Source organism: Gymnoscopelus braueri (genome assembly GCF_963280865.1).
Source record: "Gymnoscopelus braueri genome assembly, chromosome: 3".
Classification (NCBI taxonomy): Eukaryota; Metazoa; Chordata; class Actinopteri; order Myctophiformes; family Myctophidae; genus Gymnoscopelus; species Gymnoscopelus braueri.
In genome coordinates, this window is record NC_137612.1 from 20,482,573 (window position 1) to 20,598,034 (window position 115,462).

Below are 115,462 nucleotides of genomic sequence, written 5' to 3' on the forward strand. Positions count from 1 at the left end.
AGCTGTATACTATTGTGTACTGTTGTTCTGTATTGACGGTGCTTCTTATTGTTTTTCTTGCCTTTGTATTGCTTTATACGTACAGTATTGCTGTTTACTTTCCTTACTCTGTACCTGTAACTCTGATTAAATCAGTATCCTGACCTGGAAATCTTCTGTTTATTGAAAAAACATTCTATAGCACTGCTATCAGAATATGTAGCTTTTTAATGTTTTTTTAAACAAAACAAATATATCACACCACTTTTTAAGGACTCAAGACCATAGATTAGGATTGCCAGTTTAGTTGATAACACATTTACCTAAGAGATTTCAAGACATTAAGACATTTCATTGAAAAGGTTCCTTTGGCTGCCAAAGCAATGGTTGATTATTCTCTGCTGCTGTCCCTTGGCAGTAAGGCCATTGTCTAGGCAAACTGTAGTGGAATTGGAGAAGGCTGCGCTTAAAGAAATGAAATCCATAAAGTATGTCTGTGTGAAGGTCAAACACATAAACAAATTATTATGCGAACAGACCCACAAAAAAAGAGAAAGAGATATAGCAAGACCTAGCATTTGTAATTATTGCAGAGATTTGTTAGCCTGGTATCCAGCCTGCTTCGCTACGTTCGGCGGACTTTTTTTCTCAGTCTGGAGAGCACCCTATTGACTCGTTTTGCAGAACTACACTGGAACTACATATGTTACGTTGGGCAACGTCGTTGCTGATTGGATGTTGTTCAAACGAATGACGAATCACAACGATCACACTGTTTTTTTTTGTCCCGCCCCGCACCACAGACCAATCAGAAGCCACGGTAGGTTTCGAAGCTTTTGGCATGTCCCGCCTCCCTTGGAGATAGGAGGCTTTCCAGACTGAGAAGCGAAGAGAGAAAAAAACGTCCGCCGAACGTAGCGAAGCAGGCTGGATACCAGGCTAGAGATTTGTGGCTTGTGAAGAGATTGCAGAATTGTCCTGACATTTACATTTTTTAATAACTATCCCTATTCACTTTTCAGACAGATATTTATATCACTCTCGGATAGGTGGAAACCCCAAGGTTAGACCAAGTCGGTACAGTTAAACTTAAACAGACATTTGAACTGAATGCACAATAATCTCCTCTTGTCATTGCTTTCAAAGGTCACAAGCTCTTTTTTTTCTCATTTTCAAAAGGGCTACTTCACACAACAGCCCTTGACTGTGTAGAGCTTCGGCTGTCGCATCTCATCGGCTCAGGCACACACACATATGCATCCACGTACACAGACACTGACCTTGCTAAACTCTTTCCACCATGCATGCATGTGGTCAGTATGGCCCAGAGGAGCGGTGCAGAGCATCTTGCTGGCCATCTGCACACAGAGAGTGAGGCAGTGCTGTTGATGACTGGTTGACACTGTGTTTGTTATTACATGCATTCATGACGGTCAGGTACTCATGGTCACCTGTGTGTGTCCCTCAGAGTCTCCAGTTTCTACATATAGAACCGAATACCTACAAGAATGTGAGCACTTCGATCGATCATGCTGGTCTTGTCAATATAGTTTTGAATATTGAAGACTATTCTTCATGGTAGAGTCACATAATTATAATTCTTGTTAGTAATTAATCACAGTTTTTTGTGTGCAAATGTTGTCTCAATATGCTAAATTATACCACAAGCTGAAATTGACAAATCACTAATTTCCACCATAGTTTATTGGCGGCACACAGTTCATTAAACAATATTATTATCTTAATGCTAAAGTGGTTCCTCTGCATAACAGATATGCACAATGGAATGGTAATGCATTATTTTCCAGGTGGGAGAAAAACGTCAGTTTTTGAAACCCTAGCACAGAGTGTTGGAGGAAGAGAGTTTGCATTGAGGTGGAATCTGAGCCCACAGATTGGCTTTCACTTTTCTGCTGAAGCAGTAGTCCACCGCTGCTGTTGCAGATTACACCTCCTGTCTGTCTTTCTATCTTTTTCTCTCTTTCACAGCTAACAGACAAGTTGTATAGTTTTTCGCTGAGGTTCAGATAGAGTGTGAGGACTCGGCCAGTCAAACTTGGGCCAGTGAGGGATTTAGGTGTTAATCCATCAGCCTCCTTTTATTTATTTCTGTGCAGACTGTGCAGACGCTGACATGGCTGGCCTGTTGGGAGGTTCACACCAATTGAAGGTTTGGCTTGTAGAACCCTATTGATTCTTCCTGTTTTCTCATCGAAGGGATTATAGTGTAGTCCCTTCCCTTCTGGTCTCTTCTCTTCAGTTGTTTGTGTGTGTGTGTGTGTGTGTGTGTGTGTGTGTGTGTGTGTGTGTGTGTGTGTGTGTGTGTGTGTGTGTGTGTGTGTGTGTGTGTGTGTGTGTATGTGTGTGTGTGTGTGCTCGCCCACATGGGTGTGTGAGCGTGTCAGCTCTGAAGTCAGTGCCGGTCTCTCTCAGTGTCACTGGACATATCAGTACAAGTAAAGCAGAACATTATTTGATGTTGTGTTTGTAGCCTTCATGGCACAGCACACTGATTTGAAAGGGGTTTTTGCATTTGAAAGCATCTGCAGTGCATGGGTAAGATTTGCCAGCCCAAAGACACGGGCCTCTCATCTTTGTAGAGAAATCTAAAGCAATGTATGAAGACGCGCCTATTTTCTTAGAGGTGATGTGTTAACAGCCTTCCAGCCAGCCAGTATGCCATCATAACATGGTATTTCTTTGACAGTCTGCCATGCAGCAGTGACCAGAGGCCACTGCTGTCTCCAGTCTCTAGCCAGTATGCCATCACATCATAACATGGTATTTCGTTGACAGTCTGCCATACAGCAGCCATCCATTCTGCTACTCAGGTGCCGAAGTCAAGGACATAACCTCTACTTTGTAACTGCTACGTGACAATACGGTCTCCTCCGTAGTTGGTGTCCAACTACGGAGACACCAACCACATCAAAGCACAGCAATCAGATCAACTGAAGGAAGACTTTGTCAACCTTGTTGACAACTATTGTAGTAAACTGGCAAGCAGTGCATCATCTCCGACCTGCTGCCTGCTCCAGGTTTTGGGGACATTAAGCCGCCTACGACAATTATACACCTGGCAAGTCACTGTGGGAACAGAGACATCCCCTATTTGGACAATTTTTCTGAACCGGACTGCACTTTATAAGCATGACAGCCTCCACCCAAACCAAGCATGTTCACATCTTTTATCCATGAACGCTGTCTATGTGATGTTCAATAAGACATTATTTTATAGAAGGAGAGCTCAACATGCAAACCGTTGTGGGTCTGAGAGGTAATACCATTATAAAAAACTTTCATTAAAAAAACTGCATACTTGTACTCATCCTGTGGGAGGTACCTGTGTGACCAAAACATTGATTAATAAAGCAGAGAAAATTGTGTGCAGGAGTATGTTTATGATTTGAGGCATTTTGTTCAAAACAAGCCACTCCTGCAAACTTTAGATGCCAATCTTAGCCAATCAGGATGGATTATGAAAAATCGGACAGATCTGTGTTGATCACATAACTATAGAGATAATGTGTACCGATTTGCGTGATGTTTGGACAAAATCTGTGCGTGCAAAGTTTCACGCCGATTGGTCCAGTTATAGGTAAAAACGTGAGTCGGCCTGTTATAGAGTCACCATAAGGCCGATTTGAAAAATGTAGGGTGTCATTTCTTCCTTGGCCTAGTGGCAATGTGCGTGCAAAGTTTCACGTCATTCGCACGCTGTGTTGCCTTGAAGTGTTACCGCACGCTTTAACAGGCCGATCTGGAAAATTGGGAGCAGAGGTTCTGCTCTGGCATCCAGGGAGTCTGTGCACAGTTTCTGAGATCGGGCCAACTAGTGCCGGAGATTAGTTGTTCACAGACGGACATACGCACGCACGCATATATATTCCAAATGTGACTTCTGTCCAGTGAAAACTGAAATCTAAAATTAGGCTGACTGAGTATAATTATTTATGTTGTTGTTGTTGTTTTTATTATTATTATTATTTCCTGTTCTACATACCTGTGAAATTAGAATTTGCCATTATAAGGTGCTAAACAGATGCTGGCAAGCTTCTGTTCTACGTGTGAAATTTGAATTTGTAGAGTCTCTGGCCTAGCTAACTGAGCATGGCAATGATATCTTTAACACGACACGATAGAAGAGAGAGATATAGAGAGAGAGAGAGTGTGTGTGTGTGTGTGTGTGTGTGTGTGTGTGTGTGTGTGTGTGTGTGTGTGTGTGTGTGTGTGTGTGTGTGTGTGTGTGTGTGTGTGTGTGTGTGTGTGTGTGTGTGTGTGTGTGCGCACACATGCATGTGTGTGTCAGAATTCCAGTCACGGCTGCAGTCTAATCGTACTCATGATTTAGAAACGGAACATGAGCTGTCTCCCTATGGAAGCATATCTATCTTTGAATCATCTGGCTGTTTCTGCCTCTGTCTGTCTGTGTGTGTGTGTGTGTGTGTGTGTGTGTGTGTGTGTGTGTGTGTGTGTGTGTGTGTGCGTGTGTGCGTGTGCGTGTGCGTGTGTGTTTGTGTGAGACCTTCAATATCTCAATCTATGAGGCAACAGGGGCTAGTGTTGGTGTTTGATGCTCCACTACGTGTGTCTGGATTTGGGATTGATTGAGCGTACGTTTTCTGTTTACCTTCTGGTAATCCGTTTGCATGCAACTGTGTGTCTGTCTGTGCGTGCGTGTGTGTGTGCGTGCATGAATGTGTATGTGTGCGGGTGTGTATGGGTCAGACAGAAAATAAATGCTGTGCCAAAAGTGTGCATTGTAGCTGGTCTGGTGGTCAGTTACATCTTCGACTGTATATAACTGCGTCCTCCTGAGTGTTACAGGTGAATTCCCACACTCTGAGAGTTAAATGAACACTGAGGAGTGTACTGTATGGGAGGAAAATCAACAGTGCAATGGTAGTGTGTAGGTAGTGCACAGTATGTGTAGAATGCATATGTTGCACGCGTGACGTGTTCAGACTGTATAGATTAGTCATAGCCTATGTGGAAGGAGAAAAAAAGCTTTAGGACAGTGGGTGGTCTCTGAGGGTCACCCATCCATCCCCACCTCCTCTGCTCCCCCCCCAGCCTTGTGCTCTCTGGCTTTGATTTCCCCATCACTGTCCTGTTATGTTCAGCCCACCTGCTGGTGGTGTGTGTCTTTTTGTGGGCAGAATGTATTTGTGTATATTCTTGTGTGAGTGTGTGCCTGCCTGTCTGTCTGTTGTATTTGTGTGTGTGTGTGTGTGTGTGTGTGTGTGTGTGTGTGTGTGTGTGTGTGTGTGTGTGTGTGTGTGTGTGTGTGTGTGTGTGTGTGTGTGTGTGTGTGTGTGTGTGTGTGTGTGTGTGTGTGTGTGTGTGTGTGTGTGTGTTCTCTGTGGTCCTGGTGGGAATGTGTGTCCTGTTGGCAGATGTCCACACACCCCTAAAAGCTCCATGGCCTCAGGCAGTGTCATATACTTATTTATGGAGCATGACTGCTAGAGAGACAGACAGGGAGAAGGGAGAGACAGACAGATAGAGGGAGAGAAAGTATTTGTGATGAAGGACAGTAGTAAGTTAAGCCACATTTTATTTCATTAAAGCGCTATTTTTTACTTTTCATTCCTATTAGTGTCCTAAATTACCCTTCAACATCCTCAACTTCAGTGTGGTGAGAGCAGAGAGTTCACATATGAAGCGGATGGCAATGCAAGCTAGCTAAGTGCAACAATGAGATGAATGCTGGAGTGGTATGGTATTTACAGAATCATCCAGTGTGTCATATTATGTTGAGATGCAGAGCTAACGTCCTTGGCTGTAGTTGCCCAGCTACAGTCAATACTTTGTAGAAAAAACATCACCAGATGAGTGGAAATAGTGGCACTCCAAAATAAAAAAGCTTTTAGCTCAGGTTCACATTTTATATTTTGCTACTTCAGGCTACTTATGCATTTTGGCATAGTGCCTTCATCAGAGCATCAGAGCGCATGATGTTACAAGCAAAACATGATCTTGAAGCAAATAATGGTTATACAACCTCTGTAATCATGGTTATACATCCTCTGTAATTTGTAAGTGTAGAACAAATTACTGCCCCTAGAGGGGGTATTACCTCCACAAGTTGTCACAAAGGGAGATTCACCAATAAAACCACATGCAGCCACAGGGACTTGCCTTCTTATAAACGGGAGTAACCTGTTGGCTTGGATCATGTCATCCTCATGTCATGTTTCTATTGCTTTATGTTTCGTTATCTTGCCCTTTTTGTTTTTTATGTAATGGACACAACACGCCTAGATGCTCATGTTTTGCACTGGAGTGGATATGTATAATAATATGGTTCCTTGAAAAATTCAATCTGTATGGTTTCCCCATAACCTCCTATGCTGAGTAGATTTTTGAAGGATATTTTCTATACATATGTTGCATTATACCTGTGGTGTGAAGTAATGAAGTACTTTGTTTTTTACGGAGGAGGGGGTGTGCATGTGTGCGTGTCTGTATGTATCCTCTAAGCATCATGCAATACAGTATGTTGGTCCTTGGCAGTGCATTTGTGTTCACCTCATTACCAAGAAAGAGCGCTGTTGTGCATGTGTTTGTAATTAGCTAGCTATTGCCACTGCTGCCAGTTCTACTGCTCATTTTCGTTTTACTCAAGCACTACTTTGGACCCCATTCAAAAAGCAAGCAGCAGTTTTTACAAAGCCACCACTGGCCATTAACACCAAATCTCTTATTGATGCTCAACACCCTCTTAGCATCCAGCAAAAATCGGTGTCAATGCCATAAGATAATGTTCAGGTATCAAGTCATTTCCTTTTCCTCTTGCTGAGAAGGTTTTTAACCACTATTTGTGAAACAGTCAAGACCACAGAACTGCTCCTTTATGGGGGTGAAAACAAATGTGACTATGAGTCATCATTTGAAAACAAATGACAAACAAGTTTAAATGCTGTGTGAGACAGCCAAACTGAAGTAAAAAAGCAATCCTGCTTTTATTTGAGCACCTGGGCTTTGCACGGTTTTCAGCTGCAATGTTAGCTGTGCTAAAGGTGCTGTGCTGCTGTGCTGAAGGTTTTATTACCGGGCAGTGAGGCAGGTTCCTAAATCAGGTCCTAAGGGCAGCCATCTCCCCTAGCATGCACAGTGGGACCTGTTCGTTCCATTTATGTTATCTCTGTCTCACTGTTTCTGGACACTGAGTTCTTGTTAGTCTGGTAGGAGTGTATCGACAGAGAGAGAGAGATGGACAGACAGACGGAGAGACAGACGGAGAGACAGACAGACAGACAGACAGACAGACAGACAGACAGACAGACAGACAGACAGACAGACAGACAGACAGACAGACAGACAGACAGACAGACAGACAGACAGACAGACAGACAGACAGACAGACAGACAGACAGACAGACAGACAGACAGACAGACAGACAGACAGACAGACAGACAGACAAAATGAGATAGGTGGGCACTGAGGGGTGACAACATGAAACTCAACCCTCCTGGCACTGTCAGGGCCAGCTCTGAGATTTACAGGGATGGGCAAAAGGGTTTCAGTCTATCAATTCAAAAGTGAACATGCACTTAGTTTGCAGACATGCAGGATATGTTGTTGTTGTATATTTGATGTATTGCTGCATCATGGAATGTTATATTGTACAAGTGTGTCTGCGTAAGTATCTAGTGACAAGTACTTTAGTTAAGTACTTGAGTATTGTGTGTAGAATGTGTAGATAGATGGATAGACAGACAGACCGCTATTGATCCAGTCGGGGAAATTCAGTTGTCATGGCAGTACCACATTAAACACATCACAGATACAGAAAAAGTGCTACAGCCTGGAGTAAAATAATAAAAATAATAAAAAGAGTAAACGGGTTCTAACGAGGGATAGGAAGTACCAGCACCAAAGGAGATATAGTATTCTACAGTACTCTAGCTTGGCCCTCTGCACTTGGACCACTGAGGATCTGCATTTTGTATTAGCTATAAACAGATAATGAATATATGAATATGTCAAAGTGTACATAAAGCAATCTGTCCCCAGTAGTGTGGGTGAAAATGAAGAGTCAAACCGCAGTCAAACCCTTTAAAGAAAAAATATATTTTAGCCCTTTAATGAAAAGAGAGCAGTTGCTCCCAATGGTGTGCTGCTGAGGCACACTGGTGTCCTGTGACACAAGGCCAGGTGTGCCTTGGGATTTTGTGACAACCACACATTATTATTGCAATACATTATATTACTATATAAAATAGTTTTCATTATCTGTGCATCTCTTTCTTCAGAGCTTGGTCTCTCTCTTTCTTTCTCTCTCACGCACGCACGCACGCACGCACGCACGCACGCACGCACGCACGCACGCACGCACGCACGCACGCACGCACGCACGCACGCACGCACGCACGCACGCACGCACGCACGCACGCACGCACGCACGCACGCACGCACGCACGCACGCACACGCGCAATCTCTCCCTCTTCATTACCTCATTTTAAATTGTGTGACATTTCTGGTTCAAATGGGTTTTGTAGCTCCTGTGTGATGTAATTTTGCTAAGGAATTCGTTAATAGATATTAAATGAATAATAGTTATGTCAAATATATTTGGCATTAGTAAATACAAATAAATGTTTACAGAGTGGTAAGAGTAAACACGTTAGAGGCTATTATAGATTTTTGGATATGAGCAGGTGTGCCTTGAGATTTTGACTTTCCCTGCTGTGCCTTGGGCACAAAAAGTTTTAAAACCACTGGAATAGAGTACATAGCGTTCACAAAGTTAGGATCTCTCTCTGAGCTTTTACTTGAACCATTTCACTATGAGTTGAGTACAAAAAAAAATCCTCAAAGCACCAATGTTTCAGTATTCGTTGCATCTATTGTATAATAGGACCTGGCTGAATATTAACCAGAAAAAGGTTCATTTAACTCTGTGAGTGTAAAAATGGATCCTGCAGTGATGCATCCCTGCTACAGTATGGTGTGATGCATACTGCATAGACAACAAGGAGTCATTTGGAGCTATGTGATATGCTTGGTCTCTTCTCTGGTCTCACTACTCCATTACAACGTAAACTGATTTGATGGGCTATCGCTCTCAGTCTGTCTCCTCTGTTGCTTCCAATTTATCTTTGTATCTCTCTTTATTTTCTATCTAGATTTTTCCTTTACTATCAGTTCAGTTCATTCCCGTCATTCATTCAGCATTGTCACTATTTCTTCTGTACCTTCTCTACAATCCACATTTTCTTATACTCTACTCACTGTTTTACTTTAATACCACTAATATTATTACTTACTTTACTATCTCTACTACTAACTATACAACACCCCCCACCCCCCACCCCACCCCCCACCAGCTTATTATGTATATTATGTATATTATCTCAAGAGGGGCAGCCAGCTGTGCAAGAGTGCATGTTGTTGACAGTGATTTGTGTGTATGTAGCCATTGTGGTAGGGACCCCAGACACTAGACACCAGAACTATCTTGGGGCCTGATGTTGCGAGGAAAATTGCAGTCCAAGAAATCGCCAAGAATTCCCACTGGGAAACTCATGTAAGCTGCAAAGAGAGAGAGAGTTCGCTCTCTGGGATGGGCTGTCAGGTTCGACTGCCTCCCCTGTGGTGCTGGGTAGAGTTGGGATGGGTGAAGAGACGAGATGACACATGGCACAAGGGAGTTGAGGCAACACCAAATGACTGCCATATGGGAAGGCAGGTTGAGGGAGATGAATATTAAATTGGAGAACAATAACAAAAACAGTAAAATACAGTGTTCATTTAACAGTTAAATTAACACATTGTACTGTTCTCAACTGTATGACCTTTTTTGGTCATAGCTATGTAATATTTATTATTTTTGTTGTTGTTTTTATGCGCATGGAGTATATTGTTTACATAGTGAACTGATGACCAAAATAACAAATTTGCAAAGTTGCTAAGTATTGTGAAGTATACTATAAACTGAATAAAAACAGAATTTAGAATGGTAAGAAGACCTCCTGCCTGCCTGCCTACCTACCTACCTACATACATACACAGTACCTACCTGCCTAGCTACCTACCTAGCTACCTAGTACCTACGTACCTAATAATAGGTAGGTAGGTAGGAATAGGCACCTTCCTCTTGCATAATGGGAATATCATTATGATTACATATTGATAATATAGAAATAAGTCTCCATGACATTATCAAAGGACATTTAAATACGTGGACGTTACAGTAAAAGATTAGAGAATGAAATTACAGTGCAGAAGAAATTATTAATAAAAGTGGGGGGAAAGCTCAGTAAAAGGCAGCGGCTAACAGAAAGGTCTTTAGCTTTGATTTGAAATAACTGATCGTTGTGGGAGTTTGTTCCAGATATGTGGTGCATAAAAACTGAATGCGGCTTCACCATGTTAACTTCTGACTAGTAGTATATACAGTATGTGAGCATATTATGCAGCAATGAGATCGAGTAATACTAATACTGAAATTATGTAACTGTCTGTCTGTGACATTATTGTCTAGATAATTGTTCTTTTTTTAATAGTGGATTGATGACTGCAATTTTCAGGGCCTTTGGGAAGCAACCCGAGAGAAAACACATGTTGACAATTTGTAAAAGATCTGAGGCCATTTTTGAAAAAGCCTGTGGCAAGGCTGCAGGAGAAGGATTTCAGATATTTTGCAATGTCCTCCAAATGTTAATCTGTAGTGGTTTGTGGATGGAAAACCATGAACTGAAAGTGAGTGAGGTTGAGATAATAAAGGAAACAGATCGATTGGGAGAGAGGGGAAAGGAAACCATAACCCATGGCTTTGTACTGCAATAAACACCTGCTGTTGTGGGGGTGCCTGGTGTGCGGGTTGTGGTTGTTGGGCAGTGAAGTTACTGTATGTCTCTCAGTCTAACGGTGGACTGCTGTTCATGGGTTCACTGGTGGGGATCGGGGTGTTGCACAGTAAAGTGTGGGTTGTATTTTAAAGCATTTTTTTCAACTATTTCACACACACACACACACACACACACACACACACACACACACACACACACACACACACACACACACACACACACACACACACACACACACACACACACACACACACACACACACACACACGTATGTTAGTTGGTCATAATGATTGAAGTGATTTGTACTTTGTTTTCACAGATACTGATCAGACAGCACTCCCCTGAGCCGGTCTGCCACCAGGTCTGACCACATCCGATTCTGGTCCCTTTGTGAGCAGTTCTAATACTGGTGTGACTAACAATGGGCCACTTGCTGTGCCTTCTTGCTCTGAGCTCACTGGCACTCGGCTATGCCATTGGTAAGTACTGCATTTTGCTCACACACTAGAAATATCAGTTTGGGTGTGATTGATGTGCCACGTTTAAGTATGTGCGCGCGTGTGTGTTGTCAAAACTAAGGGTGTGGCACATGCTGGGGTGGGGGGGGGTAGTGATGGTTGGGGGGACTGATTAAAATTTCATGATTGTTGTTTTAGACAAGGCAGGTAGCAGGAGGACTTCGATTTTCTCTGAGATGCCCTTTTCCATTGGAGCTCTTTACACTGAAATTCACCATTCCCATGAATGATAGATGGCAATGAGGTGCAGCCTTTGCTGAAATTAACAGGCTCTGCCAAAGTACTGAAATGTGCAGTCATGCATAGTTAGAGCCCCCTGGGCACAACACATTTTACGAGAAAGCTGTTCATTATCTGTCGATGGTGGGCTGAATAACACTCACGCACGCGCACACACACTTACAGTATGCACCTGCTTCAACACATCCATGTGCAGGCACACGTATACACATATGCACGCACACACACACACACACACCCACCCGCGCGCGCACACACACACACACACACACACACACACACACACACACACACACACACACACACACACACACACACACACACACACACACACACACACACACACACACACACACACACACACACACACGATTGAGCAAGCATGAAAGCAAGGTAGCAGAGAATAAACTTTCATGTCAAAGATAGACTCAAAAGCTCAAAAGTATACACGCATTTTCAAAAACACGCACACACGAACACACACACACACACACACACACACACACACACACACACACACACACACACACACACACACACACACACACACACACACACACACACACACACACAGATCTTAAGTGCTGCTCTCAGTCTGCCTCACTGTTAGAATCAGAAGACAACAATAACACTGTTTGACTTGGAATCTCCGTTCCACGGTCGATGGGGAAACATTCAGAAAGGTTTGGAAAAAATGTGTCTCTTTATAATTACATGTTTTGGAATTGCAGCAATATGCTTGAATGACATTTTTCATGAGAGTAGGAGACAGAGAGAGTGGAATGACAAAACGGTCGCAAAAGCCCATAGCAGCAGCAGCCTGCTTTACGCAGATGCTATATACATCATTGAGCCAAGGTGCACTACATCTCAATTGTACACAACACCCCCTTGTGTATACCATACGTGCACGCATGCATAAATGCATACCTGTGCATTTTTGAGGCACTCATACACTACACAGACCATGTGCATCTGAAAGACGAGCTCAATTTATTGTGGATGATGGATGGATCTTCTATACCTGGAGAATAGAATACTATGCCACACAAATATATTACCAATATTTCTCAAACTGTAGTTTTGCTTTCAACAGCCCAGTCCAGACAGGTCTCTCTGTCTCTCCTGCTTTTTAGTAAACACAAAATACATTTTCAAGTGGGTCACCAATTTCATCCAGCAGGAGAGAGTACCCATTTATCAGTTTAAATGTTATAGTTTTCCAATAAAAATGTTGTCTGATCATTTATTTATTTAATCACTTCCAATTTTACTTGTTTGTCTTGTATCCTGTATAAGATCTCTCTCCTGATGAAATTGGTGTCTACAGTTGTGAGTTAAAGCCTTGGGTTTTGGGGAATAAACCTGCTAATGACTACTCAGGAATTGTGCTTTGTGGATTAGAGACACGATTTCAAAATATTTTAATTAAGACAATTTCTGATTCCCTTTTCTTTATTGTTTGCCTCAATTCTCTCTGTCTTTCTCTCTCTCTCTCTGCCCCCTCCCCCCTCTCTCTCTCTGAATTTATTGTGTCATTCTAGTTTGTTTTAATTTATAATTGGACCACAGTATGTGTTTTTTTTTTTTTTGTCAAATAAAATGAAATGAAAACAATAATGGAATTGTGAAACCTAGCGTTATTGGAGCAATGGAGCTGTTGTTGAGCTATTGAGATTAACATTTTCTCTCCCACCTCTCTCCAGTCCATACACTTCCTCTCCAAAGTAGCCTTCGCTCCTCTCTCATCTTCCTTGTTTAATCTCCCCCTTCAAGAAACTCAATTATCCGTTTCTTTCTCACTCTTTCCATTTTACCCCCCTTTATCCACTCCCCCTCTAATCCTGACATCTCCCTGCTCTCCACCTGTTGCCCCCACCTTAATCATCACATTCTCCTCCTCTCGCTGCACCTAAAGGTGTTCTCACCATTCTCCTTCCCTCCCTCTTCTCCTCTTCAGAAGAACAGTGTTGTTGAACTTGTGTGTTTCTCACCTGTGTCTCTTTCTCATGCTCTTTGTCTCTCTTCTCTCTACTTTTGCTTGATCTTCATCCCCCAAATTTGGATTGCCAACTGGACGTTCAAAAACGGAAATCTTAATTGCAATCTATTGAAGCTCATCGCTGAGAACCAGCCGGGTGGCTTGTTGTTGTTTTTTTGACCAGCTGTTTTGCTGTGTTGCCAGGCGGAGATGTGTGCGTGTCTGGTCATGACAGTGGGCCGGTGTTTGAGGAGCAGCCAACTGGTCTGGTTTACCCAGAAGGCCTGAGTGAGGGCAAGGTCACACTCAGTTGTCAAGCCAGAGCCAGCCCTGCTGCCACCTATAGGTCAGTAATGCACTCATACACGCACGCACACGCACACACACACACACACACACACACACACACACACACACACACACACACACACACACACACACACACACACACACACACACACACACACACACACACACACACACACACACAATGCTCAGTAATATCCTCAGACTTCATTGTTCATTTAGAGCTGCACTCTATAACCTTCATGTCCTTCCGGGGTCCTCATGCAAGGCCTGAAATATTTACCACTGAGCACAAATAGCACGCCTGCTTGCTCAGGGGAGTTATTGAATTTAGACCTTCAGGCAATACCTCTTCTCAACCAGTAGTGGTCCTGCCAGACCACATGATATACAGTACATTTCTCAATAGAAGAGCAGGGAGACCAAATACAACCACCGCAGTTGTGTTGGTTATATTGTGTTGTATTAACATACTCTACCATATATATTGGTCAAAATAACTTAAAGATGGTACAGGTTCATTTGGGTAGGGCTGAAGAATTAATTGAAAGATAATAAAAATAGCAAAGAAGGGGGGTTCCAAAATGGACTTTAAAAAAGTTATTCTAGACAAGGTCACAGACAGTTGTCAAGCCACTCAGTTGTCTGCTCGTTTCTAAGGCCTTTCAGAAGTTCCTCATATCAGAAGGCATCAAACAGGTGTCCTTGCCCTAAAGCATAATTTATGGGGATTTATAATTTCATCTGTGAATGTATACTAAAGGACCTATGTTTTTGCATGTGTGGCACACTTTCAAGAAATCGTATACTGTATAGTGTATACAATACTGTTTCTTGTATTGTATACTGTTTCTTGTCCTTCCATGAAGCCATTGTTTTCCATTATACTGCAGAGACTTGAAACTTGCTTGAAATCAGTAATCCAACACAGTTAACCTTACCTCACCTTTATTTTAGTTAAGTTATTGTTTTAATGCAGTTGAAGGTGTGGATTGAGTCTTGCCAAAATAGTACCTGGAAAAAAGCTTATTTTATGAATGAAATCCCATGACAATGTCCATGACTGCATTATGTTGATATGAATATTAGCTGTAGAAGCAGGTAATTTTAAGTTTGACCTACATTATACAGTATGGGGAATCTGCTAATTGTTAAAAAATAAAAATGATAACAATAATAATAATAAAACAAAACATAATTGTGCAGCGTGCACCCTTGCACCCTTCTTTGTGTTCCAGGTGGCGTGTGAATGGCACTGAGGTCCCGCTGGGGTTGGATCCTCGCTACACTCTGGTCGCTGGAACCCTGGTGATCAGCAACCCTCAACATGACAAAGACGCAGGGTCCTACCAGTGTTTGGCCATCAACCGCTGTGGCACCATCATCAGCCGTGCTGCCAACCTTAAATTTGGCTGTAAGTGAGAACAGGTGGTGGGGGTCATCTTAATTTTTTTCCAGCATTGACCTGTTTGGACTTGTGTTAATGGACCATTATTGTGTAGTGGAGGCACCTGATGATTTTTTGTCCATGTCAATAACTGGTTTCAGTCACTTAAGGATCTGAGCCTGTTTTATCGATTTGTGTTGTAAATCAACTTTGAACATTGTCAATAATACACTGTTAATGATTTTCCTTGCAAATGCATGTGATTGCTTTCTTAATATTCACATCATTATTTTCTTCTCAGTTCTTAATCTATGTTCTCTATCTTCAGACCTCCATGACTTCCCTCCAGACACCAGGAGTCCCCAGACAGCATATGAGGGTGTGGGGACCTTCCTGGCCTGTCAGCCCCCTCCCCATTACCCAGGTACTGTGTGAGCTGTCCACTGCGTCCACAGCTTAATAATAGCTCATGTATGTGAAATAAACAATTCTATCAGCCTAATAATCACATTGAACCGTTCGTGACACCTAAGAGCACCATTGGACACCTCTGTAAGACTCATACAATACCATTGGATTGTTCTACATTAGTTGTACAATAATTCTCTCCTGTTCTCCTCCAGCATTGTCCTACCGCTGGTTCATTAATGAGTTTCCCAACTTCATCAAACCGGTGGACGGCAGGTGGTTTGTCTCCCAGGTAACAGGGAACCTGTACCTGGCGAAGGCGGAGCCTAATGACACGGGAAACTACTTCTGCTTCACCACCATCAACCTGGACATCAGCACCAAGAGCACGTTCAGCAAGGCCAACCAGCTCACTGTCATGGCAGACGGTACGGGACTGCGTGTGTGTGTGTGTGTGTGTGTGTGTGTGTGTGTGTGTGTGTGTGTGTAGTTGTTAGTGATTTTTTGTTAGTGGTTTTTTCATGACCCGCCCCGCCGCGCCCTGCCACGGAACCCAACCCGCCTCAACCCGCCCCGCGAACCCATATATAAATCTATGCGGGCGGGTTGAGCCCCGTGGGTCGTACCTATAATTCTGTAAAATCAGGTTAGAAAATACACCCCAAATGTATTCAAACTGTTTTATTGTTATTATTCTCATTCTTATTAGGAATAAAGACAAAACAAGAGCATGTGATTTTTTTATTATTTTTTTGCGTGTGAGAGCGGCTGACCCGCTCACCCGCAGCCCGCATAATTGCCTCTGAAATCCTGACTCGACCACCCGCGCCGCGGGTCGGTCGCTCATCACTAGTAGTTGTATCACAACATTAAAACCCACATACAGTAAGTTCAACCGCTGAAACAATTGTATTTTCTGTTGTGAGTCATAGATGATTTTCACAAACACAAAGCAAGCCAGTGCAAAGACTTTCGAGTGGATGGATAAGATAAGATCAATTTAAAAAAAGATGGATAACTTTAAAAGAGTGCCTATCAATCCTACCCAGTTGTTGTTGTTGGTAGTGAAGAAATAAACTGGGTCGTTATCAAGGACCTTGCAGAATAAACCCCATCTCACAGACCAAATAGACAGAGATTTTTAGACACCATGATTATTTCAGACGGCCTGGCAGGAGACTGTTTTGTATTCAGTAATGATATCGTCGCTTTCAGGCAGAAACCTTGTACCTCCATATTTCATATTTTTATATTTTTTTCATAAATGAATGCCGTAGCCTATTTTATTATACTTGTCTTTTCAAGGCAGCCTTAAAAGAGTCCAGTGTTGGAGCATGGCAAATCTCCATTGGGAGAGAGTTCCACAGGGTGGGGGGCTGCCACACTGAAGGCTCTGTCCCCCAAGGTTTGCTTGGCTGCTTTGGGGGCAGAGAGGAGGTCCAAGTCTGTGGAGCCAGGGCAAATGGAAATATTGGGATGCCAGGTTGAAAGTTTGATAAATATTCAACCAATGAAAAGTATTACTAGCCAAGCCAGTGCCTTTATTCTAAAATAGTGAGCCAAATCCTGTGGGAGTTACCAATCTCACGTGATCACAGTGAGAGAGTTCTAGAAGCCAGAGATGTTGCTCATGTCAATTCAGGAGTATTAAGAGTCGTTAATGAAGTCGCTAATTCAGTTTGTTTGAGCCTGCTCCAAACTAGAGTGTCTGTGTGCGTCAATGGCCATTAACTACACACTATTATTTGTTGAGCTGTGTGTGTTGCTGCAAAGGAGAGCAGTAAAAGAGAAAAACCCATTATCAAGCTTCTTTTTGTCCTTCCTATTAGGTGTGTCTGGCTGACACACCTGGATGAACCTGGATGAACAAAATCAGCATCCAGATTCATCATAGCTATATTCCCTCCACTACAGCAGTACATTGTATCCATTGGAACACAGGTTATTTTTTCCATTTCATGAAAAGTAATAGTTTTGAACATACAAGGTTTCCGCACGACAGCGACGATAATACAGAGAGTCAGACAGCAAACTAATCTGGTAGAAGGACAAGGACAAGCCTCTATCTTCTGCAGAGTCATAGCCTACTACATCTAGAAACAGAAACATGTTATCAGTAGAGAGGACAAAGTACTGACTTGAAAACTATCACTCACGTATGATGAGAATGTTGCTGAACAGAAAATTGGTTGTTCCAGATAAAGATCTCATTTAACAATGAGTCATGTACCCAACAGTATATTAGAATGACCTTTTCCACTGAATCGTGGTGACAAATGCTTCTCATAAAACTGGAGCATTACAGTGTTAATAACTGCTGACTTGTCGGGATATGAATGCACAAGATACCCTTTTTTCAACCCTCCAGTAGTAATCTACAGTATATTACATTTACAACCCGACCGTGATTTCATAAGTAACGTTATACATTTCCTTCACAATAGCAAATCCCAGGAAGTCAGCTCCGAGCATCAAAGTGCGTTTCCCGGCAGAGACCTATGCACTCGCAGGACACACCGCCCAGTTAGAGTGCTATGCCTATGGAAAGTAAGTTCTTGGTCCAAGCATGTTAGAAATCACGGTATAATGTGATGTATAAAGTTAACTTGGTTGTCTTTTAGGTTTTAGTAGTACTTAAATGTCTGTTTTTATCTCGTACCTTTTTTGTTTTTCACTGTGTTTCTCTTTCACTCTAAATCCCACCATTTCATTAAACCATCTTTTTGTCAAACCCTTTGCTTACCTTTATTCTGCATATTATCTACTATTCTCTCCCTCACAATCCATCCATCCCACCCACCATTTTCCCAAACCCTTCACGCCATAGTCCAATCCCAAAGCTGCGTTGGAGGAAGGTGGATGGCTTGCTCCCTGCCAAGACAGGGGCCAGCGCAGAGAGCCCCATCCTCACCCTGCCTGAACTGTCGTTTGACGATGAGGGCGTGTACGAGTGCGAAGCTTACAACTCAGAGGGCAGTGACATGCACCAGGGGCGCATCACTGTGCAAGGTGGGCCGAGAACGTCAACATGCATTGATTGCATTCACAGGCACATTTATAAATAATTTTACACATTTCCAGCTACAGTACATGTCATTCTCCATCGACTCCTACAGTATAAATCTTACAGTTACTGTCAATGTTAAGGTAACATCTTAGTAGTTGGATGGAAAATACAGGCTGTGCACAGACTTTTTGGTGCCCTACTGTCAAACACGTGTGCTGTGCATGGGATGGATATGCTAGGCATGTCCTAAAGCCAGACTAACTAGCTTTGTATTGAATGAGAGCTACGCAGTGAGCAACTGTGGTTCGGTTCAGCAAGAGAGAAATGAATTATAGAAATATAGGCATAAAAAAAGCACTTTGTCCTATGAAGACAATCGGGCAGATGCTCGGGCACTACTGGTTAGCTCCTGTGTGCACAGGCCTGCCTGACACAATAAACCAAATGATGGATCCAAAACATGGATTTCTTTTTGATCTTCTCCATTTTCTTCCAAATTTTGTCATTGCCAATTCCCCATGTGTACTGTGTGGTCCCTGACGTTGCCAGCCCACCCACTGTTGGGCTGGGTAGGGTGTAGACAATCCTGTGCCTAATCCGATATGCATGGAGCTGCCAGCTGCAGCTTTTCATCATAATACCCAAGGTGCCCGACCAAACAGCAGGGGTCGCTAATGCAGTGACAAGGACATGGTCCCTTGCCAGTTTCCCACCCGCAAACACTGCCAGATGTGTTTGTTGTGGCCAAGCGGGAGGCACCGCTGTATTATACCTCTATACCCACAGTCTCCCCCAAAACATGGATTTTCCTATGAAAGGGCGGCCCATAGACCCCATATCAAGACACTTTATGCACTTTATACAGTTTCCTCAATCTCCCATCAAGTGTGCAGTTGTGTTGGGACAGGGTATCAAATGGCTACCTCGTTTTCGTGTTCATAATACCATTCAGTGACCTGTAGATGGTGGCATTGTCATGCTGGAAGAGATTAGCTCATCTAGATAGTCAATGCTCTTTTTCAGAATTGCCCTACTTCACACTCCCATAGTTGCACCTAACCCTAACCCTGCCTAATGCAAGCACAGTCTTATATTGTTAAACTGCGGTTCTGCAAGGGATAATTGACGGCGAGCCGGTCATTGTTGAGAAATAAACCCAGACAGGGTGATTAGACCCTGACACGATAGCGGAGGGGTCTAATCACCCTGAAGGTTACGGAAAAAATCAAGCAGCACAGCAGGCTACTGGGCCACCCCACTTGGTTGGCCTTTACTATATGTTGAGGTTGGGTGGGCCTAAACATTGCACATTACCCTTAAACTTGAATATGCTCTGTACAGTATATTTTATTCATTAAGGTGTTGCCTTTATCTTGGCAGTTAAATCTCTCTCTCTCTCTCTCTCTCTCTCTCTCTCTCTCTCTCTCTCTCTCTCTCTCTCTCTCTCTCTCTCTCTCTCTCTCTCTCTCCCACACTTGTCTCGTCCCTCAGCCCAGCCAGATTGGCTGCAGGTGATGAGTGACTCTGAGGTGGAGATCAGCTCGGAGCTCCACTGGAGCTGTGTTGCTGCTGGCAAACCGCGGCCCTCCGTACGCTGGCTAGGCAACGGGCAGCCCCTCAGCACACAGGTAGCACACATTCCTACATATATAGTACACATGCACACAGCCTCAATAGTAAACTTAGTAAGGCTTATGCCATTTGTAATCACATCATTCTATTTTCTCATTTGTGATTTTGTGCACAGACACACACACACACACACACACACACACACACACACACACACACACACACACACACACACACACACACACACACACACACACACACGGTGCAGTTGTGTTGAAGTTTGTCTGTCTATTTGTCATGTTTTCATCTTCTTCACTTCCTTCTACCTCTGACACCAGGACCGAGTGGAGGTGAATGGGGGTCGCCTAAAGATTAATAACTTGGCCCTGGAGGATTCTGGGATGTACCAGTGTGTAGCTGAGAACAAACACGGCACCATCTACTCCAATGCCGAGCTCAGAGTCCAAGGTAGGTGAGCAGGGTTGGATGGACTGCAGTGAGTAAACATTGAATACACGTACCAGGTAATGACAACCCGAGTCAGGCATCAGAGCCTATATGGTATGGGACCAGCTCCAGCCACCCCCCCCTACATTTTTTATCAGTGAAAGAAATAAAAAACAATAATGCAAAGAAGAGTTGGACAGCTGACAGCCCCCTCTCCCATCTCTCTTCTCTCTCATTATCCATCCATTTTCCAGTCCAGGCCCCAGACTTCAGGTTGAACCCAGTGAGGAAGCTGGTACCTGCCGCCCGGGGGGGTCAGGTAATGATGGAATGTCGACCTCGGGCCGCCCCGAAACCTACCCTGTTCTGGAGCCGTGGCACAGAGCTGCTCATCAACAGCAGCAGGTATTGTGCTGTATGCCCATAGCGATTTTTTGATTGTGGTTGGGTTTTTGATAAGAAAATGAGCTGTAATTAGTAATAATCACGTTTTTGAACAGTCTTGTGTTTTTAACACATCAACAAGATAATCTTCACAAATCAACACACAATATGTGGGCAGTGTAGTTGTAGTGTATGTACAGTACCTCAATTATTAATTCAGATGTTTCTCATTGTATTTAGAGGTATCTACTGTACAGTACATTAACAATAAAACAACAACAATACCCCATGTTTAAATAAAGAGAGTCAATATCTTTACTTAATCAGTGATAACATTTAAAGGAACGGTTCATTAAATTATAGAGAATAATGTTTTGGGTTTTCTTTTGTAGTTGTTTTTTAAGTGGATGTACTGCATTTTGGAATGAAACCCATCATATTGTTCATGTCATTTCTAATGCTTATTGGATGGATGCATAACCATCATAAATGGAAAAATACGGTATGGTGCTTCAGTGTAAACTTTTGAATTCATTCTTATCCTATGACTGTGAAATCTCCTTTTAAGGGCAGCAGTTTGAAAGTAAGGTTTGAAATGACACTATTTTGTACTATATCCCATATAGTTACTATAATTACACACTCATGCAATTCTAGCTTCACTCCTTATTCAGCACTCTACACGGACACATCTGTTGGCCTGGGCCCTCCTATACTGACAAAATGCTGTTGCAAGAATATGTTCATTAAGCTGTTCTTGTACCTTCATAAAGCTATCCATCATACAGTTATTCATATTCATCTCAGTTCTCTATAGTTTATTCGCATAATTTACACAGGTGCCTGTAGATACTGTCCAAATGTATTATTACTGAGCTCATTGCCTTAGATTCGCTCCAGGCAAACTAAAATAAACATAAGCCTAACTCTTTGCCCTGTCTAGCCTTAAGTGATAGACAGCCCAAGCTAACCTTGGCTATAGATTCTACATGACTTGAGAGAAAATTTAACAAAACTACTAAAAATTCAACTGCTACCAAATGTTGAGAGATTTAGAAAATGCTAGATATTTGTAACTTGGAAACTAGATCAAAAGCAGCTTCTGTATATCAAAGGGCCCTATTACCATTGATTTCATCAGCTTTATAAAAGGTGATCTCACCCAAACTATGTAAAACGATATCAAAGGCTAACAGCTTCTGCAAAACCCTATACAGTACGAGAGGAGAGGTCTATCAGTTTGAGCTATATTAATGACTTAACCACATGAACCCTAGCGTCCCCATTCTGGGGGGGGGCGAACATTCGGCGAAAATAGCCGATTTGCATTGTGAGCTCGTGGATTGCAATTTTCGCCAAAGAGATTTGGTGTAGAGGGAAAGAAGGATCACACCAAGTATAGAGCCCTGGGAGACCCTGGTAAAATATAGTGTTTAAGTGGTTAATGACTTTTGCCAACCGTATCAATTTCTTTATTGTACACAGTAAAATCCCTAGTGTTAAATTATATATAGTAATTTGGAGGACCCTTGTGGGTCTATTTGGTTGTTGTTGTATTCTATGTAAGTATATGACCAGCTACAGTACACATGTCCAGCATGTACAGTAGCTGGACTAACATACTGTACTGTAGCCAATTTGGGATAAATCTGATTCTTCTTCAGCAGTGAATAGGTTTACCTATACCTACACTTCTCTTTGTTATGTTATTTTCTATGACAGTGCACTCCGATTCTATGACTGAACAGTGTGTAGTAAGTGTTTTTAATGCACTTAATAATAAAGTTATATGTGGACCTATGTTTTTTCAAGTGCTTGAATCAGTCCATATGTCAATGCCTGATTGTAAAACAAAATGATAAAAACAGAAATATATATATTTTTTTGCACAAAAAGAAACATGACCAATTGAAAATAATCAGTACTCAACAAAGGTCTGTATTGTTATTAGATCCATACACCCGCTGATCATGACAAATTCCCAATTTGAAAATGCTTCTCTGGACATTTTTGGAAACTTGTCTTTGCCAGGGTGACGGTGACTCAAGATGGGGTTCTGTGGATCCATAACATCAGCAGAGCTGACGAGGGCAAATACACCTGCTTTGCTGAAAACTACTTGGGCAAAGCAAACAGCACTGGACACCTGTCTGTTAGAGGTTAGATGCCGCACGCACGCACGCACGCACGCACGCACGCACGCACGCACGCACGCACGCACGCACGCACGCACGCACGCACGCACGCACGCACGCACGCACGCACGCACGCACGCACGCACGCACGCACGCACGCACGCACGCACGCACGCACGCACGCACGCACGCACACAGGTTAATACCCTAACCCCTATATCTTATTAATTGTAACCCTAACTCTAAATATATATTATATATATATAATATTTGCCATTTTATAAGAACAATTCATGAAATCCTGACTTTTTGGGGTGTTAGGATCAGAGAGTAGAGCGTCCTACTCCACACTCACAAAGTTGTTCTTAACTCTCCATTCTACTGCTGCACAGCAATTCTCTTCTGCTCCTAGATCCCCCTCCCGCTCTCAGTGCTCACTGTGAAAAAAAAAAGAAGTTGCATTGCATTATGCTGTGTTTTAGTTTCAGCATAATTAAACTCGTAGTGCCATTTGGAGGCCCATTTCTCCACAATGTGCTCATTCGACATGAACACTTACCCTATAATCACAGTGTCCAACCGTGACTATAGACTACCTCCTGATAGGTGCTCTTAAGCACCATGGACAGAAACACTGTTGCAAAAGGCAAGCCATTCAAGTTCTAAACCCTATTATTATGTCTTACTTGCACGCCGTGTTGTGCAGCACGATGCAATGTGAGCTTTGTACAGTAGATCAGCTATTTTCAGTATGCGACACCAGCATGCAACTAAATATAAATCAGGCTTCAAGCTATAGTTTTTTACTAAGGGTTGTAGGCTTTAGTTTTTTAATAATACTGACAAAAACAATCTTGTGGGCTAATAACCTTGCCCACTCTCTGTTTTTTTTATTTATTTATTCCTCTCTCGCTCAGGCTAGGGCAATGTCTAGTGGGGACACTAGGTCCATGTTTTATGGTTTTACTATCCTCATGGTCCCTACAAAGCTAGTAAAGCATGCACGCACGTAGGCAGGCAGGCAGGCACGCGCACACGCACACACACACACACACACACACACACACACACACACACACACACACACACACACACACACACACACACACACACACACACACACACACACACACACACACAAATCATACCACCATCTCTTACCCCCCACCTATCTATTTGTGTCCAGATGCCACCAAGATCACCCTGGCCCCTTCCAATGCTGACATTAATCAGGGGGACAATGTCACGTTGCAGTGCCATGCGGCCCACGACCCCACCATGGACCTGACCTTCACCTGGGCCCACAATGGAGTCCTGTTGGACCTGGAGGATCCTGCTGGACCATTCCATCGTGTGCAAATAGTGAGTTGTCATAATATATGATGGACTGTACTACTCTAGTCTAGAGGAAAGGGTTTTTCTGGGATGATAATTTCAGGATTGCGTTGGGACTGTGCCACATGGACAGATGGAGTAAGCAGACTTCTGTGGGAATGAGGCACTTCTTTAGGAGGACTTTGGTCACTGGTTGGAGTGAGGCACAATATTGATAGTGAAATGTACTGTACTGTACTACGGTTGAAGTAGACTCCATGCAATAACACCCCTGATTGGAGGGTGGGAGTCATTGTGAACCGTACCACTGTAGAAGTGAGGGTTTTAACAGACTAAGGATTTGTTTAGTCGAATCTAATTGGCGACTAATTGCCAATAGTCGACTGGCAGTCGACTAATATATATATATATATATATATATATATATATATATATATATATTTTTTTTTTAGGGCCAAAATACATTTTATTTCAAAGGGCCAAGTCTACACAGTTTGTTTTGTGTCTACAGCAGAGTTTCTAGTGTCTCTATCTCTCTCTGGAAGAGGTTGCACATGAACTCTGCAGCCGCACTGAGGCGCTCCAACACAAACAATACCAATACAAAGACGAGGAATAAGAAGAGTAAAGTGGAAGTTACGTGTGGTTGCAGGTGTAGACTTGGCCAAAAAACAATTAAAAACATTTTTGGCATTTTTTCCGACTAGATTCGACTAAGAGACACGCAGTCGACTCTGACCCCCCGCGACTAACCAGTCGACTAGTCGACTTAGTCGAGGTCAGGCCTAGAAATAGCCTTTACTTACTTCTCTTATGTGGATTGTTTTGCTTGTCTTCACTCTGTCCCTTTTTGTCTGTGTGCCTTCAGAAGGAGACCATAGGTGACCTGTTGATTGTGAATTGCCAGCTGAGCCAGGCAGGACTGTACTCCTGTACGGCTCAGACGGTGGTGGACAGCTCTTCGGCTTCAGCCAAACTGGTGGTCCGAGGTAAGGCAGACCCTTTACCAATGGTGCAAAGTAACCAAGTACATTTACTAAAGTACTGTACTTAAGTACAATGTGCAGGTATTTTTACTTCACTGGAGTATTTCCAATTTTCAATACTTTTACTTCTACTCCACTACATCTCAGAGGCAAATATTGTAATTTTACTCCACCACAATTATTTGAAAACTTTAGTTACTAGTTACTTTGCATTATTATATTATAAAACATACATCAACCACTTTTTCCTATTTTATACATCTATACGATCTACAAGCTCACAACGCGTCGCACGCGTTGTGAGCTGCTATTTTCAAACATTTTAGTACTGTACTTTTACTTTTGGTACTTTAAGTATATTTTGATGCAAATACTTTTGTACTTTTACTCAAGTAACACTTTGAACACAGGCCTTTTACTTAACAGAGTATTTTTATATTGTGGTTTTGCTACTTTTACTTCCACCACTGACAGATACAGTGAATAAGCAAATGCGTCTGTCTATTTTTGTGATCTTATGCAGTAACGTTTTGGCATTGTGCACGTCTGTGTGTGTGTGTGTGTGTGTGTGTGTGTGTGTGTGTGTGTGTGTGTGTGTGTGTGTGGTGTGTGTGTGTGTGTGTGTGTGTGTGTGTGTGTGTGTGTGTGTGTGTAGGCCCTCCAGGACCCCCTGGAGGACTGGTGGTAAAGAACGTTGCGGAGTCGTCAGTGGAGCTCAGGTGGAGTCGCGGCTATGACAACCACAGTCCCATTGGGAGATATGTCATCATGGGACGGTCATCACTTTCATCCGAGTGGAAGAGGATGAGAACAGGTGTGTGTGTGTGTGTGTGTGTGTGTGTGCGTACACACATGCATGGTGTATGTCTATGTCCGAATCAGACTGCATTCCTACTAGTACTGTAACTGCAGGTGTGAGTTAGTGTGCTTAATGTGTGTCTCCCCCCCCATCCGTTAGATCCTGTTAACATCGAGGGCAATGCAGAGTCAGCCCGTGTGATTGGACTGATGCCCTGGATGGACTATGAGTTCCAGGTCATCGCCAGCAACATCCTGGGCAGCGGAGAGCCCAGCATGCCCTCACACACCGTCCGTACACAGCAAGCAGGTGAGGGAACCGTGGAAATAAGGATGTGACACTGTGTGGTGCTTGTAATCTCCGCTCTCTTTTAACCACATATACTGTACCCTAGTGTCCGTATTCGGGGCATGTCATAATAGGTGAACATTCCGCCAAAACATCAGATTTACAAGCTCACAAAGAAACGACTGTCTTTCTCAGACTTAAGAAAGAATGATACTGTAATAAGCTTTGGTCAAGTGGACTGAGTTCATCAAATGACTACAGTCAGATTTTTGGTGATAATATTAGCACATTTTAAAAGAAGAGAATTGGATGTAAAGAGGTATTTATTTATTTATGTTTTGGTCGTTATTTGGCTTTATTCTCTGTAGTCTGTAAGTACTTTGTGGGTTTGAAAGTACACAAGGAAAATTTTAAACTTTTGGAAAAGGCTGTATGTTTAATGTTATATATATGTATATATATATATATATATATATATATATATATATATATATATATATATATATATATATATATATATATATATATATAACATAGCATTCTATTGGATACTTGTATGATGTATTTAAATGATAAAATTAAGGAACACATTGATTTTCCCCCCCTGCAGCAGACAGCGATGCAAAGTTATTGAGTCAGTATCAAAGTGTATTCAAATGGTATCGAATGTAAAATGCTTTCCTCTGTATTATACAGTACTAGAGGTTTGAGTCTAACACCTACATCGCACAGACAATCCGACCAATATTGTCTGGGCATATCGGGTTTGTTTATGATTTGTCTGAGTCATAGTGAAATGCCTCTTATATGGGTGTATCGGGTTTGTTTGTTGTTAATATGTATATAAAAGAGTCAGAGTGACGTGGCCTCTAGTACCCAATGGCTGAGAGAAGTAATGTCCTTCGTAAAATTAGAAAGGATAAGATATTCTACCAGAGGTAATCTAACTACATTTCATAAGAAATGGGATCCTTTCCTGACATTTTTTAACTATCTAATCCCCATGCACTTGCAGAATGACCGAGCCCCCCCCCTCTCTTCCCCTCTCCTTCTTTCCCCCTCTACCTCCTTTCCTATATCTCTCTTTCTATTTGGTCTTTGTTTTTATACTCTTTGTTCTAAAAAGCAAAATTATGTACCATGCTCTTTTTCTTGTTATTTTAATTGTTCCTTTTTCTGATGTCTGTTATGTTTGTTTGTTTAAAAAAAAAGAGAAAACATTTAAGGAAGTAGGCAAGACTAATGACCATATGCTGACAATTTTCATTTCATGTATGCTTAAAACAAGCTTGATATATACGATCAGACTGAACGAAATGACTTTGTACCTAACTTTCAATAAAAATATTAATGAAAAAAAAAGAGTGACGTGGCCGTGGTCCGCCGGCCCGCTCTCCCAGTAGCCAATCTTATTTTTGTACAGGAAGCAGAATTTGGGGTTGAATATCTTTTTAATATACTGTCTGTTGGCCAAACATATGGTTTTATATTTGTGCACACACATTATCTCTACCTTAGGTCCCACAGTGGCCCCAAGTGGACTAGGAGGAGGAGGAGGGGACCGCAATGAGCTCATCATCACTTGGACGGTGAGTGTATCAGAAGGTGTCAGCATGAGTCTGAATCAGTGGAGCGTGGCATTGTGAAATGTACCATGTTAATAGCTCCTCAGAAAAATCTAAACTTATTTTACGTTTTCCTGAATCCCCCAGACGATGGCCAGAGAGTACCAAAACGGGGATGGCTTCGGCTACATACTGTCATTTAAGAAGAAGGACGACCTGACGTGGACGGTGGTATCTGTTCCCCATGTGGAGTCGTCACGATACGTCTACTCCAACCAGAGCCTGTCACCTTACACCCCCTTTGAAGTGAAGATCAAAGCCTACAACCGCAAGGGCGAGGGTCCCTTTAGCCAGATCGCTGTGGTGCATTCAGCTGAGGAGGGTAAGTAAGCAGAGAAGACGAGATCAACTTTGGAGTTACTGTAACTTGTCGACTTCAGTGGGTCCTGTGTATAGTACCTATTATGTGGGAGTTTGCAGGGGTTACGTATTTCATACAGAATCATTAAGCACCTATTTGTTGCGTGCAGTGTTTAGGAACACCATAAGAGGGCATCCACCACATAGAGAGGACAACCACAGTCATGAATACGTTGTCAGTGTAATACCAGTGGCACAACATGTCAGGGCCCAGATTTATTGAATTGTACATTTTTTTAATTCACAAGAGATTCTGCACACAGTGGAGAAAATCAGCATTTATTGTGTAACAGTTTACTGGGAAAAAAAATGTAAAAATTACTGTGCTTTAATAGATGACATTTCATACCTTGTGATGAAGATCTAAAAATGTCTGCGGCTCTGGTAGAACACCCTGTGACTCACTTAGTTTGAGAGCCATTTGAATTATTATCCTTCATGATGATTCATGAGTACTACAGTACTGACCTCTTCCATAGTATGCTATGGGCCCTATCTTGCGCCCAAGTCGCGCTACCCACTATTTGGGGATTTAGCATCGTCTAAGGGGCGTTCCTGTGGCAGTGTTGAAATCTTGCGCCACCAGCCTTATCCCTAAAACACCTGTGCTACCCCTTACATTATGCATAGGTGTGGTTTTTTGATTGATTGAAAATGTTATTAGGCAAAATAATGTAAAACAACACAGTTATATTTATAATACTTTTATATTTTTGGTTTGGGCGTTACATTAATAAAACCAATCAGTGTGCCAGGTGCCATTGCCTTTAAGAGCCAGCTGCGCTATGCATTATCTCCAGTGCTATCGTAGACTCTCTCCCTGTCTACCCATGTAGAGGCAGACCGACATTGATTGCCTTGGAATAAAATAATATTTGATACATAGAATTATCACTCACATATTGCTGGTTATAGATAACTTTAAATTACAGCAATTGCTTGTGTTCTGGATTAATTAAACTGAATGGTCTGGTGTGGTTAAAGCAAACGCAGATCAAACGACATTGACACATAAACTGAACTAACAGTCACACTTTTGTGGATTACACTCACATTGTAATGACTCTCACATTCACAATCACTTAATTCAGAAGTGCCGCTGTTTAGCTCTCCAGCGACTGGCACTGCGCAGCACAAATCATTGTCTTTGAATAGACTAAAATCGTATTGAAGAGAGAGAGAGAAAGAGGGAAAAAAACACTCCATGACCGCATTTCTAGGCAAGACACTGCGGCCGGTAAACTTGTATTTTATTTCATAGGTTTAATGAAGGAATAATGTCTTTGAAATGCCACATAAATTGTGAGTGAAATATGAGTCTTTCAGATTGGCTCTGGTATCTTGCATGCATGCCCAATGTGCACCTGGCCGAGTCCCAACATTTCCATTGCAGAAACAACCAAACGGATAAGGCATAGCGGGTGGTCTGAGGACCCGCAATGCGCTTTCCCATACGTGTGTACGCACGATAGCAATTTTAGGGATAGCGCAACAACACGTCCATCAGCCAAATAAGGGAGTCTGCATAATGTCCAGCGGGTAACGCTGCCGTACGATACCGTTTAGGGACAGCGCCAGCTGCCATGTGCGTAATTAACGGATAGTGCATAGCGCCAAGGCATAGCGTGGGGCGCACGATAAGGCCCTATATGTACTGTACTAGTACACCTTCATTCCACGGCTGACCCTTGTCCCCCCCACCCCCAGAGCCCACAGTGGCACCATCCAGTATCAACGCCACAGCCCTGAGTGCCTTCGACATCCAAGTGTCATGGGAGTCTGTCCAGCAGCTCAGTGCCAACGGCATCCTCAGGGGATACGAGGTCTGTGTGAACTTGCCTTTTTGCTTGTCCTCTCGATATACCCTCTTAATTAGTAGTGACTACAATGTAGTGTTTTCTTTCAAAAGTAAACAAACATCTCTTTTTGCAAGCTTTTACTTAGGCTGTATGGTTAATGGGAATACCTTTTATTTGAGAATCCTATCTTATTCCTTTTTATTGTGTTGTTGTTTGATTGTAACCTTATCATCTTTTATGTTTTTATTTATGTAATGCCTAATGTTCCTATCTTGTTTATTTTGAAGCACATTGAGTCTAAGCCTGTTATATAAAATGTGCTACTGTATATAGCTAAACTTAACTTAATTGTATTAAGGTTATTTTCATCACCTCTATTTCATGTTCTTCAGTTACAGTGTATCCTGTCCATATCTTGTTTCCTTTAGAAGTCAACATGATTTGGTGTCAAGGGTAAAGTTCTTAGTTAGGGTAATTTCAAAGGGTAATTTTCAAAACTGGGCCATTTCAAACTGTCTCGCTCCAGTTGACATCAATGCTGTTGACATTACTGCTTTAGGTTTAATTATGGAGGCATCTTTGTGAAGTCTTACCTCATCACTGTTGAGTATTTTGTCCCCCACCTAATAAAATTATTAACAATTTATTAGCTCAATGCCAGGCAGAGACTGGAGCTGTTTATCTTGGGAAAGTTGCTATCAGTGTCTATATCACTATCGCTATCAGTGATAAAAGTTGAGACCACTACCGTATTATCACTATATGAATCTGAGTCAACAAGGTTATATATTTACTTTTACTGCTATTAGATGGAATGTATTTATCAAAGTTTTACTTTCAGTTGGTTGATTTCCAGGAGGTCATTTGGAGGTCATTTGGAATTAGAAAACACATAATGTCTAATTAGTAAATCATTTGATGATTTCTTCTACAGAAGAGGTACAGCTGTCAAGTTTGAAATGAGCAGAATGGTGACAACACGCGTGTATGTTTGTGTACATACATTATAGATCCGCTACTGGCGGCAGCATGAGCGAGAGGCAGCAGCAGACCGAGTGCGCACGGCTGGACTTGAAACGACTGCACGGGTGTCGGGGCTTCGGCCCACTACTCGTTACCATGTGGCTGTGTTGGCTTACAACAGTGCCGGCACTGGACCCGCATCACCACGAGCAACTGTCACCACCAGGAGACCACGTATGTGTGCCCACACACACTCACACACACACACACACACACACACACACACACTGTAATGTAGAAATAGTACTAATAATAAAGTAAAAGTCCGGTATTCAAAATTTACTTGAGTAAAAGTACAAACGTATTGGTATCAAAATATACTTTTAAGTACCAAAAGTAGAAAGTAAGTAATAATAAAAATCTACAAAGTAACTGGTAATTAAAGTTTTGAAATAATTGTAGTGGAGTAGAAGTACAATATTTGCCTCTGAGGTGTAGTGGAGTAGAAGTAAAAGTACAAAAAATTGGAAATACTCCAGTAAAGTAAAAATACCCCAAAAATGTACTTAAGTACAGTACTTGAGTAAATGTACTTAGTTACTTTACACCACTGGAAGGTTCTCGGTTTAATCCCTGGCTCCTCCTGGCTGCATGTGTAAGTGTCCTTGAGCAAGACACTGAACCCCATCTCAAGCCAGACAACTATTGCACAATCGCTGAATGCTGTCTCTAACTACGCCAGAGGTCCTGTTCGGCTGTCGTTTGCGTGCGGGAAAGTGCGGGAAAGTACACCGTTTCCATTCACCCCGACCCTGGGGACTGTAAATAAATTCAGCAGGTCCATTTCCGGATGTTAAATTTTGGGTCTCATTGTCAAGTGTGACGGAACCACTCCTCCCCCTGAAGCTAACTGTGGATGTGGTAACACCATGATGGTCCATTCCTGCTCATGTGGCGGCCTTAGCTATGTTTAATCCGTTGAAACGGACCCCACCCTCCCACAGGGCCCCTGAGTGACAGCATCATGACATCACCACCAAAAATGTATTTCCTGGTAGATAAGGCCGGCAGTGTCACATTGGAGCAGAATTACTACTTAACCTTATTTCTGGAAGAGAAATACACTAGCATGATATTGTTATTGACTATTAGAAATACACAGAATAAACATAATTACTGCTCTACACGTTTATTTACAAACATTCTGATCTGGTATATACAGACTTGAAAGAATAAAGACAAATATACAGACTGCAAATCAATCAATCAATCAATCAATCAATCAATCAATCAATCAATCAATCAATCAATCAATCAATCAATCAATCAATCAATCAATCAATCAATCAATCAATCAATCACCAAGTTAATCACCTGGTCCCCCATTTCAAAACATTCCCCTATGATTGACTGGTGATATACAGTAAATATAATTGACACAAAGAATTACTAACCAGACTTTGTGGATTACAGATTTACAGGGTACATTTGAATGACAGCAATCAGTTCAGAATAAAGTGTGGAATCTTACAAAAATGTGCATGTGCATCGTGCACGCCTGTTGCTGTGTTGAGGATTTTACTGTGTGTCTGACCATGAGGCCGGGCGGGCATGCTCAAACATGTGGTAAGAGCGGCACCGGAGTGGCTTGGACTGGAAGGCAGTCCTCGCTCCGAGGTCCACTCCGACTGTTTTGAAAACTCGCTCCGCGCCTCCTGTCAAAATCTGTCCGCTCTGCTGACCTTCACTCACATCACATGCTCTGGTCCACGTATCTCTGTGGTAGTTATACTTAAACACATTTCTAATTCTATGCCTATCCAACCATTTATGGATATAGTCAATTGAATTATATTATTTGGATATACAGTATAACAGTATTTATGATTTGTTATATCGTATCACTTGTTTCATTGCTTTGCAGGTGAGATTCTTTCTTTTTATAAGCCTGTTTTATTTGTTTTACCTAACGCTAACCCTAACCCTTACCTGCAGTGTCTTTCTGTGTTTCTTTGGAAATTAATAAATTCAACTAAGTGTTTGTTTCCTTCGCAGCTCCAAATCGTCCTCCAGGCAACGTGTCTTGGAGAACAGATGGCTCATGGGTAACAGTGAGGTGGGACCATGTGAAGGCCATGCACAATGAGTCAGCCGTACTAGGCTACAAAGTGAGTGTTGTAGTGTGACTGTACACTATGTGCAGACAAGTCTGAATGCTTTGGAAAATGATTAGCCATCTCAAAATGTATTGAACTAATCACATCTATTACACAATTTACATTTACAATGGTGCCACGATAATGTACTGTATCTGATTTTGTTTTCCTTTTGATAAGTTACAGTGTGCTACTTGTAATCCAAGATAGATATGGCTACCTATCTCATAATCTTATGGGATAAAACTGGTAATAAAGGATGGCAATTTAAGACCCAAAGATAATTTTGGATGAGCTGCACAGTGCACGCCTCATAGTTTGAGGAAAACATGTTGCATCACCCAAAGGTAAAACAAACAGCAATCTGGGAACCCATTCGGTAAAAAAAGAAAAGAAAAACAAAATTGTTAGCAGAATCTGTCTTGAGAGATTAAACAAACAGTGGTCCAATGTTTTCCGAATAGCATCACAACAACACAGGATTTATACTGTAGAGGCAATTTAGAGTTGCATTAATATATAGAGACACATTTTGTCTGATAATATGATTATCATGTTAATAGTTTCTTTATCCACCTCCTCAATGATAGGTTCTGTACAAACATGAGGGCCAGACAGCACTGAAGGTTCTGGACAAGGGAAAGACATCAGTGAGTCTGCCATTGCCTAAAGACAACGGTTACGTAGTGCTGGAGATCCGATCCTGGGGTGAGGGTGGCGATGGAGCAGCGCACGAAACCATTGTGTCCCGTGACTCAGGTGAGAAGCATACATACGTGTACACTTACAGTAAGATTGCAAGAGGGAGGTCTTTAATAATGTAGAAGACATTAAAATAAGTCAGTGAGACAATTTCCAATGAGTCACTAAGGGCATGCTTATTTCATTATGATCTAACTCCAGTGTATTTGTTGAAAGTACTATAAAAGATGTTCTAGTAATAAGCTTTTTCCCACTGAATCTTAACCCATTAAGACTTGGAACGCATCTGTGTCATTTTAGAATTCTTTAGCTATTCAAAAATAGCAGATATACAAGCTCATAGCGCGGCACCGAGTGCCGCGCTATGAGCTTGTAGATCTGCTATTGAAAAATCGTGAAAAAATATTTTTTACATTATTTTCAAAAAACTGTTAGGATTTAGAAAACATTTTTAGAATCGGCCTCAGGTCTTAATGGGTTAATGGTCTTGGCTTCAACAACTTAACATCTGCTGTTGTAGCCATGGAAACCTTTGGCCTGTCAAAAATCTTCCAAGTTGAGCATACATGAATAACAAAACGTACATGTTATGAAATGTATTACCTTACATTACCACACAGCATTTACCTATGCGGTTATTATGATGTATTTCTCTCTTAATCTTGAGGCTGTCAGGAAAAGAGCAGGACACTTTGGCATGTCACATACAGCAACACTTAGCTTGAGTGCTTTTAGCTTTGTACACTTTGCACCTGTACTTAAAGTACTGTGTTATTGCGTACGGGAATGTGAAGGGAATGTTGTCATTAAAAGCGTACAGAGTGTGCTAATATTACTATTCCAAAGGTTAGTTTGGAAGGTTATTATAATACATACACATACCACATACTGTACCTCCACTTGGTCCACTGTTTCCCTAATTCTAAGCGTGAGAATAAATTCTTAGCTCCTTAAATTCAGGTAGTTTCACAGTCACACCACCATTAAACATTGCCCTTAGGTCAACTGTACTAGCTGCAAAGAGAATAACCAGATCTTAAGAATTAATTCAGTCCAAGAGGGGCACATTCACTTTTCATATTGGTGGTGATACGTACATTAGCTGTACAGCCCTTCAGGTCTAATTAGTGGAGGTCAAACTCACTATCACCTGTAGGAATGTTGTACTTCTGACAGCTGCTTAATTCACCGTGGGGCCTTAAGCTCTGTCCTTCAGTCCCAGACAGTGCTCTATTTGACCATGAGCCACCGCACAGGTATTTTGTTCGTGAGTGACAGATGGCCAGAGAGGTCAGATATTCTGTCTTAATTTCCCTCGGGGCTATTACGAGCTGTCAGTCACCACAGTAACATAACTGGCCCTAACAGCCTACACTGCAGGGAAACTATCGAAGAACACTGGGCTGCTAGGCTACTAAGCTGCGGTATAGAAATAATATGTCATGCGTCCAGTCTTCATCTATCAGTCAGTTGTAATTCCTGTTCAGATCCCGGGTGGGAAAAAAAGAAATGATCTCTCACTCTCTCACACTTTTCTTTTTCCCCCCTCCCAGGGACTGGAATGATGGTCCAGAACAAAGCGTGCTCCTCACTGTCCTCCTACCGTGGACTTCTCCTGCTCGCCAGCACAATTTCCCTCACTCTCATTGGCTTATTGGGCCTGTGATCTTCTCTGCCAGACCCCAGGACATTTTTATTTTTCATATTCTAATCCTAGTCGGTCAAAGTCTTATCAACCCTGTGTTCTTTTGGTAGGGGGTGGGTTTCAGCCGGTCAGGTATGGAGGTGCAGCGAGACATGTTGCACCCAAGCACTGAGGGGTGGGATGACAACAATTATTTAAATGTTTGTTTTTATAAGAAAATCAAAGAGGGGCTTTTTAAAAAAAACAAAAAATGTGTCTGTGGGCATTACAAAGGGGGTGTGGGGGGGTTGACTACCTGATTGTGTATTTATGTACTGGTATTTATGTACTGGTGTCAATAGAGACCATGCCTTATGGGGACCATCACATTCGTGGCTAAACGCTTCTCTTGTATCTGTGGCCCTCTGGCTTTTCATACTGTATTTTCCCTGAGTCAACAGCTAACGGTGTAATTTCGGTCGTGTCTCTATCCAGTCAGTGTACATATAAGTGCTACAGTATATATATACAATGGACATTTTAGAGTCGCCCATTCAAGCACTGAGGAACTTTTTATTGTTGAATTTTAGGCTCTATAAATGTCTGTATTTTAGATTGTGTTTTTTGCTTCAAGCTGTATTTACAGCAAAACTACAGAGAAACATGACTGGTCCGAATGATTGTTTACATTTTCTATCATTTAGGTTTTCTTTGAAAGAACTTTGACAGGGGAAGAAGAAAAAAAAGAAAGAAAAAAGTATTTAGAAATTCTTTGTTTACAGTTTGTGTGCCTGGCTGCATCGTTTACATAATTCAGACACAAATCGCTGCTGTCGGGCAGAGAAACCTCATATCTCCATGTTTCAACTTTTTATGTTTTTTTTTGTAAATTAACTACATGTACATCATACATCGTTTTGTGCAAAATTAGTGAAAATAGCTGATCGGCAATTTTTACTATTTTAAAATGTTTTGAAATTAATAATCGAAAAGGAACCGTTTTCGACCTACAAGGTTTCCACCCGACAGAGACTGCAGCCTCATTGTCATGCTGGTTGATAGTACAGAGGTTGATTGTTGAGAAGAGAAGAATAACTACTGATTATCAAAGAGCCGCTCAACAGTGTTCAGTGAGTACAGTGTTATCGCAGTTGTTACAGCCACCATTATCCGGTCAATATATCATCCGTTATGCAATATGCCTTGTTCATTGTTTACATGACATCTAACAACTGGATATTGTCCAGGTTAACAATGGCAGGTGGTGTTCTTCTAGTCCTGATTGTGCTGAGTTGGTCATCCCCAGACAAGGTCCATTCATATCAGCTTTACTCTTGAAGCTCTATTGCAAATTTGTTTTGTTTGTTTTGTTTGTTTTGTTACGCTGTGCTTGTGTTGCTCAGACAATTATTCATACATTCGTCGCTCTCACTTTGGACTTTGTAACAAGCAAAACAAACTGGACACTGAAGTGTATGTAAAATATGTTTTTTGTGGAGGCTTCTCTTCTTTTACTTGGTGTGTTATTGTAATTACTTTGCTGGAATACAATTAGGGTTTGGTTCTCTGGAATATGGTATTGATGGTCATTTTCACCATATTCAATAATTTGTGGTTAAATTAGTGATAATCAGCATCACTTTGTTTTATGGGATATATGAATGATTTTTACCCAAGTTCAACTATTTGCCATTTACCGAGCAACAGTTCTGCCTGCATACCACTTAACTTTTACGATAACACACAGTAAGAGAAAGAAGAGCCAACATCTATCTATCTTCCTTTCTTCCTTTCTTCCTTCCTTCCTTCCTTCCTTCCTTTCTTTCTTTCTTTCTTTCTTTCTTTCTTTCTTTCTTTCTTTCTTTCTTTCTTTCTTTCTTTCTTCATAAATGTGTTTGTATAGGTGTTACACAGATTACTTTGTAAGTGGCAAAGATGGGTGAATGATTGACTGCTTGTTTTTTCTTTTTCACAACATTGCATTTTATTACATCAGAAAATAGTTTAATTACTACAGTATGTTGCACCCATATGCCAAAACTACAGTTTTCATGTTAATGAAATGGGACAGATTTGTCTGCTTTATTTTCAGTAGCTATAGGTGTATCCAAACCAACACAGGATAGAGTACAAAATGAACAAACACAGGGTAGCATGATAAAAGCAGATGTATCATGGATCTCACCTAATAGTTGTAGGGAATACTGTAATTATTGTTGTACACACACATTCTTTCACTAGTGAAATGTACAGATGACAGCCAAATGTTGTATCACCAAGCACTGTATAGGGAGAGACACACAATGTACAATGTCATTGTTGTAGTCTCTGAACAAGTCAGAAAGCCATTGAACAATGTATGTGTTAGTTTTTTTTTAATGCTTATTGTGTATTAATTGTGTTTATTTATTTTTTTATCACTGAAGCTTTCTTATTCAGCCATACAAATCAAAGCAGTTTCGCACCCTGTCTAAAGCCTAATGACTGCTCCATCGTGCTCCAGTGTCACGTGACAAACATAGCAGGTCTACAAGCTTGTAGACCAGCGACACCATCATACAACAGAGTATAAATCAGGCTTCAGGTGACCAGTTACTGATTGTTGACCTTCCAGGGTGAACTTGAAAGTGACTGAAATTGGTTCATCACACACTTCCTGGTCGAAACGAGGAGGCGGTCTTTCATCTGGCAGGGGCTGAAATGCACTGGATAATGCCGTTGCGCCTTTCCAAATGTGTGATTGAATGGAAATGTGAGCGAGGGGGTGGGGGGGGGGATCACTTGTACTGTAAATATTCTTCAATAAACACCATGGGATTGTATTTAAAGAAGACATGCATTTATTATTGTCAGAGTTGTGTCGTTAGGCGCAATAAGTACAAAAGTGTACGTGTGCATGTACACTGTGTGTGTGTGTGTGTGTGTGTGTGTGTGTGTGTGTGTGTGTGTGTGTGTGTGTTCTCCTGTTAATAGATTAACCGCCAACATCGTTTGAAGTGTTTGAAAATATGGCCTGCTTGTATTTACCAATATTCTGTTAGTTGTGAAATAATAATTAAAATGACAGCACCTTTCCCCAAGAAGCCGGTCATATCATTAGCTAATCAGCCATGCAGACTCCCACTACCCTGATTTCTTATCAATTGCACTTTGCCACCAGTTATTAGTCGCTAATAAGGAAAGTATAAATCACAAAGGACAGCAACAGTCTCTGAACTCTCTCTCTCTGTTCTTCTTGAAGAAAGGTAATGTATCATCTCTGGATTTGTAGTAGTCTCAGTGTGACTGTGACATTTGTAAATTCCATGTTAATCTAAAATTGGTTCGACAACATAACCTTTTGGCAGCCTGTTAAGTGCCTGTATTCTGCTGTGGCCTTGTCATTATTAATGTTTGGTATTTCTTGTAGTGATTTAGAATTGGCTGGATTCGAGAAAGACGATGGTGAAACTTTCTCTCCTCACAGGTATAAACACTGTTCATGCTGTTATTCAGTTATTTTTTATAGTTGTGTTTATGCATCATCTTGTTGGAATCATATTAAATTAACTAGTTTGTTACTTGTATTATGAGTACCATATTATAAAAAATCTCTATTCATGCTCACATTCATGCTCTTTTTATAGCGCTTGGGGTTCTGCTTACTCTGCAGTTCGGTAAGCATTTTACTCTTCGCTATCTCATGTTAACTAAGCACAATTGAGATAATGCTCAGCATTAGCATCATGTACTGTAAATGTGACTTATCAACGATCAATGATCCAACTATGGCCACTTTGGCCAGGGAACCACAGTTTTACATTTGATTCTCTTACTACCTTGATTTGCTACAAGAACAAGTGACAGGACAGCATTTTGTGATATTCATTTTAAGAATGCTACTCAAAAAATATGTAGATGATGAAAATAATAATAGATCTTTTACTAGTATTTGCATGCTATGAATAGTGACTATTACAGTATTACGATTAGTATTAATGCTGTAGCATCAGGATCAGCATTATTATTTGTAAGAAAATGGAAAAAAGTATTAAATAAAAACTTGAGATTCTTTCCCACCTCAGTATCCTCCTCTAAGCTGGTGTGCCACATGACCAACTGGGCCCAGTACAGGCCTGGCAATGGTAAATTCACCCCAGGAAACGTGGATCCCTTCCTGTGCACTCATGTGATCTATGGCCTGGCCACCATCAACAGCTTTAATCAGCTCTCCAGCATTGAATGGAATGATGAAGAGCACTATCGCGGCCTTAACCAACTCAAGAATGTGTGAGTCCATCTAGACAACAAGGTTCTTCAACAATACACCAGTGACATTCAAATTTGGAGCCATGCATTATTTGACTGAAGCCCTATTTCAAGAATGACGAAAATAGCCTAACTACAAGCTGTCATACTGGACTGTGAGCTTGTGATCTGTTTTTTACAATTTCTGAATTTTTTATTGTTTGTTTGAATTTGAAATTGAAACTTTGAAATTTGAAAAATGTAATTGCAGAAGGGATCATGTGGAAAGGGGATAATTCAATTATATTAGCTTGCTGTTCATAGAGTACAGGGATGATGTGTTTTTGTAGGCCACCCAGAAGTTATCTCCACCAAGGGTTCCCACTGCACATATGAACATATGAAACGGAATTTCTGCTTTGAATGTTGGATAAATTAAGAAAATATCTGCAGCAAACAAAGGCTTATGATATTAACACGTTTTTTTTAACAAGATAATCTTCACAAATCAACACACTTTAACAATATTTTCACCACACAGGAAATTCATATGTAATTTATGTCATAGAATAAAACATGAATGGTTCATTAATCATAGACCTTATTTTCTACATAAATCTAAAACCCTATGGTAAAAAATAATTCGAAGGAACCCATTACAAACTCATCTGGGTTTTACAACTACAAACTGTAACACTCTATTTGACTCTGAATGACCAAGATCTGTCTCTCCCTCTCTACCCTTAGTAATCCTATACTGCAGACTTTGCTGTCTGTCGGAGGCACACTCAATGGACTCAGCCCGTAAGTCTGATCAAGACACACTGTTGACAGTTATGTAGCAGAGTAGACCTGCCTGTAGCCCAGAATGGACAGAGGGGATTCCCCTTTCCTATCCTCTGTGGCTAAGTTTAATGGCCAGTGGTCAAATTTCAATCGTTTATTTTTATTTTTATATCCCACCAGATTCATCAGCATGGTCGGCCTGCCTGAGACCCGTGCAATGTTCATCAAGTCTGCCATCAGCTACCTCCGGGCCCATAAGTTTGACGGCCTGAACCTGGCATGGGAGTACCCAGGGCACAACGGCAGTCCACCTGAAGACAAGCAGAGGTTCACTGCGTTGATCAAGGTGAGCAGGCTTTTGTTCCTCCAAAACGAAATTATTTAGTGCATTAAGGTACTCTTCGCTTTGAAAAAGACAAACTAATATGACAGTATAATGACGGCTATTAAAACGAAACAAAAACAACTGAGGGATAGAATCAGTCATTTTCAACTAGTGACCAAGTAGAAAATTAGACGTAAAAGCACTGGGGGGGGGGGGGGGGGGGGTCCTCAGTAAAATGATTGAGTTACTAACAAAATGGACCCATGTGGACATGTAACCCAGTCTGAGTTTTAAAATGAAACCCCCGGAAACATTTGTACACTCTCAGTTAAATGAACGCTGAGGACTTTACAGTGGTCCCAGAGATTAGTAAAGACAAAATAAAATAAATAATGACATTGTGTTTGCATGTTTGTTCAGTCAAAAAAAGAATACATAGAGAATAACCCCATTATGATGGAAACTCACCAGTGTGTTACATGTGTGTCAGAGTTTGTCAACGAAATGCTGAGCTGTGTGTTTGTGTATTCTCCCAACAGGAGTTGGACCAGGCCTTTGTGGATGAGGCAAGAGACACAAGGAGGACCCAGCTACTGCTGACAGCTAACGTGGGCGCTTTCCTCCCCACCATCGAAAGAGCCTATGAGGTTGAAGAGATCGCACTGTAAGCTCAAATTAGCAGGATTTTACTTGTCCTGTTTCTTGTCTCACAGCGAAGTACAGTACAGTACAGTACAGTACAGTACAGTACAGTACAGTACAGTACAGTACAGTATAGTACAGTACAGTACAGTACAGTACAGTACAGTACAGTACAGTACAGTACAGTACAGTACTACAGTACAACTCCCCTTTGTATATTTCATAGATAGTTTTGAAGAGTGAGAGGGTGAGGCCCAGAAGCAGGGCATTAATGGGATTCAATCCCAGGTCATCAAATGTCATGTGTGGAGGGCCTAACATTTTGATTCCTGACACCAGGCCACAGAACAGTTTTTTAAATGTTATGGGTGTTTCTTGTTCATTTATCTTCAAATTCGGAACTTTACTAAGTAGATTTATTGTTGTTAATGTTTCATTATGTGCCGTTTTATGTATTACTTTTAGTAAAATGACATCATATTTTTTACATTAACAGTCACTTGGACTTCATCAATGTGATGACCTATGATTTCCACGGCCACTGGGAGGGAACTTTACTAAGTAGATTTATTGTTGTTAATGTTTCATTATGTGCCGTTTTATGTATTACTTTTAGTAAAATGACATAATATTTTTTACATTAACAGTCACTTGGACTTCATCAATGTGATGACCTATGATTTTCACGGCCACTGGGAGGCAGCTACTGGACACAACAGCCCACTGTTCCAAAGCAGTGTTGACTCTGGCTCACATCTTTACCACAACCTAGTAAGTACACATGCACGCACGCACACGCGCGTGCGCGCACACACACACACACACACACACACACACACACACACACACACACACACACACACACACACACACACACACACACACACACACACACACACACATACACACACACACACACACACACACACACACACACACACACACACACACACACACACACACAGGTATGCATGCTCGCCCACAGGCACGCACTAATAACAATAGCAATACATGCCGTAAAATGTCTCCCTACAATCTCTACTGTCTTCCTCTGTCTCTCTCTCATACACATTCATTGTCTACCTCTCCTTCTTTCTCTCAGAAATTTGTCAGTCACGTTTCTCTGTAATCCATTCTAAGTCTAATTATGAATGCATTGTGCCAATTTTGTTTGTATCACCATTCACCAGTCAATTTGAAAGTAAAAAAGTTTGAAAAGTAAGTGTCAGGTGTTTGCTGCCCCACACTCACTTTAAAGGAAGTAAGATTTGTAATGTCATGCCAACCATGGCAGCATAGTGTGAGGAAAAGACCTAAAAAAGAAAAGAGAGAGATTGGCCTCTCTACCAAACACACACATAACATTTAAAGGACAGACGAACAGACTCTAACTATACTTATTTACTTATTTTTTTTAGAATTCCTCCATCTCCCACTGGCTGGCTAAGGGTGCTCCTGCTGAGAAACTGCTGTTTGGCTTTCCTACCTACGGACGTACCTATCGCCTCAGCAGCTCATCCAGCAGCTTGGGAGCCCCATCCAATGGCCCCGCTGAGGCTGGACCCTACACACGTACAGCTGGCTTCTGGGCCTACTATGAGGTGCCTCCCAGAGCTAACTTTAAATGAAACAAAACGCCTCCCTGATATTTGCTGATGAATTGAGATAGCGATGAGATGTATAATACACAGTCCCATCTCTTGAGATCATTCTCAAGCTTTCATCCTTTTCTTTTCCCATCAAAGTTACATTTTTCATAGGAGATTTTCTTTGCCTGATTGAAAGTCTAAAGCCTAGGGATGTTGTTTGTTTCTTTTGTTAAATGTGGACCATGATTCAGACTATAAACTTGACTTGACTTTTCAGTCTGATAAATGTGTAATGATGCGTCTCTGTGATTCTAGGTGTGTGGCTTTGTTGGCAGTGCTGTTGTTGAATGGATTCCTGAACAGTCTGTGCCTTATGCCACCTATGGAAGTGCCTGGGTGGGCTATGATGACAAACGCAGCATAGCTGCTAAGGTACATCCACTCTCCTTTTAACCAAATAGCATTAAATTGTTCATTAATCTCTCATAAACTTCCGTATGTATTTGTTACAAAGGATAGATAAATAGATGAAGGACAGATTTTCTCCTCAGTGTTAATTTAAGCCTGAGAGTGTAGAGATCTACCCGTAAGGGACTTTACTGTAATTGTTAACCTGGTACAATCATTATATTTGTTGATGTATTTGATCTCTTATTTCAACATCCTGCAGGTCGAGTGGATGAATGATAACAGCCTGGGTGGTGCACATGTGTGGACACTGGACATGGATGACTTCGATGGGGCATTTTGCTCAGAGGGGCCCTATCCTCTGGTCAACCACCTTAGGAACTCAATGGGTAAATACTGTACCTACATACACACTCTGCACACTGCACACTAAACCAGGCTTTCTGAATCTTTTTTGGTGCCAGTACCCCCTACAACATCCAGGTCCCTTACGAGTGAGTGAGTGTGCGCTGGTATTTAGACGGTACTACTCTATTTGACATGTGGGCGCTGATATTCAGACAATACTACTGTATTTGATGTGTGGGGGCTAGTCTTCGGACGGTACTACTCTGTAAGATGCCTTTGCCTTTGTTTTTGCCTCTGGGTGCACCACCTCCTTTTTGTGTAGAAACACAAACTCGTTTTTGTACACCTTTCTTAGTCCACTTCCTACCGGGTGCTTCTGTGTATATTCCTGCTAACAACAACACAACATGTTTAGGGCAGTGGTGCTGGCTGTTAGCAGAATATGTCTTGAGAGATTATGTCACATGACACTGATACTAGATGTGTTCTTTTCGGCAAGCAACATTGTTGTACGACGAGTATAAATTAGGCTTTAGTGGCCTTTCCAGACATGCTTCCACCTGTACAAATCCCATTCAACACTTACAAATCTAGTCAACCGTCCATCATCATCCCAAATAAAACATGTAACTACACACTATTCAGAAACCACGCCTCTTTTGAGTATAGTCTAGGATGAAATGAAGAAAATGTGCTCTTGTCTGAATGTAATAAACTCACCTGAGTGCCCCCATTTAAAAGGATTGCTTCCAGCGCCCCCCGAACTTCTCTGTACACCCCCTGCTGTACCGCCCCCGTTGAGAAACACTACTCTAAAAACTACGCACAGTCACCTTTTAAAGATCAGTGTTATTTTATTTTCACATTGTTTGCATTTTTTCTATAGGCTTCCCCCCTAAGCCCACCACCACACCAGCCCCGACCACTACCAAGGATCCCACTACCTCTTTCTGTGAAGGTCGACCTGATGGCCTGTATGTGAACATCGCTGACAAGACCACCTACTTCCAGTGTTTTAGAGGGAATACGTACCTGCACAGATGCCAGCCTGGCCTTGTCTACTGGGATGACTGCAAGTGCTGCAACTGGCCTTGAGACCCTCTGGGCCTCTAGTCACAAACATCAAACTCACGTGACAGTCATAAAGTATGATTGTAGACTGCAGCAGGAATACTTTTTTCTGTTAGTCACAATCTCCAATCCAATCTCCAACTGCCTACAGTAGCTACAATGTATGTTCCTCAATAAAATAAAAAAGTGTAATGATGTATTCTGATAGTAATCATTGCTCTGTATTGTATTTTTTTAAGTTAAAAAAATGAAGTTTTTATGAGAATATTGCAGTTTTATGAAAATTATTCTTCTGCCCCTAACACAAATGCAGAGTCATATTTTTTATTAAACTTTGCAGTATGGTTGAGGGTCATTCCAAATATCACTGAAACCAATCTTACTCCAATTGGCCAAAGGGGGCGCTATAGCAATTGTTTGAAAATGCAAACTTTAAACAGGCATAAGTCATGTCTTGTTTGTCCGACAGGCATGAAACTTGTGTCTTGACTCATGAGGAACACATCTGTCTCTTTGATCAGTAAGCTCTGCCCTTAGAATTTCTGCCATTTTGAGCAGTTTGAAACGTTCTACACACAATCTATGGACCATTGTCTAAAATCCCAGTTTGTAGTTTGTGCGTGAAAAAATTAAGCCTCCATGAGCCAATGGATATTGTAGAGGCCTGGCTTCATTAAGAAAAATCATCTGTGTGGGCTCCTTTCTCTCAAATTTCGGGTCAGGTCGGGTCATGAAAAAACCCGACCCGCACATCACTACCGTCCGTCCTTCTGTCTGCGACCAGCTAATCTCCGCCACCGTTGGCCCGGTTACTGTGAAACTGCGCACACACACTCCCTGGATGCCATTTTTCAGATCAGCCTGTCATAGCGCCACTATGAGGCCGACTTTTGCAAAACAGTCTTTCTATAGTCATGTGATCAATACTTGGGCGTAGCTGCATTGAGCAAACTTTGCATGATAACAGAATTTGTGACACAAGTTTGAAATCTGCATTACAAGCAACACAATACAGAGATACATTACAATATCCACAATCCTTCAGCCCTCTGCTCAGTTGTTCAGAATGCTCATTTGTTAGTTGCATGGGCTGCTTTGTCTCAAATTCAATATATTGTTTCAATTCTTATTGTGCTATTATTCTATATTGCCTTTTATTCCGTGGCCCCTGTATCGCTGCTTGCAGCTATATTTTGTAACTTATATTTGGCTGGGACTGAATTCTTTTTTATTTTCAGGTCTTGTATTTTCTGTATTTTAAATACTTAAAATATACTTAAAATATGTTATATTTTATTCTCAAATTGACACATTTTAAACATTTACACAGGTTTATACTGTGGAATAAATAAATAAAAGGGCTGGTCAGTATAATGGTGTCAGTATCCTGGTTAGTTTTCTGGTGTCAGTATCATGGTCAGTATCCTGGTGTCAGTAATATCTTGGTCAGTATCCTGGTCAATCATAATATATGTCAGCATTGTCTTGCACTTTTACACCTGGACACCCTTTCTTTGTTGAGAGAACGAGGGCTGGTCTCACCTGTTTCCAGCCCTATATAATGAGAGTCTGTTGTTTTGTATTCATATAGCCTTGACGAAGGCCGCTCATGGTCGAAACCACGCAGCAAAGGCTGCTCCCTCTTTTCTCCCCAGTGCCGGATCTACCATTTTTTATCTGACCCATTCTTTGTTGTTGTTCTTTTTAATGTAATCTATTTTATCCAAATCCTGTACAGTGGAGTTTTTCTTTTTTAGGATTCCCCAGGCCGAGTAAAATGTGTCTGTTGATTTGTCTGCATTGCATTGGGAATGTTCGCCTATTTTTGCCAAGCGACACTAGGGTTCATGTGGTCTTTATTCAGATAATTACTTTTGATACTCAATTACAGTTAATATCAGATACTTTAAGACTTTCAAGTAAGATATCTCTACTTCCATCTCACATCACCAGACTGTGCTGCTGCACTCACTGTTACTGCTCAAGATTGTTATTTGACATGAATAAATACTTCTTGTATTCTGTTCTTTGCTGCTGATGTGCATACATAATGGGGATTGTTGGCTTTAAAATTAACTGATAATTTTTTGCATAGTAATTATACACACACACACACACACACACACACACACACACACACACACACACACACACACACACACACACACACACACACACACACACACACACACACACACACACACACACACACACACACACACACACACACACACACACACCGTATATAAACCGAGCCAACAATTGGCTGTTTGAATCCTATCAAAAGAAGGGACTGTTGGGTAAATGAATAAACACAAACATTGCAATACAGTAGGTCTATCTAATATAAGACCTGGGCTGGTTTGCCATCTCTGTCTATGTGTAGGCTGAGGCTCAGCTACTGATATGTTATTTATCAGACCAGTCAAGGTCAATTACGGTGATTATTTTGTGTGTTATTCTACTTGTGTGCTAGACAAATCGGAGATAAGCTTGATAAAAGAGCAGTTCAAAGGCTCAGAATGTATCTAACTACTGAGATGAACTATCTCCAGGTATGTAAGTTCATATCCAATATGGTGTAACTCTAATTTATAGTTATGTGGATATGGATATGCTGTAGTATTACAGGAGGGGAGAATAAAATGTCACATCAAGCATGATTCATCATGTTTTATGATATCATATTAACCAATAATAGCATCCCCATGGGGGGGGGGGGGCGGGGGTAGTAGAGCTATCTATACTAGTGTTCCTAGTATAGGACCCTGGGGGACTCCAGTCAACTATGTATATAGGGTTCAAGTAGTTAAGCATTTACTGTGGTCACTGCTATTGGCCTGCAGGACACAGAAATTATTTTTGAATAATTTGAAACAAGTTGTCATTGTGCTTGTATGCAGATCTTTATGTGTGCACTGTAAATCATTTGAGTGTTAATTTACAAATGGAACCAAATGGACCCATCCTGGTGTCAGTATCCTGGTGTCAGTATCCCATCCCGATGCCAGCATCCTGGTGTCAGTATCCCGATGCCAGCATCCTGGTGTCAGTATCCTGATGCCAGCATCCTGGTGTCAGTATCCCGATGTCAGTATCCTGGTGTCAGTATCCTACTCAATATCCTGGTATCAGTATCTGGTGTCAGTACTGTATCCTGCTCAATATCTTGGTGTCAGTATCCTGTTATCAGTATCCTGGTGTTAGTATCCTGGTCAGTATCCTAGTGTCAGTATCCTGGTGTTAGTATCCTGGTCAGTATCCTAGTGTCAGTATCCTGGTGTTAGTATCCTGGTCAGTATCCTAGTGTCAGTATCCTGGTCAGTATCCTAGTGTCAGTATCCTGGTCAGTATCCTAGTGTCAGTATCCTGGTCAGTATCCTGGTGTCAGTATAGTGTCAGTATCCTGGTGTCAGTATAGTGTCAGTATCATGGTCAGCATCCTGGTGTCTGTGAAGTACAGGCGAGGAGGCAGCTCTGTGTAGGATTGTGCATTCAGTATGTGTAATATGTATCAAAATACCTTTTGATGCACATGCACATGCACATGCACATGCACATGCACATGCACATGCACATGCACATGCACATGCACATGCACATGCACATGCACATGCACATGCACATGCACATGCACATGCACATGCACATGCACATGCACATGCACATGCACATGCAAACGCACACGCACACGCACATGCACACGCACACGCACATAGGCGATATTCTTTTTTTATATTTAAAAAAATAATATATGTCTCATATATAGCTTATATTATGTCCACATACAGTATATGCCACATATATGGATATATGTACATATATGTAGAGACATATATGCAGGCTGCCAATTCCGAATATGTCACATATATATGTGCATATATATATAAAAATATATGTTCATATATTTCCTTTGCCCCCCCTGGCGGCAGAGGCAAAAATCGCCTATGCACGCACGCACACACACACACACACACACACACACACACACACACACACACACACACACACACACACACACACACACACACACACACACACACACACACACACACACACACACACACACACACATTTTAACCATTAATTTATGTCCACACAAAGGAGAGCATACAAGAACAAATATGTGCAGTAAGGTGCAGTAAGGTTACATTCACAAAATCATGGCATATGTCTTCATGATAGAATAAGCATTAAGTCACTCAGTACTCTCAGTAGTATGGGTATAAGTAACAGCGCACGCACGCACGCACGCACGCACGCACGCACGCACGCACGCACGCACGCACGCACGCACGCACGCACGCACGCACGCACGCACACATTATTATACATGTTGCACACACAATATATGTGCATATATATATAAAAATATATGTTCATATATTTCCTTTGCCCCCCCTGGCGGCAGAGGCAAAAATCGCCTATGCACGCACGCACACACACACACGCACACACACACACACACACACACACACACACACACACACACACACACACACACACACACACACACACACACACACACACACACACACACACACACACACACACACACACACACACACACACACACACACACACACACACACACACACACACACACACACACACACACACACACACACACACACACACACACACACACACATTTTAACCATTAATTTATGTCCACACAAAGGAGAGCATACAAGAACAAATATGTGCAGTAAGGTGCAGTAAGGTTACATTCACAAAATCATGGCATATGTCTTCATGATAGAATAAGCATTAAGTCACTCAGTACTCTCAGTAGTATGGGTATAAGTAACAGCGCACGCACGCACGCACGCACGCACGCACGCACGCACGCACGCACGCACGCACGCACGCACGCACGCACGCACGCACGCACGCACGCACACATTATTATACATGTTGCACACACATTATTATACATGTTGCAATATTTGCTAAATCAGCATGTTGATTAATGGTTACTTATGTTTGGTGGCATTTGAGTACAAGGACAGGTCTTATCACAAAACCTGTACATGTCAGTGTTTTTTTTCTACAGTAGATTATGTTGATTATATTATGTCTGTAAATGCATAATTATAAATGCACTCAATAACCTGCCTCCTCCCAACCTCTCTGACCTCATCATGTCCCCTCCCATTCCCTCAGGTCTGGTGATGCCCGACCAAGCACCCAACGTAGGGCGATGAGGCCTTTTCTGTCGCTGCCCTCTCCCTGTGGAATGCACTCGCCCCAACCATCCTATATATTATTAATTGACTAATGGGAGGACTCAATGCAGCTACGCCCAAATATGGAGTGTGTTGTTTAACCTCAATGTGTCGTCATGGCATCTTACGGTACAGAATATACCATGTTCTGTAGTACTGATATAGAACTCATAACAGACTTCAGAAGCTTTATTAACCATATACAAAGGTACAAGGAATGTATCTTGGTGCAGATAACAAAAATGACAAAAAGATTAAAAGATAACTCATATAAATATAGCCGCAAAGCAGCGGTTTGGACAGTGGCTATCTTCGTCAGGCCGAAGGCCGGGACAGAGATGTTTTTGCCCTGTGTGTGTATGTGTGTGTGTGTGTGTGTGTGTGTGTGTGTGTGTGTGTGTGTGTGTGTGTGTGTGTGTGTGTGTGTGTGTGTGTGTGTGTGTGTGTGTGTGTGTGTGTGTGTGTGTGTGTGTGTGTGTGTGTGTGTGTGTGTGTGTGTGTGTGTGTGTGTGTGTGTGTCTGCGGGTGCGGAGCTCATCTCCAAAACGCTGCAGCATCAGCACCATACTTTTGTGTTGCCAGTAGCAACTTGAAAAAGAGAACGCAAGCACTGGTGAAAAGAAACTTTAGACAGGCTATAGTTTCTTTTATCGGTTGCACAGCTCTGAACAGAAGCTGAGACGTCTGCTTGCTGTTGCTGGGTCATGAAATAAAGAGAGACACATAAACCCTACATGTATGGTTGACCGGAGTTCCTCTGGGCTTTCTATACTAGTGTATTTTCAGTTTTCTGTTTCTGATTGACAAGCTCACGATCTGCTATTTTCTGCAAAAGCTTTCCCCACAAACAGGATGCTGGCATTTAAGTGGTTAAGTGAATGCTGGTGATTTGTGTTGCCAATAGGCCAAGGAATACATTCCACACAGTCTAGCACCCCGGTATCCTTGACCTCAATTTTGAAAACTATATCTGCAACGTTACTAAGATAGCCTTTTAGCCTTTGTCTGAGAAACATCGAAAGAGTCAGACCTTACCTTTCCCTAGAGGATTTTCTTCAAAACACACTCTTGTCCAAAACTCACACAAATTACTGCACATTATCTCTGTGTCATGTTGTAGGATAATACATTTTCGATATTCTATACCAATTGGCTATAAATGTTTAGATAAAGTTTGCAGGAGGGGTCTATTTAACAAAAAATTCCCAAAATCCTTATCAAAATGTCCAATCAACCCCAAATCTGAATTATATATTCAGGGGCATCTTCACAATGCAGAGCCAAAGCCAAATTTTATTTCGACCCATTAGGTGTGTGTGTGTGTGTGTGTGTGTGTGTGTGTGTGTGTGTGTGTGTGTGTGTGTGTGTGTGTGTGTGTGTGTGTGTGTGTGTGTGTGTGTGTGTGTGTGTGTGTGTGTGTGTGTGTGTGTGTGTGTAAAGCCACCAATATTGCAATCCACTGGGTCACATATTGTTTGTGAGTGTGTACTATACAGTACTGTTATGCTTTGTGCAACATTATGCTATGCCATATACTGTACCTTATCATTAGTCATATAGTTTTAGGTCATTTCACACTATCTTATCCCTTTCTGTTACTGTCATGAGTCATGACCAATCCCCACCACCCATTTTCCTTTGATGGCATGTAGCAACTTCCGTTTCTAGTTGTTGTAAAATATCGAGACATTGCCTATAAAAAGAGCTAGATGTGACTGGGAGTGATCATCATCATTCAGAGGTTGTAAGGTCAACTTACAGGTATGGATGGTTATTTTCTTCTTTGACTTTCCCAGAATAAGGTGCATTTATTTTCCTGAGCTTTTAGTTATTGGCAGAAAGAGTTGAGTACTGTACTTAATAATACTGGAAGTTGTCATTTGGGATCAGTAGATTTTATGTGGCATATACAGTAGCTACTGTGGAAATGTAAGGTCATTAGTGTGAGCCAAATGTTTTTATTTATTTATTATTATATTTTTTATTAGGGAATTCAGTTTAGGTTTCACAGACAGGTGCATATATGCATGTACAGTTATATTTATATCCCCCCTTTTTTTTTTGCATTTTTACCCGGCATCGTCTGTATATATATATATATATATATATATATATATATATATATATATATATATATATATATATATGTATAATCATACAGGTACTCACAGACTTGAAATGTAATAAAAAAAAATTTAAAAAAATTCTGGGGAGTGTGTACACTGTTGATAGAAATAGGTTAAATTCAGCAAAAAAAGATTGAAAGAAAGTTAAAGAAAAAGGAGGAAAAGAAGAAAAAGGAGAGAGAAAGAGGGGAGGAACAAGGGGAGGGGGAGGTAGTGTGGGGGCCAAATGTAAGACAAAACTAAAGCAAAGCCATATAACGATAACATTAACCCAGTATTGCAAGATGCATAAGTGTTAGAACACAACACATGCATATTTCACGTTATTGCCACTATAAGAATAAGTTACTATGTGATGTGTCTGGCAATTATGCTGTCTTGGCTGTTTTTAAAATATATTTTATCCCTGTTTTTTCCTATGATAGATATTTTGCCCAGCAATGAAAATTCTTAACAAGGTTATGCATAATGATTAGAATAATTACGATGATTAATGTCCGTACAGCCTGGCTATTATGGATTGAACTGGAATGTTGTCATAATCTATTCAAACATCTTCAATGGATCAAAATCCCCTTTGCAGTTAGAACTGCAGATTCACTCCCAATTTTCTGCCGTAATCTGAAGACTCACCTCTTCAGACCCCACCTTAGCCCGTAGCACTTGACCAAGTCTTGACGACCAATCAGAGTTATGCAAAGGTTAAAATGGAATTTAGATCGCATGTTATTTAGACAGATGCTAGGTTCTATGTTTCCTGGTATAGCTTCATTGTACAGTTTATTATTTTTGATTGTTTATTGTTTAAACTGATGCTAGGTTCTTGGATTTAATTGTAAATTTCCTGTATATTGACAAATCTTATATCTCCTCTGGTGTCTTAGAGACTTCAAGATGACCACGTTTACTGTCCTAGCAGGTACATTTCACCATCAACTACACAGATGTCACACATCACCTCAAGGAATTATAAATTCTGTAAATTACCATATGCTACAGTACTGTCTGTCCGGATCTAACATTCATAGCTACTGTTTTCTGTTTTTCCTCCCCCCCCTCCTTAGGCTTGTGCTTGGCGATGTGCCAGCTGGGTAAGTCTAGGTGTTAGGTGTAAAATAACATCTGCTTCTGCTGCAGGTTGCATAACACTTCATTCTCACATTTACCTTAAAATGTTTAGGTTTACAGTTAACATTTACTGTTAACTGTAAACCTAATGACTGTAAACGTCTAATAAATAAGTAAGTAAACAGCATAATAGATAAATAAATGAATAGATAAATAACAACCCCCCCCCCCCACAACCGTTTTTCTTCCAATTCCAGCCACTGCCTCCAAAATGGTGTGCTACTTCACTAACTGGTCGCAGTACAGACCTGGGGATGGGAAATACATGCCCCAGAATGTGGACCCCTTCCTGTGCACCCATTTGATTTATGCATTCTCCATCATCAACCCTAACAATGAACTGATCACCTATGAATGGAATGATGAGGTTCTCTACAAGACCTTCAATGGCTTGAAGAAAAAGTAAGCAGGTGCCATTTAATACAAAGTACAGTGCAGTATATACTGTAGATACACAGTAAAATCCAGATTTCACTGTTCCTGTGTTTGAATCTGTTTTACCTGACAAACTTATATTTCTGTAAGTACATTTAAAAAAAAATTAAATACAAAAGTGTCGAGCTAGCCTATTCACACATCTTATTGTCACATAAAAACTAAAAATATATGTTATACTGCTATTGCTGATGTAATGAATACTTATAGTAGCCTGTCTGTTACTTCACAGGAATCCTGAGCTGAAGACTCTGCTGGCTGTGGGTGGATGGAACTTTGGTTCAACCCAGTGAGAATCCTTTTCATTCTTGTTACAGAATTATGTTACCAACACCTGTACTTGTACTTAAATTTAAGGCAGAAATAGGACAATGAAGTATTCATATTAACCACATTAATCCTGGTGACTCTATGTTGTCCATCTAGGCAAAAATCCTCAAAAGTAACCTACAGTATCAGCCTACAGTATATGCTTAATGTATACTCCTTTGTATGCCTTGAGCTTGTAGATTAGCTATTTTTGCCACAAGACACCGTCTTATGACAAAGTATAAATCAGGTTTAAGTGGTTAAAGTACCGGCTTAATAAGGCATCAAAGACATATTAATATTATGCTTATGCATCCCCAATCATTTTTCAGCTGAAGAATATAAATAATATTCACATTTTGTTTATAGGTTCTCCATCATGGTGTCCAATGCTGCCAACCGTCAGAAGTTCATTCAGTCAACCATCAGATTCCTGAGAACTCATGGCTTTGATGGTCTGGATCTGGACTGGGAGTATCCTGGTTCCCGTGGAAGTCCACCTCAGGACAAGCAGAGGTTCACTCTGCTCTGCAAGGCATGGGCGCCCTGACTCTTATTGTCAAATTCTTCACAAAGGATGACAGCACCAATTCACTCTTTTAGATCTGACAAACTGTGGTTTAAATTTACAGGAGCTGGTTGCTGCCTACGCGGCTGAGGCTGCAAAGACTGGAAACAGCCAGCTCATGCTGACTGCTGCTGTGTCTGCAGGAAAGGGAACCGTTGATGCTGGATATGAGATCGCTGAGATTGCAAAGTAGGTTGTTGTGTAATTTGAACAAAAAAAATACTTTTTGCAAGAAAATGAAAGGGGTTGTCAGCATATACCTTTTATACCTGTTTATTGTGTTTCTCCAGGTATCTGGACTTTATTAACGTGATGACCTATGACTTCCATGGAACTTGGGAGCAAGTTACTGGACACAACAGCCCACTGTACCGTGGCTCTCAGGACAAGGGTGAACTCATCTACTTCAACACTGTAAGGATGGCAAAACATGAGCATAATAGATGATATCATTATAATTTTAATGATCTGTATCCTGTAACCTTAGTACTTTAATTCAAGGTCAATAGTGAACATTCACTGTTCAGACAACAGTTCAAGCATATATATACGTATACTGTACTGTATATTGCTAATCCTTCCACGTCAACCTCAGGATTATGCCATGAAGTACTGGAGGGACAAGGGAACCCCAGCGGAGAAGCTGATGATGGGTTTCGCCACGTACGGCCGCACCTTCCGTCTGACAACATCAAACACCGGTATTGGAGCCCCGGCTGGCGGCGCTGCATCAGCTGGACCATACACACGGGAAGCTGGCTTCTGGGCCTACTATGAGGTGAATGTCTAAATAAACACAATTATAAATATAAATAAATATATATAAATAAATAAATATTAGTAGCAGATCTAATTAGTAGATCTGACAAGAGAATGAAAGGTCACAGATCTATTTTGCATACAGTAAGATAAGATTAGAATCCAACACTGTTCTTTTTTGGTCCTTTGATGTGGTTAGGAATATTACATACATGTCGGTTATACTATATCCCTAACTTTCATTTTTTTGTGGTTCACATCTAACCACAAAGGCATTTAAAAACAAGACCAGGAGACCTGGTTCTGCCAGACCCAGAATGAAGTCCTAGTATGTAGCACACCTACAAACCACTTTATAACTGAAAAGCATAAATCATTTTAGGCATTTGGGAAGGGGGACTTAAGGAAAGGGGGCATGCCTAAGGACAAAGGGGGCATGCCCATGTATGGAGAAAACAGGTACAAAACATGCACTACGTCACGGCTAAGCCGGACTTCACATGACGTGTCAGCCTGTGTATGCCCATGTATGGACGAAAGGGGGACAGACTTTTTTGGCTGGGGCCGGAGGACAAATGGACCATGCCCATGTATGGACGACCCCTTGGGTCTGGCAATTAAATGTCTTTATTTCGTTTCTTTCAGATCTGCACCTTCATGGAGGGCGCCGCCCTGAAGTGGATTGACGACCAGAAGGTTCCCTATGCTGTCAAGAACAACGAGTGGGTTGGCTTTGATTCCAAGGAGAGCTTTGCAATCAAGGTAAGTAGAAAATGAATTTATTCCCATGGCAATAACTCAATTAAACAAGACACAGTAGCCATGGGGAAATGTGGGATAGGGGACGATATACATGGACTACTATAGGGATATGAAACACATGGACACAATGGAGGATGTCGTCGCTGTCGGGTGGAAACCTTGTATGTCCAAAACTGTTACTTTTCAGGAAATGGGAAAAATAACCTGTGTTCCAATGCATCCAATGTAGTTGAAATATGGAGATATGAGGTTTCTACCCAACAGTAACGATATGCACTATTATAGGTCTATTTATGAATTAGTTTTTGTTTACAATTGTTGGTAGACAAGTTGATGTACTGTACCTTACATGTTTGGCTTGCCTGTGATCATTTATGTTTGCTGCTACAGATGAGTTTTGAATAATGTTTTGTTCATTTGATTGCTTTTAAATTATCTATATGTACTTTAGGCTACTGCGTTGTACCACTAATTGCCTCTCAGAGGACATTAAAGTGGTGTAAGTCTAAGTCTGCGATCATGCGACAAACTAGCGTCATGTCCAGGGGGTGTACTTGTACATCATGGCTGGTGGATGTACCTGTACATTAAGCCGCCTCATGCTACAGAAACAGGAGATAGGGTCCTGTCCTATGATATAAGTCTAAGTGGTATATCTTCACACTATATTAAAGTGTAGTAGTGTGATATCAAGTCCACCAGTGTACCATTTGTGTGTGTGGAAATGGAGCGGACAATACGATAGAAGAAAATCTACTGCTCATTGGTCAGTCAGTAATGTTGTTGTCCTGCAATCTACAGGTTCAATACATGAAAGACAACAACTTTGGTGGTGCCTTTGTGTGGGCCCTGGATCTGGATGACTTTAAGGGAGACTTCTGTGGTGAGGGAAACCACCCTTTGCTGGGACATCTGCGCAGCCTTATTAATGCCGGTAAGCAGAGTTGTTTCTCATCTTTTTTCTGTGTTCATAAATGTTGCACAATGAGAGGTGACAAGGAATTTGATTCAGTTTTCAAGATTCAAGATTCAAGAAGTTTTATTTGTCACTGACTTATACAGGTACAAGCAGCGAAATGTTGTTGGGACTTGTCCTGCAGATTGTGTACATATAACGAAAATATTAAAACAAGAAAATAATATATATAAAAACATTTTTTATAGAATGGCAATAACGAAAAGCAATATATTAGTAATAATAATTAAGAGTTAACCCCATAAAACTTAAGTTAAATATTGCACAATGAGAGAACACAAGGAATATGGTTAAGTGTTAACACTTAACCATACCGTACTTAAATGTTGCACAGGACGAGGAATATAAATATTTGAAGGATTTAATACTTAATACTCCCATACTTAATATCTCAGTAAAACATGCACTTTCTGCTCCTGTCAATCTCTCAGATCTGCCTCCAACCCCAACCACAACCTCCAAACCTGGCGTTACCACCCCTAAGCCAACCACTGCCACAACCTCCAAACCCGTCACAACCAAACCCGTCACAACCAAACCCGTCACGACCAAACCTGTTGTGACGCCACCTGTTCCAGGGAAGGGATTTTGCAAAGGGTTAGCTGATGGAATCTATGTTAACCCAGAGGACAGGGGCAGCTACTACGTGTGCGCAGGTGGCAGAACCTACCTGAGGCCATGTGGAGTGGGCACTGTCTTTGAAGACAGCTGCAAGTGCTGTGTGTGGCCCTGAGCATTAGACACATCCGATGAGTCGTTTGCTTGGTGCTAAAAGTCTCTTGGACAATTACTTAATTTCTGTTATGTACTGTAGACAATATGTAGTAAACGTGATATAGTTTAGAGAATAGACTTGTAGAGTTGACATTTTTGTGAAATTTGTATTTAATTGCATAAGAATAAAAGTATTTATCATACTGGTGGAAGTTCATTTATTTAACCGCTGGAAGTATTTTTGACACAATCTTTAACTCATACAAATGATTTACTATGTAAGTCCTACATCGCTCTCTCGCTGCATATCCAGTCCTCTTGATCCTCCATACATCTGGCTAGCTCATCAGTACTTTCCACCCCTGCATCTTAAACTACTATGCTTTGCAAATGAGAGAGTTGTTATATTGAGCAAAGAAATTATTTATTTTTCGAATATTGTGCACTTTTGTAAATGAACCAGCAAAAGGAATTGACCAAGTACATAATGTAGCTGGAATATATCCTCTGCATTTAACCCATCCTAACTATTAGGAGTAGTGTGCAGATATTAAACAGCTCCCAGGGAGCAGTTAAGGTTTCAGTGCCTTGCTCAACGACACATGCATGATGCCAGGAGCAACCGGGATCGAACCGCTAACCTCCTAATTCCCAGGCACCCCCTCCTACTCCTCACCAGATAAAATTGCAGATGACTATTGGGAAACCCAAGGACGCTTTACCTCAGAGCACAGGTCTCCGCCAGGTCAGGTAGGTTATTGTGGCCTCCTGGTGGCGCTATAATAGGCCAATGTGAAAAGGGTGCCATTTCTTCTTAGGCCTTTCAATTGGGCACTGCATTCATGATTTGAGGCATGTTGTTCCAAAAATGTGTTTTGCTAAATTAGACCTGCTGGTGGTGCTATAACAGGCTAATGTGAAAAGAGTGGCATTTCTTCCTCGGCCTAGTGTGAATGTGCATGCACAATTTCACAGAAATCGCACGCTGCGTTGATGATTTGAGGCATTTTGTTCAAAACAAACCAATCGTGCAAACTTTGAAAGCCAATCTTTGCCAATCAGGATGGAATATGGAAAATCGGACAGATCCGTGTGTTGATCACATGACTATAGAGATACTGTGTACCGATTTGCGTGAGGTTTGGACAAAATCTGTAGGAATGATATCCAAAAATGTGTTTTGCACAAATCGGCCTCCTGGTGGCGCTATAATTGGCCAATCTGAAAAATACGGGGCAGATGTTCGGCTTTGGCATCCAGGGACTGTGTGTGTACAGTTTCGCAGCGGCCGGGCCAACTGTGCCGGAGATTAGCTGTTCACAGACAGACACACACACACACACACACACACACACACACACACACACACACACACACACACACACACACTCACACACACACACACACACACACACACACACACACACACACACACACACACACACACACACACACACACACACACACACACACACACACACACACACACACACACACACACACGGACACACGGACACACACACACACACACACACGGACACACGGACACATGGTCACATGGTCACACGGACACACACACGGACACACGGACGGACGGACGGACGGACAGGGTGCAAAACATACTCTCTCGCCATGCCTTTCGGCCTGGCGGAGACAATAAACACACTAGCTGCCAAAAGCCTGTTTGAACAAGTGTCTCTTCAGTGCAGACTTAAAAGAGTCCAATGAATCTCCATAGAATTTAGGCATTTAACAGACACTTTTAATGGGTGAGCACTCTGGCAGCTGAGTTCTGCACATATACTGCAGTCTGTCCAGGGCTTTGTTGGGGAGCCCGAACAGGACACTATTACACTAGTCCACTAGTGGATTTGGTAACAGATTTGATGTGAGATTCATAACAGAGGGTATTCATGTACAGTACATGCCATGTAAACAATACTTCATGATCAATGGTCAGGGTCCGATATTTCAATGTCAATCTTGTCACATTGTCAGTTACCAATCTTGGAGCAAAGGCAGTAGCATGTATAATGCCGTTGTAGCATAGATATTATTAATTTGACAGGACCCTGTAGCAATTTTGCATTATATTATTAATATTGGCCAATACATGTCACTATCACTTAGCAATTTTAAATCAACTTGGAAATAGATTTGATTTATATTTGTATTCAAAGGCCAAGTGTGTTTAATAGGCCAAAAACATTACTAAAATGTAATGGTCAAAAAGTATAATCCATAAGGTTTCATAGTTATCTATTGATGTTGATCAATATATTAGAGAGAACAACTGATTTACCAGTCACTAATGCTCTGAGAGTGCTGCATTGGTCCACCAAGTAAATTATTTACTAATTTAGGTCAGACCTAACATTATCTTATCAGATCATGTACCCATTTTTATAACCCCCACTCACACAAGTTATCAATTAATTACTTTACAATCCCTCCCTCACTTGTCCTGAATCAATAGTATAAGAAGCTAAATATAACTGCTATTCACTGGTATTTCATCTGATGAAGGTTCTGAGGTAAGCTTGGGGGAAAATGATCAGGGTCGACAAACTTTATGTAACAATTTCACTAGGTTTTCAGGACAACAGAAGTTATATGCTAATTAAACTGAGACTTAAGTAATGTTATATCTGGGAGAAATACTTACTACTGTATATTACTGATATACAGTAGTATATCAGATGGTTTTATGTCTTGCTGTCTATTTTCTGAGTGTATAGTATACTGTACTGTACACTCAGAAAATTATATATTGCATTGTTGAGCTCTGTTTTCAATGCCTTATATTGGTTGTTATTGTACAGTGAGCCAATTAAGTAAGAGCAAAACCATAAGTGTCTGAAAGTATGAGCGTACAAAAATGACCTGTAAATGTTCCTCAAACTTGACCATAATCTTTTTTCTGATTCTCATTTTCTCTTTTATTTTACAGTAACATTATGAAGTTGTGAGATTTCATATCAAAATGACCAGACTCACCGTTATCACAGGTAACACAAATTGTTATATTTTTGATTTTTTTTAAAGGTGTTGCATTCACAACAACTCTCTATACACGGCTTTGGAGATACTGTTGCAGACATATTCCTCAATGTTCCTAAATGACAGATTGTGTGTAATTTGTCTCTTTCAATAGGCCTATGCCTGGTGTTATGCCATCTGGGTAAGTCAAAATTCTATCGCATCAACTAAAGGCTAATTTGTCTGGAGACTTGGTTTGGACACTAGCAGCAAGTAAATATGTGCAGAACAATATGCATATAGTTTCACCATATGTATAGCACTCAACATGACTTTTCCTAAATCTGCTCTCTTCCCTTTAAATTATCAACTACAGCGATTGCCAACCACCAGATGATATGCTACTTCACCAACTGGTCCCAGTACAGACCTGATCAAGGAAAATACATGCCAAAAGATGTGGACCCCTTCGTGTGTACCACCCTGATCTATGCATTTGCCATGATCAACCATGCCAATGAAGTTGTCACCTATGAATGGAATGACGAGGTTCTCTACAAGTCCTTCAATGAACTGAAGACAAAGTAAGTAACCTTCGGTATTCAAAGTACAAACAGTAGATTTAGCTATTTTCAGAAAAAGCCAGGGAGCTTTTGTTGCTAATGTGTTGTGCATCGGAAAGCAAATAACAGACTGAAGGCAAAAGAGGCCGTTTTCCTTCATCAGGTTGTACATATCATGCGACAAACAGACCCCATAATGTAGACATAACATCAGTCTAACTAATCTCTCCTTGTCTGGTTTAGAAATCCCCATCTGAGGACTCTGTTGGCTGTTGGTGGCTGGAACTTCGGCTCCAGACAGTGAGTATTCTTATAAATCACATGTATGCACGACCAGCTGAAAGGTTATCATGACGGTTCTTTTTATTGGAATTATCTATTCTATCATATTATTTTTTATTCTATTTTGTAGCTATAGATATAAGCTATGAACAGGATGGAACATAAGAACATATGTGCGATACCTCAACCTTCTACCCAGGTTCTCCATCATGGTGTCCAATGCTGCCAACCGTCAGAAGTTCATCCAGTCCACCATCAAATTCCTGAGGACTCATGGCTTTGATGGTCTGGATCTGGACTGGGAGTATCCTGGAGCTCGTGGAAGTCCACCTGAGGACAAGCAGAGGTTCACTCTACTCTGCAGGGTGGGTCTTCAGCTCTGTCTTTATGTTCAATTTTCACTTTTGGTTCACAACTGTGGTTCAGTTACATTGTTTAGTTTCTAACTGTGATGCATTGTGGCATTGTGGATTTGCAGGAACTTGTCGTTGCCTATGCAGCTGAGGCCAAATCTACTGGCAATACTCAGCTAATGGTGACCGCTGCTGTGTCTGCAGGAAAGGGAACCATTGATGGTGCATATGAAATCGCTGAGATTGCCAAGTGAGTCTAATGTACCTCATTAGAGAAGAAGGGGACTGCTTGTATCACATAAAAGCTTTTCATAGTGATCATTTCCATAATTTCCTCATTTGTACCCAGGGAGCTGGACTTCATCAATGTGATGACTTATGACTTCCATGGGACTTGGGAATCGTTCACCGGACACAACAGCCCACTGTACCGTGGTTCCCATGACACGGGTGACCTCATCTACTTCAACACTGTAAGGAAACGTACTGTAAGAAACATCCATAATACAACCTGTATCACTGTATACACTTTACCGGTTGTTTTAAATCCAACCTCCTTTCCCATTTTAGGACTTTGCCATGAAATACTGGAGAGACAACGGCACCCCAGTGGAGAAGCTGAGGATGGGGTTTGCCGCTTATGGCCGCACCTTCCGTCTGACATCATCAGACACCGGTATTGGAGCCCAGGCTAGCGGCCCAGCATCAGCTGGACCATACACACGGGAAGCTGGCTTCTGGGCCTACTATGAGGTGGGTCTCGGAAATGATAACAATAATTAAATAATTCTGAGGGTGAGCAGCTAATCAGACAGACAATAACATGGAAAGACACTGATTTAATACATAGAATTACCCTTTTTCTTTTTAGTTCCTTTTTCTTGTGACATTACAATGTGTACATGATTGTCAGGTATACATCCCTAACTTTTGTTTTTCGTTTGTGGTTTAGATCTGTGGCTTTTTAAAAGGCACCACTGTGCAGTGGATTGAAGACCAAAAAGTTCCATATGCCACCAAGAACAATGAATGGGTTGGCTTTGATACCAGGGAGAGCTATGATATCAAGGTAGGAGGCATATTATCACCATATATTCCACACATCCATGGTGCATTTGTTAGAGCATAGTTCAGTGAATCGTTCTTTCACCTTTGACCTTCCACCCCACAGGTCCGCTACCTGAAGGAGAATAAATATGGTGGTGCCTTTGTGTGGGCACTAGATCTGGACGACTTTGCTGGACGATTCTGTGGAGAGGGTAACCACCCTCTGTTGTCACATCTCCACAAACTCCTTGATATTGGTAATGGCAAAGAATTTCATGAGTAAAATATATAAAATGATATATCTAATTTACACCGTTATTCACTCAATATTACATAAATAACAATACTTAACTTTTTTTTTTCACTGTTCAGAGCTTCCCCCATTGCCCCCCACCACTACCCCAGAACCTGGTGCTAGCACAACCAGACCTACGACTACCACCACCACACATGCCCCAGGATCCGGTTTCTGCAATGGCAAACCAGACGGCCTCTACCCTAACCCAGATGACAAGTCCAGCTTCTACATGTGTGCAGCTGGCGTCGACTACATTAGGCACTGTGATTCTGGCACCATCTTTGATGACAGCTGCAAGTGCTGTAACTGGCCCTGAACAATTAATGGGTGAACAAAGTTACCTTGTGTTTATTTGTGAACTCCCACAGTAGGCCTACTATAGAACACTATGGATAACATTCACTCGCAAACACTGGGTATTATATTCCCATCTTAAGGCATGATAAAAGATGTTATATTTGCTGTGTAAATAATGATCACCTGAAATCTTGTCGTGTCTTGATTAGTTTTGTAAAGTTAGAATTCAGTTTTCTTGTGAAATGTTGTGTACAGATTATAGCCAAACAAATTAAAGTACTTATTTTGCATACTGTTGAGTATTATTTCATTATTTTATTATTTGAGATCCCCCCCCCAAATAATTGTATTCAATTCTATGCATTTTGTTCTCTTTAACCCGTATTACCTAGTTTTGCATAGATACAGATTTTTTTTATATTAGATAAACTAGACGAACATTAGGCACATGACTACTATCTCCAAAAGGTGTGATTGTATGATTAATGTCACGATGGGTTTGTAGAGAAGTACGTTTTGAAAGGTGTAAATGCACAATAATTATTCTCCTTATGTCGTCCGTATAGTGGTCACACCGAGTAATGTTGGTGGAAACTACAAAGTAGCAGGCAGATATAAGAGAACTATTTGCATTTCACATTTATAAATACCAACCATGACAGACAAAACAAACAAACTCATTCCTTATATTAACCCCACTGGAGCAGAAGAATCATCATTTCCTGTGTATAACTGCCACCTGTAGCCAAGCACATCGTATGAGTACAAAGTTGAGAGGTCCATGGGATATGCTGATATTCCAGGTCCAGGTTATGATAAGCAAATTAAAGATGTAAGCTTGTTGATTCAGTAACCTTTATGACATTAATACTTTGGCCCAACAATATAATTTTGCACTTTATTGATTAGAGTGATGTATTTGTTCTTATCTAATAGGCATCAGTAGGTTCACTGGACAAAGTCTGCAAGTCACTGACATGAAAACATGCCCAAGTTGTCTCCCATTTTTTTGGAATGACCTAAAGAAAGCATAATAATAGGTAGACATTTCAACATAGTCTAATTTGCCTGGCATGACACGCACGCACGCACGCACGCACGCACGCACGCACGCATGCACGCACGCACGCACGCACGCACGCACGCACGCACGCACGCACGCACACACACACGCACGCAGGTGGGTGCTGGTGGGTGCTGGTGGGTGCTGGTGGTGTGAGCAATACCACCTGCAGCTCAATGTGACAAAGACTAAGGAGCTGGTCGTGGATTGGAGGAAGAAGAAGACACTGGTGTCCCCCATTTCCATCCATGGGGTCAATGTGGACATCGTGGAGGATTACAAGTAGTCGAGGTACCACTTTATTGTATTGTACACAGTGTATTGTGTTTGATTAATACAAACAGATTAAGTAGTTTTGAATGTAATTGCGGATCATTTTTGAGCGTTCATTTAATATGAACTTTGTAACTATGAATAACTTAAACCAACATGTATAAAGGATAGGCATAAATAAGCTATGAGCTTCAGCCTATGCCTTTTCGGTCAAACAGTATGATTTTTTTTTTATTACAGTGTGTTTTGTGTAACTGTTGATAAAAAATGTACAATAAAGTGGACTGGTCAAAATAAATTAGACTTTTTCAATGTCTGCTAAAAGATTTAGAAAATGTTCTGTGAGTCTATAGTGGTCAGTGCCTTCTTATTTGCCGTGGCGTGCTGGGGCAGCGGGCGGCGTGGTGGACACCAACAGACTCAACAAACTGAGGAAGGCGAGTGATGTTGTGGAGGTGGAGCTGAATTAAACTTTACAACGCATAGGTGGCATTTAATTGACTGGTACTTGACGTACAGTATAGGCCTACAGCTGTGCAGCTGTTTTTAATGTATTATGTTTTATAATTAATGTTATGCTTTGCTGATGAGAGCAGCTGTAGTTTTAAATTTCCCCTCTGGGATAAATAAGTATTTTTCTTTTCACCTATTTTTCTCCCCACTGTAGTGGGGAGAAAATATTTAAATTGGCATAACATCATTATGCCATTTGATTCATCCCCAAGCATATTTGTGTGTGTTGTCACTGCTGCTGGCTCACCTGCCAGTCAGTTGTGCCATAAGTGAACACAATGTCTAACGATATGGGAACCCATTCTGTAAAATTTATATTCTTTAACCATCCTTCCACCTAGACTTTGATGTCTGAGCATCTCGTTATAAGTCCCAATTTATTGATTGGGGTTTCTTATTTGGACATTTTCCATGTGCTTTTCACTTGTCTCAATAAGGATGTTATTATTTGTCTTCAGTTGGTATCAGTATGCAGAATTGAGTTCAGTTAAACTACCAAATTCCCAACCTCCATTTTGAACTTCAAAGTCTCTCAGTCTTCTAATCAGTGCGTTTTAGCTATCTTCATCAAGATTGAAGTTGAGGGCTGAGAAGCATTTCTGCCGTGGAGGCAATAAGATGCTTAATAATAGTACTAATAGAGGACAAAGTTCATCTGTATTTAACCAGCATGGAAAAAAGATAAAGCAATCTGAAGAGTACTGTGAGTATTGGAAGATGACTTTCAAGTGTCTTTTTCAGCTAAATATGATAAATCAAATGGAGGGTGAGATTGTCAATTAAACTTTTGGTTTCATTGTAAAATAAATATGTGGTAACATTGTATCTTCAATATTATCGCTGTCGGGCAGAAACCTATCTCCATTATTATTTCAACTATTATTTCAACTTGCTATATTGAAATTAATGCAACGCGTCGTGATGCGACTATTTTCACAATTTTAAAACGTTTTTAAAATAATTAAGTAAAAAAGTAAAGGAAAGTAAAAAAGGAACAGTTTTGGACATACAAGGTTTCCACCTGACAGCAACGATATAAAAGGAATAAATAGAGTGCAGAGCTGGATATTTCAGTATTTGTCTACCGTATCAAAATGACTGTATACATGCACTGTACAGGGGCATAACAGGGGGCATAAATATAGACAGTGCAGCAGGCAGTGAGGGCCCTCCAACAACATGTTGGGTGGGAAATGGGCCCTTGTGGTTGAGTGGTAGATTCAGAATAATTATGTCATATACAAATACAGTAGATACAGTATGCAATGGTGATGCATATGATGATGATTATGTATATCGTTGTCAAACGTCAGTCCCTATTTGACCATGTGATGAGACAGTACATACATGTAATATATACTGTATACAGTAGCTATTGTAGGTGCAAACGCCAAGAATGACAAGCTGAGCACATCTGCGAGCCAAGCGAGCACATCATGCCTTTCAACCATAAAAGCACCAGTGAGAAAAGACAAGAGAGAAAAGAATTGGAGGAGAAGAACTTGCTATCCCCAATGTTAGGATAGCAAGCTAGATATGAAGTTAGTCCTATACGTTTTTATTTATTATCATGATGGATGCATTTGATAATGTTACATAATGATGTGACTAGGGCCCATGCGTCACCTTATGCCACTGACCCATTAAGTCATATATTGTGTAAGAGCTGTAATGTAAGTTGACCATACATTAACATACTTATCTCAACAGATTATTATGACCCAATCGTGTTTATCACCTTGTGTCCTTTCCACATCTGTTTGTTACAATGTGGGGGTTCGATAACGCCCACTATGCTGTCCTAGTTTACACAGTATAAAAAGCTTGATGTTATGGTTGTTCACTGGCTCTTTTTTTGAATATTGGAGTACCCAAAGGTAAGCACAGAAGAGGAATTAGTGGTGGCGCACACAGATTTCTTCAATCTTGACAAGATTAGGCTTCATTGTAATTGTTGGATTACATCATTAATGTGACGGCGGGTAGATTCTGCAAATGTTGCCATGAAAATACATGCCAAATATCTCTGAAAGTGAATGATTACATACTGTATATATTCTACCATGATTACAATATCACTTTAATCTTTATCAAAACAAAGGTTCAGAGTGAAGGCTTGAGAGCTTTAATATCAAGATGACCAGGCTCACCATTCTGGCAGGTAAAATGGTTGCCATAAACCTTCTGTAAATCAGAATAAATGTATTGCGTGTAGAATGGGCGTAACCATCAGTTATTAACTCCAGGTGTCTGTTTCTTTCCTTAGGCTTGTGCCTGGTGTTATGCCACATGGGTAAGTGATGTCAGTACTGTCATCAGTATTAGTTTAGGCTAAACAGTAGGTAACCAACAGCTTCTAATTATCCAACCTGTCATGCAAAGTATTTGTGGATTTGCTTGAACATACACGTTTGCAGTGGTGGACAGTGACAAAGTCCACTGAGTTTGAGTACTGTACTTGAGTAATTGTATTTTCTTTATACTTATGACCTTCACTCCACTACATTTCAAAGGCAAGAATTTTACGTTTGACTTCATTAATTTTCTATGAAGGGAAAAAGGATGTTATGAATTAACCACTATTAAAAGAGATCTACAAGCTTAGCTCACAACACGTTATTGATATTTTTGAAAAATCCTGGATAATCTTTAAATATTATTGGAAAATGTCTAAATTTGAATACAGGAACACATTTATTTGTACTATACTTTTTGAAAGCAAGTACTCCAGTAGTTTAACTCAAGTACAAATTTTACTGAGCAACTTTCACTTGTAGTTGAGTAATATTTGAGTATCTACTATCTATAGTTTAGTACTGGGGTTGAATACTTTGTCCACCACAGCATTTTTGTTTTGTCTATATTTGGTAATAGCTGGTTTAAATTACCAACCGTATTCTGCTTTTAAACGCAACAAATAAGAACTGTGAAACGTCTGCTTTCTCTCAACAATACAGCAACTGCCAACCACCAGATGATATGCTACTTCACCAACTGGTCCCAATATAGACCTAATGAAGGGAAGTACATGCCCCAAAGTGTGGACCCCTTCCTGTGCACCACCCTGATCTATGCCTTCTCAATAATCAACACCAACAATGAACTGGTCACCTATGAATGGAATGATGAGGTTCACTACAAGGCATTCAATGGCCTGAAAACCAAGTATGTACTGTAATCTAGGACAGATCTGCAAGCAGCCAAGCACATACTTATCAATTTGCCTTGAAATGTTGTTGATGATTCGAAACCTCCCACATAATCTTATCTGACCACATCTAGAGGAATACAATAGGAATACTTCAACACGAGAATGCACAGGTCTATAAATGTTTGATAATTTGACAACATAAGAATCTTCCTCATCTTTCTCTTCTGTCTTCTTTAGGAATCCTCATTTGACGACTCTACTAGCTGTTGGAGGATGGAACTTTGGTTCAGCCCAGTGAGAACTTATTTTCCTCACATCCCAAGTTATATGACTATAAACATACTTTGTATATCTTAGTTGTAACTTTTTATTGTAAGGCTATCAAGTTATCTTTCAGGTTTTTGTGAACATCACATTGCAGACGACTGGATAACTGCAACAACTTGCCTTCTCACTAGGTTTTCCATCATGGTGTCCAATGCTGCCAACCGTCAGAGGTTCATCCAGTCAACCATCAGATTCCTGAGGACTCATGGCTTTGATGGTCTGGATCTGGACTGGGAGTTTCCTGGTACCCGTGGAAGTCCACCTGAGGACAAGCAGAGGTTCACTCTGCTCTGCAAGGTGGGGCATTTGCTCTTTAAGTCTAACACATTGACTGCCAATCACGTAGATCTACGCGAACCGCTTTAAAGCCGCCACGTTTTTTTTTTTTTTTTTTTTTTTTAATGTTTTTTTTTTCCAATTTCACCCAAAGACCAAGGAGATATGATTAGTTGAAGATCTAGACTCCTATCCACTTCCTTGTTAACTTAAAACTTAAAAATGCTGTATTTCGGCTCCTGAGTACCTTTTTTTTTCCAATGAAAAACTCTGGCACTGGCTAAAAAAATATGAAAATAATTCTGGCAGTAAGGACCACTTCATCCATTGTCAACCTATCTTCATATAGTTGGTCCTCAACTAATGCTCATGGTCTGTGTCTCAGAGGAGTGCTGTGGACAGTTCAGAAACCCGCCTACCAGTGACTTTTATTAACGGGAGAACAATGGCTTCCATTATAGCATGCTAACTTTCCAGGAATAGAAAGCCTGCATTTAGCTTGGATTCCCCATCGATGATGTCACTGGTAGGCGGGATTCTGAACTGTCCACAGCCCTCCTATGAGACACAGACAGAATAGACAAAAATGGTACCATATAATAATGAGCATCAGTGAGGACCAATTAAATGAAGATCGGTTGAAAATGGGTGAAGTCGTCCTTTAACTAAACATCACAATGTTCATTCACTGCTACAGTAGGTCTAATAAACGTACAGTACCTACTGTGGTTTAAATTTACAGGAGCTGGTTGCTGCCTATGAGGCTGAGGCTGCAGCGACTGGAAACAGCCAGCTCATGCTGACTGCTGCTGTGGCTGCAGGAAAGCCAACCATTGATGCTGGATATGAGATCGCTGAGGTTGCAAAGTGAGTCTAGCATCAACGGCTGCTGGAACAGGAACAGGAAGTGGAAATTACCACGGCGAATAATCCTTAAGACGCTGTGGTGATTCCTGTTTGTGTGTTTATGTGTTTCCAGGTATCTGGACTTTATTAATGTGATGACCTATGACTTCCATGGAACTTGGGAGACATTCACTGGACACAATAGTCCACTGTTCCGTGGCTCTGAGGACAAGGATGAACTCATCTACTTCAACACTGTAAGGAAACATGCGGGCATATTTAGCATATAGAGCAAGAGGCATATAAGCTGAAGCTGGTGATTGGCACAAGTTCTCCTGTGTTACATACTGTAGGTACCAAGTATGGTGGTGTTCATTCTTCTTTCAGGATTATGCTATGAAGTACTGGAGAGACAACGGAACCCCAGTAGAGAAGCTGAGGATGGGTTTCGCCACTTACGGCCGCACCTTCCGTCTGACATCATCGAACAGCGGTGTTGGAGCCCCGGCTAACGGCGCTGCATCAGCTGGACCATACACACGGGAAGCTGGCTTCTGGGCCTACTATGAGGTGAGGTAAAAATATCCATCATCTGGTCCAGCACAAGTGAATGAAATAAATATTTATCATTAGCTTTGTAAGGGGCACCGGCCTTTTTTTAAGTAAACACTGAGCTCTTTTCTCTGGTGACATTGCAATGTGTAACATGACTGTCAGGCATTCTGTATTTCTAACTTAAATCTTTTGGGGTTCAGATCTGTGGCTTTTTAAAGGGCACCACCGTGCAGTGGATTGAAGACCAGAAAGTTCCATATGCCGTCAAGAACAATGAATGGGTTGGCTTTGATTCGCAGGAGAGCTATGACATTAAGGTAGGTGGCATTTCAGCACTCTATATTCCACACATCCATGGTACATTTGTTAGAGCATATAGTTCAGTGAATCATTCTTTCACCTTTGTCTTTTCACCCCACAGGTCCGCTATTTGAAGGAAAATAAATTTGGTGGTGCCTTTGTGTGGGCACTGGATCTGGACGACTTTGCTGGACAGTTTTGCGGACAAGGCAACCACCCTCTGCTGTCACATCTCCGCAAACTCCTTGATATTGGTACATTTTTATGAAGCTTTTCCTCATTTCAGATTCCATATTCCGATCCATTGCCCATATATGGGCATGCCCAACCGACAACTTCAATTCGCGTATCGGCGAGGACCCGAGGGCGTGATGCGCCAATTGGGAAGCTTGTCATCCTTGATTGGAAAGCACTTTGGGTTAACTGCTGTCGTTTGTGCTATGTAAATAAAGATGACTTGTCTTGACTTGTCCCTTCCATTCTCTTCTGCCCATTTAGAGCTGCCCCCCCTGCCCCCCACTACTACCCCAAAACCAGGTGCTAGCACAACCACCAAACGGCCCACAACCACCACCATCACCACGCACGCCCCAGGATCCGGTTTCTGCAACGGCAAACCAGATGGCCTCTACGTTGTCCCAGAAAACAGGAGCAGCTTCTACCAGTGTGCAAGTGGTGTCTCCTACCTGAGGCCCTGCGCCTCTGGCACCATCTTTGCTGAGAGCTGCAAGTGCTGCACCTGGCCCTGAACAATACCTAGTGTTTGTTTGCTGATGAACACTCAAAGTGGTATATCATATTCATAGATATTATGTTCCCATCTTAACGCTGATTAAAAATATATATTATATTTACTGTGTAAAGAATGTTTCCTTGATTAGTTTTGTACAGTTAAGTTTTCTTGTGAAATGTTACTATATATTTTACAGGTTGTAACCAAACAAATTAAAGTACGTCTTTGCATATTGCTGAGTATTATAACATTATTGCATTCCGCAGATTCCTTTTTTACTAAATCATTTCATTATATTATGCATTTTATTTCCTTAAACGCACATCACATAGTTTTGCATTCATGCAGTAAATAGTTTATATGAGATAACAAAAATGAACATTAGGCATAACTACAGGTATCTACAAAAGATGTGACTTCATGTTGGGTTTTTATTACAGAGAAATAGTTTTTGAGGGACAGTACAAAAGCATGTTCCATGGATCTACCATAATTTGTACCAATGGGTCACACCAAGTACTATTGGTGGGAACTAAAGCAGCAGTAGATAGATCGTTTTCATGAGGGGTGATACGAGGAAAAAATGAAAAATCCTTAACGGTGGAGTAAGTGATATATTTGTTAAGATAAGTGTTAAATAGTTCTATATTCCCATAGCAATCATTGCTATGGAGTGTTGGTTCAGTAACAGGTGTATCCCCTTCTCTCCAGCTCTTTACCAAACATACCAATTTGATCAAATCCGTCCGGAGCAGACAAAATTGGAACAGGAACACTATTAAATTGAAGTTGATATTTGTTTTTTGTGGGGATCTCTCTTCTGATCAAAATTGGTATCCCAAACTGAAGAGCTGGAGAACAAACTGAACTGAACAAACACTCAATAGCAATGATTACTATCGGCATAGAGATTTAACTTTTGAAAAAAACTTTTTTTAACCAAATATATATCATAATATGTTTACTTTATCTGTAAACATATTTTCACTTAGTCATATCAACATTTCCAAACTCACTTATGCCTTTTGGCTCCAGTACACCCGATGGATTAACAGACAATCAATATTAAACAATATTAACATAAACACAACAATGTCAGGCCCCACATGTTAGAGGTTGTGATGAGGACATGGTGCCATTCACATATTCTTCTATATTTAATTGACCCAAATATCATGTCAAATAGACAGATGGCACACATATATGTTGTCTGTGTAGCCTCTCATCCAGGAGCTCTTCACAAATTAGTTATTGTGATTGTCCCCTCCTACATGACTCTGGAGAGATCTTGATCCAGATTGGTGTTCAGCTTTGCATTAAGCTTTTTTCCCTATCTGTTGCCATATGTATCTCATAAATATGTATTTTTGTATATTGTTGTTGTATATTTCATGGGTCAACTCAACCGAGCAAGATCTTAAAGTGAGGAAGACAATTGAATGGAGGGCCCTGAACAGCATGACCAGTGTATGGAACTCCAACCTCCCCCGACAAATCAAACTCAGCTTCTTCTATGCATCGGTATAGAGTCTGTTCTCCTCTATGGCAGTGAATGCTGGACCTACAGTAGAAACCAACCCTGCAGAAGTCTCTAGGCGGGTGCTACACCAGAATGTTGCGTGCGGTACTTAACATCAGCAAGAGTGCATGTTATCAACAAGAATCTGTATGAGGGAATACCTACAGTAGGGTGAGCGAGAAAATAGTAGCCAGGAGAATGAGACTAGCAGGACACTGCCAAAGACACTAAGAGCTGCCAGCCAGCAAATTGGTGCTGTGGGAACCAACACACGGGCATCGGTCACGAGGACATACCACATTATCATACGTTAGTTCAACCCCTGGAGATCAGGCTGGTTAGTTAGAAAGATGCAGCAGCGCAAAGCACCAATGAGCTGGCCAGATGTATGGAGAACCGGGATGACTGGAAGCGACAATGGAGGACTCGTCTGAGGACGACCTAGAGAGATATTTAATATGAAGAAGAAAATAATAGTGCAATAAATGTTTGCATACCGAAATAGTATGTTGTCTGGTCACTTGGCAGTAATGGGTAATTATCCACCCCACCCATGTTGATGGGTAGATTGATGTGTGTACTCAGTTTTGTTAAACCTTGAAGGAGACTATCATGTCAAAACGTTTACCATTCACATCCACCACTTGTTCTCTGCCCCCCAGATCCGACCTCACCCTATACATATTCTATAAAGTATATAAGTATTACTATAAAGATTCACTGTAAAAACCCAAAGCCCTAAGCCCTTTTTGTTAGCCACCATTTTCTTTGAATTTCAGGTTTTCAGATTGCAACCATGATATTAACCCCACTGAAGCAGAAGAATCATAATTTCCTGTGTATTATTACCACTTGTAGCCAAGCACATCATATGAGTACAAACCTGAGAGGTCTATGGGATCTGCTAACATTCCATGTTTAGAATATCATTAACAATTCAAAGAAATAAGCTTGCTGATTCAGTAATCTTTGTGTCATTAACCCATTTAGACCTGAGGCCGAAAAACGCCTTCTAAATCCTGACCTAAGTTTTCTGAAAAACTTCAAATATTTATTCAAAAATTACAACAAATGTATGTTGCTATATACTGTACATAGCAACAGGAACCCCAAAAGGGGTTCCCGTCCTGAAAGGTATAGTTACAAATTGGAGTTCCCGCCCAAAATGCTCTAGACAAACAATATCATTTGACACTTAATTGATAAGAGTGTTTATTCTTATCTAATAGGCATCAGTAGGTTCACTGGACAAAGTCTGCAAATCACTGACATAGACAGCATGTGAAGTCATGCCGCTATTGGACCTAACCTTGTTAAGTTAAAGACAATTAATATTTAACTAGGGAACATGACATCAATGAGAGGATGTCTTTCAGTAACTTTTTCTTTTGATGGTAATGACATTTAGTTTGATGCTGATTGGTGGATAAGCTACCTGTCGCCCCAAACACAGAATCCACCAAGATGGCAGGTTACTTCACCAACTGGACTCAGTATAGAGCTGGAAAGTGAAGTACTTGTAGAGAAATGTGGACCTCTTCATGTGCCCCCATCTGATCTATGCCTTCTCCATCATCAACCATGAGAATGAGTTGCTCATCTTTGAATGGAAAGATGAAACAACAAGGCCTTCAATGGCCTTAAGGTCACGAAACACATTCTAAAGCCTTATTATGACACAAGTGTCTGACCCCATTCCACTTTGCTTAAACTCTTTTAAAAAAGCATTATTGGAACTCATATCTTAATTTAATTAGTGACAAACCATTGGACTGGGGGGGGGGGGGGTAGGCCTGTTTGGCCAACCCGACCCATTAGCTTCACGGATTGGAAGAGCTTTGTGTCACGTCACATAGAGAGCTAGTCACACATAGCCAGACTGGAGATCTCCGTCTAGCTCTGCCTGGTAGGCGGAATAGAGAGTGGGCTCTCCAACAATGAGCTGGGTGGAAAATGGGCCCTTGAGTGTGATTCAGATTCATTTTTGTCATATACAAATATGCAATGATGATGTTTGAGTATATGTAACGTATGTTGTTGTTCAATGTCAAGTAACTATTTGATCATGTGATGAGACAATCCAATATAGCTAGTTTAGGCATGACATTTGAAAATCAAGACGGACAAGAACTGCAAGTTCCTGCATTTCAAACATGAAAGTGGCAGAAAGAAAATAAAACAGAAAAGAACAGAAGAAGGTAGAAAAGCTCCCTAAATTAGATTCCTTTTTTTATGAACAGTCGCCACTGACCCATCAAGTCATACATCCAGTAAGAGCGTTGCAATTTCTATGATGACCATAAACTTACTGTACTTATCTCAACATATTATTATGACCCAATCATGATTATCGCTCGGTGGCCTTTCCACATCTGTTTGTTACAATGTGGGGGTTCAATAACGCCCACTATGCTGTCCTAGTTTACACAGTATAAAAAGCTTGATGGTTGTTCACTGGCTGTCTCTTGGAGTACCCAAAGGTAAGCACGGAGGAGGAGATTTCTCCTTAATGTCTCTAATACTTACTGAGATTTATATTCAAAACATCTCCCTAAGGTTGTCTTTTGTTTTAGTGAGGTTCTATGGGCAGTAGCTTGTGTTTACTAATGTTTAGTATCATCATGACACGCAGTTATGGATTAAGCTGTTCTGGGTTGACAAGATTACGTAGGCTTCATTGTAATTGTTGGATTACATCATTAATGTGCCGGCGGGTAGATGGTGCAAACATTGTCATGAAAATGCATGCCAAAGATTTCTGAAAATGAATGATCACATATATTTTCTACCATGTTTACAATATCACTTTAATCTTTATCAGAACAAAGGTTCCGAGTGAAGGCTTGCAAGCTTTAATATCAAGATGACCAGGCTCACCATTCTGGCAGGTAAAATGGTCGCCATAAAACTTCCGTAAATCGGAATAAATGTATTGTGTGTAGAATGGGTGTAACCATCAGTTATTAACCCCAGGTGTCTGTTTCTTTCCTTAGGCTTGTGCCTGGTGTTATGCCACATGGGTAAGTGATGTCAGTGTGACATCAGTAGGCTTACTATGTAGCTAATTGCTTCGAATAATCATACCTGTCACTAAATATATTTGCTTCAACATGCATTTTTGTTGGCCTAGGTTTGGTAATACAGGTTTAACTTAACATACATATCCTGCCAGACAGAGCACAGAAAGTAAGATCTGTGACACGTCTTCTTTCTCTCAATACAGCAACTGCCAACCACGAGATGATATGCTACTTCACCAACTGGTCCCAATACAGACCTAATGAAGGGAAGTACATGCCCCAAAGTGTGGACCCCTTCCTGTGCACCACCCTGATCTATGCCTTCGCAATGATCAACAGCAACAATGAACTGATCACCTATGAATGGAATGATGATGTTCTCTACAAGCAATTTAATGACCTGAAGACCAAGTAAGTTATCAAGGACAGATTTGCAAAGCACCTACTTCTAAATTGTCCTTGAAATGCACAGGTCGACTATTGTTTGCTAGTTTTGCATAACTTTCTCTCCTGTCTTTAGGAATCCTCATCTGAAGACTCTACTGGCTGTTGGAGGATGGAACTTTGGTTCAGCCCAGTGAGTATTCCTTTTCCTCACACCCCAAGTTATATGACTATAAATATGCTCTGCATATCTTAGTTGAATCACACGTTTTACTGATATTGTAAGGCTATCAAGCAATTTTTCTGTTTTTTGTGAACATTACTGAACAACCTTTCTTCTCACTAGGTTTTCCAAAACGGTGTCCAATGCTGCCAACCGTCAGAAGTTCATCCAGTCGAGCATCAAATTCCTGAGGACTTATGGCTTTGATGGTCTGGATCTGGACTGGGAGTATCCTGGAGCTCGTGGAAGTCCACCTGAGGACAAGCAGAGGTTCACTCTGCTCTGCCAGGTAAGGCATTTGCTCTTTAAGTCCATTGCTTAACTAAACATCACAATATTCATTTGTGCTAGATCTAATAAACTTACCAACTGTGGTTTAAATTTACAGGAGGCAGTTGCTGCCTATGAGGCTGAGGCAGCAGAGACAGGAAACAGCCAGCTCATGCTGACTGCTGCTGTGGCTGCAGGAAAGGGAACCATTGATGCTGCATATGAGATTGCTGAGATTGCAAAGTCAGTCTAGCATCAACAGCTCTTATTTAAAAAAGCAGGAATTGTAAATTTGCCACAGCAAATCATTCTTACGGTGGCTACGCCTTTGTGTGTTTATGTGTTTCCAGGTATCTGGACTTTATTAATGTGATGACCTATGACTTCCATGGAACTTGGGAGACATTCACTGGACACAATAGTCCACTGTTCCGTGGCTCTGAGGACTCGGGTGACCTCATCTTCTTCAACACTGTAAGGAGACATGCGGGTATATTTAACCTATAGAGCAAGAGGCATGAGCTGAAGTGATGGTGAATGGCACATGTTCTACTGTGTTACATACTGTAGGTGCCAAGTATGTTGTTTTTTTGCACTCATCCATGACGACTTCTATTGTTTACCCTCATTCGTCCTTTAGGATTATGCTATGAAGTACTGGAGAGACCAGGGAACCCCAGTAGAGAAGCTGAGGATGGGTTTCGCCACTTACGGCCGCACCTACCGTCTGACATCATCAAACACCAGTGTTGGAGCCCCGGCTAGCGGTGCCGCATCAGCTGGACCATACACACGGGAAGCTGGCTTCTGGTCCTACTATGAGGTGATGTGAAAATATCTATCCTCTGGTCCAGCACAAGTGAATGAAACAAATATTTATCATTAGCTTTGTAAGGGACACCGCTCTTTTTACACTGAGCTCCTTTCTCTGGTGACATTGCAATGTGTAACATGACCTTCAGGCATTCTGTATTTCTAACTTAAATCTTTTGGGGTTCAGATCTGTGGCTTTTTAAAGGGCACCACCGTGCAGTGGATTGAAGACCAGAAAGTTCCATATGCCGCCAAGAACAATGAATGGGTTGGCTTTGATTCCCAGGAGAGCTATGACATTAAGGTAGGTGGCATTTCAGCACTCTATATTCCACATATCCATGGTGCATTTGTTAGAGCATATAGTTCAGTGAATCATTCTTTCACCTTTGTCTTTTCACCCCACAGGTCCGCTATTTGAAGGAAAATAAATTTGGTGGTGCCTTTGTGTGGGCACTGGATCTGGACGACTTTGCTGGACGGTTTTGCGGACAAGGCAACCACCCTCTGCTGTCACATCTCCGCAAACTCCTTGATATTGGTACATTTTTATGAAGCTTTTCCTCATTTCAGATTCCATATCAGATTTCTGGTCATCTTTCTGGTCATCTAACAATAAATGTGCAAAATCTCAAAATCTTCAAACTGGCCGCACGTGTTGCCGATGACCCGGTGAGCCGATGAGGGAGTGTCGTGCCCGGTGTTGAGAAGGATTGGCAGTTGTCCAGAACTGCCGATCCAACCGATACACCATATATAGGCATATGGAGATCCAGTTGTCCAGAACTGCTGATCCATTGCCCATATATGGGCATGCCCAACCAACAACTTCAAATTCGATGTGCGTATCGGCGAGGACCCGAGGGCGTGATGCCAATTGGGAAGCTTGTCATCCTTGATTGTAAAGCACTTTGGGTCAAGTGCTGTCGTTTGTGCTATGTAAATAAAGATGACATGTCTTGACTTGTCCCTTCCATTCTCTTCTGCCCATTTAGAGCTGCCCCCCCTGCCCCCCACTACTACCCCAAAACCCGGTGCTAGCACAACTACCAAACGGCCCACAACTACTACCACCACCACGCACGCCCCAGGATCAGGTTTCTGCAACGGCAAACCAGATGGCTACTATGTTGTCCCAGAAAACAGGAGCAGCTTCTACCAGTGTGCAGGTGGTGTCTCCTACCTGAGGCCCTGCGCCTCTGGCACCATCTTTGCTGAGAGCTGCAAGTGCTGCACCTGGCCCTGAACAATATAGTGTTTGTTTGCTGGTGAACGCTCAAAGTAGTATATAATTATATTTATAGATATTATGTTCCCATCTTAAGGCTGATTAAAAAAATATTTATATTTATTGTGTAAAGAATGTTTCCTTGATTAGTTTTGTACAGTTAAAATTCAGTTTTCTTGTGAAATGTATACTGTATATTTTACAGATTGTAAACAAACAAATTAAAGTACGTCTTTGCATATTGCTGAATATTATAACATTATTGCATTCGCATTAATGCAGTAACTAGTTTATAAGAGATAACAAAAATGAACATTAGGCATAACTTCAGGTATCTACAAAAGATGTGACTTCATGTTGGGTTTTTATTACAGAGATTTTCTTTTTGAGGTACAGTAGAAAAGCATGTTCCATGGATCTACCATAATTTGTACCAATGGGTCACACCGAGTACTATTGGTGGGAACTAAAGCAGCAGTAGAGATGAGATCGTTTTAATGAGGGGTGATACGATGAAAACATTTCATCCTTAAAAGTGGAGTAAGTGATATATTTGTTCAGATAAGTGTTAAATAGTTCTATATTCCCATAGCAATCATTGCTATGGAGTGTTGGTTCAGTAACAGGTGTCTCCCCTTCTCTCCAGCTCTTTAGCTAATGTAAAATAAATGTTTAGGTCAGGATACCAATTTGATCAGACACAATTGGAACTGGAACACAATTAAATTAAAGTTGATATTTGTTTTTTGTGGGGGTCTCTCTTCTGATTGGACAAAATTGGTATCCCAAACTGAAGATGTAAGAGCTGGAGAGACAGAGAGACCCTTGTTACTGAACAAACACTCAATAGCAATGATTACTATCGGCATAGAGCTTTAACTTTTGAACAAACAAATATATCCCTTACACAACCTTTATCTGTAAACATCTTTTCACTCAGTCATATCAACATTCCCAAACTCACTTGTATTAATAATAATAATAATAACTAGAAAAAGTGCTCCTCGGAACACAGGTCTCCGCCAGGTCAGGTAGGTGAGTGTGGACCAGCAATGTTCTGAATTCGCCAATCAGGATGGAATGTGAAAAATCGGACGGATCCGTCTTGATCACTTGATATAGAGATAATGTGTACCGGTTTGCGTGATGAATCAAGTTTTGTAAAAATAGGCCTCCTGGTGGCGCTATAATAGGCCAATGTTGAAGGGGTGGCATTTGTTCCTCAACGTAGTGTGAATGTGCGTGCAAAGTTTCACGGCAATCGGACACTGCGTTCATGATTTGCGGCATTTAGTTCAATACGGGCCATTCCTGCAAACTTTGGATGTCAATCGTAGCCAATCAGGATGGAATATGAAAAATCAAACAGATCCGTCTTGATCTCATGACTATAGAGATCATGTGTAACGATTTATGTTAAATTTGGATACAATCTGAAGGAGTAATATCCAAAAATGTGTTTTACATAAGTCGGCCTCCTGGTGGCGCTATAAAAGGCAAATGTAAAAAATGCATGGCAAAGGTTTTTCCTTCACCTGTTGGGAGTGCGCATACAAAGTTGTAAACAGATCGGTGCAGTTACGGGTAAAAACACGAATCGGCCTGTTATAGCGCCACCATGTATGCATTTCTTCCTCGGCCTAGTGGGAATGTACGTGCAAAATTTCACGGAAATTGCATGCTGTGTTCATGATTTGAGGCATTTTGTTCAACACGGAGCACTTCTGCAAACTTTGGAAGCCATTTTGAGCCAATCAGGATGGAATCAGAAAAATCTGAAAAACTATTTTCGTTTAATGACTATAGAGATACTGTGTACCGATTTGTGTGACGTTTGGACAAAATCTGTAGGAGTACTGTCAAAAAAAATGTTTTGCAAAAAGCGGCCTCCTGGTGGCGCTATAACAGGCCCATGTGAAAGATTTGGGGCAGAGGTTCTGAATTTAGCCTGGTAAACCCTCCCTCCAGAAATCTCATTTGTATTTTATTTCAGGAGTGAGTCTGGCCTGCAGACCTATATGGGCAATTTGGCTGTGGGCTGGAGCTGGGCGGGAGTAAAAGCTTTGATGTCCAAGTGGCCCTTTGATGTCCAATTAAGCCACTTTAGGCTGCAGTGATTATCACCAGGAGTAATTGGTTTGTCTTTGATGTTAATGAGCAGCTTGTATGAAAGGTGTATTGATTAATGACGTGTGAACCACTCGGGTTCCACCTGATTGGCCTACCCCCGCTGTCAATCACAAAACAATGAGCAAGGACGCTGATTGGCTCGGTTATTTGGTAATGCACTAGAAACGCCCATACAAGCCTTCATGCCAGACTCACTCCTGGAATCAAATGGAAATTAGATTTCCGGAGGGAGGGTTTACCAGGCTATTCTGAATTGGCATCCAGGGAGTGTGTGTGCACAGTTTCGTTGCGATCAAGCCCACGATGTCGGAGATTAGCTGTTCACAGACGGACACACACACGGACACACACACGGATACACGGACACACGGACGGAGGGACGGACAGGGGGCAAAACATACTCTCTCGCCAGGCCTTTCGGCCTGGCGGAGACAATAATAATATGAGTTAGTTAACTATATAATAATACACTTTGTATTATCCTTCTCTATGTTTACAATCAATTTACAAATTCTTTACACAAAAACATCTGTCTAACCCATCCAAGGGTGAGCGAGAAAATAGCAACCAGGAGAATGAGACTAGCAGGACACTGCCAAAGACACCAGGAGCTGCCAGCCAGCAAATTGGTGCTGTGGGAACCAACACACGGGCATCGGTCACGAGGACGTCCCACATTAACATACGTTAGTTAGAAAGATGCAGGAGCGCAAAGCACCAACGAGCTGGCCAGATGTATGGAGAACTGGGATGACTGGAAGCGACGATGGAGGACTCGTCTGAGGACGACCTAGACTCAGATATTTAATATGAAGAAGAAAGGAATTGTACAATAAATGTTTGCATACCAAAATAGTATGTTTGGTCACTTGGCAGTAATGGGTAATTATCCACCCCACCCATGTTGATGGTTAGATTGATGTGTGTACTCAGTTTTGTTAAACCTTGAGGAAGACTATCTTGTCAAAACGTTGGTTTCCTGATTTTTAAAAATAAATGTTTGCATCGTGGCTAAGAGCTGTGCGGCCTCCTCCTTCTCAACATTATAATCTGCCGTGGTTAGCACCTCATCAACGCTGGTGTGCGCTCCCTCCAATGCGTTTACCATTCACATCCACCACTTTTATGGTGTTGAATGGCTGCCTTACACAACTACTATTTTATGTGGGTCTATGCAACATTTTCGTTTGCCACCTTTTTCTTTGAATTTCATCTTTACAGATTGCAACCATGATACTAACCCCACTGGAGCAGAAGAATCATCATTTCCTGTGTATTATTACCACTTGTAATATAAGAAATAAGCTTGCTGATTCAGTAATCTTTGTGTCATTAATGCTCAGGACAAACAATGTAGTTTGACACTTAATTGATAAGAGCCAAGTTTTTATTCTTATCTAATAGGCATCAGTAGGTTCGCTGGACAAAGTCTGCAAATCACTGTCGTAGACGGCATGTGAAGACATGCCGCTATTGGACCTAACCTTGTTAAGTTAAAGACAATTAATATTTAACTAGGGAACATGACATCAATGAGAGGATGTCTTTCAGTAACCTTTTCTTTTGATGGTAATGACATTTAGTTTGATGCTGATTGGTGGATAACCTGTCGCCCCAAATACAGAATCCACCAAGATGGCAGGTTATTTCACCAACTGGACTCAGTATAGAGCTGGAAAGTGAAGTACTTGCAGATAAATGTGGACCTCTTCATGTGCCCCCATCTGATCTATGCCTTCTCCATCATCAACCATGAGAATGAGTTGCTCGTCTTTGAATGGAAAGAAAATGGGCCCTTGAGTGTGATTCAGATCATTTTTGTCATATACAGATATGCAATGATGATACATGGGTAATATGTAATATGTAATATATATGTGTTGTTGTTGTCCAATGTCAAGTAACTATTTGATCATGTGATGAGACGATCCAATACAGCTACTTTAGGCGTGAGATTTGAACATCAAGACCAACAAGAACTGAAAGTTGAGCGAACACATGCTGACTTTCAAACATGAAAGTGGCAGTAAGAAAATACAACAGAAAAGAACAGAAGAAATTAGATTTTTTTTTTATGAACAGTCGCCAGCCGACAACCCCACCCCCCACACACTTATGCCACTGACCCATCAAGTCATACATCCAGTAAGAGCATTGCAATTTCTATGAAGACCATAAATTAACTTACTTATCTCCACAGATTATTATGACCCAATCATGTTTATCGCTCGGTGTCCTTTCCATGCATCTGTTTGTTACAATGTGGGGGTTCAATAACGCCCACTATGCTGTCCTAGTTTACACAGTATAAAAAGCTTGATGGTTGTTCACTGGCTGTTTCTTGGAGTACCCAAAGGTAAGCACGGAGGAGGAATTGGTGGTGGCGCACACATATTTCTCCTTAATGTCTCTAATACTTACTGAGATTAATATTCAGTTTGTCTTTTGTTTTAGTGACGTTCTATGGGCAGTAGCTTGTGTTTACTAATGTTTAGTATCACCATGACACGCAGTTATGGACTAAGCTGTTCTGGGTTGACAAGATTACGTAGGCTTCATTGTAATTGTTAGATTACATCATTAATGTGCCGGTGGGCATGAAAATGCATGCCAAAGATTTCTGAAAGATAATATATTTTCTATCATGTTTACAATATCACTTTAATCTTTATCAGAACAAAGGTTCCAAGTGAAGGCTTGAGAGCTTTAATATCAAGATGACCAGGCTCACCATTCTGGCAGGTAAAATGGTTGCCATAAACCTTTCTGTAAATCAGAATAAATGTATTGCGTGTAGAATGGGTGTAACCATCAGTTATTAACCCCAGGTGTCTGTTTCTTTCCTTAGGCTTGTGCCTGGTGTTATGCCACATGGGTAAGTGATGTCAGTATGACATCAGTAGTCTTACTAGGTAGCTAATTGCTTCAAATAATTATACCTGTCACAAAATGTATTGTGGACCTCAACATGCATTTTTGTTGGCCTACGTTTGGTAATACAGGTTTAACTTAACATACATATCCTACCTTTAGACAGAGCACAGAAAATAAGATCTCAATCTTTCTCTCAATACAGCAACTGCCAACCATGAGATGATATGCTACTTCACCAACTGGTCCCAATACAGACCTAATGAAGGGAAGTATATGCCCCAAAGTGTGGACCCCTTCCTGTGCACCACCCTGATCTATGCCTTCGCAATGATCAACAGCAACAATGAACTGATCACCTATGAATGGAATGATGATGTTCTCTACAAGCAATTCAATGACCTGAAGACCAAGTAAGTTATCTAGGACAGATTTGCAAAGCACCTACTTCTAAATTGTCCTTGAAATGTACAGGTCGACTAATGTTTGCTAGTTTTGCATAACTTTCTCTCCTGTCTTTAGGAATCCTCATCTGAAGACTCTACTGGCTGTTGGAGGATGGAACTTTGGTTCAGCCCAGTGAGTATTCCTTTTCCTCACACCCCAAGTTAAATGACTATAAATATGCTCTGCACATCTTAGTTGAATCACACGTTTTACTGATATTGTAAGGCTATCAAGCCATTTTTCAGGTTTTTGTGAAGATTACTGAACAACTTTTCTTCTCACTAGGTTTTCCAAAACGGTGTCCAATGCTGCCAACCGTCAGAAGTTCATCCAGTCGAGCATCAAATTCCTGAGGACTTATGGCTTTGATGGTCTGGATCTGGACTGGGAGTATCCTGGAGCTCGTGGAAGTCCACCTGAGGACAAGCAGAGGTTCACTCTGCTCTGCCAGGTAAGGCATTTGCTCTTTAAGTCCATTGCTTAACTAAACATCACAATATTCATTCAATGTTCTAGATCTAATAAACTTACCAACTGTGGTTTAAATTTATAGGAGGCAGTTGCTGCCTATGAGGCTGAGGCAGCAGAGACAGGAAACAGCCAGCTCATGCTGACTGCTGCTGTGGCTGCAGGAAAGGGAACCATTGATGCTGCATATGAGATTGCTGAGATTGCAAAGTCAGTCTATAGCATCAACAGCTCTTATTTGAAAAAGCAGGAATTGTAAATTACCACAGAAAATCATTCTTACGGTAGCTAAGCCATTGTGTGTTTATGTGTTTCCAGGTATCTGGACTTTATTAATGTGATGACCTATGACTTCCATGGAACTTGGGAGACATTCACTGGACACAATAGTCCACTGTTCCGTGGCTCTGAGGACTCGGGTGACCTCATCTTCTTCAACACTGTAAGGAGACATGCGGGTATATTTAACCTATAGAGCAAGAGGCATGAGCTGAAGTGATGGTGAATGGCACATGTTCTACTGTGTTACATACTGTAGGTGCCAAGTATGTTGTTTTTTTGCACTCATCCATGACGACTTCTATTGTTTACCTTCATACGTCTTTTAGGATTATGCTATGAAGTACTGGAGAGACCAGGGAACCCCCGTAGAGAAGCTGAGGATGGGTTTCGCCGCTTACGGCCGCACCTTCCGTCTGACATCATCAAACACTGGTGTTGGAGCCCCGGCTAGCGGTGCTGCATCAGCTGGACCATACACACGGGAAGCTGGCTTCTGGTCCTACTATGAGGTGATGTGAATCTAATGTCTTGTCTAGCACAAGTGAATGGATTTAGCTGCTTTATTGCGCTTCTCAGATCTGTGGCTTTGTAAGGGGCACAACCCTCTTTTTAAAGCAATCCTTTCTCTGGTGACATTACAATGTGTAACATGACTGTCATGTATTCTATATGCCCAACTTAACTTTTTTGGTGGTTTAGATCTGTGGCTTTTTAAAAGGCACCACCGTGCAGTGGATTGAAGACCAGAAAGTTCCATATGCCGCCAAGAACAATGAATGGGTTGGCTTTGATACACAGGAGAGCTATGACATCAAGGTAGGAGGCATATTATCACCATATATTCCACACATCCATGGTGCATTTGTTAGAGCATAGTTCAGTGAATCGTTCTTTCACCTTTGTCCTTCCACACGACAGGTCCGCTACCTGAAGGAGAATAAATATGGTGGTGCCTTTGTGTGGGCACTGGATCTGGACGACTTTGCTGGACGATTCTGCGGACAAGGCAACCACCCTCTACTGTCACATCTCCGCAAGATCCTTGATATTGGTAAATGTTTGTGGAGCTTTTCCTCATTCCAGATTCCAGATCAAATTTGTGGTCATCATTCTGGTCACATTACTAACTTTGTTGCTATTTCTTCACACCCACCACAGCCACAGTGCAGTTCTGTTAAACTCATTTTCCACACCTTCCATTCTCTTCTGCCCATTTAGAGCTGCCCCCCCTGCCCCCCACCACTACCCCAAAACCCGGTGCTAGCACAACCACCAAACGGCCAACAACTACCTCCGCCACCACGCATGTCCCAGGATCCGGCTTCTGCAACGGCAAACCAGATGGCCACTACGCTAACCCAGATGACAACAACAGGTTCTACCAGTGTTCAGGTGGCGTCACCCACATGAGGCGCTGTGGCCCTGGCACCATCTACGATCAGAGCTGCCAGTGCTGCGTCTGGCCCTGAATAATATCTACTAGAATATTTGACAATACAGTAATGATTTTTAATTTTTTTGTTTATTTCTCATCTGACAAAGACAATATTGAGATTTTGTATTCTCATGCTTAGTTGTTTATTGTGTCTGAGGCTATTAAATTACCAACAAATAAATAAGTATTTTTCCGGCAAAATGTGATTGTCATTGCAGTCCTTTAACCCCGCAAAATATACAATAGAATATAGTATGCCCATGAACTTGTTACCCGAAACTTAAGTGGCTTCAGTGAGACTCATTGTACTGGACGTCATAATACAGGTCAAAGTTTAGCACTCAGCTGATTCTCTTAACACAGACCTTACACCCTCAGCTCATGGCTGAGGGTGACAGTACCCAGGGGGGGGTATATCATCATCACCACAGAGCAGAGGGTGTGAGAATTACTCAGGCTAGAGGGGACAGTTGGATTTCAGACAAATCCTCTCAAAATGACATTCTTCTAGCTGTCAGATATTGGATGACCTCTTCCTGACATCATCATAGGATATTTGAAGTGCCTTTTGACATTTCTGTTGGATGGTCAAGAAACTTGTTTTAACAACATCAGCAAAGTCTTACCAACAGAATGTCTTGAGATTGAAGGCTATCAAATTATACACGGAAACAATTGTTTTCCCAGGCATCCTCCACCAACATCTACTATGTTTTTGCCAACAGTTGTTCAACACTACCCTAGAGGTACATCCAACAGAGTTTAGTGTGACATCTCCTTTGTCTCAGTTGTCTGCGTCTGTGAACCACTATGTCACCAGCCACATATCATTACACCATTGGATATTAAAATGTACAGGTAAAGGCTTTGGGTTTCGTGTAAGGCTACAATGTCACCAGCGCTCTAGGTGGGGAAAAATCATGAAATTGGGTCACTCTGGGAACACTCTGACACCAATATAATAAATAACAATATCCCATATCCACTGCTTTTTGGTGTATAATATTTTTTTAAGCATCCTCCTCACACAGGTAAAGAGATCCACATGAAAGGAGCTTTTTTGTGTGTCACATTAAATTGGTCATTTATCTTAGCACTTGTCCTTCTTGTAAATCATATGTCGGAAAGGCGAGTAGATCACTGAAAGCTTTTATTGCTGAACATAGAAGCACTATTGGAAGCAAAAACATAAATTATCCAGTAACAGCACATTTTGTTGAATTAGTCATCCTGTTTCCTTTCTAAGATACAATATAGTGGTATTGAGAAGGAATCACTGCCCCCAAGAGGAGGTAACTGGGATGTTTCTGAGAACCCTGTAACCTCATGGATTGAATATAAATTAGATTATGACTTGAAGTGTTTCTCGTAATGTAACTCTATTTATTTACTTTATGTTCATCTATTAGAAATATTCAAAAATATATGTTTATATCCATTTTAAATAGGCCTATTCTTGGCCAAAGCAATTTGCGGTAAAATTGTAGTCTGTAGTATGAGACATAATGGTTCTTGTTACTTTCTTTCAAGGGATTTGATTACCGTATTCCATGTCGTTAAGAGCTTTGATTCACTGAAGGCCTCTTGATTGTTTTTCTCACCCTAATGGTGAAACGTGATTGTCTGATCACCATCACGTTTCTACACAGTAAAATCCTCAGGGTAAATTTAACGCCAAGAGTGTGCAGTAGGCCATCTGTAAGGGTGCATTTGGTTCCATATGTACACCCTTAGGAGTTAAATTAACATTATGGATTTTACTCCTGGGTGTCAGGTGCGGCCTACATGACCTGTGTGCTATATTATTGTTGATCTTAAAGAAGGCCTGAGGGCCAAAACGTCATCCAAATGAAAGAGAAATGCATATGGAGCCAGCACGTGCAACAATTTCCCCTACTCTCAAGTTTTCCAGTAACCTCATTAAAATTGTAAGTGCATTACTTTTCTATTAGATAGTGGCGTTTAAATCAGCATTCAATGAGATTTGTTTTATACATACCGGATGGGTTGCTAGGAATGAATCTCACATGAACCTATTCATGTGAGATTTAACTTTTCATTTTTTTAATGAGGAAAGAAATACACCAGTATTTTTGCTGTATGTTTTTCACTCTGTAGTGCACACAAAATATATCACCAGTACATAATATACTCCATCTCAAATATGACTTTAAGTTGATTAATAGGTCATATTACTTTTACATAAGATACGTTAGATAACAAAAGACAGATGCTATAATAACTCTACCCATGGGCCCAGCCCATGTCCAATACATCATAATGTACGTATAATTATGTCTCTCAGGGAACATCTATTTCAATGTTAATGCTGTGACCATTGCAATGCTGCACCACGTGACTGAGAGTAATCGGAGAGGTGGCTTTGTGTGACGTTAGAGTATGAATACATATTGTTGTTGTTCTGTCTGCAGTCTGTGTGAGGTGCTCCATGATGGGACTTACCCTTTCTCCAGAGCTCAAACTGTGGAATAAGCAAGGGCTGCTAACATGAATGCAGGAATAGCATGCATAATTGGTAAGCATTTCATTTCTCTGTTGCTGTTGTATCTTGTGTCCGTGAGTCTTATAGAGAGGTTGCATCTTAAAATGAAATCAATTTATTTATGTAATTTTGAATAAAGCACTGTTGAATTGATATTTGCATTGTGTCTTCTTACAGTAGGTCTGCAACTTTTCATTCAGATCGGTGAGTATCAAATACCTTTTTGTCAAACACAAATGGCAAAAATGTAATACTGTTAAAAATCTATGTATCCTATCCGGACTGTAATAGCCAAGCCCTCCTCCGTACATGTCATCTTTAAGTTAAATATAACATTTTCATCTGTTTTGTTGTTTTTACACACAAACCTCATTACAAAACTAATAGTTCTATTCTGTTTCTCATCCCAGCAACCACCACCAAACTTGTTTGTTACTTCACCAACTGGTCTCAGTATAGAACTGGCATAGGGAAATTCCTACCAGAGAATGTGGATCCTTTTCTGTGTACCCACATGGTTTATGCCTTTGCTATCATCAATTATGCTAGTGAGATCACTGAATCTGCCTGGAATGAGAACACTCTCTACAAATCATTTAATAAGCTCAAGGAGAGGTAAGACATTAATAATACAACCAAAAAAACACTTCTCTCTAAATGTTACCTGTGAAAAATACTGTAAAATTCCAAATAATATTTAATATCCATTTCTCTCTCTCTCTCTCTCTCTCTCTCTCTCTCTCTCTCTCTCTCTCTCTCTCTCTCTCTCTCTCTCTCTCTCTCTCTCCCCCCCTTCTGCGTCACCAACCAATGTAGAAACTCAAGGCTAAAGACTTTACTGTCTGTCAGAGAACAGAGAGATGGAGGATCCCTGTGAGTGAATCTCTCTTGCTAACTCTTTCTGAAAGCCATCTAGTAATGTATAATTTGTTGTCTCTTGAGTAGAAGAGTGACAGTAAAACTAAGTTTGTTGTACCGTATTCAATTTGATGTTTTGTGCTGTGATCTTCTGACCGTAATATGACTTGTTTTATCCTCTATCTATGTCATGCCAGCTTCTCCACAATGATGTCCAAAGCAGCAAACCGTCAGACATTCATCCAGTCCACCATCAAATATTTGAGAGCTCATGACTTTGATGGTCTAGATCTGGACTGGGAGTACCCTGGACATCCCCAGGACAAGCAAAAGTTCACACTTCTCTGCAAGGTATTTGCCTACATAACCTAAACATTCTATCTTTCTCTCAAATAACTCTTTGCTATCAACAATCGAATGATTATATGCTCTGCAATCTGCAGTCAATCATAGTTTAAACTATTTGGGCTGCACCTCCGCTGCCCACTGATAAGGCACACCAATTGAGAATGGCTGTAGGACCTATAATATATCAAGCAAGTGTCTCTGCAAGTTGATTTATTTATTTAAAATGTTCTCCAAATGTAGTTGTTACGCCAATTCCCAATTTCCCCTTATATATTATGAGACAAAAGTGTGTGTGTGTGGGTTAGCAGTGACAGGGACTGTGGGAGGATATATTGTAGACAACCATGTGTCTCCTTCGATACACATGATGGAGTCACCAGTCGCTTTCACCTGACAGTGTGGAGTCTCACCGGGAAGGCATAATGCCTGTGGACTCTGTGGAGGAACACGCTATCCTTCCTAGTTCCCAGACACTGCCCCCCCCCCTCCCCCACTGGATTCCCCCCAGGCCCCCACACACATGCATTTGGCAATTGAGGTGGAGCCCCTGGCCCAGCCAGATGCACCGTAAAGGATTCAAACCATATACCTCTACAGTGGTCCTGTGCCACCCGGACGCCGCTGCAAGACGCCGTACTGAAATTAATCAAATATAATGGCCGGCTTTCTTGAGACAATCAAACAAACATGCTTCGGAAAGTGGTCGTCAGTAACGTCAAGTATACCGTGTGAGGCGTAGTCAATGGGCTAAACATATCAGACTACCAGTAGGTCCTTATAGGCTCATCTTAGTGGAAGAAGATGCTCTAGGTAGGCTATTTGGTAGGCTTAAGGTGCACACTGAGAAACGTTTTATTGATATAAAAAACTATTGGATTTGGATTGGGCTTTTCAGCCGCTAATCCAGTTATAGGTCAAAATGTAAAGCGGTCTGTTATAGCGCCACCATGAGACAGATTTGAAAGAGGGTGGAGTGTCTTCCTCGGTCTACTGGGTGTGCGCATGCAAAGTTTGATGCAGATCTGTCGAGCAGTGTGTACGAGAACTGGCTGTACACACACGCACACGCACGCACGCGCGCGCACGCACGCACGCACGCACGCACACACACACACACACACACACACACACACACACACACACACACACACACACACACACACACACACACACACACACACACACACACACACACACACACACACACACACACACACACACACACACACACACACACACACAGTATCACATAGTATCACTGCAGTATCACACAAAACATGGTTTTCACCTCAATTAAAACTCATCTAAAAGATAGTTCAATTAGTATCTCTGGTAATTATTGGCATATTGTGGCTGGTACCTGGAGGGAGACATGTGGAGACACACCCTCCTTTGTACAGAAAGAAAATCAGTGTCACATGACACTATTCTCCATTTCAACATGTTAAACACTTACCAACTTCTTTCATCCTACAGTATCATTCAAGTTGATAATAGTCACAAAGATTGAAGTTCAAAGCTAGGCTTCCTATTTCAGGTGGAATGGGGACACAGAGCGTCATCAAACAACAACAGACGATGTTGCCCTTGAACATAATTTACTCTGGATCGTTTCCTGGGGCAACCAAGGAAATGGAATCGCTTAAAAGCTTTAGGGGGCCATTGCCTCCTATTTCACATCACGCGTCTTCACCTCAGGTTAACTTCCTTACAGCCAAAACAAAAAAAAACACACAATGTTTTTCTTCCTAGGAGCTTTCAGAGGCATATGAAGCTGAACGAAAGGCCAGAGGGAGCCAACCGCTCATTTTATCTGCAGCAGTCACAGCAGAGATAGATGCCATTGAGAAGGGATATGAAGTCGCTGAGATGTCAAAGTAAGGCTTGCAATGCTCTCACCACCTTAGACTGGTGGAAAGTAACTAAGTACATTTACTTAAGTACTGTACTTAAGTACAATTTTGAGGTATTTGTACTTTACTTGAGTATTTCCAATTTCCAATACTCTTACTTCTACTCCACTACATCTCAGAGGCAAATATTGTACTTTTACTCCACTACATGTATTTGAAAACTTTAGTTACTAGTTACTTTGCAGATATAAATTATGATATAATGAAACATACATTAACCACTTTAACCCTATTTTATATATAGGCTATTTGAAAATAGCCGATCTACAAGCTCACGACGCGTGGTGAGCTTGTAGATCTGCTATTTTCAAAGATTTAGTACTTTTACTTTTGGTACTTTAAGTACATTTTGATGCCAATACTTTTGTACTTTTACTCAAGTAAATTTTGAATTCTGGACTTTTACTTGTAACAGAGTATTTTTATATTGCAGTATTGGTACTGTTACTTGAGTAAAGAATTTGAGTACTTTTTCCACCACTGCCTTAGATAACATGTTCCCAATAAATATATTTTAATTGCAAGTGAAGAAGACTGTGCAGGAGTCCTTTCTTATAAGTTAAGGAATTTGTCATTGATTAATCACGTAGCTTTAATGACGCCTGTGTGTGTGTGTGTGTGTGTGTGTGTGTGTGTGTGTGTGTGTGTGTGTGTGTGTGTGTGTGTGTGTGTGTGTGTGTGTGTGTGTGTGTGTGTGTGTGTGTGTGTGTGTGTGTGTGTGTGTGTGTGTGCGCACGTGCGTGCGTGCGTGCACATGTGTGCCTGTGTAGGTACCTGGACTTCATCAGCGTTAAAACATGTGATCTTCATGTTCGTCAAAACAATGTGACAGTCCACCACAGCACCTTGTACCACGGAACAGATGCTACTAAAAATGATACCAACATAGTAAGAATTACGCAATATATCACAATGCAACTATACACAATATAACTATACACAACTTAACTATTACTACGGTAGGAGACCTGCACTGTATGATGAGCCCTCAATCATACAACTGACTGGATCTGAACTAGGTCTATAGTTTGCCATATACCATCATACATCTCGGCAACAAAGTTTGTCAATAAAAGCAATGCATTGGCTATAGCGCAACAGTCCATCCTCTTTGGTCCTCTCAGGATTATGTTATGCAGTACTGGCTGGACCGAGGAGCCCCTGCAGGGAAGCTGTTAATGGGCTTCCCCACACATGGACGAGCCTTTACCTTGTCCACACCAGAGAGTGGCCTGGGTGCCCCAATCAGTGGCCCTGGTTTACCTGGCCCGTATACACAGCAGATGGGTGTCTGGTCCTACTACGAGGTACGGCAATCTGGGAACTAGTGCCCTCACCCACCCATGTGTGTGCTCATGCGACTACACACACACACACACACACACACACACACACACACACACACACACACACACACGCACACGCACACGCACACGCACACGCACACACACACACACACACTTTTGTCTCATAGTATATAATAATATAATCATATTACCGTAGGTATTATGAATTATGATAATATATGATAATGTTATCTACGGTATAAAGTTCAAGTTGTGGGCCGCAGGATTGTCTGTGGCGGGCATATGGACTGGACATTCGCAGCTCATTTCAACTTGAACTTCATATACAGTAGTAGTAGATAATATTACAATCACATTACCATAGATATTATAATGTATAATATATCATTTAATATTATTCCTTATATTTCACTAAATACCATCATTACTTAAGTTAGTTGAACATGTGTGACTTGAACCCATATAGATTGAACCAATCAAACCACACACTTTGTTGCCTGGGGTCCCCTCAGGGGGTCTATAGGCTACTTGGCTCCCTCCTTTTTTCCCTCTACACCAAATCTCTTCGCCAACGAACGCCAATCTACAAGCTCACAAAGCATCGCGCTGCAATGTGTGAATCTTCACCTATTATGACATGCCCAGAATAGGGACGCTATAGAGTATGTGTTAAGATGCTTGTTTCCTCTTTAGATCTGCTCTTTCATCAGAGGGTCCTCTGTCAACTGGATTGATGCTCAGAGTGTCCCATATGCTGTCAAGGGGAACGAATGGGTGGGCTTTGACAACCAAGACAGCTATGAAGCCAAGGTCTGACCCTGCTGGCGGATGCAGACAAGATACATTTTAAATTCCTCTCCTGTTTCAAATTATTTTCAGATCCAACCCAGCTTCTTTCTGTTCTCCCTTATACAGGTGGAGTATCTGAAGAGCAGGGCGTTTGGAGGGGCCGTTGTATGGACACTGGACATGGATGACTTCTCTGGACAGTTCTGTCAGCTGGGCAGATACCCACTGATAGCACACCTGAAAACTCTTCTCATTAATGGTAAGGCCTACAGCCCTACACAGAGTCATATACAGTACAGTACAGTACAGTACAGTACAGTACAGTACAGTACAGTACAGTACAGTACAGTACAGTACAGTACAGTACAGTACAGTACAGTACAGACAACAGCATATATTAGCACATTTTCATATTTCATCGTATGACCATGTCGCTCTTTAGGAGTGTTGTGGTCATACAACAAAGCACAAATTAGGCTATATCAGATTAGGCAAACTAATGGTTTATATTTGGCCACACACGTCGCTGACTCCAGTGTTGAGGAACACATATTGATGTATTTTTCCCTTACTTTCCTTTGTAGACTCGAATGCATCAACATCAACATCACCATCACCACATCAAACCACTAACCCCACGACCTCTTCCTCCTTCCCTTCTGAAGTCACAAGTCCGACACAAGAGCAGCCGACCACCGGGAGAGGCCCCATCACCACGACAAGACCAGGAAGCACCTGCCTGCAAAACATCACTGTTGTGTTTCCCAATGTACGCTTCTGCACAAGAAAACGTGATGGATTGTACCTGAGATCAAATGATCCAAAGATTTTTTACCAATGTGTGCATGGGAAGACATCAACAGTGAGATGCCACGGCAGCAGCACTGTTATAATGGACCCGGTGTACAGCAAGGGAGAAGAAGCTGAGCCACTAGGGAGTATAGTTTTGATTAATCTTGCCATAGCCACACTACCCCATGTGTTGAGAGTATGGTGCAACAGGTGATTTTATAATGTATGGGAGAATTCAAACACTCCTGTTCCTGCGATATGGAGGAATGGAGATGGTGTGGACAGAATTGCCAATTAATAAAGACCAAAGATAAATTAAAAAAAATGTAAATACATTTGAATAGTTTTTATGACCAGACATTCCAGTATACAGTACCTCACTGTTCTACGCATCTTGCCAAAAATCTATATTCATTCTGTATACAATAAACGTGATGAAATTCCACAAAAACCTGAATATATCTTAACTTACAGCAATCTGGGAACCCATCGTCAAATAAAAAGGAAAAACAGCACTGAATCTGTTCTTGAGAGATTAAACTTACAGTAACAGTTACAGCAACTTATTAATAAGAAAACAGCTTGGCCAGAACATTCTTTAAAAAGTGTCAAAGAACTTAGACTATTGACTGGTACTGAATAAAATATTTAATTCTCTATTTTGTATTTTTGCTGGTTTCATTTCATAATAAAACATCACATTAACAGCAAATTAACACCCAAACCGACCCCTATTCATTCATTGACCTTACCGAAAGGGGTCATTTACAATGAGTGTTGGGCGGGAGGAGTAGAACGAAGGCTTTACATCCTCCCGGTGGGGGCTCCTCACTGGCAGGTGAGTCAGTAGGATGGCAACACAGTGACAACACAGAAATGTGTGTGGGGAGGAATCAATTGGCATAACGACAAACAATAATTGGCTTCTCTAAATTTTAGAAAAAGAAAAAAAATTAAGTTACAATGTTCACACAATTGCTTCTTGTATCATCATAACTCTTAACATAATTACATCTATACCTTGCTTATTGCAGCAAACAGTCCAAATGGAGTGTGTAATAACTTATCAAGACCACCAGATGGAGTCAGAGGGCACTGGCTAAATGAAGGTACATTTCATTACCCATTATTCAAACATGCTTGTCCATCTTCACTCATGTAGATTACAGTACATTCCACATAAGGAGGGTGTCAATGCTTAGCATATGCTGATTGGTTGACAGTAACTATGCTTAGGCCTTGATATATCCTGGGTGAGATGTTCTACAATACATCAAAGACACACATTCCACATGACTGCACCGTGTGTTGTGACATGGCTGTTGTTGGCTGTGCAAGTAAGGTGGAATGAGAGTGCCTAGCAGCTCCACCCATCTTGCTTGATCTTCTGGATACTGATCTGGTGTTTATATGCTGTCCAAGCAAACCAAGGGCAGGAAAGACTTTGGATGGATGGTCATTGATTTTCTCAAAGGCTTCTACAGCAGCCAGTGATGACGCTGTGAAGGCAGTGTCGCTAGACACCATGGCTGACAGGTCCTGGCACATTTGTGCAAACCTTGCTGCAGCAGCTTGATGTGACACTGGGACATACCTAATATAAATACTGTATTTTTTTATAGAGTTTACAAAGTGCTTTATGAAAATGGAAACTGTAACACGCCACGGTTAACATCAGTATAGAGAACAATATTAACGGAATTAAATTATAATTAAATTAAAGAAGAATATAATAATAATAACCTTCTTATAGATGGATAGACACCTGCAGAGCCACGGCGTGAAAAAAAGGAAGGAAGGAAGGAAGACAAAATAATCAGTAACAGACAGCTGGCACCACCAAGCTTATCTTTTTCAAGGCCGAGAGAAGTGGGAATACACAGCAGCTGAAATCCTTCACACGATGGGAAGTCATAATAGAGACTATTTCTAATAGACTGTTTCTCTCGTGTTATGGACACCCAAAAATGTAACTTGTTAGATGCACTGCTACAGCTCTTACAATATCTGCTGTATAGGTCAGAAAGAAGGTCACAGCTAACCCTGAACAACGATTAGTAGCTAATAATATGATACACACAAAAGAGAGATTGCTCTGTTGCTCTGATCAGAGGTGTCACTTTCCTACAGGGTGTGCCTGCGGTAGGAACGTTTCCATGGTGCTTACTCCAACCTTGCACTTTGTAAGACACATATTCATATTCATGGTTTGAGCGTCAGCACCAGCAACACTAGAAACATTTAAAAAAGATAATACTCATTCCTGAAAGGCACTGACCTTTCTCTGATTCATCCTGGTCAGGTTCGGTCGTTCATCCATCCTAAAATGGTCAGATTGGCACTAGATGTCAGATACATCACCGTAGTCTCCAGAAGACTACGGTGGTTTCCATCACTGGTAATAGTACGTCTTCTTTCTACTGAAATGACAAAATACAGCACAGTTTAACATGTTAACAGTTAACTATGACTAAATAAACAAAACAAGACAAACTCGAAAAAGTGCTCCTCGGAGCACAGGTCTCCGCTAGGTCAGGTAGGTTATTGTAGCCTCCTGGTGGTGCTATAACAGGCCAATGTGAAAAGGGTGGCATTTCTTCCTCGGCCTAGTGGGAATGTGTGTGCATGTTTCACGGCAATCACACGCTGCGTTCATGATTTGAGGCATTTTTCAAAACGAGCCACTCGTGCAAACTTTAGATATATTAATATTAGCCAATCAGGATGGAATATGAAAAATCGGACAGATCCAACTTGATCACATGACTATAGAGATACTGTGTACCGATTTGCGTGATGTTTGGACAAAATCGGATGGAGTAATATAAAACAAAATGTTTTACAAAAGTCAGCCTCCTGGTGGTGCTATAAAAGGCAGATGTGAAAAATGTGGGGCAGAGGTTTTTCCTTGGCCTCTAGTCTAGGGAGTGTGCGGCTAAAGTTTCACCAGACCGGATGTTATAGAAACTTTAGAAGCCAATCATAGCCAATCAGGATGGAATATGAAAAATCGGACAGATCAAATGACTATAGTGATACTCTGTACCGATTTGCGTAATGTTTGGACAAAATCTGTAGGAGTGATATAAAGAAATGTGTTTTGCAAAAATCGGCCTCCTGATGGCGATCAGGCCGATCTGAAAGATTCGGGGCAGAGGTTCTGCTTTGGCATCTAGGGAGTGAGCCTGCACGCTGCGATTGGGCCAACGGTGCCGGAGATTAGCTGCTCGCAGACGGACGGACACACACACACACGGACAATTATTTTTTTCCATTGTTCCAATCCATACCTTAGAATTTCTCATCAGACTTTCTCATGTTTTGTTTGTCTAAAACCAAGGAGGTTGTGTTTTTATCCTTGACACTTCTGTGAGAAGCATGCAACGTGTTTTTCTTTTAATCATAACGTCTAATAAATCAAATCAAGTCTTTTCTCCATTGTTGACATACTTTAGACTTTGTCGTCAACATAGAATGCCTGTTCACCTTCAAGGAAACCACAACTATTGGAGCTACCTTGCCAAAAAATAAATAAAAAAAAGTTTAGCTGGTAGAACTTGATTTCCTCCTCTCCTGCCCTTTGAAAAGCCAGCTCCTCAGCCTTGAATTCTATCAAACAAGCTCCAACTTTGATAGGCATCCGTGTTAATTCAGACATGTTTGACACGGTGAGCTCCTTAATTTTATAAAAATTGTGTCCCTTTAGTTGTTGGGGTGTTTTGCCACAGCACAATTGCATGTATGTGTGGTATTTGTCTTCTGCATTTATCCATCCTATTAGGAGCGATGGGTGTGTGTGTGTGTGTGTGTGTGTGTGTGTGTGTGTGTGTGTGTGTGTGTGTGTGTGTGTGTGTGTGCGTGCGTGCGTGCGTGCGTGCGTGCGTGCGTGCGTGCGTGCGTGCGTGCGTGCGTGCGTGCGTGCGTGCGTGCGTGCCTGCCTGCCTGCCTGCCTGCCTGCGTGCGTGCGTGCGTGCGTGCGTGCGTGCGTGCGTGCGTGCGTGCGTGCGTGCGTGTGTGTATAAAATAAAATATATGTGTGTATGTACTGTATGTATACTGTATTTATCTGCAGCAATATCAAAACCTATTGGCTGATTGATTGATTGTTTGATTGAATACTTTATGAGCAGTTTGCAAAAAAAAACACAGGAAAGTACAGTTCAAAACAATGTCTGCCAAGAGAAAACCCAAGAAAGCCTATATGGTTTGTTTCCATTGGGTCCTTTGTACTCAATTCAGCTAAACATTTAATGATAGATGTAGTAAAGTGCACATCTGTGGGACTTTGCCATTATTGACAAAGGAATGAGGGTCCAGGCATTCCTTCTCCTTAGTTAGTTTATTAAGGAAAGAAGGGGATTACATAGTTACACCAATAAGACTTTTCATGGTAGAGCTCCAGACAAAGAGTCCCAAAAAAGCACCAGCAAAAAGCAATGTCCGGATATTTTGGGCTGGTACTTATACCCAGTGTGTATACACGTGCACGCTGTCCTCTAAGTTTGTGTGCATGAGGTATGTGTGCTCTGATCCAGATGTCTAAATGTGTGTGTGTGTGTGTGTGTGTGTGTGTGTGTGTGTGTGTGTGTGTGCGTGCGTGCGTGCGTGCGTGCGTGCGTGCGTGCGTGCGTGCGTGCGTGCGTGCGTGCGTGCGTGCGTGCGTGCGTGCGTGCGTGCGTGCGTGCGTGCGTGTGTGTGTGGCATGCAAAGATGTCTTCAATGGGCATGTGGAGTGTGCGTTTCTCTCTCTGAAAATGTGTGTGTGTTTAATTGGTTTGTGTGCGTGTGTCCATATCTGTGTGTGTGTGTGTGTGTGTGTGTGTGTGTGTGTGTGTGTGTGTGTGTGTGTGTGTGTGTGTGTGTGTGTGTGTGTGTGTGTGTGTGTGTGTGTGTGTGTGTGTGTGTGCGTGTGTGTGTGTGTGTGTGCGTGTGTGATTGTGGAAGTGGTTTGACAGGTACATGGGTGTCTTTGTGGTGTAGATAATCTTGTAGACCAGGATACGCTACACCACAAAGATACATGATACTGTTGACAACAAGGTAGAAATTCGCGGACACTGTTTTTCCTTTTTCTCCTTTGTACATATAGTGTTTTGCATTTGTTGATGACATGTATTGTGTTACTTTCATGCTATGATTAATTGAATACAAAGGACCACACGGCACACAAACAAAGTCTTTTTAGCCTTGATGAGAGAGAGAGAGAGAGAGAGAGAGAGATCAGCGGATTGACGTATATTTATAGGTAGATTATATATAATCTACCTATAAATGTGTTAGATATAATTTCATGTTGTCTGTGCGGTCAATAGGGCAGAAAAGGAGAAACCGCACAATCTGGCAAGGGATATCTTTTAGTTTGTTGACTAATGTTTTGAATGTAGCCTTCGTTTGGGCCAGTTTTTATCTCTGTTAACAGCACCTCACATGACAACCCATGGTGTGTGTCTTCTACTGTCTAGCTAGCAGAATGTTTCTACTTCAAATGCTACCATTGAATTACTAAACTAACTTTGCTCATTTCAAAACAAATCACTGTTTTGTGTTACCTTAAAACACTTTCTGGCACCTTCCTGGATAAGTTCTGTCAACACACCACCATGTGAGAGGGTAAACTTTCTGTCCACTGTGTGGACAAGTGAATATGCAGCACAGCGATAATATCTATACAATCACACCTCTCTCCAATGTTCTTCAAATCACAGACATGCATTATTCTATTCTCTGTTGTGCAATGCCTAATGTATGGGGGCAGTCACCAAGTCAAATACTTATGTAAACCTGACTTATGTAAAACTTATGTAAAACTGTACTTATGTAAAACTTGATGCTGTGTATGCCACTGGCATACCTGTAATGCAGCGTTAGCCGCAATAATGCAGGGTTGATGCAGTTGTTCGTGTGGGGTTTCAGCCTCTCGCTCTCTCAAATGAGCTTTATTAACATGACCTTGAATAGCCTTCTTCTTCTGTATAGTTTTATCATGAGCAGCATCGTTCCTCATACTTCAACATGTCACATGAGCTACTGCAACTGAAAAAATGCCACATGACCCTGACTTGACCTGAAATAGCTCTTACTGAAAATCTAAATAACAAAAGTTAATACTAGGCTATATATTGTTGTAGAAATAGTAAATTAATGTTGTTATTACCGTTTTATTTCTGTCACACTGGAGTCCATCGTGTCAGTTTGTTTTATATATAACTGAAATAACGTTATAAACTAGAAGGTACTGTTCCTGAAGAAACAGTGTGGGATCGCTAAGAATGTTGATGGTATTGAGTATTGATAGTGTTAGTAGAGTTAAAGGTTTGAAAGGTTTGAAAGGTTTGAAAGGTTCTAAAGATTTGAAAGGTTCTAAAGGTTTAAGAAGTTTGAAAGGTTTGAAAGGTTTGAAAGGTTTGAAAGGTTTAAGAGGTTCTAAAGGTTTGAAAGGTTCTAAAGGTTCTAAAGGTTTGAAAGATGTAAAATGTTTTAAAGGTTCTAGAGGTTTGAAAGGTTCTAAAGGTTCTAAAGTATTTTTTTACAAATTTTTACAACTTTTAAGTATTTTTACTCTTTTTATCAACTTTTAAGTATTTTTACTCTTTTTTTCAACTTTTAAGTATTTTTACTCATTTTGAGTACTTTTAAGTATTTTTACTCAATATAAGTACTCTTAAGTATTTTTACTCAAGGTATTTACTTTAAAGTATTTTTAGTCACTTGAACTGAACGTTATAGAGTTGGAACGGAGTTTCTAGCTAAAAGTATGAATTTCTCCATTGAAATGAATGGGAGTTTTTTAGAAGTAAAAAGTGAAATATCTCTAAAAGTACAAATGACTTCAAAAATTCAAATGGTAGCCGATATGTCCTAAGTAGGCCGAACGTTGTAGAGTTGGAACGGAGTTTGTAGCTAAAAGTATGAAGGACTAGTTAGGGGCCAAAAAACTGTACCAAAAACGTTGTTGAAGATAACAGTAGTGTGATCGCTTTAGCGATCCCACAATAACCACTGGACTCTATGTAAACTAAAACAACTGGTCTGGTGGAGACGAGCTGGCATACAGTAACCTCGCATCACCAGTCTTTCCACCTCGGAGGAAATAGGCATACAGTACTGGCTGGATGTACACACACACGTACGCACTGACCACAATCCTGGTAAGGAAGGATGAAGATAGATGAAGCCTACAACAGTACAAACCACTGGACTTCACTTAAGTACGTGAGGACCCCTATTGAATCAAGCCGAAAGGCTTTCTTTGGGTTTTTCATCCTTTTTAGTTGGCCTTGTATTTTGAACTGTACTTCCATGTGCTCTTTTCTCTGCAAACTTCTAAATAAAGTATTCAATCAATCAAAAGAACTTCAATTCCCACAATTCCCCGTTATTATTCACTTCCGGTTTAAACTACACGTAGCAGCAGCACAGTACCACGGCTCAAAAAGAGAACAGAGAAACATCCTTTGGAAAGTAGCTGTATATTCTTATTCTCAGCATATTTTATGTACTTTAAACCTTCATAAATGAACATACTCCGGTGTGGCTAACCTGGGTCAGTCATGAGCAGCAGTCGTATCTCCTCTTGTTGGCCGCTTCTTCGCGTATCAGCTGAGCTACAGAGCTAGCTGAAGTAGCTAATTAACGTTAGCCAGAGTTCGCGAGTTTGTTTACATTTTAGTTGTTTACAAAGATGTATACTTTACTCTCTGGGTTATATAAGTACATGTTTCAAAAGGACGAATATTGCATATTGATCCTTGGACTGGATAATGCAGGCAAAACGGTGGGTAGCTGTCAAGTTATTGGCTAGTTTGCACAGTATTAGCCTTGGATCCAGACTATCTATCATATATGTATTTTATGATTCAATACATCTATGATAGTCTTGATCCAAGGCTAGCACAGTATATTTTATGTAGAATGCTGTTTGGGAAATGTCTACTCTGCACCCATCCTGGGTTTGTAGGTATGAGTTGAGATGGTAAGAAAACAGTGGAAAGTAACTAATTACACTTACTCAAGTTCAATTTTTAGGTACTTTTACTTCTACTCCACTACATCTCAGAGGCAAATATTGTACTACAATTACACTACAATTATTTGATAACTTTAGTTACGAGTTGCTTTGTAGATTTGTATTATTATATTATAAAACATACATTAACCACTTCCGCCCTATTTAAACCTGGGCTATTTGAAAATAGCCGATCTACAATTTGTAGATCTACTATTTTCAAAAGGTTTTAATATATTTGATACATAATGATACCTTGTGAAACGGGATATTCTGCATGATGAATACTTTTACTTTTGGTACTTTTAAGTATATTTCGATGCCAATACTTTTGTACTTATAAACGCAGGACTTGTACTTGTAACAGAGTATTTCTACATCGCAATATTGATACTTTTACTTAAGTAAAACAAATGTAATACTTGTTCCACCACTGCAGTATAGTGTTATGATTTGTGAAATAAAGATGCCTTGTAATGTAACTTGTACATGACACACTTGTTTTTTAAACACATGTTTTCCCTGCAGACCTTTCTAGAACAGACCAAAACTAAGTTCAGCAAGAACTACAAAGGAATGAATTTGTCCAAGATCACCACTACTGTTGGCCTGAACAGTAAGCTCACCCATTTCATTTTACATCTTTAGCCTAGAACATTTTATTTCTGTCGTTTTATTTTGTATTTCTCTGTAACTTAAGGGATATTATTGAACTACATGGTATTATGCTATGTGTGCTATCCAAATAAAGTATATGTGTTATATAGTATGGATACAGACCGAGTGGGCACACTGGGCACCTGCTCAGTGTTAAATTGGCTATTCCTTCCTCTAACTATAAAGAATACATCACATGGATGCACCTGGGATGTATCATCAGTGTTGTAGCCTGGGGTCATAGGGTGTTTCGGGTCTCGCAACATACGCCCTCGCCCAGGTGACCCAGCCGGGGTTGATCAAGCCCCAACTTACATCCCAGGTAGCTACCCACGGTCAGTCCTATAGGGAAAGACAGGGCCACTCAGTCCGCTTCTCCGGAACTACTCTGCCTGAACACGGGGAGGCTCTGGCACGTGGAGGGACTAGGCTCTGTGGGTGGCCTCCTGGCCGGGCTCCTCCTTCGTCTCACCAGGTCCATGACCTGAGCGCTGTACCAAATCCGCTGCACCAGATCCGCTGCACCGCCCCGATCCAAACATTTCCTTCTGGCGTGATGGTTCCTTGGGCCGATACCACTAGATTGGGCCGTCTAATGGTATTAGCTCCAATTACGGTTTGCTGGAATGGCCCTCCTAAAGTCCTCACCGTGGGTTTGTTGGGTTTCTTCCTCACGGAAGACACAGCCTGGGGCGCTAACCCATACTGCTCCCGGTAGTCTGTGAGCTAAATGTAAAAGATGAAGAATAAATGTATGCTTTGGAAAATGGTCGGAAAGGTTTTCTGATTGATTGCAGTTGTTATGTAAAGTGTACATGATTTGAACATGTGTGGTACATCATTACCAGACCTAAATTTACCATTCAACTTCTTAAATGCCCAAAATCACTGGCTATCCACAGACTTTTTGCAATCTGTAGTCATTTAGAAATATTGGGCCTTAAAATATATTTTATGTAAATTATTTGGCCACCATTTATAAAATAAATATGAATATAAAATATGAATTACATAAATATAAATCAATGAGTAAGGTGCCCAGAGGTCTCAGGTGCCCACTGTACCCGTTACCAAGCCTATAGTATTAGGGGTGGTGGGCATGGCTGAATAGATGGAGAATAGAGGCCTTCAGGGAATCAAAAGGTCACCGGTTCACCCCCCCCCCCCCCCCCCCCCGGTCTGCCCAGTCGAAGTGTCGAAGTGTCCCTGAGCAAGACACTTAAAGGAGAATTCCGGACAAATTAAGTGTTATCTTTCATGTCTCGTTACTCACCTAGCGACGTAAAAAGTGGCGTTCTTTTTTTCCATATATTCCCCTGTCGTCATTTTTTAAACACCCTCCGTTGTTATAATGAGAGCGAGTGGGTTAGTGAAGTTCGTCTATTATAACACTATTATAACACTGGTTGCTTGTTTCCAGAATCTGGCAACACGAGTTGCCAGGTTCTGGAAAGAAACAAGCATCCAGTGTTAAATCGTTCGCCATTAACGGCAGGCTCGCAGGAATTTTCAGCGCATGTTTGACTATCATGAGACTCTACAATGAATCGTAGTAGAGAAAAAAATAACATTGCGTCGGTTATAATAGACGAACTTCACTAACCCACTCGCTCCCATTATAACAACGGAGGGTGTTTAAAAAATGACGACAGGGGAATATATGGAAAAAAAGAACGCCACTTTTTACGTCGCTAGGTGAGTAACGAGACATGAAAGATAACACTTAATTTGTCCGGAATTCTCCTTTAACCCATTAAAACCAGGAAAGCATCTGTGTCATTTAGATTTTAGCTATGTATATAACAACATATGTTTTTCAGAAAACTCACAGTGCGTCTCTTCGTGCCCTGCTGCAACCTTTTACATCTGTTATTTGTTTTTTAATCTTGAAAGTCTTGATTTTCTTTTTAACACACAAATCATCTCTTCTGGGCGTTCCTGGCACAAAACATTTTCAGATGGGGGTCTGTGGCCAAATATATATCAATGTGGGGGTCTGAGAACTACTCAAGTCTGAGAACTACTGATTCAGAAGGCATTCGTAGAATCGGCCTGAGGTCTTAATGGGTTAAACCCCTAACTGCCCCGCGGGCGCTTAATGGTGCCCACTGCTCCTAATGTTAGGATGGGTAAATGCAGAGGACATGTGCAAATGTAACGGCGTGGGGACGGTAACAACTTACTAAGGTGCTACGGTCACTTATAAATGATTATAGCATGATTATTATGCAGATTATCTTGCTTCTGGGTATGCTCTAATGCTCTGTCAATGTAAACCTATTAATCCATCACCAATCAATCACCCTTCACAGTTGGCACAATTGATGTGGGCAAGGCTCGTCTAATGTTTTGGGATCTTGGAGGACAAGATGAACTTCAGTCATTATGGGACAAAGTAAGTTGCTAATTGCTACTGTATGTCACATATTGTCCATATTACCCTGGCATACTGGCGAATCTGTGTATATATTGTTGGAATTTCTGAACGGAATTAAACCATGCTTGGCCTGTTTTCTTTTTTTGTTTTTCTGTTTCGACAGTTTGGAAATCGGTCAATTTAGACATCTCGTCATAAGACTCCAGCCTTTTTTGTAGCTTTTGTAATGCCTGCACTCTGTTATTGATTCCCAAATTGTCCTTGCAAGCGGTGTCCAGTCAGCTGTAAATGTCACTGCTTCAAAGTCTATCACATTATGATGTCCTTATTGCCTGTTCTCAGTACTACGCTGAATCCCATGGAGTGATCTACGTGATTGATTCAACTGATGAAGAGCGTCTGTCAGAATCAAAGGAAGCCTTTGGTCAGTATCATCGTGTGTGTGTGTGTGTGTGTGTGTGTAGACAGACAGATAAATAGATGTTTTTGTGTGTGTTTGCACAAAATACTTTTTGGATCTGACAAGACTTGCCATTCCTTCCAGAGAAAATGATTAGCAGCGAGGTTTTGGAGGGCGTTCCACTTCTCGTGCTGGCCAATAAGCAAGATGTAGCGGTACAGTACCACCCTTATTTTTTGGGCATTAACTATTCATTCAGTATGCTAAATGCTTTGTAAACAGTATAGCCCTCGTCTTGTTGATGATTTCTACTTAATTTTTCTAGTCTTTAATCATTGTCATGTCTTCCTTTCCCAGAACTGTTTATCTGTGCCAGATATAAAAACGGCTTTTAGCGACTGCGCTCCAAAGATCGGAAAGCGAGATTGTCTAGTGCAGCCTTGCACTGCGCTGACAGGGTAAGGTTCTATGATTCTTCCAGGATAAGATTGTCTAGTGCAGCCTTGCACTGCCCTGACAGGGTAAGGTTCTATGGTTCTTCCAGGATAAAGGTGAAAACATCCAGTTTAATTAGTCTGACTGGATTACTCTTTGTGAGCTCAGTCATCGCTTCTCTTTTCAAAAACCAAAGTAGTGCACTTCTGCCTCAAAAGCTGCATGGCCATAATATAGTCTCTCAAGCCATGCAGACAGCTATTGCACAATGTTCAAACGCTATAGAGTCTGTAACTACACCTCCTGAAAGCCGTGAAGGGAAGCTGTCATCTGTTGGCCATTTCTGTAAATACATTTTGAAATATATTTAAAATATGTTTGAATTTCCATTTCTGCTAAGCAGCAAGTAGGACAAGTCACTGCAAAGACGAAAGGGAAGTGGGGGTAAAGTGGACACCCGCTTCCTAGCATTTTCAGCGCTTCCGTTGCACAGACTATGGAAGAAGCATTTGAAAATTGTGTGAGCCAACAATGTGTCCCAAGAGAGACTAGCCATAATATAACTCACAAGAGTTTAGAGTGTGCACCGTGCATGTGTGACTGAGCAAATTGGGCAGTAGGTAGTTTTATATCATTGGCATGATTTGAGACTAGTTATCTTAAGGCCTATTTTATACTTTCAAAGAAAATTTAAATTGCTTTGTGAGCTTGTAGATCGGCTATTTTTTTAATATGTTTGAAAATATTAGAAAAATCTTAATATAAATATCAAGGTATTTGGTCAAAAGTGTCATGATACTTTATTGTCCATATTGCCTTGCTCTATGTCCACGTCTTCATTTAGAAACTACCTTCTCTTTCAGGGAAGGGGTCAATGACGGCATCGAGTGGATGGTGAAGTGTGTGGTCAGGAATATCCACAGGCCTCCGAGACAGAAGGACATCACATAAGAGGACATCTTTGACAACAAACACACCCAGCTCTTGACACTCATTTTGTGACTGTGATTTTCCTCCTTAAAGACTTTCAATATAGCTAAACCCTTGGAGCCTGAACATCTTTCCTGTCTCCTTGTGTTTGGGCATCTCTGCAGTGGCTCCGAGAAGTCTCTCCATCGGATGAGTCTTTTGGACTGAGTGGCATGATATTTATATCAGTTTATATCAGACCAACCGGGTTGAAAAGTAAAAAAAATTCAAAGCAGTATTTTGTTTTACCCTGCTTTGCGTGCAAAGGATGTGTTCACTTTTGTTTTGCCACTAAACCTTTTCTCGTTCAAGGTTTGGTGATTTTCTACATTTTATCAGATCATTTTCACTTTTTTGTGTTACAATATTGAACTATGGACCTGTCATCAATCTATTCTATACAGCGGATCTGGGGTGGATTTGATATGAGCATTGAATGGTTTCTGTGCATTTTATGCAAAGGGACCACACTACAAATTGTGGGCTAACAGGAACGCTATATATAGTTACTAAATGCACAAAGAAGGCCCCCTTTCCAGTAGCCTAATGGACACAATACTAATTTTATCATTGGAAGTGGCTTGTAGTGGATCACTTTATACTGACTTTTAAGTTTAACTTGATGTATAGCAAGTCTGAAATGATGTCCTCATTGAAGAATAGAATATTATTGTAATAAATCTAAAAAGGAAAAAACTATTTGTCATTTCTGAATTGCACTAGACTACAGTTTTTCTTGAGTGTGGCCTGTCATTATAACCAGTGTGGGTATATACATTTTGTCTTGAGTTACATATGATCTTTAATCTGAAATCTACTTGGAAGTACCAGTTTATTTTAATGAAAAAAAATCAAAAGAGGTTTGAAGTATCATTCTGTCTTGTCTCATACCGTGTCCTTGATGGGAGGTGTTTAAAAAGAAATAATTTAAATGTTGGAAATTATTACATTTATTACAGAAAATGGAAAACATCTATTGAAAACAAAGTGTTGTCCAGAAAACAAAACAATGGAACAAAGAATTGCATTGAGTCTTTATTACTGTACATTAATGGCATGCACTGCGCTCAGACATTAGATCGCATATGTGGTTCAAATATTACTTCCGTGGCTTCCTGTCCAGTCAACATGATTCGCTAAAGGAGAAGAACGCTAGTAATGACCTGCCAGTCAACCGGATGTTTTACTGCTACTTCCACGGAGGCCTTAATTGTTGCTCATGCTCATAAACCTGAATCAATGACACAGGGTTATGGCAAAATAACCTCTCCCACTCACGGATCCTAAAAGCCTTCGTTTTAATGCATCACTTTTTTTCAATGTCAATTTGCATGGACAAGAGTTTTGAATCAGAAACAAATTTGTAATGGTATTTATATGTGAAGTGGCCTATCCTGCATTATGAGTGAAATTGATGACTTGAAAATTGAAACATACAGTATACAGGTCAAACAGCATTGAATCATTCTTTGGCATGGATCCAACAATGGCAAACCTTCACTGGGAGGTGAGGCACATAAAAGACTACATTAGTGTCTCCTCATGCTGATCTCTGAAAAACAAGAGAATCTCAGCCTTATCCTGATTGGTTGTGAATAGAGTAAGCAGCACAGGGTGTAAATAATGCATTGGCTGGGTGACAGTCTTTCTGATGGATTAGAGGTCGTGCTAGGGGGATGGATGCTGATGTTAATGTTTCTTTATCCCCATTGCCGATTTTTTTATTTACCCCACCCATAGGTTACAGACTACAGATGTAATACATGTGCTAAATTACATTAAGTATGACGCTGGTATATTCATCTAGATGGACATTAAAACATTGAACACATGTTTACAAGGCTTTCCCCCCAATTACATGTCGAAGAAATATTGTTCATGTATTTATAATTTGATGTCTAAGTAACATATCATGTACATGACAAAGAAATAGACTTATATATAGCCTACTTTAATAACCCATGATGCCCATCATGTGATGAAAATGTCTGAAGATTGCAAATTGTTTTGAAGTAATGCTCAGTTAATTTACATTGTACAGGACTGAAATGTTTCAGGATGTCTTTTTTTCATGATGTCCAGCCAGAGTATCAATTCAACTTCGTCCTATTGGCAGTCAGACACAACTGAAACACCTAGCATTGGATAGTGGTGGCTAAAAAGGTGACTATTCAGTTTCCCTCACTGGTTTATTTAAAACCCACCCGATTTGAGCAGGAATCGATGAGCCATTTGAAATCATTGCCATTGCCCTCATACATGGGTGACAGCACCATGAATGTTGCGGTAAATCAATAGTGTCTCTGGAACGGTGATATTATGTGATTAATTTAATTGAACCGTGACTTGCAGCACCAAATTGGAATGGCTAGACTGCTGCCTTTGACATGCTTAGTTTAGATTGATGTCGACTGATAAAAGAGAGAAAAACACTCTAGGCATTTTGTATATGCTCATCTCTCTGAAGCTGATTTGGTAAAAAGAAAAATCCCCTTCCACGATTTCCTCTTAAAATGCAAACGCATCCAATCCATTCCAGCGTCATTCTGACTGCCCGCATCTTATCCCCAATCTATAGCATTGAGTCACAAGAAGTGAGTCATGCCCTGTGCTGTCAGCCTAGATGACCTATAACCCCCACTGGCCCCTCCTTACTCACCCTCCTTACGGTCAACCTTCCAATACCAGACACCACAGGAGGGACTTTTTTCCTCATTTATTGTATAATAAGGAACAGCAAGGTCATTAATATAAAAGATATCGTAATATAGTGTTATGTTTGAAAAAAATAATTATTTAACAGAACCGATGACAAAATGGATGTTAGGGTAAAGTTAAGTTTCATATAGACACAATTTAATTCATGTTAAAGTCATTATGTCATACTTTAGGGAAATCTTTCAAAGTATGAATATGTTGAATATAGCTAATAATAAAAGGAAGTGTGGTTGTTCCTTCTGTCACGCTCCTTTATCCTAAGGATTGGAGAATATGTGTGTGGGAAATGATATACACTAGTTGTAACTGTGTGTGTGTGTGTGTGTGTGTGTGTGTGTGTGTGTGTGTGTGTGCGAGCGCGCTGTGCTGTGCTGCCTGTCTTCTTGTACCCCACACCCTTCTTTACTGATGGTAGGTTGCAACCCCTCTACCTACCACACAGACACACACACACACACACACACACACACACACACACACACACACACACACACACACACAGTCCCACTGGCTGCCCATTGTTCAGAGTGACGTGTTGAGCCTTGTGCACTGCACCACTCAGGAGCACAGACAAACGCCCAGCCCTTTCTCCCCTCCTCTTTCTCCCTCACATTCTCTCCTCTCCTCCATCCGGCAACATCCGTCTGTACTCTCCTCCTCCTCCACCTACAGGAACCATGGCCACCACAGTGTCAGGTAAGAGCAGAGCATCTGACACAGACAATCTGTTTCATCCCGGCAGTTAAATGTGTGCGTATGATAGGGTTGTTTATTTAGAACTGTTCAAGTGGTGCTTTAGGTCATTCTAAGGATGGAGATAGCATAAAGCTACAAAGATGGTGTCTATCTTTATAGCTTGTCATGGCGACTGGGATTTTCTCTTTCTCACTCAGATGCAACTGGAACTACAACATAGATACTTGAATGCGGACTGAAATGCTGCCAAAGTCATACTGTACATTAGTCATACCCTTAAACAGCTAATATAAGCTGTATGGGTTCTTCCAGAGAGAGCAGTTATTGTTCCTTTAATAGAAATCTTCCTGCCTATTTTCTGATCCTGTTAAGGTGTGTCTAAACGTCTGCCATAAAGCACGGTAGATGCTGTAGAAGCAATATAATAAAAACAGGACTGAGCAACACTGAGCATGCAGTGCGGCAAACTAAATACTGGTACACTGTTGGTGCCACATGCAGGTGATTCCATCCAGCATCCAACATAGTGACTGTCAGGAGTATTCTGGATGGAGTATACCACTTTTGAGGGCATCATCATCATCATCACCACCCTAGTAAATACACATATACTTAACCACTATACCCCTCAGGGCTCTATACTAGTGGCTTTTCTGTTTTCACTCTAAATTAAATAGCTTTACTGAAAATAGCAGATCTACAACCTCACAACGCGTCGCAGCTTGTGTGTGCGTGTGTGTGCGCACGCTCATTTTTCTATTACAAAATGGCACACTGTCAAAGATAAAGTAGACCATACAGTATACAGTAAATTACCATTGTAATGACGCTGTGGTTGACTATCTATTATCAATGCCAAAAAATTTATCTGTTTATGTTTATTGTATTACTGTTGAATAACATATTAATCAATCCCTGCTCCTTGTGTTAATGATGTTCCCCTTATACCCTATATGTTCCTCTTAGATACATTGTAGGCTGGAGGCACTGTTTAGACTCCCCAGAAAGCAACTGTGAGAAGTTGCTTGCTACAAGAAAAAGGAAGGAATTCAGAATGTATGCAGATTTTTGACAGAGGCCTGCAAATTAACCGTGACTGGCACATTTACCTACAACTTTCAAAGTTGTAACTCTTCAGGTTTTCAGCAAATATTCTACAGTAGCTAGCAATTATCTTGCCCTGCTTAGAATGACACAGATGAAATGATGCAGTTGTAGTTAATTGATTCAAAGTAAACAGACCTCTTTCCTGCACACTCATCACTGACTCATTCTGTTGAGTATTTGGTCTTTGTGAATGCACACACGTATATAAACCAACCACAGAAATATAATTCTGCCACCTATTTTTCAAATTTTCTTCCTTCTTCAAAATAGGCCCGCACCTGCAGTATATCTGTAATGCGACGACAAAAAAACGGTCTGTGCAAAGAGTCCATCTGTGCAAATTGGTTTTGTCTTACCCCCAGAGGAGCAGAAGGTCAAATAGAATTGCAATAAAGCAGAGTGATTTAGCTTTGTGCTATAGCTATACCAACCTAAGGCGGCTCTGTTTCACCCAAGGCTATAATAGGCTGTAAGACAGCAGACAGCTCCCTGCAGGGAACCATGGCGACGGGCATGTGACTTAAAGGTAGTGTAAATTAGTGGTATTGTTTGGTTAAAACAAAACGTTTTTTTTCTCTTTATTTTTTGTTAAAAAGTTAAAACTCTATTCTGCTAGTTATACATTACGTTTGTTCTGTTGAGTTTGTGAGTGTTCAGTAACAGCTGTTCTCTCCATCTTTTAAATAAACATGTTCAGGGGGGTTGCCAATTTCAGCCAATCAGGAAAGGGTACCCATTTATTACCTTCTCACCTCTTTGAGGTCTCTCTCCTGATTGGATGAAATTGGTATCCGGACCTGAGAGTGTATTTTCTGTTAATAGAGCTGGAGAGACAGGGAGATCCCTGTTACTGAACAAACACTCTAGCAATGATTGCAGACAGAATATAGAGCTATTTAACACTTATTTTTTTACACACACAAAAGAATCACTGCACCTTGAAGAACACCAGCAGATAGGGCCCAGCCTTACTCCGTTATCTAACACACCACCCTGCTCCTGTGAGTGTGTGAGAGAGAACATTCAGTACACTGCTCAGTGAGATTTATGTGTCCTGTTTCTGCTGAGCTGAACCCTGATGAGCATCTCAATAATGAATGACCTCCCAGCGCACGCACCCTAACTCACTCAACAGTCGGCCAGTGATTCTCTACCGTTCTAATTTCAAGGACCTCCAGTTTGATATGAATTAGGCCATGGATCCCCATTTGATATGATTATTATTATTATTATTATTATTATTATTAGTAGTAGTAGTAGTAGTAGTAGTAGTAGTAGTAGTAGTAGTAGTAGTAGTAGTAGTAGTAGTAGTAGTAGTAGTAGTAGTAGTAGTAGTAGTAGTAGTAGTATTATTAGTATTATTAGTATTATTTTATCTTCACTGTGTGAATAGTGTTAATTTAACTATGAGTTAATTTAACTCTGAGTGTACACTCTCAGAGTTATAGACCTGTAAGGGTCTATTTTTGGCATACAGTGGACAATGTGGACGCAGCTTAATGATCTGCACTTTGCGGACGACCTGCCCCGTCTCTCTCACACCCAGCAGCAGATGCAGGAAAAGACCAGCACCATCGCAGCTAACTCAGCTCGCCTTTGGTCTTAACATCCACAGAGGGAAGAGCGAAGTCCCGAGTGTCAACTTTGCCAGCACTTCATCCATCATGCTGGAAGGCGAATGTGCTGGAGGAGGTTGATGAGTTCCCCTACCTTGGCAGCATTGTCAACAAGCAGGGTGGAACAGATGCTGATGTGAGAGTCAGGATTGGCAAGGCCAGGGTAGCTTACCTCCAACTAAAAAACATTTGGAGCGCAAAAGACCTGGCCATAACAACAAAGATCAGGATCTTTAACACCAACGTGAAGTCAGTGTTTACAGTGTGTAAACAACATGACATAATAGATAGCCTACAGTTACCTTTGTGGATACAGACCTACCCTTACAATGTACTGTGCTTGTAGCCTTACATTTATACACAAATATGTACCCATGCCTGGAAATACAATGAGGAAGTGATTACTGATCAGTCACAAGACAAGTGTGACACATGATTCTCTCCCCTCCATATGAGACTACAAACCTGTCCTCCTTTCTTTTAAGCTGTTGCAGCTGCTACACCGTTTTTACTCTGCTTTTAGCTAGCTGATTGTTAGCTTGAAATCCTTAGATAAAATAGAAATAACCTGCACGCCATCTTCACTTGCTCAATAAAGACAACTTTTATTAAGGCAATGTTCATGAACCGTCCTCAGGCATCTGAGATGCCCTGATGAGCATCTCATGCCTTCCTCAGGTATCTCATGCCTTGGAAGGTCCATGAAACATTGCCTTAATAAAGGTTTTCTTGCGGATGATTTTATTTTTATATCTAAACATCTGCTACCAATGCACCTGTCCCTGAGCTGATAAGGTGTGCAAAG

At 41.1% G+C, this 115,462-nt stretch overlaps 7 protein-coding genes across 7 annotated transcripts; all 7 read left to right on the forward strand.

Moving 5' to 3' along the window:
• Positions 1-11,219: 11,219 nt before the first annotated feature.
• cntn2 (contactin 2) lies at positions 11,220-35,862 on the forward strand (the record flags this gene model as incomplete). Its single annotated transcript, XM_080423153.1, has 22 exons — positions 11,220-11,277; positions 13,742-13,883; positions 15,082-15,257; positions 15,559-15,654; positions 15,854-16,066; positions 18,083-18,185; positions 18,466-18,647; positions 20,137-20,273; positions 20,556-20,685; positions 20,919-21,069; positions 23,080-23,207; positions 24,370-24,545; positions 25,387-25,507; positions 26,160-26,318; positions 26,463-26,612; positions 28,110-28,180; positions 28,304-28,538; positions 30,284-30,399; positions 31,386-31,572; positions 33,394-33,506; positions 34,085-34,253; positions 35,750-35,862. 22 exons carry the CDS (start codon positions 11,220-11,222, stop codon positions 35,860-35,862), a joined length of 3,126 nt encoding a protein of 1,041 aa, XP_080279279.1.
• Positions 35,863-39,261: 3,399 nt separating this feature from the next.
• chia.1 (chitinase, acidic.1) lies at positions 39,262-45,240 on the forward strand (the record flags this gene model as incomplete). The annotated part of the gene is made up of 11 exons (XM_080423468.1): positions 39,262-39,286; positions 39,447-39,476; positions 39,885-40,089; positions 40,795-40,851; positions 41,014-41,179; positions 41,698-41,822; positions 42,448-42,571; positions 43,219-43,401; positions 43,705-43,821; positions 44,060-44,186; positions 45,032-45,240. The coding sequence occupies 11 exons, from the start codon at positions 39,262-39,264 to the stop codon at positions 45,238-45,240; spliced, it is 1,368 nt and encodes a 455-aa protein (XP_080279594.1).
• Positions 45,241-53,909: 8,669 nt separating this feature from the next.
• Positions 53,910-72,093, forward strand: LOC308081848 (acidic mammalian chitinase-like; the record flags this gene model as incomplete). The annotated part of the gene is made up of 18 exons (XM_080423469.1): positions 53,910-54,100; positions 54,366-54,422; positions 62,245-62,410; positions 62,524-62,648; positions 62,748-62,871; positions 62,969-63,151; positions 63,351-63,467; positions 63,570-63,702; positions 63,818-64,045; positions 68,847-69,054; positions 69,278-69,334; positions 69,499-69,664; positions 70,386-70,510; positions 70,623-70,746; positions 70,877-71,059; positions 71,245-71,361; positions 71,466-71,598; positions 71,843-72,093. The coding sequence occupies 18 exons, from the start codon at positions 53,910-53,912 to the stop codon at positions 72,091-72,093; spliced, it is 2,688 nt and encodes an 895-aa protein (XP_080279595.1).
• Positions 72,094-76,836: 4,743 nt separating this feature from the next.
• On the forward strand, positions 76,837-79,552 carry LOC308082731 (acidic mammalian chitinase-like; the record flags this gene model as incomplete). The annotated part of the gene is made up of 9 exons (XM_080424707.1): positions 76,837-77,027; positions 77,137-77,193; positions 77,347-77,512; positions 77,612-77,736; positions 77,844-77,967; positions 78,134-78,316; positions 78,494-78,610; positions 78,715-78,847; positions 79,302-79,552. 9 exons carry the CDS (start codon positions 76,837-76,839, stop codon positions 79,550-79,552), a joined length of 1,347 nt encoding a protein of 448 aa, XP_080280833.1.
• Positions 79,553-84,757: 5,205 nt separating this feature from the next.
• On the forward strand, positions 84,758-87,201 carry LOC308082732 (acidic mammalian chitinase-like; the record flags this gene model as incomplete). The annotated part of the gene is made up of 9 exons (XM_080424708.1): positions 84,758-84,948; positions 85,058-85,114; positions 85,268-85,433; positions 85,536-85,660; positions 85,769-85,892; positions 86,059-86,241; positions 86,432-86,548; positions 86,651-86,783; positions 86,951-87,201. The coding sequence occupies 9 exons, from the start codon at positions 84,758-84,760 to the stop codon at positions 87,199-87,201; spliced, it is 1,347 nt and encodes a 448-aa protein (XP_080280834.1).
• Positions 87,202-89,608: 2,407 nt separating this feature from the next.
• LOC308081849 (acidic mammalian chitinase-like) lies at positions 89,609-97,171 on the forward strand (the record flags this gene model as incomplete). Its single annotated transcript, XM_080423470.1, has 9 exons — positions 89,609-89,703; positions 89,848-89,874; positions 90,081-90,285; positions 90,726-90,879; positions 93,914-94,096; positions 94,790-94,906; positions 95,012-95,144; positions 95,470-95,654; positions 97,100-97,171. Exons 1-9 carry the CDS (start codon positions 89,676-89,678, stop codon positions 97,169-97,171), a joined length of 1,104 nt encoding a protein of 367 aa, XP_080279596.1. The 5' UTR covers positions 89,609-89,675.
• A 5,908-nt stretch (positions 97,172-103,079) lies between these two features.
• arfrp1 (ADP-ribosylation factor related protein 1) lies at positions 103,080-109,319 on the forward strand. Its single transcript, XM_080424655.1, has 7 exons — positions 103,080-103,451; positions 104,211-104,298; positions 106,652-106,734; positions 107,059-107,140; positions 107,261-107,331; positions 107,474-107,574; positions 108,415-109,319. Exons 1-7 carry the CDS (start codon positions 103,359-103,361, stop codon positions 108,500-108,502), a joined length of 606 nt encoding a protein of 201 aa, XP_080280781.1. The 5' UTR covers positions 103,080-103,358; the 3' UTR covers positions 108,503-109,319.
• Positions 109,320-115,462: the final 6,143 nt, after the last annotated feature.

Coding starts and splice junctions, on each gene's coding strand:
- arfrp1 (XM_080424655.1), top strand. CDS start 103,359: ATGTATACTTTACTCTCTGGGTTATATAAGTACATGTTTCAAAAGGAC. Junction 103,452..104,210: donor TGGATAATGCAGGCAAAACG/GTGGGTAGCTGT, acceptor TTTTCCCTGCAG/ACCTTTCTAGAACAGACCAA. Junction 106,735..107,058: donor TTCAGTCATTATGGGACAAA/GTAAGTTGCTAA, acceptor GCCTGTTCTCAG/TACTACGCTGAATCCCATGG.